Source organism: Pipistrellus kuhlii, unplaced genomic scaffold (genome assembly GCF_014108245.1).
Source record: "Pipistrellus kuhlii isolate mPipKuh1 unplaced genomic scaffold, mPipKuh1.p scaffold_m20_p_36, whole genome shotgun sequence".
Lineage (NCBI taxonomy): Eukaryota > Metazoa > Chordata > Mammalia > Chiroptera > Vespertilionidae > Pipistrellus > Pipistrellus kuhlii.
In genome coordinates this window covers 4,799,348-4,941,908 of record NW_023425536.1, presented here as the reverse complement: position 1 = coordinate 4,941,908, position 142,561 = coordinate 4,799,348, and the positions used below count along the sequence as shown (strand labels likewise).

Genomic DNA, 142,561 nt, shown 5'->3' with positions numbered 1-142,561 from the left:
ATAGAGCATCAGCTTGGGTACTGAAGGGTCCCGGGTTTGATTCCGGTCAAGGGCATGTATCTTGGTTGTGGGCACATCTCCAGTAGGGGGTGTGCAAGAGGCAGCTCATCGATGACTCTCTCTCGTCGATGTTTCTAACTCGCTATCTCTCTCCCTTCCTCTCTGTACAAAATCAATAAAATATATATATATTTTTTAAAAAATCAAGGTGTTGGCAGGGCTGCATTCCTTCTCAAAGCTCTAGCGGAGAATCTGTTTCCTTGCCTATTCTAGAAGCCACCCGCATGCTTTGGTTCATGGATCCTCTTCCATCTTTAACGCCAGAATGGTAGCATGTCCAATCTCTCTCTCCTGCCCCTGCCCCTCTCCCTGTCTCTTATAAGGACCCTTGTGATAATCCAGAATCTCCTCATCCGAAGAGGCTTAGCTTAATCACATCTACAAAGACCCTTTTGCCATGTAAGGTGACATGTTCACAGATTCCAGAGAGATTAGCACGTGGGTATCTTTGTGGGCCATTTTTCTTCCCACCACAAGCGTGTCCCAAATATTGCATGGGACCTACTTCCACTAAAAAGTTATTCATTGTTTTCCTGACATTCGCCTTTGACTCAGCATATGGTATTCTTATTTACTAAACGTGGCAACCCTGGCTTTTTTCCGGGGTGTGTGGATGGGATATATTCCCTATGCCATGATCACTATTACACCTAAGACTCTAACGATAAAAATAAAAAAAGACTCTGAGCTGGTGAGCTGTTTTTGTAAAAAAATGCTTTCCATTTTATAAAAATAAATAGCAGACTTTTAATATTTATAGTGCATTTTTAGTGAAAAGCTGCTAAGAGATTTCTATTAAATTAATCCTTACCATGAACATTTTACTCTTAATAGTAACGAACATATTGCAGCAGTTGGAAAGAAAGGATGCCAAGTATTTATTTTAAACATTTCCAATTTTCCCAAACACCAAATGGTTCAATTCTCTCAACCAGCCCATTAATAAATCTGTTATCCAAAAATGTAGGTCTAAACATGGCTTAGCTTGGCTGTACTTAATTATTGAGTGTGTAGAATATCTTTCCCTTCTAACCAAAACACTTCATGGACAAGAGCGGGGCCGGGAGGCAGCACTGCGGCAGCCTCGCCCGGATCCGGACAGCCGCCTCCTTGCCTGGCAGTGTCAGAACAGGCCCTGAGTTCCACCCCAGCTGGTTCGTGATGGCCCCTGGGAAAAGGGTCTCTGTGGACACGGAGGACCCTGGGCCTTCCTCACTTCTGCTGACCTCTCTTTCTAGCCTCTCCTGTCAGCCGAGAGCAGGGGGCCTGTCCTTCTAGTGTGTGTGTGTGGGGTGGGGGTGTGGGGGGGAGGGCTGAATTCACCTACTCCCAGCTCTGGGAATCAGTGAAAACATCTCTTCTCTCGAGCACACCTCCTCCAGCGCCCTTTCGGGACCAGTAAGACCATTACCATGAGCAGTATTCACTGACATGCAAGTACTGTCATGCCCAAGTTCAATTAAAAAAGGGAAAATGTCTTTAACAGATTACTCTGGAGCTAAGAAAAACTTAAAACTTCGGAATAAGGCCATGAAGATGGCTATCTTTTTTTCATGTCACTAACGTGCACTATTACTTTACTTTGCTTGTTAATGTTATTTATACACTGACTCTATGCAGTTAACGTTTATGTTTGCTGACTGCCCTGTAGAAATGCGAGTTGTTTCTCTCAGGTAGAAAAGATGGCCCCAGAGGTTATGCTTCCGCCGCCCGGAAGGATGTGGGCGGTTTTCTATCTCACCAGGGATGGAGCTCTCACCTGTTGTTACTGAGCTGGAGACGCCCTTCCCTCAGAGCTCTCAGGCCAGCTTTAGCCTCTCGCTACAGCCCTCATTAGCTAAGAAGCTGAGTAACATTTTTGACATGTACTCATCCCATATCTATATGAGAGTCATGTGTCAGCATTTTGAAAATTACTCCTTGACACGAATACGTCCATCTGGCTTACGTGATGGATTTGCTCTAACAACTTCTTTCTTCAGAGTCTGAAGGCTCTCAGCACGGCGTTCAAGTTTCTTCATATCCAGGTCCCAGGTGACATCTCTTCTGGGACATGTTCCCCGACCTCCTCTGCCCCGCCCACACCACCCCTCCTCAGGCAGAGAGTCAGATGTCCCCTCACCGTTTGCACCCAGCACCCCCAAACACGTACTTACTGACAAATTGAACTGTTTTCCTACTCTGTGGTTGACACGTGACCTCAAGGTTAATTCAGATCATGCATTCCATCTCCTGGCTACAGAGACTGCTTCCTGGGGCGTGGGGGTGGGATCATATGACACACAACCCCCTCCACCCCCCACCCCCGCCCTGCATGTTCAGTCAGAATAGTTCTCAGGACCTTTGGGGGATGGTTTGATAAAGTCACATATTCTTTGCTGCTGGATGAGGGCAGAAGCCTGAGCCCTGGAGTCTAGAGGTGGTTGTGCTGGGACCACAAGAGGAGCAGAAAGCAGCTCGGAAAACAGAAAAGAAACGGAGGACTTGGCGATGTGGTTCAGCCCCTGACCAAGCTTGGGGTGCCCTGTTGCCAGACTTTCACTCCAGGGAGCCAGGAGACCTCTTTGCTGACGGGAGCCTGTGTGAACCAGGCTTCCTTTTATTCCCACCCTCACGTCCTAGCGGATGCATCTTTCCGTATCACTCATTTGCGTGTCCACAGTGCTTCCTGAGGAATTCTGTGTCTGCCTAACCCCTACTCAAAGAGAAAGAGATACCTTCATGCTCACCACATTATACAGTTCCTGGCTCAATTGGATTCAAGAAATGTTGCCTGAATAAGTTACAGGAAAATGCTTTGGTCGGGGGAGGCACTCGATATTTCTACAAGTAATGAAATAAAAACCCATTTTCCCCACTTTAAAAAAAACACCTCACTTGAGGAGATATATATATATATATATATATATATATATATATATATATATATATATATATATTTCCTGATATTAGAGGAGAGAGAAACATTGATCAGTTGGGGATCGATGCACCCAGACTGGGGATTGAACCCCTCAACTAGGAATGTGACCTGCCTGAAATAGAACTTGCAATTCCTTGGTGTATGGGATGATGCTCCAACCGACTGAGCCACCTGGCCAGGGCAACTTTCCCCACATTCGCAGAGCCCAGTGTCTCCAAAATCCCCAGGCTTGATGACATTTTCTGGCATCCCTGTCATCACACCTGGGGCAGCATGAATCTCTCCATTCCTCTCCCTCACTGCACCCGCCCCTACCACTTCCTCTGGAAACTTCTAGGGAAGGAATGCCTGGGCCGTCAGCCAGGTTGGCAAGCTGTGGGTCTAACAGAGCCCTATATAAATGTGCCCACATCGTATGTCAACAAGATGCAGTTGGTCACGTGCTCCTCTGGGCTGTGGAAACTCAGCCCTCAATGTGCAGATCTGCTCTGAAAGTGACATGCCCCACCCTCTGAGCAGCCCCAACCCGGGACGGGGGGCAATGACCTGCGAAAGAGTCTGCTGGCAGAGTCAGAGGGCCTGAGAATGAACCTCTTCTTAATGACGGGGCACAAAATGCTGGCAGCGCTTTGGAATTCTCTCTCCCCACTGACATTCGCAGTAGCCCCCTCTGCCATGTGCACTGGTGCCTCCTGTCCTGAAGGACCACCCTTTGGCAATCGCTCCAATTTTGTTTGTCACACTCCCATCTCTCATGTAAAGAGTGAGAACAAAAATATCTGTGGGAAGAGGTGAGCCTGGAAAATTGCTTAATATACCTGCCCTAGTAGCCTGTTGCAGGAAGATCTTGCAAGAATAGGGCTTCCTTCGACCGTCTCTGCCGCTCCGCCTGCTTCCCTCCCTTCTCTACTGCCTGGCTTGCTTCTCTGCAGCTTCGCTCCCTTCTGCAGGGCTTGGCTTCCTTCTTCGCTGCCTTCAGTCTTTGCTCTATGCCTGGATTTGCAAATTAACTGACATCTTGGTTGGATTAATTTGTATACTTGCTCCTGATTGGCTGGTGGGCATGGCTTGTGGGCATAGTGGAGGTACAGTCAATTTGCATGTTTCTCTTTTATTAGATAAGATGCCTTGACAGTAGCAAGGAAAATTCCTCACCTTGAACCATTTCAAGGAGGGAGGAGCTAGATCAATTTGGTAATTTCAAACTGAAATTCAGTAAGTTTTTAAACACCAAAGGAGAAATGTATCTACTTCAACTCCTAAATAAAATTGATACCAATTCTACAATACACCAAAGGAGAAATTTATCTGCTTCAACCCCTAAATAAAATGGGAATCAATTCTATAAATACTGAATGGCCTCCATGTGCTCCATGACATAAAAAGAAGGCAGAAAAATGAAAATAAATAAATAAAATAAAGTCTCCATGCCAGTTCCATATTGTAGATGCTATTTACTGCTGCGTTAGTGTCCCAGAACCTATTTGTCTGGGACACATTGATGCTAATACTTTGTATATGATTTACCTTCTCTCCATGTTAAACCAGATTGAAGTGAAGCACCAACTCGCCTTTTACGCCACCTGTCAGGAACTTCTCTCCCACACACCACCTGGGGTTACTTAGGGGTGTGGTGCTACCATTTAAACAGGGGGCACTCTCAATCCCTACATTTCTTTTTCTTGATTCACTCAAAGGTAAAAATACTAAGCATGTGTGTGAGGCAGACACCCACACAAGGAAGCAGAATTTGTTATTTGTGTCTTGCAGATTTAACAGGTTTGCTAACATTTCTTTCCTTTATTGCTATCACAAACATATTATAAACTCATGGTGTTTCCAGTTGAAGCTTGGCTCTGGGGATACAGCTGACAGACATTCACAAGTTATTTTTTTATTTAAAAAAATATATATTTTATTGATTTTTTACAGAGAGGAAGGGAGAGATAGAGAGTTAGAAATGTTGATGAGAGAGAATTGACCAGCTGCCTCTTGCACACCCCCCACCGGGGATGTGCCAGCAACCAACGTACATGCCCCTGATCGGAATCGAACCTGGGACCTTTCAGTTCGCAGACCGACGCTCTACCACTGAGCCAAACCGGTTTCGGCGATACCCACAAGTTATATTTCATGTCCGGTGCACGGGGGTGGAGAGTTGGGGAGGGTATCCCCTCAGCCTGGCCTGCACCATCTCCAATCTGGGACCCCTCAAAAGATGTCCCTGCAGGATCAGGCCAACCGGCAGTTAGACATCTCTCTTGCAATCCCAGACCACTGACTCCTAGCCGCTCTCCTGCCTGCCTGCCTGATTGCCCCTAACCACTTTGCCTGCTGTCCCTCAACTGCCCTCCTTGCCATTCTGATTGCCACCAACTGCTCCCCCTGCCGGCCTGCTCTATCCCAACTGCCCCCATGCCAGCCTGCTCCCCCCCAACTGCCCCTCCCCCCCGCTGGCTTGATCACTCCCAATTGCCCCCTCCCCCCTGCCAGCCTTATAGGGTTGCCCTTTGATATCTAAGTGCAAAACCACTTTGCACTTAGATATTATAGGGTTGCCCTTTGATATCTAAGTGCAAAACCACTTTGCACTTAGATATTATAGGGTTGCCCTTTGATATCTAAGTCAAACCAACATAGAATAAGAGGAGATAGAAAGTGCTTAGCAGGAAAAAGCAGCTTCAGCAGGGAGGGACACACAACGGAAGTGTCTGTCCAGCTCAGAGAATTACAGCCGAGAGAAGCAAACTGTATCAATGGGTGTGTAGCATGTCCAACAGAGAAAGAAGATCAATCTATCTTTCTCCACTCACCAGAAAACAATTGTAGAGGGCAAATTTTCAGCCAGCTGAAGTCAACATATCTCAGATCCCTGAAGCCCTAGTTGGTACCCAATGGGGGGTGAGGGGCTAATTATACCTTTACCATGCACATCTTCCTCAAACCCAACTTTCCTCTGGTCCCCAACCTTCAAAGCTCCCCCTACTCCACTCCACCCACTCCTCCACCTGGTCTTTGCCATCCATCACACAGTAACAACCCTTGTTCCCTGGTCAGTGTGGCTCAATTAGCTGGGCTTCATCCCCGCACTGGAAGGTCGCTGGTTTGATTCCCAGTCAGGACATGTGCAGGCTGGATCCCTGGTAGGGGGCCTGCAGGAGACAGTTGATCTATATTTTATTCTCACGTTGATTTTTCTCTCTTCCTCTCCCTTCCTCTCTCTCTAAAAATTAATAAAAATTAAAGAAAGAAAATTCTTCATCTTTTTCAAATTTTTTCTTCACATGTTTATTTTTCAAAACTCTTCATCTTTTTTCACATGTTTATTTTGCTTAGTGTGTGTGTTTTTTTCATTGAGGCAAAATAAACATAACATAAAATTTATCATTTTAACCATTTAAAATGTTTTATTAATTTTTAAAGAGAGAAATATTGATGGAGGGAAACATTGATATGCCTGCACGCCCCCTACTGGAGATCAAGCCCATCAGATGTGCCCTGATCTGAGAATCAAACCAGTAACCTTTCAGTACACGGAGTCACACCAGCTAGGGTGATTTTGACCATTTTTGAATACACAATTTAATGGTATTAAACATAGTTATGTTGTTGTGCAACCATCACCACTATCCTAAATGAGATATTTTTATTTCACCATATATGTTAATTTATTGCTTAATTTTATCAAGTTTACGTATTCACAGAGTTTGAGTAAAATGGTTCAGTAATGCTTGTTACCTGTATCAGTAGTTCATGGTCCACCCTTCCCCATTTCTGCCGCTCCCTCCCTAGAGACAATCACTTCCAATTCTTTTAGCTATTCCTTCTCTAGAAACCTCTGTATGTCTAAATGTCTTCCGACTTTTGGGTTTTTCAATTCTAGAAATTACCTATTGTTCTCCACCATGGACAATGAGAATTTCATCCTTGCACTGGCTTATCCCCTACCTCACACATGTATTTTTCAATATAGTTATACAATCCTTTCGATATAGTTATACAATAATTTGATTAATAACTAGATCAATATGCATTGTTAACACTTTTATGATGATGGATTTGGGTGGAAACACAATTTAGAGCAGAGCCACGTAGAAAACATTATTTTCTTGTGTAGTGTTTTATTTTCCCTAGAGTTGATAATTTTCTTATTTCATTATACGCTAAGTTTTCTATGTGCCTCCTATAAGTTACCCAGAATTTTCTCAGTTTGAGTTAATATCCTTAATATATTAGGACATATTGGCCATTCTATTAGTTTCATCTTCTTGAAGATTTATTTTTATTCTCCTTCATTGAATTCCCTATATCCTGGGTCCCATGTCCTCCTTCTTGTTTTACTCCCTATTTTGTGGCGTATATCCTCTAGTAGCTTCTTGAGAAAGGGCCCAGGGAAGGTAACTTGAGATCTTATATTCTTTTTATACAGCTTAATTGAGGAATAACTGCCTTAAAATAAATGGCTCATGTACACTGAGTGGCCAGATTATTATGATCTCTGAACACATAATCATCTGGCCACTCAGTGTATATCCTATATAATAAAAGGCTAATATGCAAATTGTCCCCCTCAATCAGGAGTTTGACCAACAGGCAGGCAGGCCAACTGCCCATGTCCCCTGCCCCTGGCCAGGCTGGCCTGACCCCACCCATGCACGAATTCATGCACCAGGCCTCTAATATATATGTATACACCGAGTGGCCAGATTATTATGCATTCAGAGATCATAATAATCCAGCCACTCACTGTATATGCTTGTGAAGCCATTCTACAATTAAGATAATGAACATACCTGCTGAAACCGGTTTGGCTCAGTGGATAGAGTGTCGGCCTGCGGACTGTAAGGTCCCAGGTTTGATTCCTGTCAAGGGCATGTAGCTTGGTTGTGGGCACATCCCCAGTGGGGGGTGGGGGTGTGCAGAAGGCAGCTGGTCAATGTTTCTAGCTCTCTATCCCTCATCCTTCCTCTCTGTAAAAAAATCAATAGAATATATTTTTTTAAAAAGATAAGATATTTTTTTAAAAAGATAACATATCTATCACCCCCAAAGTCTTCCTGCTCCTGGGTCATCCCTCCCTCCTGGTCCTCCTTGTGCCTCTTCCCCACCTCAAAGTAACCAATGACCTCTTTTGACATTGTAGATAAGTTTGAAATTTCTAGAATTTTATAAACATGGAATTATAGAGTATGTATACTCAATATCATTAATTTTGAGTTTTATCCATGTAGTATTGTATTACTAGTTTATGCCTTTTTACTCCTGAGTAGTATTCCATAGTACGTATATACCACAATTTCTTTATTCTTTCACTTACTTACATTTGGATTGTTTCCAATTTGGGGCTGTTGCAAATAAAGTTTCTCTGTACGTTGATATACAACTCAGTTTAAATAAAATGTTTTTATTTTTTGGATAATATTAATACATTTTTATTTATGATCCTTAGAAGTCAAAAGGTGGGGCCCTTCAGGTAAGTATCTGTTTAACTTTTTAAGAAACTACCAAACTGTCTTTCCAAGTGGTTGTGTCAGTTTTTGCATCTCTGCTAGAAAGGCAGGAGAGTTTCCGTTGGTCTTTGCCATTACTTGGTTTGTTCAGTCTTTTTCATTTTAGTCATTCTAATTAGATAAGTTCTGGTACTTCCTTGTGGTTTTAATTTGCATTTTCCTAATAACTAATGAAGCTGAGCATTTTTTCATGGGCTTATTTGCCATCTGAATATAGGGTGTCCCTAAAAACTGTATACATTCACTGTGAATAATTATAAAGGCAGTGTTTATAAAATATATTTTCAAAATTGAACTATCAACTGCTAATGTAGATAAACATTTTTGGGACTCCTTGTATTTTCATTGGTCTATTGAAATTGGTGACTTTCAAAAAATGGGTTGTTATATTATTGAGTTTTGAAGTTCTTTTTAAAATATACTTTATTGATTTTTTTTTTTTTTACAGAGAGGAAAGGAGAGGGAGAGAGAGTTAAAAACATCTATGAGAAAGAAACAGCGACCAGCTGCCTCCTGTACACCTCCTACTGGGGATGTGCCTGCAACCAAGGAATTAAAACCCCGACCCTTCAGTCTATCCTCTGAGCCAAACCGGTGAGGGTGAGATAGTTTTTTAAAAAATATTATGAATACAAATCCATTATCATACATGTAATTTACAAATGCTTTATCCTATTTTGTGGTGTGTATTTTAATTTTCTTAATGGTGTCTTTTGAAGAGGAAGAGTTCTTAATTTGATGAAATCTTTTGTCCATTTCTGAAAATGTCTAATGTTTTTACTATTCTAAAAAAGGTTTGATCAACCCAACATTTCAAAGATATTTTCCTATGTTTCCTCCTACAAGATTTATGGTTTTAGGATTTACATTTAGGTCTCTGATCCATTTTGAGTTTATTTCTAAATATTGTGTGTATTGATAATATGGAATTTTATTTTTTAATATACAGATATCCAATTGTTCCAGAATCCTTTATTTTTTTATTTTTATTTATTTTGATTCATTTTGTACAGAGAGGAAGGGAGAGAGATAGAGAGTTAGAAACATCAATGAGAGAGAGTCATTGATCAGCTGCCTCTTGCACACCCCCTACTGGGGATATGCCCGCAACCAAGGTACATGCCCTTGACCGGAATCGAACCCGGGATCTTTCAGTCCCCAAGCCGACGCTCTATCCATTGAGCCAAACTGGTTTTGGCCAGAATCCTTTCTTGACAAGTCAATCCTTATTCATGAAATTACATTTGTGCTTTTGGTGAAAGTCAACTGACTAAATAACTATATATGTATATCTGGTTCTATTTATAGATTCTGTTTTCTGTCATTAATCTATTTTTCTATTTTTATGCTAATAAAACACTGCATTGATTACTATAACTTTATGATGTTAAGTAATGTAAATGCTCTATTTTGTTATTTAAAAAATATATTTTATTGATTGTTTACAGAGAGGAAGGGAGAGGGATAGAGAGTTAGAAACATCGATGAGAGAGAAACATCAATCAACTGCCTCCTGCACACACCCTACTGGGGATGTGCCCACAACCAATCGAATGACTGGAATCAAATTTCCTTGACAGAAATCAAAGCTGGGACCCTTCAGTTCGCAGACCAATGCTCTATCCACTGAGCCAAACCTGTTAGGGCTATTTTGTTATTTTTCAATGTTGTTTTAGCTATTCTAGGTCCTTGGCATTTCCATGTAAATTTTATGGAAAATTTATAAATTTAGTTTAAATGAAAGGTCTTCTGCCCTGACCAGTTTGGCTCAGTGGATAGAGCGTTCAGGTCTTCGAACTGAAGGATCCCTGGTTCGATTCCAGTCAAGGGCATGTACCTTGTTTGTGGGCACATCCCCAGAAGGAGGTGTGCAGGAGGCAGCTGATTGATGTTTTCTCTCATCGATGTTTTTAACTCTCTATCCTTCTCCCTTCCTCTCTGTAAAAAATAAAAAATATATTAAAAAAGAAAAAAAGAAATGAAAGGACTTCAATGATGTAGATGGCATTGAATCTATAGGTCACTTTGGGGATAACTGACATAACAATATTCTCTTTCAATCTATGAACATCGTATGTCTCTGCATTTATTTAGGTTTTCTTTAATTCTCTCAATCATGCTTCATAGTTTTCAGTTTACAGGTCTTACACATCTTTCATAGGGTGCTATATCTACACCTGCAATATACTCTGATGATAGTATATATTGATGAAAAAAGACCAGGAGAATACATGATGTGATGTTATTCCAGCAGAGTGGGCTTTTCTCCTTTTTTCTTTTTTAAGACCTGGAATTTAGAGGGCTCGTGCCACCTTTTCTACTGTTTGCCTTGTTTCTCCTCTTTTTGGGGGAACCATGCCAGAACCAGAACCAGCCAGAGTTCATTGCCATGCTACTGCTGAGGGGCCCCTGAGGCTCAGTCCCTGCAGTTCAGATGGAACTGTTCCCATGTGGACACCTTCCCCCCACTTACCACAGTGATTTGATTTCTGATTGTTTGCAGGATCCATGCCAGGCCGATGAGCCTCACCTGTGGGAGCCTGGCTAGAACGATCAGGAAGCAGCATTTCCCTTTTATCATCTACGAGAAGAATAGCATAAGCCTGGAGCTGCGGAAGTTACTTTTTTCACCTCTTGTTGAACCTGCCTGCCTGAGCAATCTAGAGAACGACATCAGATTAGGTAATTATGGAATGCAATTTGTGGTAATTAGCCTTCATCATGGCCTCTTAGATAGGCCCACTGATGCCGGCCACCCAGGATTCACCCTGATAGAGGACTCACTTTGAAGAGGGCTGAGCTGTAGCCAGAAGGATCCTGCAGAAATCATGGAGTCTGATTTTCAAAGCTAGATCACAAAGATTCTCAGCTTCCCTCCGCCCTCCCTTGAAACACTTGTTCTGGGGGGAGCGAACTACATGCCCTGCGGACATCAAATAGCTGTATGGGAAGCTGGGTGTCAGTAAAACTGAGGCCTCCCTCAAACATGTGATTGGGTTACTCTCCAGCCCAGCCAACCTCTTCAGCGCGGCCTCATGAGAGACCTTGGGCCAGAACCACGCCACCCAACTGCCTCGAATTCTGCTTCACAAGAACTGTATGAGGTCATAAAAGGTTATTGTTTACCACCACTAACTTTTGAAGTAATTTGTTATGCAGCAATAAATAACGAATACAGAGTCTCATAAAGCTCACTCAGACTTGATCTAGCTTAGAGGCAATCAAATTTTTCCTGCCTCTTCTTTCTTTTATTTTCTTTATGGGTCAGCTCCTTCTGGGTCATGATTCTTTGAGTCTTAACTTTCCTTAATTATTTATCACACTGGTATCCCCAGACAGAGGCATTCCCTGAAGACTCTCTTAACCCTGGTGTCACGTGATCCTTAAGTTTATTCCTCACACCAGTCAGGCCTCCAACTCTGTAGTCCCTGGACTGTTCCCATGCTCTCATTTAAGAATTGTTTTCCTCCAGGCCAATTTCTCTATTTCCAAGCAGCTCTGTTCCTTACATTACACTCTGCTTGTACTCTCTATTTTTTTCGGCTCTCGCCATCTCTTTTTTTATAATTATACTAGAGGCCCAATGCAGAAATTGGTGTAAGAGCAGGCCTTCCTTCCCCCTGCTGCTGGCACCGGCTTTTCTCTGGCTGCCATCTGGTACTCAGGACCCGCGCTTCCCTCGCAGCCTCGGCTTCATCTGGAAGGTCGTCCAGAAGGATGTCCAGTCTAATTAGCATATCATGCTTTTATTATTATAGGTAATTTTTCAAATATATGTGTGTTATATATCACTGAGTCAGCATGACCCCTGGCAACTCAATGAATGAGTGACATCCACAATGTCCTGTCCTCACCAGCCCTGCTCAGTTCCTGCAGACTCATGCCCATGGCTTCTTTTATGGAGTCAGCCCACCTCCTACGTGGTCACCTCTTCTCCTTTTGCTTTCTATCTTTCCCAGCATTGTGATCGTTTACAAAGATCCCTGCCCTCTCAGGATGTGTCATACGACAGCTTCAGTTTTGTCATTTTTTATTTTATTTTATTTTTTATTTTTGCCTCCAGCAATGTTTCAGGTTTAATTTGCTCTAGGACGTATGTTCAATTTCCAAATATACCATTCCATAAATATGCCTACTTTTCACAAAACTGGTGACTTTGTATATGCTGTTTGGCATATTAATGTATTTATTTACTCATTCACTCAATACATCTTTGTTGTGTTTCCACCCTGTGCTAGGCACTAAGCTAGGTGCTGGAGGTACTTCTGCTTGGAACACCATTACCTTCAAATGCCTATTTTCCACCTGAATTTCTATCCAGTTGAATTACTTTGAATTTGATTGTGGGCTCATTCAAGGTCATGCTCTGTGCTAGACATGCTTTAAGCCTCAGCTCAAATCACCATCCTATCTAATAAAAGAGTAATATGCAAGTTAACTATCACTCTGCTACAAGCCAATCAGGAGCGAGTATGCAAATTAACTCCAACCAAGATGCTGCAGTCATAGAGTCAGCAAGAGGGAGGCTTGGGTTTCCCCAGCAATGGAGGAAGCCAAGCTTTCCACACACCCTGGTGGGCCCAGGCCTCCATTCAAGGCTACAAAGTTTCAATTATATTATAGAAGATAAATTAATTTCAACAAAAATGGCGACAGCCATGGAACTGGAGAGAGCAGGAGGTGAGGGTTACCTCCAGTGATGGAGGAATCCACGCTTCTGCAGTCTTGGACTCTGCTAAAGGCTACAAAGTTTCAATTATGGAAGATAAATAAATCCCAACAGAAATGGCTATTGCCACAGAGCAAGCAGGTGGCTTGGCTTCACTCCAGGCTACAAAGTTTCAATTGTAGAAGATAAATAAATCCCAGATACCAGGGCCTCTACTTGGGTTGCCAAGGGCCATGGCTAGCCTGCAAACCACCACAGGCACTTCATCCAGGTCTCCCCACACCCAAAGGGAACCCCCACCTTGATCTGGGACACCCTTCAGGGCAAACCAGCTGGGCCCCACTCATGCACCAGGCCTCTATCCTATCTAATAAAAGAGTAATATGCAGATTGACCATCACTCCAACACACAAGATGGCTGCCCCTATGTGGTCAAAGATCCTGCCCCCATGTGAACACAAGATGGTCACCACAAGATGGCCAGCAGGGGAGAGCAGTTGGGAGCGACCAGGCCTGTAGGAGAGGGTGGTTAGGGGTGACCAGGCCTGCAGGAAAGGGCAGTTAGGGGCAAACAGGCTGGTAGGGGAACAGTTAGGCATCAATCAGGCTGGCAGGGGAGTGGTTAAGGGGTGATCAGGCTGGCAGGCAGAAGTGGTTAGGGGCAATCAGGAAGGCAGGCAGGCGAGCAGTTGGGAGCCAGCAGATCTGAATTGTAAGAGGGGTCCCAGATTGGAGAGGGTGCAGGCTGGGCTGAGGGACACCCCCTCCCCGCCCTGTGCATGAATTTTGTGCACTGGACCTCTAGTCTCTAATAAGACTTACTTTTCCCTCCAGCCAGAGCTAATTGCTTCGGCCACACTCCATAGTGGTACTTCAATAATGTTTTGCTTGTTCATTTGTGTATTCATTCATTATTTCATCAGATATTTTTGGAGAGCTTGCTATATGCCTGACACTGAGTTAGGAGCTGGAGAAACCATGGTGTGAGGTAAGTGCCAACAGCTTAATGCAATGGAAACTCTCAGGTGGAACAACTAATAGTGTGTTGTAATGGTGCCCCTTGGTCCCTGTGTTCTTCTCAGACTCGGAGCTACCTGGAGGCATGGATTCCATCGTCTTGTTGTTCCCAGCACCCAGCGCAGCCTCTGGCATGTGGAAGACCTTGTTAAAGGTTTGCTGTGTCTTTGAAGCCCATCACGATGCTTTGAAAAACTGGAAACCAACCTGCATTTTATCATCGTAACAACCACCAAATTAATTACCTCTCTGGCCCACACATTTTGGTTTGTGTCTTTCCTCAAAGCCAATGGAAAACAAAAGCTCATCTATAACTCAGTTGCATTTCAGATGCCCTGCCCTGGTCAGACTGGCAACATGCCAGGCCGACGTAAGCTTGCATGGAGAGGACAAGTAGTGTGTGAAGGGGAGCCCAGGAATATTGGCTGTGTAGAGAAGTGAAGGAGGGAAATCAATTGTAAAATGAGAGGGAGGCCAAATACAAAGCTGGTCCCATTCACTTGTTTTCTGGAGCCAGTCAGCCCTGAAAAAAGCTCAACGCGTTAGCTTTGGCTTTAGACTGGGGTCTGAAAATAGATGCAGCATCCTAGATGAACTAAACACTAAAAGCAAAACATAGAGGAACGACATTTCAAATCATGCCCAGCCCTGTGTAAAGAGCTATGGGTGCTGACCTGCCAATGTCTGCACCTTGTCATCTTCAGATTTGCATTGCTGAAAGATGTAGTCAAAGTTGGTGACATCATTGGCTGATTCTACACCCAACAATGAAAATATGAGCCCGCCCCCCCCCCCCTTTTTTTTTTAGATAGAAGATAGGATATACTGAGCAGAGTCTCGTGAATTAGTTTTGGAGTGTCATCAGGTTTTGTGGTTTAAAATCTGTCTCCAGGTGCCCCAATGGTCCTTGAGGTTCTTCTCCAGGCAGAGTAATTCACGCTAGAAAATGAGATAATGAGAAAACAGTAAGCACAGAAATATTGTACTGTTTGGAAGGACTGCATTCCAATGTGGATATTAAATTAATTTGCTTATCTTAATCCCATCTCTGTGCTGACCTGTGTTTCAAAATGATGATGTGTTCTGGAATTCAAACCTACCGAACAGAGGGGAGAGTTCAGGCGGAGCAAATTAGTAGGTTCTCTTAGTGTCACTGCTGCTTTGCTAGAACAGATGAAACCCCCTGTAATAAACACTACGGTAGACAGCTCTTGTGTCACAGAGTCCCAGTGGAAGCATTGGCCCATTTACTTGTCCGAATTATATTTGGGGACAAAATTATTTCATCAACAAATAATTATATTGATTATAATTCAGAAGCCACCTCCAAATTTTCTAATTCTGTATCCGCAAGTTAATTTGTTTTACTAAAATGTTTGCAACAGACACTTAAATGGTTTATTTAAGTTAATTGGTCTTCCGATTATCCATGTTCTTGGATTCCTTTGGGAGGCTTAGTCACCCCTAGAAATGCCAGTTAAAAAGATAATACATCTAGAGCTTCTTTGTTTCTCTCCATGGAAAATTCTGTCTGCCCACCTGGGGGAAATATTTCCTCCAATGCTATGCCCTTGCTCTTTCTCTGTCCATCTGGAGAACATCCACTCACTTTGCAGGAATCAGGCCAAAGGCCATCTCATCCATAAAAACATTTATAATTCCACTTAACACAAGGAGAATTCCCTCCTCTACATACATTTCTGTATTCTATTATTGTATGTGTATGTGCACAAATACTTTTTAAATTAAGTTTTTAATTTTAAGATAATTATAGACCCCCATATAGTTATAAGAAACAATTCAGAGAGATTTCTATACTGTTTATCCAGTTTTCCCCAGTGGCAACATGTTTCAAAATTATGTACAATATCACACCTTACCTCAGGTACTGACATTGATACAGTCAAGGTGCCTTTTTATAACCACCCACACTTTCTCCCATCCCCCAACCTTGACTCCAGGCAACCATGGATCTGTTTTTCATTTATATAATTTTGTCATTCTAAGAATGTTATATAAATGGAAGTATACAGTACATGGCCTTTTGGGATTGGCCTTTTCAATTAGCATAGTTCTCTGGAGGTTCGTCCAAGTTGTTGCATGTTCCATGTACCAAAGTAGTTCCTCTTTATTGCTGAGTAGTATTTCATCACATGGATGTAGCAAAGTTTGTGTAATCATTCACGTATTGGCTATTGAAAATAAAACAGCTATGAACATTTATGTCCAGATTTTGTGTAACATAAGTTTTCTCTTGGATAGATGCCCAGGAGTGCAATTGCTGGGCCACATAGTAATGGCATGTTCAGTTTTGTAAGAGACTACCACCTTGTTTTCTAGGGTGGCTGTACAATTTTACATTCCTACCAGAAAAGTATTAATGATTCCGTTTCTCCACGTCCTTACCGGTACTGTATTTGGTGTTCTCACTTCTCAAAATGGTAGCCATACTAATAGGTATATAATGACATTTCTTTGTGGCTCTAATTTTTTTCATTTACCTGGTGGCTAACGATGTTGAACATCTTTTCATACACTTTTCCGCTATTTGTAAATCCTTTTTGCTGAAATATGTTTGTGTCTTTTGCCCATTTTCTAATTGGATTTTTCTTACTGGTTATTTTTAATTCTTTATAAAGTCTACATAGCAGTCCCTTGTTAGATGTGATTGGTAGATATTTCCTCCCAGACTGTAGCTTGTTTTTTCGTGTTCTTCACATGCACTTACACAGAATAAAAATTTTGAATTTTGACGCAGTTCAAATGACTCCCCCCACTCCCCCCTGTTATGTACTGTGTTTCTAATACCAAGTCTTTGAATTTTATACCTATTTTAGGCTCTAAAGAAGTTTATATATATATTTTCCATAAGTTTTATAGATTTACATTTTATATTTAATTCTATGGTCCATTTTTGTTAAATTTTGTATCAGTTGCGAGGTTTGGGTCAGAGTGTAATTGCTCCAGCACCATTTGTTGAAGAGGCTATCCTTCCTTCATTGGATCGCTCTCGTACATTTGTCAAAAAATAAGTTGAGACTATTGTGTGGGTCTAATTTAAGGCTCTCTGTTCTGTTCCATTCATCTATGTGTTGGTCTCTGCCAATGTCACATGGTCTTACTGCAGCTATTATAGTAAGCCTTAAATAGAGTAATTCCACCCATTTCATTCTTCTTTCTCAAGATTGTTTTAGTTACTCTAGACTCTAGAGCATGTGCCCTTCTATAAAATTTTTTCAATAAACTTGGCTATCTACACTAATAAAAGGGTGCTATGCAAATTGGTCAGGACGCCCTCACAGTAACTGAACAGCAGGCTGTGTGGGGCAATGTAGGGAGCAGTTATAGGGTTAAGCCTTGGACTGACCTGCTGGCAAAGTTGCAAACAAGTCCCAGCTTGGAGGGCCCAGTCCTCTAAGCATAATTAAACATGATATTTTAACTGCTCCCTAGATCTTTCCTGGGTAGCTAGTGGGCTGTGGGAGGGGCAGCAAGTGCTGCCAAAACAAGTAAAATTTACAAGAACATTGTAAATTACCTTGTTTGCCCCTGACTATAAATAAAGCATCAGCTTTGCTGTCTGGATCTGTTCTGTGGCCTCAGCCAGGCACAGAAGATCCACCTAGACCTAGCTTATTCTCTTGTCTGTCTTTTCTTCATCCTTCACTGGCCTTCTCTCAGGCTTGCCAAACTCTTGGCTATGCTGGCATGGACCAGGGTGACAAGGCAGGCAGGAGGGTTAGTGAAGGATTACCAAATGACTGAACAACAGGCTGCATGGGCAACCAGGCTGGCAAGGGGGGCAGTGAGGGGGAGACCAGGCTAGTGGTGGCGGGGGGTAGTTGGGGGCGACCAGGTCTGCAGGCAGAGGTGGTTAGGGGTGACCAGGCTGGCAGGCAGGTGAGCAGTTAGGAACCAGAAGTCCCAAATTGTGAGAAGAATGTTCGACTGCAGGTTTAGGCCCGATCCTTGGGATCAGGACATCCTCAAGGGGTCCTGGATTGGAGAGGGTACAGGCTGGGCTGAGGAGACCCCCTCCCCATGCATGGATTTTGTGCACTGGGCTTCTACTCTGTATCATAAAAGGCCTGTGGTCATGATGCTGTAACAGCAGAACGACCAAACAACCAGTCACCAGGAGGTGCTAGAGCACCTCTCAGGCCCTCCTCCCACCCCCAGGGCACCATTAGGGCATTGCAAGGTGCCAGCAGAGTCCTTGCAGCATCATGGAGCGCCAGCAGTGTCTGTGGAGTATGCAAGGCATCACGGGGTGGCAGACATGGCCCTGATGGCAGGGTAGGCCTAAGGGACCCTACACCCACATGATTTAATTGTGCGCTGGGCCTCTTGTATCTATAAAAAAAAAAACCTTGCAGATATTTTAATATAAATTGTTATAAATCTATAGATCAATTCAAGGAGAAATGATGTCTTTATTATATTCAGTCTTCCAACTCGTGAATCCAGTGTCTCTCCATTTATTTGGGTCTTCTTTGATTTCTTTCATGAGCATTTTGTAATTTTCAACATATAAATCTTGTGCATGTTTTGTTAAGTGTATACCTAAGTATTTTATTCTAGTTGGAACAATTATAAATGATGCTGTTTTTAATATAACCTCTCATATGCTCATTGTTACTGTATAGAAATGTGATTGGTATTTGTGTGTTGCTTTTGCATGCTGCAATCTTGCTGAACTTAGTCCTAGGAGGGTGTGTGTGTGTGTGTGTGTGTGTGTAAATAGGGGTTTTCTACATGGACAATCGTATCTTCTGCAAATAGGGTCAGTTTATTTCTGTCTTTCCAGTCTATATGTCTTTTATATCATTTTCTTGCCCTAGTGTAGTGTAGGATAGAATCACTGCCACCTGGTTCCGTGGGGCAGGGGATGGAAGATCTGCTGCCCTCTGGTTCTGCCAACACCATATGGTATGTCAATTGGAGCATCCCTGATTCTTTAGGAAAGGAGTAGAGGATTAACCTTCTATTTCCTTGCTATAAGTGTGGGGATATTGCCCCAAAACTCTCTGGTTAGGTCTAGTTAGGGCCTTTGGCTAGAGGGAACAAGGATTTTTGGTCAGAGTCTTTTGGCAATTCCAGGTCGGAGGAAAATTACTGTTGTTTCATTTCTTAGTCTTAAGGTCCTCAGGCAGTCTGCCTTTTTCTTTTTCATTTTTCCAGAGACTATCTACACCTTTGTGTTGTGTGAGGTCCATGGATTTTTAGTTGTAAGGGGAGGACGTGGGAGGAATAGAGCTATTTCATCTCGGCAGAACTTTAAGGCCTGTGACTGGATCTGAGCTCTTTGAAGATCACAGCTTCTGTCTGTCTTTTCTGTAACATCAAGGATAGCTAGTATATCATCTGTCACATAGTAGATGTAAATGTTGGCTTAATAAGTAATTAATATTTGTTGAGAAAATAACTTAGTGCTCCATGCTAAGAATATGTATGAGGCCTATTCTCTACCCTCAGAGAACAAGCTATACAACCATGAAAACTAGATGTAAAACTTAAAAAATGGATTAGTTTAATGGTCTTTAATACAGAATTTAGAATCCAATGGTCCTTGATATGGATCTGGCCTCCGTTAATTTATTTAGGGTGCTAACAATATGTCAAATGCAGATTCGTTAATTTAAAAAAATGCCTCACTTTGGTTGGGGATATTGAGAATGGAAGAGACAGTACATATGTCAGGGCAGGAAACAGATGAGATATTACTGTACCACTCTCTCAGGTTTGCTGTGAACCTAAAACTGCTCTAGAAAACAGTCTTAAAAAATAGGTGCTGAGTAGAGTCACCTCTTAAGGTTTTCATGAAGTTAAGTTATTTAATACATGAAAAACACTTTACTCTGTATTTGACATAGCTGAAGTCCTCACCTCGGTAAGTGGTAGCCGGACGAGGATGGCTTTGGCATTATAAACAACGCGAGGATTGTGAGGAGTCTGCAATGCGCATCAGGCATGAATACCAAAATTACTGGGATGATTCTGGAAGGCTTGTAGAGACAGACTAGCAGCATGGTAGACTACATATCTTGGAAAAGCATTCCCCTACGAAGTCCCTAAATATATTTGATTAATTTTTCACAAGGCTTTTCAAATGTTTAGCTTAGTTAAAAAAACAAAAAAGCAAGGGGAATTTATAAATTCCAAACACTATGAAAAGGATGGATGGGTAAGTCAGCTGCTGCTCTGCGGGCCGTTGTCAGTGCCCAGCTGCCTGGAGAACTGGTCTTAAAGGGCTGCACAGGGTAACAGTGGACGAGGGAAGTCAAATTGAGGACCCACGTAACCCTGAGACACCTTCCGTGGGTGACCTAGACAAAAGCTTGCCCCTTCAAAGAAACTTTGCCTTCTTTTGGAAAAAAACAAAACAAAACCCATCCCTGAAAATTCATAACCTCAGGGAAGCTTCTTATGGAGGAGTGCAGCCCAAACCCACACTGTCCATTGGGCAAATCTCAAGCCACGAATTCAGTTCTAAGAGGACCAGGGTTGCTGGTGCCCGAGATACCTGGCAGATGCAAACTGAAGTTCTCGCCGAAGGAACATGCCTTAAATCCAGGCCTCGGCACATCCCTTTAGATAAAATTACAGAGAGTGAAAACCTCGGTTTTTAAGGAATCAGAGGACCCGTGAGAAAACCAGGCACCACGAGTGAGAATCAGCTAAATAACAAAAGAAGAACCAGACCAGCAAAGACAGCAAACATCAGAATGATCACGCAGAGAATATGCGGTGCCTATGTTGAATATATTTGAAGAAATAAAAGTGACGATTAGAAGTATGACTAAGGTACAAAAAACTTCAATATAACTAGGCAGGCTGAAAAAGGATGTGATGGAGCGAAGCCTGCAGGGCAGATAGTGGCATAAGTGTGGGGCAGTGAAGAAGGTGGGGCTTTGTGTATGGACACAGAGGAGTCGTTGAAATTGCCAAGCAGTGAGGCTGGCATATGCTAAAGTGGAGCTTAACTAGGACCAATCTGGTAGCCATGTGCCAGAGGGACATGGGAGAGGGGAGAGGACCATGCAGATTCACTCCAGGCTGAGAGCCTGGGAGAGAGGAGAATGGAAAGAATGTGTGGAGAAACCAACAGTGTTTGGAGTCTGGATGTCCAGGGAGTGGGGAGGATTCTTCCCTAAGCCTTAGAGTCTCTAAACATGTATTGTATTCCCTCCTCCTAGAACTGCCCTCAAACCCGAATTCCTGGGCTCACCCTCAGCTTCCACCAGGTCCCCATGACCTGAGCATGAGCTGAGGGGCCATGGTGCTGCAGGAGGCCTCCTACTGACCAAAAACATTCGGGGTCACACACTTCTGGTGCTGCAGGAAGAACAATTGTTCATGAAATGTCACAAAGCCTTTTCATCCACCATGTCCTGTGTGATCTCCGAAGCAATCCTTGAAGCAGGCATATTACTTACCTCTAGTTTATGAGGGACCGAGCTAAGGCTCTGTGCTATGAAAAACATTCCCAGGGCCACACAAGTTGTTCAGTAGTGAAGCCAGGACCAAACTTGCTTGGGGTAGAACCCTTTTCATTCTTCTGCATCTTGGTGTGTGTTATGTTCCATTGTCTATTTTGTTCTCACATGCCTACAGGGCATAAAAAGAAGAGAAGTCGCTGGAAACTTCTAGTTTGTTCATAGCTATAAAGAGGGAGTTGTGTGATGCAAGGCATCTTGCAGTTTCTTGGATGCTTTTGATCATAAGCGAGTAGAATATGGGGGAGGGGCTCCGCATTGGGGGGAGGTGAAAGAGGCATGGCATTGCTCAGATGCAGCTGTGAAAGGGGGGAGCAGCTGAGTGACACCAAACGTTTTGGTAGCCTGTGGTGTTCATTGGACATTTCTTTCCAACCGGATTGACAGTGCGTTTTAATGAAGAAATAGCAGAATCCAGCAGAGCAGGGCAGCACACCCTTTTCTTACCATATTCAGGCCGACCTTCCCTCGGCAGCCTCCCCCGGGGTGCTGTGCGAGGAAGTCTGTCGCTAGAACGATATGTCAGCTTCCATTCCACAGGTCTGCTGTGAAAGCCTCCTGCATGCTCCTCAGCCTAATTCAAATGTCGTCAAATTACTTTCCTTAAATTAGAAAAGCACAGTTTTGACTTGAGTAAAAGCGAAATCATAGGGAAACATGCACATTTTTTAAAGGAAGAGGCTGTATATTGTATTTAAGGCTGGCATAGTGAGGGCTTCATGGAATTAGTTTTTATTTTTTCTCTCCCTTTAAATGTAATGTTTCCTGGAAGGTTAGATTAAATCCAAAAGGACCCCAATGCCTCCTGGACCAATTGGAAGTACTAGTAGAAGGTCCCCCTGCATAACCGTTCCCCTCCCCCCCACACACACACCTGGCACACACCTGGCACACACCTGCGATAGCTGGGACGTGGCACGTGTCTTTGGGAACACCTTATTTTTTGAGGGGTCACATTTGTTGTTATATCTATAAACAAAGTTTAAAAAACAAGCATGCCTTTGGTTTTTACTTCCGTCTGGGAGGGAAGGGCCTCTCTCGGAGCCCAGCGGGAGCCTGGTTCTCTGTAGATGGCCAGGTGAGCCGGAGGACAGCGCACGGGCGGGGACGTGCCTTCCCCGCAGGGACAGGGTGGGAGCAGAGCCGAACCTACAAATTGGGGGTTAAGTGACTCCCGTTGAGGGCTGTGAGGGCAGAGAGCCAAGCAGATCATTACAAGCTTCTCCTCTAGGAAAATGGAAGCCATTTAAAAAATTCCGGGAATTGCTTGGAACGTGCAGTATTTATTCTTAAACAAAGGCCCTTTGTGGTATTTCGAATTACAGAATTCAGGAGAGGAAAGGGCGCCCACCTCACCTGCCTCCCTGCGCTCGCTCTGCTGCCGCTGCTTTGTCTGATCGATGGAAAGACCCCAGATCCGGAGTCTGACCACAGGCCCGCGTTTTTGTGAGGAGGGCAGAGGGGTGTTGTACCTTATTAAGGACTCTGCCCGTGCGCTGTTTCCAGGTGTTTGCCCACCTGGCTTTCATGATCTCCAGGTCCGGATTCAAGTTCCCTTAGGTGGGAAAAACGCTTGAATTCATGCTTTGTACAGACGTCTCCTACTGCTGCAAGCACTCGATAGAAGGAAATCATAACAGGAATCAGGTTAAAGCCTCACTTGGTGACTTTGCTCAATCTTATCCATGTGGCCACCCCGAGGCAAAGGGAAGTGCGTGTTTTCAGGGCGCTGCTCTGCCCCACATAAGTCAGGGCTGATAGTAAGGAACGGGGAGAGAGCTATTGCTATGAACCAGTTACAACGGCCCCAGGCTGTTGTAAAGCTCTTACTACTTCTTTACTATTTACTAATACAAGTTCCTCAAACTTTTTTTTTTTTTAAATAGAGAATATAGTGTACAGAAAAACAGAGAAAAAATAGCCTTTAACCTATTATGTAGAGAGAACCAGTGTTAACTGTGAGGTGAAATTCCTCTCTCTCTCTCTCTCTCTCTCTCTTTCTCTCTCTCTCTCTCTCTCTCTCTCTCTCACACACACACACACACACACACACACACACACACACGATACTTTTTTAGTGGCTGATTAACTTTGAATCCCTTTCTTTTTGTTCCTGGCATCGTGAGATTTGATTCTAAAGCAGAGTATTGGTCTGACCTTGCCCAGCCTGAAAGGATGTGTGTATTTGAACTGATACACAGACCATCTCTCCCTCTAACTCTCTCGTGTGTGCACATGTGCACACATGTACACACACAGACATGCATGTGGGCACACACTTCACTTACATAAGAAGCCTTTCTTTCCGGGATGGTGAGGTCTCACTATGTGTTTGTTTATTGATCGACTGATTGTTGTAAGGACAGTTAACGTAAGAGGTAAGTACATCTTCCCTTGTGCAGAGTTTGAGGTGTAGGATGCGGTATTTTCCGCTGTGGGCAGTGATGGGCAGAGAAGCCCAGAACTCACTCCTCTTGCACAGCTGACACTGTAGACCTGTGAGCAGCAGATGCCCGTTCCCCACGCACAGCTCTATCCTCTGCTCCCGTGAGCTTGACCATTTTAGGTCTCTGCACAGGAAGGTTCACGGTGTTTGTCCTTCTGTACCGGCCTGAGTTCCCTTAGCATCGTGTCCCAGCTACATCCCTGGTGTCCCCTGCTGCAGGATTTCCCTCCCTGTTATGGCAGGGCAGTGTTCCATGTGTGCGTAAGCCAGTTGTCTTCACCCCTTCACCCGCCTGGGGACAGTGAGGCTGTTTGCAGATAGGGCTCCAGTGAACATGGCAGTGTCAGATCTCCTGGTGCTCCTGCTTTCAGTTCTTTTGGACAAATAACCAGAAGTGGGATTGCTGGTTCATAAGGCAGTTCTTATTTTTAATTTTTTAAGGAAAGTCCATACTACTTTCCATATCTGTGCTCCATTTTGCAATCCCATCCATAGGGTTCCTATTTCTCCTCATCCTCGTCAATACCTGACTTGTTTTTTGATAAAAGCCACCCTAATAGATGTGAGGTGACATCTCATGTGGCTTCAGTTTGCATTTCCCTGATGAGCAATGGTGAGGACCTTTCTTTGCACCTGTTAGGCATTTTATATCATCTTTGGAGAAGTGTCTATTCAAGTCCTTTGCCCATTTTTATTTATTTAAATAAAATTTTATTGATTTCAGAGAGGAAGGGAGAGGGAGAGAGAGATAGAAACGTCAGTGATGAAAGAGATTCACTGACTGGCTGCCTCCTGCGTGCCCCACACAGGGGATCGAGTCCACAACCCTGGCTTGTGCCCTGATTGGGAATTAAACCTTGACCTCCAGGTTCATAGATTGATGCTCAACCATTGAGCCATATCTGCCAGGTCTTTGCCCATTTTAAAACCAAGTGGTTAGTGTTCTCTTTCTGTTGAGTTGGAGGGGTGCAGTATATTTTTTGGAAAGAAATCTCTTATCAGATATATAGTTTACAAATATGACCTCGGATTCAGTCAGTTGCCTTTCTATCCCACTGATGGTTTTCTTGCTGTGCAGAAGATTTATTTTTTAATCATCACTTGGGGATACGCTTATTAATTTTAGAGAGAGGGGAGGGGAGGAAGAGGAAAAGAGAGAGAGAGAAAGAGAGAATGAGAGAGAAACCCTTGAAGTCAGAGAGAAAATCAATTGGTTGTCTTCTGTATGTGTCCTGACTGAGGATCGAACCTGCAACCTTTTGGTGTACATGCTGTGGGCTGGGCATCGTGCCACAGGTATGCATGAATGATTTTTTTTAACCCACAGAATAACCTCATGATGTGGAGGTTATTATTATTATCTCGTTTTCATGGATGAGAATACAGAGGTGAGGTTCAGTAACCTTTCCAATTCTATGTAACCTGAGACCCTGTTCTCCTGGCGAATCTAGGTACAATGATTTTTGTGTGATTTCCTGATCTACCATGATCTTGGATGGCTTGTTAATGTTTATTTTAGAATTCATCACCTAGAACTGAAAAAATACTCCAAGTATGGACTGACCATCAAAGGGAGCAAGGGGATAACCACCTCCTTTGTTTGAGAGCTTATGCTTGTGTTAATGCATCCCAACATGCCATTGTCCTTCCGAACATTGTCCTGCTGATGTGGTTTGAAACCCTTTCGAAGTCCTTTCTTCTCAAACGTAATCTCACCTGCTCCATCTCCGACAAACGAGGCTGACGTCAGTCTTTAATGTGTAGCCTTGATTGAGGCCCAGCCACAGTGTGGAAACTCTTAAGGAATCAATAAAATATTCTTCTGCTGGGCGTTCTCAGTGAGATTCCCACATGCTAATTATTACTGTTAAATAAGTGACTCATCTGCAAACGTTTCCTTTTCAAGTCGAGTTGCATCATGCGGGCAGTTTTAAGCAGACCACCCTGCACTCGCGCTTCATCTCCACGCGTCCCGCCGCTTCTGTTAGTGGGAGGCTCAGCGCCCTCTCAGCCCAGAGGGGCCGCTTCCCAGGCCACCCCGTGAGCGTCCCCCCCCCTTCCCCCCGCCCCATTCCCTCCACAATCCTTCCCCCCACCCCCCAGCTCCCTTCTCCTCCTGCTCCACCCCCAGGGGGGCAGGGAGAATTTATCAGAAGAGAAAAGGCTGAGCCACCAGATTTCCATCAAATTAAAAATGGGCTATTCCTAAAGAAGAGAGGATTCTTGCAAACCGGGGCTAAAAAAGCAGAACAGGGAATAAGAATCCGTGTGAGAGCGTTCTCCGGGCTGCTGTGCTGGCTGGCGGGGTGTCCGCCCCCCAGGCGGGGTGTCCATCCCCCCAGGCGGGGTGTCCGCCCCCCCAGGCGGGGTGTCCGCCCCTCCAGGCGGGGTGTCCGACCCCCAGGCGGGTGTCCGGCCCCCAGGCGGGGTGTCCGCCCCCCCAGGCGGGGTGTCCCACCCCCAGGCGGGTGTCCGGCCCCCAGGCGGGGTGTCCGCCCCCCAGGCGGGGTGTCCATCCCCCCAGGCGGGGTGTCCGCCCCTCCAGGCGGGGTGTCCGACCCCCAGGCGGGTGTCCGGCCCCCAGGCGGGTGTCCGACCCCCAGGCGGGGTGTCCGTCCCCCCAGGCGGGAGGGCAGGGCTGGCGGGGGAGAGGGGGCGGGACTCGCAGGGCTTGGGGCTCACGGTGAGTTCGCAGGCAGACAGCACTGAGAACATCACTGTGTGGAGGAGGGGGGCTCCCTCCTTAGAAAAACAAAAACAACCAGCACAACAGAGCGCCCCCCTCCCCTCCCCGCGGCCCGGGCTTCCCGGAGGCCGGCCTGTGGCGGGGTCCGCCGGCCCGGCCCCGCGCCCCGCTCCGCGGGTGGAGGCGGCGGGAGGACCGGGCCTCCGGGGGGCCTGACCAGGGCACGGGAGCCCACCCCGACGCCCGGCGCCCGGAGGGGCCCGGTCCGCGGCCGGACTGGGCTCCGCACACCCACTGAGGCCAAAGAGAGGCCGCTGCGGGCGGGTGTGTGTGTGTGTGTGTGTGTGTGTGTGTGAGGGTGTGTGTGTGTGTGTGTGTGTGTGTGTGTGTGGTGTGTGTGTGAGGGTGTGTGTGTGTGTGTGTGTGTGTGAGGGTGTGTGTGTGTGTGTGTGTGTGAGTGAGGGTGTGTGTGTGAGGGTGTGTGTGAGGGCGTGTGTGTGAGGGTGTGTGTGAGGGTGTGTGTGTGTGTGTGTGTGTGTGTGTGAGGGTGTGTGTGTGTGTGTGTGTGTGTGTGTGTGAGGGTGTGTGTGTGTGTGTGTGAGGGTGTGTGTGTGTGAGGGTGTGTGTGTGTGTGAGGGTGTGTGTGTGTGTGTGAGGGTGTGTGTGTGTGTGTGTGAGTGTGTGTGTGTGTGTGTGAGGGTGTGTGTGTGTGTGTGTGTGTGAGGGTGTGTGTGTGTGAGGGTGTGTGTATGGGTGTTGTGTGTGTGTGTGGGGTGTTGTGTGTGTGTGTGGGGAGGGGGTAATGGGGGTAGGGCAGAGGATTGCCTTTCTGCTAGATGGGAACCTGCTCCACCAGCTAGCTCCCCGCTGAGCACAGAGGGGCAGGTCCCCTAGGGAAGGGAGGCGCCCTGAGCTCCCGGTGGGGTTTCCTGGTTCCTTGAACGCAGTGGCCTCTTCCCCGGGGCTGGGACGGGGGGCTGCCGCCCCAGGGCAGGCCCACAGCTCCCACAGTAGGACAGCAGCCTGTGCTGGAGGCACACTGGGCGGAGGCCGGGCTTTGGCGGCCTGAGCCCAGCCCCAGCCCCAGCCCCAGGCCCAGCCCCAGCCCCAGGCCCAGCCCCAGGCCCAGGCCCAGCCCCAGCCCCAGGCCCAGGCCCAGCCCCAGCCCCAGCCCCAGCCCCAGCCCCAGCCTCAGGACGCCAGTCCGGCTTCAGGCTTCTTTCCTTTTGCAGAGAGGACTGCTGACACCAGGCCAGACCCTTCTACTCCAGAATCCCTCCGTTCAGCGTGATGGCAGAGATCAAAGTCTGAAATTGACCTCCCTAGTGGGATGCCAGGAAGCTGAATCTGAGGGGGGTTGAATCCTGGGATTCTACTGGGAGTCTCAGGATCTGCTGCTGGAGGGGCAGGGGGCAGCAGGGTGGGCGGGGAGAGGCTGGAGGGGCAGGAGAGCAACAGGGTGGGTGAGGAGAGGCTGGAGGGGCAGGGGAGTAGCAGGGTGGGCAGGGAGAGGCTGGAGGGGCAAGGGAGCAGCAGGCTGGGGGAGGGAGAGGCTGGAGGGACTGGGGAGTAGCAGGGTGGGGAGGGGGAGGCTGGAGGGGCAGGGGAGCAGCAGGGTGGGTGAGGAGAGGCCTCAGAGAGCTGGACTTGCGCACCCCTACCAGGTCACGCATTGGATGCAGCAGTCCACAGTCCCAGGAAAGGGAGTGTGTGTTTGGGCAAAGGGGCGCTTTCCCCCCTTTTAATGCTCTCTCAGTACCATGTTCCATGGGGAGTCCTCAGGCTTCCTCGCGAAGGAATCGGCTCCATTCTCTTCCTGGAGGTTTTCCTCCTGCAGACCTCCATTCTGGTCAGAGCCTGGGGCCCAGCCGCCGCCCTGAGCCTGCTGTCATCCTTGGAATTGCCTTGCCTTTCTCTGGGGTGGCATTCCCTCGTTCCTACTGTGCATGTCTTCTCACGGGAGAATGGCAAGGGGTAGGGCAAAGAACAGATGTATAAACACACACACACACACACACACACACATTAGTATACAAACCATACATATACAACATGTCAAATTTATTGAGGCATCACTTGCATTCAGTAAAATGCACAGATCTTAAATTTTTTTCAATTACAGTTTTTAAAAATATATATATTTTATTGATTTTGTACAGAGAGGAAGGGAGAGAGAGAGAGAGTTAGAAACATCGATGAGAGTCATCGACGAGCTGCCTCTTGCACACCCCCCACTGGGGATGTGCCCGCAACCAAGGTACATGCCCCCGACCGGAATCGAACCCGGGACCCTTCCGTCCCCAAGCCAATGCTCCATCCATTGAGCCAAACCAGCTTCGGCTCAATTACAGTTTATATTCAATATTATTTTGTAAGTTTCAGGTGATGAGCACAGACCTTAATTCCATAGCTCAGTGGGGTTGGACAAATTATTTTCCCAAGTAAGATGTAGAATGTTGTGTCCCCAGAAGGCTCTCAGTACACACTCCCAAAGCCACCACTGACTGATTTAATCACAGTAGATTAGGTCTGTTTGGCCAATTCTAAACTTTATATATAAAGTGGGTTTGTTTGTTTGTTTGTTTTCAGGGGAGGAGTAGCTTCTTTCACTCAGCATAATATTTTCGAGATTCACCATATTGTTGTGTGTAGTTTGTTCCTTTTGATCACAGAGCAGCTATAGGTAAGTAATGCCATCCAGTGTTACTTAGCTTTTGAAGTGATGTGCATGTGTTATCTGTAGACAATGCGGAGGTGGTGCAGTGGCAGAGGCAGAGGGAGGTGGTACAGTGGCAGGGGGAGGTGGTGCAGTGGCAGGGGGAGGCGGTGCAGTGGCAGAGGGGGATGGTGCAGTGGCAGGGGGAGGTGGTGCAGTGGCAGAGTGGGATGGTGCAGTGGCAGGGGGAGGTGGTGCAGTGGCAGAGTGGGATGGTGCAGTGGCAGGGGGAGGCGGTGCAGTGGCAGAGGGGGATGGTGCAGTGGCAGGGGGAGGTGGTGCAGTGGCAGAGTAGGATGGTGCAGTGGCGGGGGGGCGGTGCAGTGGCAGAGGGGGATGGTGCAGTGGCAGGGGGAGGTGGTGCAGTGGCAGAGGGGGATGGTGCAGTGGCAGGGGGAGGTGGTGCAGTGGCAAAGGGGGATGGTGCAGTGGCAGGGGGAGGTGGTGCAGTGGCAGAGTTGGATGGTGCAGTGGCAGGGGGAGGCAGTGCAGTGGCAGGGGGAGGCGGTGCAGTGGCAGGGGGAGGCAGGGGAATGGCAGGGGGGCGGTGCAGTGGCAGGGGGGGTGGTGCAGTGGCAGGGGGAGGCAGGAGAGTGGCAGGGGGGGCGGGGCAGTGGCAGGGGGGGTGGTGCAGTGGCAGGGGGAGGCAGGGGAGTGGCAGGGGGGGCGGGGCAGTGGCAGGGGGGGGTGCAGTGGGAAGGCTGGTGATGAGAGCGCTCTCCATGCAGGCCCGGGAGCTGCACTGACTCCGTGGGGACTGGCCGCCTTGGCTGACCCCTCCCGGCGTCCTGGATTCTGCATTCAGGCCTCTGTGTTGAATTTCCTGTGTCTGCGTCTTCCTCTTGATAAAACGTGTAGAAGATGCAATCAAATCCAGAATGTCTGAGCTTTGCTTGGCTCTCATTTTGATTTGGTAGCATCTAGATGGGAGATAATTTTCTCTCGGCTGTCTCTGAGGCATCGCTCCATCATTTAGTTGCCAATGTTGTTGTTGAGAAGTCTAGAGGCATCTTTATGTGCATTAGATTGTGAACTTGTAAAATAAAATAAAATATTTTCTGTTTTAGTTCCTTGTGTTCTGAATTGCACAATGGTTTGCCTTGGTACGGATTCATTCTTATCCGCAGTGCAGAGCCTTTTCCGTGTAGAAACCGGTGTCATTCGGCTCAGGGAGAGATTCTTACATCACAGCGAGTCCTCACTTCACGTCCTTAATAGGCTGTTCGGCGATAAACGAAGCCACATGCTAGTGGAGGGAAGCCAGTGTGGCCGTGGCTAATTGCTGTAAGCTAGTAGGTGCCTGTGGCTTCTCCCCAACGCTGTAATGCACCTGCACTGAACGAAGCAATGCCCAGGGCCCTGCCACATTTCCCAGTCAGTCTCCCCCCCTCATTTCGCGCATGCTGGCTCTCTAGAACAGCGCTTACTGGGATAACCTCCCCAAGAACCGGAGCCGGTGGGGTGGCCTGTGCAAGTGGAAGTGGTCCTCATGATTTTCTCAGCGGGTTTCCGGAAATGTGGACTCAATGAGTCAGCAGCATATTGGTTAAAAAATAACAAAGCTCCAGTTTTCTGAATGACAATTGATACAAGTTATTGTCCACTTTTCCCGAAGGCATGGGATTGTCTGACGTAAGGATCTTTGTTGTCTCAGAGCCGTGGCGGTTCATCTGGACAAATGGTCAGGGACTTGGGAGGAAGAAGATGGGAGAAGCGATGGCCAGGAGGCTCGGGGAATCAGACTGTGAATTGCCTTCTTGGTGGTGGGTGTGAGGATGTTTATGTCCCAGGTGCATGGTCCCCCAGAGGCCTCTGTCACAGAGGCAGCTACAGCCATGCAGGTGGACCAAGGACGCCCCTGTGGACGGCAGTGAGCCTCCTTCCAGACCCTCCAAATTGTGTACTAAACAGGCTGCTTTAAAAAGTGGCCGTGGGAGCAGAAAAGGAGCTACCAGTGAACAAAACCGTGTCACTTCCCCTCACCAATGCGCAGCCTGCCGGCGGCAGTGGCCATCCCTGAGGCCCTGCAGAGGAGTCCTGTCTGGGAGGACAAGCCAGGCACCTGTGGCAGATGGGTTACATTGACGGGGCATGTAATAGACTTATTTTTATTTTAAAAAAATAGTCTGTACTTTTTTAGAGCAGTTTTAGGTTTACAGCAAAATTGAGCAGAAGGTACAGAGAGTTCTCATATACCGCCTGCCCTCACACAAGCACAGACAGCCTTTCCATCACAAACATCCCCCACTATAAACATAGTACATTGATCCCAATTGGTGAACCTATGGAAATAGCTATTTGGGGTTTGGATTTGCTTTCCCTACCCACCATGCCTCTCCCAGCAATGCCATTCATAGATGCAGTGAATAGTTGATGCATCTTTGAATTTTTGACAAGGAAGCTCACTCCATAAAGAAGGAAGGCAATAGAAAAATGGAAATGGATTTCACTTTTCACATAGCCAGAGGCATCTGACTTCATGACGAAGTACAGCATGCCCCAGAGATACTGCGAGTCAGTTCCAGGCCAGCGCAAGAAAGCAAATGTCACAAGAAAGCAATTCACACACACTTTTTGGTTTCCCAGTGCATTAAAAGTTATGTTTTCTCCATACAGTGGTCCATGTAGTGTGCAATAATGGCAATATGTCTAAAACATGTAGTGTGAGATTCTCCCTCCCCACAACTGGTGGGCAGAATTATGACATTACTGGCATCTGTCACAGAGACATCCCCAAGACATTGAACCACCAATCAGCGTGTGCCAAAGTGTCCCAGAGCCCACCCCTTCCTGTTCCGCCCTGGGTCCAACCCTCTCCTGTTCTTCCCCTTAAAAAGACCCCCAGACCAGCCACGTGTTGCTTTTTCCTCCATGTCCATCTGAGGCAGCCCAGCTGGGTCCTCTCTCCCCTCCCCACTCCTTCATTTCTGATTTCTCTACTTCTGTAATGAGTCCCGCTCATTACTGGGGAATAAACTTTACTTTAAAATGTCTTGGTGGTCAGTTTTCTGTGCCTCAAACCTTACATGTAGTACCTTAATTAAAAATTCCTTTATTGCTAATAAGCTGCTAACCATCACCCGAGCCACTTTTCGCTGGTGGAGGGTCTTACCTTCAATTTTCGAAAAGAGCAATACCTGCAAAGCACAATAAAGTGAAGTGCAATAAAACTAGACATACCTGTAGCCAAAGAGGAGTCCGCTGTGTTGTCAATAATACTGTGTGTGGTCGGCATGTTGTCATGTTGATGGGCGCAGTGTAGGATATGCCTGGAATCAGTGACCAAAGGTGTGGTTTCACCCAGTGAAGTTGAAGGGCATGGCATCTCTCATTATCACATTTAATCATCCACTTACAAGAGTTTCACTTATTGTCACTTGCCAAATTTTTGTTTATTACACCAGTGATTCTGGGCTCTACTGGTCTAGAGATCTTAGTACTCAAGACAGGAATGGTTCCATTGTGCACACAATCACTGAATATATATTTAAATTAAAAATTGACAAGTAAAGTAAGAAATAGACATAATCACAGGAACAAATTTAAAATCTCTCAGCTGGGCGGCTGCATCTGGTCAGTGGGCTCCGGCGGCCGGCGCTTTTGCCTTGCGGACGGGGGTCCCGCCAGTTGCCATCGGACCTCGGGATCCTGAACCCCCTTCCCTGTGCTCCGTGTGTCCTAGGTTGGGGGCCGTCCCGCACTTGAGGCAGGAAGATGGTGGCCTCAAAGAAGACGAAAAAGTCGCTGGAGTCCATCAACTCTAGGCTCCAGCTGGTGATGAAAAGCGGTAAGTACGTGCTGGAGTACAAGCAGACGCTGAAGATGATCCGGCAAGGCAAAGCGAAGCTGGTCATCCTGGCCACAACTGCCCGGCCCTGAGGAAATCTGAAATAGAGTACTATGCCATGTTGGCCAAGACTGGTGTCCATCACTACAGTGGCAATAATATTGAAATGGGCACAGTGTGTGGAAAGTACTACAGGGTATGCACACTGGCTATCATTGACCCAGGTGATTCTAATATCATTAGAAGCATGCCAGAGCAGACTGGTGAAAAGTAAATCATGGGAAATTTTTCTTTAATAAAATTGACCAGAGCTTGGTTTAAAAAAAATAAATAAATCTCTCAGCAGTTGAAAGAAAACTTCAAGATATAGAAGATTTGCATATAATTAACAAATTTAACCTAAATTATGTATAGGACCCGTCTTCAGCACTTACATAGTACATGGTGTTTTCAAGCAGACACACAAAAATTAATAATCTAGTGGGCTATAAAAACAAGTTCCAACAAATTTTACAGAATAATATTCTCTGACCACAATTAAATTATGTTAGAAATCAATTATTAAAAGTTAAATCAATCATTAAAAGAAAACATTTCAACTTGGTGAGAAGTTATGAGAGGCACTTCTAAATATATTGTAGTATGGGTCAAATAAGAAATAGTAATGGAAATGAGAAAATATTTAAACTGAACCAAAATAGAAGAAAACAGTAAACAAAATAGAAGTCTAAACATCAATAACTAAAGTATACATCTCAAAAATGAGAAAAATCAGCAAAATAAACATAAAGAAGATTAAGACAAAGTAATAAATATGGGAGCAGAAGTTAATGAAATATAAAGCAAACATCTATAATAATAAAAGCTAATTAGACCAGACGACCTTCCGGACGACCTTCTGGATGAAGCTGGGGCTGTGAGTGAAGCCCAGGCCCCGGGTGCCTGTCAGTGGCTGGAGGGAAGCCAGTGCCAGAGCCAGGAGAAGGAAGGCCTGCTCTTGCATGAATGTTGTGTATTAGGCCTCTAGTATAAAATAAAGACCAGTAATTTAAAAAGATTAGTAATTGAGAAATCTCTGGCATGACTCATGAGAGAGAGAGAGAGAGAGAGAATTTTTTAACCCAAATCAGAAATTTTATAAAAATAGAAACATTATTACAGATGCTGATCAGGAGAAGGTGCCAGCCCCATCACCCTGCTGCTGCAGCCACTGCCAGCCACAGCAGCAGCCAGGTATTTTCATCAACATGGACTCCAGTTCCTTCACCATGAAAAATGACAACTTTCTTTAGGCATTTTCAAGATGTGTCTTTCATAAGATACAACCTTTCTTTCCTCCCTCCCTTACCCCTCTCTTCCTCCTTTCTTTCTCAACTGAGGATATGTTGCCATTGATTTGTAGAGAGTGTGGAAGAGAGAGGGAGAGGCAGACAGAAACTTCAGTGTGAGAGGAACATTTTGATTGGTTGCCTCCTGCATGAACCCTGACATGAGCCCTGGCCAGGGAGGAGCCTGTAACCTAGTTACATGCCCTTGATCAGAATCAAACCTGGACACTGAAGTTGGCAGGCCAAGGCATTATCCACTGAGTCAAACCGGCTAGGGCAGGATATGACAATTCTTAGCCCCTCCAGCAGCGGACCTTCATTTTTTTCTCCAAGAGTGTGGTAGAAAAACCCTAGATCACCTTCTTGGATTTTTATTACCCAAGTTACCAAGAACATTGCAAGTGGCAGCATTCAGGGAACTTAGCCAATGAGTGTCAGAAAAGGTGTTTATGCTTGAACTGGTTTGGCTCAGTGGATAGAGCATGCACCTGCAGACTGAAAGGTCCCTGGTTTGATTCCTGTTGAGGGCATGTATCTTGGTTAGGGGCACATCCCCAGTGGGAAGTGTGTGGGAGGCAGCTGATCGATGTTTTTCTCTCATCGATGTTTCTGACAGTCTATCCCCTCTCCCCTCTTCTCTGTAAAAAAATCAATTAAAAATATATTTTTAAAGAAAAGATGTTTCCTCTGCAGCCCATGTGCAGAGGATCCCCCGCGTTGTGTACACTGGGCTAGAGTCATGTCCCCAGCTGCCAGGGGCACGCCCCCAAGCCCAGCGGCTGTGTCAATGGGCTGGGGGACATGGATCTCGTGGACATAATGTGCGGTGGCCACCAGGAGCACCCCCCCAAGCCTGGCGGCCCTCTTGGCACAAGCACATACACAAGTTCCAACCCCGTTTCGCAGCCTCTTGTGCTTGGTGCCCCCAGCCACTTGTCCCAGGACCCAGACTGTTTGGTGCCCCCAGCTGCTCATCTCAGGACCTGGGTCACTTGACACAAGTGCCCATAGGCCACTCCTGGCCAGGGGTGTTCTGGGACACTGGCCACTCAGGGCCTATGTGCGGGCCTACAGGCTTGGAGTGGCCTGGGTCCCAAGGATGTTCCTGGGACCCAGGCTACTTGGCACCAGCATATGCAAATAACCCACCACCTTTGTTGGATTAACTTTACATACTCACTCCTGATTGGCTGGTGGGCATCACAGAGGTACGGTCAATTTGCATCTTTCTCTTTTATTAGTGTAGATATTTTTTACTGATTTCAGAGAGGAAGGAAGAAGGAGAGAGAGATAGAAACATCAATGATGAGCCCAGCTGGCATGGCTCAGGGGTTGAGTGCTGACCTATGAACCAGGAGGTCACAGTTTGATTCCCGGTCAGGGCACATGCCAGGATTGTGGGCTCAATCCCCAACATGGGGCATGCAGGAGGCAGCTAATCAAGGATTCTCTCTCATCAATGATGTTTCTATATCTCGTTCCCTCTTTCTCCCTCTCTGAAATTAATAAAAATTTTTTAAAGGAAACATCAATGATGAGAGAGAACCATTGATTGGTTCTGCATGCCCCCTACTGAGGATTGACCCTGCAGTCCAGGCATGTGCTCTTGACTGGAATTGAACCTGGAACCCTTCTGTCTGCAGGCTGATGCTCTATCCACGGAGACAAACTAGCTAAGACAGATTTCTTTTTTTTTTTTTTTTTTTTTTTAATGTAGTATTTAGGACAGTGTAGATTTTGTGCACAGTTAGACAAATACACCAATGACTATCTCATTAATAATCAGAAAATGCAAATTAACACCACTCTGGACAACAGATTTTCAGCAATGGAAACTTCTTCTGATAATACCAAGTGCTGGTTAAGAGTAGGGAGCAATGTTTTATGTATTTTTCTGAGAGCCAGTTATTTTCATGATCAGTTTATTGTTTAGGAAAAAAAAACACTTGTTCATTATTATAGATGCCACACTGAAGAAAATGAGAAAGCATAGGTAAGCAAAAACAAATAAAAACAAACCAAAATCATGTTTATGCTACCCAGAGATCACCACTATGACACGCCTGTGTGTGTGCATGCATGTATGAGTGTTTTAGAGGGAAGAAGAAATGGGCTTGCTTTTCAGAGATGTAGAGTCAGGTGTGTTGAAATATTAAAATAGTTGAGAAGGCTGGAAATCTTTACATCTTTACATCTAACAAGAAGAATTATCTGAAGTAGAATATGAAACCAATGGAAATCTAGAAGCTAAGAGATCAGAATTTTAAGGCTGCTTTATAATGCTTATTGACTTCTATAAAAAGAATAATTCTTTGTTAGTTCTGGGCTAGTTTTTGTGTATAATTGTCCTTATTTTAAAAATAAGATTTAGAGAATACTAAAAGTATAAAGAATAGAAAAATTATTTCAACTGCCATAACTGTATAATTTGGGTATATTTCTTTTCAGTTTTGAGTGTGTTTAAAATAAATGTTGATCATGTATGTGGTTTTGAAACAAATAATACACATGCACTAAAAAAAGAGGAAAATATAAAGAAGTTAAAAAAAAATCATCTGAAATCTCGAAAGCCAGTGGAGCCCTTCCAGCTTTAATCATCTTGCTTCTCTATAAACTTTTTTATACGACCCAGGCAAGGCCACTTTGTAGCTGTGTATTTAAGAGGAGGATAGCGAAGCATTCTCCACTTCAATGAAGCCAGGAAATCAAACGGGGTCTCCCTCGCCCAGTCAGCGAAGGATGCTGGAGCCGCATAATGAGGGTCTGCAGTGGCATGTGTAATTAAGGGGATATGTTGGTAAATGTATCATGAGATACAAAGAAAAATTACAAGATCTGAGGAGCCAAACATGATGGATTACTTCAAAGCAGGCGCTTACCAAGGGTGGCCTCTCTCACGTTGTGCAAGAGAATCTCTGCAAAGAAAATCACATCGCTGAGAAGCCCAAGGATGTATTTCCACATAGACATGCATTTAAACATCCCTTGGATGAACATCTGCTTTGTGTTACCCTCTTTCAGTTTCAGAATTTCCATCTGTACTGTTATGTCACCAAACCAAACTACTCTAGGTCCAGTTAGTTTGAAGTCTATTTTCCCTCCTGTTATCAGAAGGCAATCTTGGACTAAGATCTTTAAAAATGTTATAATCTTGCCCTAGCTGGTTTGGCTCAGTGGATAGAGCATCAGCCTGCAGACTGAAGGGTTCCAGGTTCGATTCCGGCCACCTTACTGTATACCAAAATTGAAAATGTTTTCAAATTGCCATTATTCTGACATATTTTCCTCCTCTCCCTCTACCATTATAACCAATGGCCAAGCATTTCTGCCTAATTTGTATACATTGAGGTCAGGCGGGCACAAACAGCTGGATGAGAATACCTGAGGTTGTGGTTGGACCAAATCACCAACCTCACAGGCCCAGCCCTGTCAGGATGACATCTGTCACTCACCCTAGCAATCATTCTCATTGGATATTAAAACCAGACTTCAGTTCCTGGAGCACACAGTCCTAGCTAGCCTAGGGGATGAAGAATCACCGGAAGTGAGGTACACTGAGCAGCTTACATCTTTTATCCACATGACATTGAGACAATCAATGCATTTGATCATCAAGCCAAGCCAGGAGGGTCTTCCTGTGCAGGAGGTAATGACGGCTGCTTGAATCCAAATGTCTCTACATGCTTATTCATCGATTTCCCAACCATAAAATCACCAACGAGTGCAAATGAAACTACGCATGAGCCGTGCCTTTGGCATTATTAATCTACAGAGAATCCCACACCCTTTCAACTCCTGTAGATAGTGAAATAAACATCAAATTCCAGGAGAATCTCTCCACACTGTAAGCCTGTGGATGCTGGGAGTAGAGAGAGGGAGACTTAAGTGACCCTAAACAATAAGGAAGCGAAGCGAAACATACAGATGAAGCATAAACAAAACCAGCACGGAAGAGTCCGCAGTGTCAAAACGCTGAACATGGGCTTGGGACTCAGCGGTTTAAAACGTCAACTAGAGAGGAGGGGCCGAGGGGGCAGTACTGCGGGGGCAGCCCCGAAGAAGCACTGCTGTCTCCGTGGAAAGACCAACCAGGGGAGGGACTGTGCCTCGGAACAGGTTGTCATGGACAAGAAGGAAAAGGAGGGGAAAGGAAAGCTCATGCGAATCACAAGAGGAACAGGGCACTCCAGTGACACGCGGCTCACGAGGCCTGACAGCATCTCCTCCCGCCTCTGTGCCCCTGAGTCCCGGGGCAGTTTGATAACCACCATGGAGAGAGCACACACACCACAGGAACTGGCAGATGTTACGAACCAGGCTGCCTGTATTTCCTGGAGACCTGGCTGTTAAATATTTATCAGCCCAACATTACACCAATCAATCCACTCCCACCACCACAGCTGTCAACAACATCATTCATTAAAGGAAGTTGCACGTCAATAAATTGGCATAAGGAGGCACTCTTTATCCAGGCACCCTGCCCACAAAATACCTAAAAAATAAAAATAAAACTTTCATTCTATAAAATAATTGTAAAAAGAAAACAAAATGTTAAATATTACATTTGAGCTGATAAAAATTCTTCTATCCCCCGCCCCCAAAATATCATTCACAAGACAGAAGAAAACTTAACAAACCTCCTAACTGAATTCAGTATCCTAAAGCAAATCTATGGCGCTACATTTTAACACCCTAGAATTATAAATATAAAAATCTAAGAATAGCAATGGGTGCAAAACAGGAAGAAATGCAACATGAATTGGTTGAACTCAAAGATGTTGACAAAAACACACAGTTATCTCAGAAATTAAATAAATTTCAAGTTCTAGTGGAGAAGAGATTTCAATGAAAATTTAATAAGAGATGCCGAAGAAAGGCAAACACAGGAATCTCGTTAAAATGAGATAAAAAAGTTAAAAGGGTCGAAGAGAAAGTGGCTCCAATGGAAGGCAGACAAGAAAGGTCCAGCAGGAATAGCTGTGGTCCCTGAAGAAGCAAACAAAATACTGGAATAGAATGAATACTTAAATTTCTAATCCAAGAGAACTCTCCAAAAATTAAAGAAAAACGTAATCTACATATAGAACAGGCGTGTGTAACTTTGAACATTGATACAAGACAATTATCTTCAAGACATATCCCAGTAAAACTGTTAGATTTGAAGACAAAGAATCCTCAGGCTCCTGGCAAAAAGCCCCAGTTCCTTTCAGGTAAGAAAATCAGGGGTGGCACCAGGCTTCCCCTGAGCCACAAAGCAAAAGTGAAGCCACATTTTTCATGAAACTCAAGGAAAGAGAGTGCTAGTCAAGAATCATATATCCCTCTGAGCTGTCCAAACCATGGCGTACGGTACACGTGCTCGTTCTGAAGAATACCAGGAAATGAACTCCATCCCACTGAGTGTGAACAGAGGAACGCCAGCAAAATAACCAACGGTGAACACATAACATAGTTCACCGCAATGCTAAGGGTAAAATGAGGGAGGATGTAGAGAAAGCGTGTATATATTACGTTTTGACAAAGTAGAAAGAATACAAATAAAAGATGAGAGGAGACGGGCAAAGATAGGGGAACCAAAATAAGATCACTGCCTGATGTCGTAAGTAGGAGTCAGAAGCTACCAGGATGGGTCAGATAACAAGAAGTTACGTGAGAAAAAAAGCTACTGGAAAACTAGAGAATGCAGGGCGGGGCAAAAGTAGGTTTACAGTTGCTTATATAGAAAATAATACAATAATCTATAAATAATAATACAAGAATAAACTCTGTTTCCCATAGTCACAACTATAACCTACTTTTGCCCACCCATCCTACCCTGTTTCCCCGAAAATAAGACAGTGTCTTATATTAATTTTTGCTCCCAAAGATGCGCTAGGTCTTATTTTCAGGGGATGTCTTATTTTTCCATGAAGAAGAATAGGGTACACATTTATTGTTAAATGAAAATAAAGGAAATTTATTACCTGTATACGGTACGGTAGTACGGTAGTTGTCAACACAAACCAGACAAACTGTGAATCCTACAGTATCAAGAATTTACTCATTTATTCAATGACAATCATGTCATCATCTTCTGGAACATTATCATAACAATCCAATTCCTGAATTTCCTGGTGAATTTCTTGTGACTCCATTTCTTTCAGAATCAGTGGACCAAATCTCTCATGTTTAGCCTAGGGGGGGGCCTTATTTTTAGGGGGAGGCCTTATATTTCACTCAGAAGGAAATCTGTAAGTAGGTCTTATTTTCGGAGGATGTCTTATTTTCGGGGAAACACGGTATATAATAATGGAGGAATATGCAAACTGTCCGTGACTCCATAACATAAGGACCATTTAGCAGGCTGCGTGTGCAGAGGGCTCTGGTGGGCTGGCCGCGGCAGCTGCGGGGCTGAGCCTGTGGGGCCTCCTCTGGAGCTGGGGAGCTAATGAGGACTCTGGTCCTCCTCCAGCAGCCCTCTCCAGCAGGCATGGGGCTGCTGAGACCCAGGCGGGGCCTCTGGCCACAGATGCACAGGTTCGCGAAGACCAGCTCTACCAGGCCACCAGGAGGCCATGAGGCTGGGCCGCAGGGTGCCCCAACCCGGTGCCCTTTCAAGAGGTGACACAGAGAGAAGGTGCGGGAGCAAATCCAGAGAGTGGGATGTGGGGGTTCAAGACTCACTCCCTTTGGGCTCCGTCCTTCTTTGCCCTCCTGAGTGCCACGGCTTTGGCGAAGCCTGAGGCGGGCGGGCCAAGGGGTGCAGAGCGGCGCTTGGTAAACATATGTCATGTTTACCAAGGGGGCTCGGGCCGGGCAGGGTGTTGGCAGGTGGGGATCTGCCTCCCCCGCGGAGAGCGAGGGTCTGCAGTGCGTCGGCCCGGCGGGAAACAAGAGGGGATGACTGCCATGGAGGAAGGACACGGGACAGAGGGGCACGAACCCGCGGCCCTGAGGCAGGGGTTGCCGGACCCCACTGTGGCGGTTTGGTGAAGCTCTTGGCACTAACCGGGCTTTGCCCCAGCGGCCTGAGCACTTGAGAGGCAGCAACTCCTGCTCCAGCTGTGGCCCCAAAGCAAGTCCACACCTGCCCCGCCCCCAGTCCCCTCCCTGCGGCGCCCCACAGTGAATGCCCCTGCACAGCCAGTGCGAAGCCTACCCACTGCTCCCCAGAATGGGGGGGGGGGTGCATTAAAGAAAGTGGGGGGAAGAGGAAAGAATGTGGAGCGATCACGGTGAATGAGGCTCGGAAGCCTCACGGGGAGGTTGGTTCTGTTTGCCCCGCTGCTGTCGCTTAGAAGGGCGGAGAGTGCGCGGTGAGGGCTCCCTGTGCGCGGAATCCAGTTCCACCGCTAACGGGAATGGCCGCAGTTTCCTGGATGGAGCGTGTCCCAGTGCCTTCGCTGAGTTTTGAGGGCCAATTGAAATACTACCCGTGTTTCCCCGAAAATAAGACATCCTCCGAAAATAAGACCTAGGGCATGAAAAGATAAGACATCCCCTGAAAATAAGACCTAGCGCAACTTTGGGAGAAAAAAATTAATATAAGACACTGTTTTATTTTCGGGGAAACAGGGTATATAAAGAAAATGAGGCAAGAGGTGAGAAAGAAAAGGAAGGGCGAGCAACACAAAAGAAAGATTGGAAGGAATCTGTAAACCCATTGTCACTAAAATAGGGAATATAGTCCATGTGTACTAATGATGGTATGATGCCTGGTGGGTACTGGAAATATCGGGGAATACTTTGTAAAGTATATGATTGTCTAACCAGTATTCTATAATATAAAACCTGAAACTAATACAAAATGACATTGAATGTAAAGAAATGAAAATAGTGAAATTTTTGTAAATTTCAAAGTTTAAATAAAGGCTGTAAAGAAAGAAAGGGGGAGAATAAAAATAGTGTTTTCCACTTTACCACATTATTGTCTTTTCAGTACATGAAAAAGATAGTTGTCTTTAAATGGTGCTTTTATACTTTTCTAAGTCATTATCTCACTGATGTTCAGGGCAACTTAAAAACAAGAAAATTATTCCTTCCACTCTTCAAAGAAAGGAAATCTTGGTGTCTGGCCCCAATGATTCAATCATTAAGCCCTATTGAAAGGCAGGGTTAGTGAAATTTTCAGTGAAGGGTCATAGCTATACTAATAAAAGCCTTAGGGGCAATCAGGCTAGCAGGGGAGGGCAGTTGGGGGCGATCAGGCTGGCAGGCAGAAGTGGTTAGGGTGATCAGGCAAGCAGACAGGAGAGGAGTTAGGAGCTAGTGGTCCCAGATTGTAAGAGGGATGTCTGACTGCCAATTTAGACCCCATCCCTGCAGCCTAAACTGGCAGTCAAACATCCCTGAGGGGTTTGAAATTGAACAGGGTACAGGCTGGGCTGAGGGGGCACCCTTCCATGCACAAATTTTGTGCACCCAGCCACTAGTATATAAATATTAAGACAATAACTAAAATAAAAATTCCTAAATAGGAAAAAGAAACTTTAAAATTAATATAGCAGAATGGAGAAAAAAACATAGCAAATACAATATAATATACACGGTAATATATATATATATATATATATATATATATATATATATATATATATATATATATATGTATTAAAGCCTAATATGCAAATTGTCCCCTCAGAAGTTTGATCGGGAGACCAGGAGTTCGATCACTTGCTATGATCTGTGCTGACCTCCAGGGGGTGGGGCGAAATGAAGGAAGGCCCTGGCTGGCAGCCCGAAGGCCCTGATCAGCCCCGATTGCCCAACAGGCCTAGGAACCCACTCATGCACAAATTTTGTGCACCGGACCTCTAGTTATAATATAAATACTATGACAGTGTTGAGACCAAACATATGTCATATTGTGAAATATGGATAGATTAACTCCCCTATTTATGAAAAGACCTTTATATTGGCTTATACAGCAAAATCCAACTCTAAGCTGTACACATAAGTCACAGTCATTCAAAAAAAGTAAAGATAAAGAGATGGACCAGGTTAATTGAAACAGTAAGAATTTAGGCATTGTTATTGTGACATAAGACAAAGCACAACTTAAGCCAAAAAGCGTCAAACAAGATAAAATGCTTAATAAAGTTAATTCCATAATTCACAAATTACTGGAGCCTGCATTACAGGGGGGAATGCTATAAAGAGAACTACTTGGATAATTGTCAAAATTGAAAAATGAGCTGAAGTTTAGATTTTAAAAAGTATCAAAGTCAAGTTTCCTGAATAAGAGAATAGCCTTGTTCATAGGAAATACAAAATTATTAAGAAGTAAAGGTAATGTGACATATGTAAGTTACTCATAAGTATATAAAAAGTGGTGAACCTGGGTTAAGGGCAGATGAGAGATCTTTATATTATTCTTGAACTTTTCATTATTTGAAATTACTTTTTAAAAGGCCAATGGTTTGCCTTTGTTAAAACTCATTAAAAGGCCCACTTTAAATATGTGCATCTTACAGTATAGATTTTACCGAAAAAATTCCACAAACCATATACAAATATTGAGTACTAGTTAACAGATGTATACTGAAGTCTGTAAGGATGAAGTATACTGATGTTGGCAACTTTAAAAAGCTTGAAAAATAAGATGATTTGATGAACAGGTAAGAGGGGTGGGTAGATGGGGATGTACAGTATGAGATAGAAGCAAATATGGAGAGCAAACTGTTAATTACAGAATGTAGGTTGTGGGCATAAGAGAGTTAGTTGCATAATCAACTTTTTTGTATGTTTGAAAATTTTTCATGATAAAATGGGAGAAAAAAAGGTAAATCAGTAGTTTGATGCTGTGTCGACTTCATAAATAACTAGAAGGCTGACTAGACTTCCCACTTTCTAACACTTTCTCTTTTTTCTTGGCCTCTGTTAGACTCTGACTTCCGGTCTGGCCACAGAGAGTCTTGGAAACTCCAGGGCCTGTCTCACCTGGTCCTCGGTGTTTGTTCACTCACAGAGCCGGCCCCATGTGTTCCCTTTTCTCTACCTTGTAATGAATTAGGCCAAGGCTCTTCATTCTTTGAATTTAATTCCTCTAATACACACACACACACACACACACACACACACACACACCTGTCTTCTCTGGGTGAGGCAAAGCCATGGAAGTCTGGTTCTGGTTTATTTTTTAGGGTAAGAAAAAGGCCATTAAAATTCTCTCTGATGGTTGAGTCAGTCCTTGTGGGGGGAGGGGAGGGACGGAGCCAAGGGAAGAAATTTCCTGGTAAGCAAAGCCCCACTTAAAAATTTTCCCTTTCTTTCTTTTTGTTTCTCTTTTTCACCCTCTTGAAGCTGCTCTCTCTGGAGTCAAAGCATTTTACAAAAACAAACCACTCCAAAGCTTTCAAGTCCAGAGAAAGCTCGAGCAAAGTTAATTAACATGAAGGTTCTCACAAAAGTTAATTAACATGAAGGGACTCACAAAAGCCGTCTGCTGGCATCTGCTCGCCTCCCATGTGCAGCGGTTCCTTTGTCTGATGGCAAACCAGCCCGGCAGCCGCATCTCCTGGGCCCAGACTGCCCTCATTTCTCCCAGAGCACGTCGGAGTCCTCCCGGAGCACGCCCTCCTGAGCCACCAGCCCCGCACCCTCCAGGGCTCCTGGCTTCTTGGATGATTTGCCACTGCCTGTAAGAAATCCCTAAAGAACACTGGATTTTACAATGCTAGGTTGAAAAGAAAAAAGGGTGAGGGAGAGGAAAAGAAGAGGGAAAGCAAGTGAGGAAGGACTATAATAAAAATCTCTTTTTAAAAGTGATCCTGGTAACCAAAGATAATTTTTGGCAGAGTAATTAGAAAATGCACATGCATGCTAAATATCTATCACTCAAATAACAATAATATAATGAAATAACATCATATATCTATATCTATATATCTCTATATCTCTATATCTCTATCTCTATCTCTATCTCTATCTCTATCTCTATCTCTATCTCTATCTCTCTATCTATATCTATATCTATATCTATATCTATATCTATCTATTAGATATATCTATTGAGAATATCTATCTATCTATCTATCTAAAAGCCTAAGTGACCATTCAACCGTTTGAACAGTTGCTATGATTCGCACTGACCACCATGGGCAGACGCTCAATGCACAGGCATGGAAATATGGAACAGACTGATGAATCTCCGAGGGAAGGGGAGAGGAGGGAGGGTTGGAGCAGATTAACCAAAGATCTTATATGTGTACTAGAGGCCCAGTGCATGAATTCGGGCACTGGTGGGGTCTCTCAGCCTGCTCTGTGGGGGTCAGGCTGAAACCGGCAATCCAACATCCCCCAAGAGGCCCTGGATTGCAAGAGGGTGCAGGCCAGGCCCAGGGACCCCACCAGTGCCTGAATCCATGCATGGGGCTTCAAGTATGATGATAAATAACATGACATACTAAATAATAATGTGTAATGGTTATTAAACAATGTTTCATTAATATCAATAAATGATACTTAACACTGTCTGAATATTACGATGAAAATGCGCATCCTCTCTGACTTTGCCTCTGCTCTTATATAGATTTTTTTTTTTTTTTTTCCAGAAACAGGGTTAGAATGGACTGCTTCTTTTGCAATCTTCTTTTCAGTAGATCATGAGCATTTTCCAATGTCAGTTAACCCCTGGTCTCTGCACATCCACAAGGATTTTTCTCATCTTCCAGGTAATCAAACTGTACATATTTCCTATAATTGCTGCCAGGAGTTTGGTCCTCTCTCCTCCCCACAAATGCTTCTTATAATTTCAAGTGTCACTAAGACCACGGGGCTTGATTGCCCAGGGCCTGCTTCCCCGCTTCCATCAGCAGAAGCATTTTGAAGTGACTGGCGCAGGAAGAAGAGGGCTCTTCTTCCCCAAGCCTGAGGCAGTGTGGGTACCTAGAAACACAGCTGAGCGTTTTTATTTCACGGGGTGGCTGTAGACGGGTAATCTCAACAACCCGTCCCTCCCGCCACAGAAGTACCGGCAGCTCACAGTGATGTCTCCTGCCCCGAATTCCTAAAGGTTGCTTACCTCTTCCTGAAGCCTAATCCCTTTCTGAACCATCTCATATGCTGCATTATACATCATGTGTTCCCTCTCTCGCCATTGCTCTGGTGCCCAAAGAGATTGGGGCATATTCAGGTTAAGTTGAATTCCACTCAGACTTTATCATAAGCTGCATAATAAGCTCTGCAAGCAGGTACACAGGTTATTGGGATCAGAAGGCTCATCATCCTGTTCTTTCCTTCCTCGTCCCACCCCTAAGAACAGGTGGTGATGGGGACAGCTAAGGTATGTTAAATCCATGGCTACTCTGAGAACCAAGTGTGGCATCTCTTTGGTACTAAAGAAGTGAAATCTCTCAGATTAGGTCAGACATTAGAATGGCTGTTTGGTTGGTTTTATTAATACCATGTATTTTCATATGGGAAATACTCCCACTCTGCCTGTATATCTCTCTTATCAAACAATTAAACATAGAGTTACCGGACGCCCAGCAATTCTACTCCTAGATATATACACAAAGGGACGAGAAGACCAGGGCATACGTGTCTATGGCAGCACTATTCGTGATCACCAAAAGGCCAGAACAGCCCAAATGTTCACCAATTGACCAATGATAAACAAAATGTGACTTAGCCACTCAGGGAATTTTGTTTTTGTTAATCTTCACCTTGGGATGTTTTTTTCCCATTGATTTTTAGAGAGAATGGAAAGGAGGAAGAGTGGGGAAGAGAAAGAAGAGAGAGAGAGGAGAGAGAGAGAAGCATTGATTGGTTGCCTCCTGCACATGCCCTGACCAGGGCCAGGGATGGAATCTAGGTGCCCTTGACTGGGAATTGAAACCATGACCCTTAGGAGTATGGGTTGACACAGCAGCCACTGAGCATCGCCGGCCAGGGCTCAGTAAACTTTCATTTGCCCATAAAAAGAAATTAAGTACTGATACCTTCTGCAACATGGATAAACCCTGAAAACATTATGCTAAGTGAAGGAAGCCAACAACAAAAGATCAGGTTCTATACAACTTCATCCATGTGAAATGTCCAAAACAGAGCAGAAGGCAGGTCACTGGTTTCTTAGGACTGGAGGAGTGGGGAGGATAGTGAGTAACACAGCTAAAGAGTGACAGAAATGTTCTAACATTGACTGTGGTGATGGTTGCATAACAGGGACTATACTAAAAAACATTGAGTTGTACAATGTAAATGAGTGAATTATATGAAGAGATTGCAGGCTGGGCTGAGGGCACACACCTCCCCCTCCTGCCCTGTGCATGAATTTCATGCACTGGGCCTCTAGTCTGTACATATTTGCTATTATTACTATTATCTTGAAATTTTCAACACTGTCTGATTTTGCTCTTCATTTAACTGCTCCTTGTTTCTGCCCGCATGGGTTCCTTTCCTTCTCTTTGCTCCTTTCTCCCTCCCAGGAGCTACTCAAGCTCCATCCTCCCTCGTTTCCATCTAACTACACTCTCTCTTGGCAGGTGCTCCACAGCTACAGTTTCTTTCTCTATTGTTTCCAGACTGGTGTCTCTCTGGACCTCTGGGGACATCTTCTCCGGTGCTCAGAAACCACCAGTTCAACACCGAGTCTGTCCTCCCGACTCCATGGCTCCTCCTCACGGCCTCGTTCCCGCGGCAGGCACCTGCGTGCTCCCAGCACTCACTCCCCGGGCGCAGCACCAGCTGCCGTGACCGCCGTGTGGCTCCACCTGCGCCAGGCTCCGCTCTCTCCCGCCAGCTGTGGGGGTGTTGATGGCTGACAGCTGGGCCCAGTCCCTCTGCAGCAGTGACACTGATGGAAGAAGGACACCTGGCCCGAGGTCATGCCCTGTTCTGTGGCAGCCGGAATGCAATGACTAGTGGAGATAAGGGGATGACAGCTCTGGCCTCTTTGCCCGAATTCGAGCCCACTCGGCAGGGCCATCCCAGCGCCCCCAGGACCAGCTGCGGGCAGCTCCCCGTGCCCTTCCCCCAGGCTGGTGCTTCCACTCTCCCATCGGGGTTGGCCTTGGGAGTGCTCCCAGCAAACTTCCTGCTCACGGATCTTCTCAGAGCCTGCTGCTTGTCAAACCCCGCTGCAACGCTCAGTTCCCTTCGGCGTCCCCATTCTCTCCCCGCCATGGCAGCCACCGCCTGTCACTGTCCTGTGGATCTGCCTTTCCCTCGTCAAGTCCAATGCCAAGGTGAAATCATTCAGGACAGAACGCTCACCAACACTTGACTCCAAAGACCTTTCAGAATTAAATATTTCAGGCGTAGATTTAGCTTTAGGTCTAGCTTGATCCAGGGTTCAAATGTTGTCACCAGTTTGGACCTGCTCTGTCATCGGCTCCGCCTTCTGCTCTGTTGGCTCCTTTCTCAGAACAGCTCTCTCCCCCTCCCCTCCCAGAAAGGCTGCGCATTCCTCGGGGAAAGCGCATGTTGCATCTGCTCTTAGAAGTCTCACCCAGCCTCCCGTCGGACAGATTCTGATTGGTTCAGTCTCCCATTCGCAAACCGATCACTGGGCCAGAGATGTTTCTCTTTGGGGTGGTCTGCCGCATGATCAACCCTGGACCCTGGGAAGAGGGCAGGTCTCCCTGAAGCACATAGACTGGGAGTGGGGAAAAGATGATTTCTTCAGAGGAAAATTGGGTTAATGGGGACCCAAAGAGTGAATGGATGTTGGGAAACAAACAGTAAGATGCTTCTATAATTTCATTTCACAGCCACTGTGAGAACCTCCTCTGCTTTTCCTACTTTCAGGTTCTCTTTCCATCCATCCTTTCTCTCTCACTCCCACCTCCCAACCCCAGAGCTCTAAAACACAGCCAAAGTCAGGTGTCTGTTCCACAGTCTTCAATGGGCACGCCTGTTTGGGTCTTTAGACTAGGTTTCAAGGTCGCCTTCTTCTCGTGTGTCCTACTCAGTCCATGCAGCACTTCTTATACTTTGGGGAACTGAAGGATCGTGGGGAGAGCTTAAGACACAGAACCCTGGCTCAGTAGGATGGGGTGGGGCGTGAGTTTACATTTCCAGCAGTTTCCCAGGTGATATACTAGCCCCAGGACCTCTACGCAGAGGAAACACAGCTCATGGGTGGTGTGTACTCCCAATCAGGTGGCCCCCTCATTCTCCAGACACATCTCACTTTCTTCCCCTCAGGGACTTCTACTGATAATACCCACCCCACAATTTCTGTCTACTCAAATCCTGTTCTTCAAGGCCAAAGTCAAATGCCATCTCCTCCAGGTCTTCTTTCCTGACCTATCCATTCATTTGAGCCCTGTTTTGCTTAATTTATTCCTTTTTAAAAATGATGGATTGTATTCTATGTTACAATATTTCACATGTATCTTGACTTATCCAACATATTTCTTTTTAAAACAAACAAAAAAAAATGGCTGTTGGTCTCTTTGTTTCAAAATAAAACAAAACAGCCAAAACCGGTTTGGCTCAGTGGTAGAGCGTCGGTCTGCGGACTGAAAGGTCCCAGGTTCGATTCCGGTCAAGGGCATGTACGTTGGTTGCGGGCACATCCCCGGTAGGGGGTGTGCAAGAGGCAGCTGGTCGATGTTTCTCTCTCATCGACGTTTCTAGCTCTCTATCCCTCTCCCTTCCTCTCTGTGAAAAATCAATAAAATATATTAAAAAAAATAAAACAAAACAGGTTCTTGTAGAAACACTAGAGGCACAAAATTCACCCGGGGGGGGGGGGGGGGGAGTGTTGTCCCTCAGCCCAGCCTGCACCTTCTCCAATCTAAGACCCCTCGAGGGATGTCCAACTGCCTATTTAGGCCCGATCCCTCTCACAATCCAGTACTGCTGGCTCCCAACTGCTGGCCTGCCTGCCTTCCTGATTGCTCCTAACCACTCTCCTGCCAGCCTGATTGATACCTAACTGCTCCCCTGCCAGCCTGTTTGCCCCTAACTGTCCTCCCTACAGGCCTGGTCACCCCTAACTGCTCTCCCCTGCAGACTTGATGACTCCCAACTGCCCTCCACTGCTGGCCATCTTGTGGTGGCCATCTTGTGTCCACATGGGGATGGCCATCTTGTATCCACATGGGGGCAGCCATCTGTGCAGACCTGGTCAGCCCCAACTGCTTTCTCCTGAAGGCATGGGTCTCCCCCAACTGCCCTACCCTGCAGGCCCAGTTGCCCCCAACTTCCGTCCTCTGCCAGCCTGGTCACCCCTAACTGCCTTCCCCTCCAGACTTGATCACCCCCAACTGCCCTCCCCTGCTGGCCATCTTGTGGTGGCCATCTTGTGTCCACATGGGGGCAGCCATCTTTGACCACATGGGGCAGCCATCTTGTGTTGGAGTGATGGTCAATTTGCATATTACTCTTTTATTAGATAGGATTTGCATTAAAAATAGGGGAAAATAAAACACACGATGTCATCTTTAGAACAATCAGGGAGATCTGAATATGAATTAGGTATTATGTGATATGAAGGCATTATTGTTCATTCTGTTCGGTATAATAAATGCAGGGTGGTTGGGTTCTTTTTTAAAAAGCTTTTCTCAGTTAGATATATGCTGAAATATTTGCAGGTGAAATGGCATGGTGCTTGAAATTTGTGTTTGAATACTCCAGCAAACAATAGAAAATTGAAGAAGAACTGACAAAAAAATAGAATTGGGAAAATATTATTGGAGTTCATTATTATGCTCTATTTGTGTGTATTTGTGAATTTTCCATATTAACAATCAGAGCAGACTGTGCAGCTGGCGTGGCTCAGTGGTTGAGTGATGACCTAGGAACCAGGAGGCCAGGGTTTGATTCCCGGTCAGGGCACAGGCCCGGGATGAGGTTCAATCTCCAGTGTGGGGTGTGCAGGAGGCAGCTGATGAACGATTCTCTCTCGTCATTGATATTTTCCTCTCTCCCTTCCTCTCTGAAATAAAAAAAAATATTTTTATAAAAAAAGTAGAGCAAACCAAAAATGCAAACGTCTTCATGTTTATATGTATTTGTAGAGAGACAGAAATAAATAGATTTTAAGATTCTTCATGTCAGAGACTATGGTCATATTTCCCTTTCTATCCTACACAGAATCTAGAACTGTGCCTGGCTCTCGCGAGGGTGCTCTGCTTAATAACTAGCTGAGGGAGAATGAACAGTAAAGGCACACAGTAGTCATGGAAACGAATCCCATCAGCGGTGCTTAAGCCCAGAGGCTGCGGATCCATGACTAGTTCTTTCCCATACTTGCACTGTAATCTTTCGCAGGTCTTTTAACCTCCTAGATTCTTAGTTTTCTCACCTGTGAAACAGGAGTAACTATCGTTACTTCTTAGGGTTCATTGTTTTCACAATACCATAGGGAATGTCCCAGGGACCATTCTAGACTCCAGGGTACAGAGATGAATACCATAGCCCCAAATCCCTGGCTTCAAAGAGCTGAAGTTCTAGAAGGGTAAGATAAACCATAACCAACAAATGAGTTGGCAAAATATAGAGGCTGTTAGATCGTACGAGGATGAGGTAGAAAAGGGAGAGAGGCTGAGGGGCTTGTATTTTCTATTTTAAGCTGGGTGAGCAGGATCCCCCACTCCCTGCCCCCACCCCACCCCTGAGACAGTGGTATTTCAACAAAGACCTGGATTCATGGCAGAGCGAGCCAGGTGTCTGTCTCAGGGATGAGTGTCCAGGCCAGGTGGAGGGAAGGAGTGTGTTGAGAAATAAAAGGAACAGCATCATTGGTCTGTGCGGTGGCTCTAAGTTGTTACCTGGTCCGGACTGGAGGGTTTCTACTCTGAATCAGGCATGGAAAATGTTTTCTTCAAGGGCTGGGTAGTAAGTATTTGAGGCTTTGTAGGCTATATGGTCTCTGTCACAACGATTCAACCGTGCTGCTGTAGCATGCAAAACATGGGTAACACAGAAATGAACGGGCATAGCAGTGTTCTAATAAAACTTTATTTACAACAACAAGTTGTATGTACAACAACCCCTGTGGGCTATAGCTGGCTAACCTCTGCTCTGAATACATCATCACTCCAAGATTTTGGAAAAGGAAAAGATGACAGTGGAAAAAAGTAACATAAAACAAAGGAACTGTTCGTGTGTGTGTGTGTGTGTGTGTGTGTGTGTGTGTGTGTTTAAATAAAGCTCTGGACATTTTTTTTTAAATTCCTCACTCGAAGGTATTTTTATTGATTTTTAGAGAAAGAAAAGGGGAGGAGAAGCATCAGTGTGTGAAAGAAACTTTGAGGGGTTGCCTCTCGCACACACAGACCAGGGATTGAACCTGCAACCTAGGTGTGTGCCCTTGATTGGGAATCACACTTGCAGCCCTTTGGTGCGCAAGACAGCACTTCAACCGCAGGGCCAGGGCCAGCGAGGCCAGGCTTATGGAAGAGAGTCCTGCAGGGCTTGCTCTTTGCTGGTCTGTCCTGGCGTGCTTCTGGCGATACCAGCACCACCCACCTCAGCGGCAGCCAGGGTGCATGCTCGGTAGTCTTTTCCATACGCTGTGCCCAACTCAGTAGCCTTGCCAGCGTAGTGATGGGCACAGGCCTGGCCAACACGGCATAGGACTCCGTTTCAGATTTCCTGAGGGCGGGGCGTTGTTGGCCAGGATGAGCAGCTTTGCTTTGCCGGATCATTGTCACTGCCTGCTGGTGCCCAGCATGGACCTTTCACCTTTCATAGCAAGGAGAGTCTAGAGTGACCAACTCCTGGGACTTCTTGTCTTGAAGATGGCCACCGTCTTCCGGCCTCAGGTGCGAGATGGCCCCGGGTGAGAGCAGCCCCCACGACATCCTTCGCAATCCACCTCCCACTGTGGCTCAGAACCGCTGTCCCCCGCCATGGCTGTGGTGTGCGGCGGGGAGTTCCCGGCATGGCCTCAGCTCTGCGGGCGCCTTCTTCTCGCTCAGGCTTTCCTCCTCCTCTCTTTCTTCATGCACCTTGTCATTCTGGATTTCTCTGCTGCTGCATTCTTTTTCTTTCTGCCCTGCCCTTCCTCTTCCTCGTCTTTTCTGCTGCCTCCTGCCTCCTAGCACCCTTTCCTCCTCATTTCGCATCTCTGTGGAGATCACGTGTGTTGGCTTTGGTTGGTGAGGTGGCCTACGCATGGCCTGACGCATATTGAACAAAAAACAGCGAGGTTTGCATTTTAACCAACACCGTGGTTCCCCAGGGTGGGGCTCCAGCCTGAGAACCTGCATTTGGGGTGGACCTCGACTGGCCTGGGTGCCAAGAGAGTGCTCTCAGAGAGGACAAGCCTCGAGAGAACAAGAGAAGAGAGGAGTAAGTTCCGAAGGGGTCAAAGTTGACAGGTCAGGACCTCTTGCGCCCTGGGTGTGTTTGGGCAAGCGCGTGCGTGCATGTGTGTTCTGCAGTACGAGGCGCACGCAGGCCATGCCCTCGGCAGGGGAAGAACAGTTCATAAATCCAGGCGCCCTCCCTCACTCATCCTTTGAAAATGCCACCTTGATTGTGTGGGCTTCATGATTGCAGGCCATTAGAGACCATTATTGAATGAACTATGAGACTTCGATCATGAAATGCAAGCCTAGTTTCACATATTAATTGCTTCTAATTAAGGAGGAACATTTTAACCAATTAGCTTTGGGAACTTAAGTGCCATCAGAAGCATAATTCAGAGATTGGCTAATTGCTTCCCCCGCTGCAGCTCTTAGCCTCTGGCCTGCATGCACACGGCCATGTGTGTAGAGGTGGTGGCCGAGAGGCCCAGAAACTGTAGCCACAGGAGCTATGCAGACAGCCATCACCCAGACCGTGGAAGTTAACATGTGAGACAAACGGGGTGGAGGGAATGTAGTCAATAAGAGAGAACAGGAACACCAGACCGGACTGATCCAGGTTCTAATCCAACTTGACTGAGGTGCATGGCCCATCTCTGTTCCAGATTTCTTGGATACAAGATGGCAAAGGTCTCCTTCAGCTCCCAGGATCCAGGACAAACTCCAGTGTTTTGTGATAACTTTCCATAATGCCATGTGAGGTGCAGGCTGTACAGGAAAATAGAAAAACCCCATTGATAGAAGGCCCGGGCCTGATTGACACATCAGCAGTCACAATACTAAAGTATTATGGGTTGGCAACCGCTTCAGCAGCCCGAGGAGCTTCTGAAGGAGAGAGGATCTTTGTCTCTTGGCACTTCATCTCTCTTGTTTCTCTTTGCCCATCTTCCTCATCGGAATGGGCTTCTCCTGGTTTGAGTGGTGCTTTGTCTTCTCCAGGGTCGGCCTCACATTCTGAACATCTGACCGTGGCCCCCCTGGTGGGAGGCTGCTCTCTCTCTCAGCGCACAGCAGAGAGCATTCTGCTCTTCTGGTCCTGCCTCATCTTGCTTCTCTTGCTGCAAAACGGGCTCTCAACAGGAGTCTACCTACCGCTGCTGCTGATTGAACTTGGTAATTACCAAGATTTTGCTTTGGCATCTTGTCTTGGGCTTAATGCTGCAATCCTCATTATTATATAATAACGTACCAGCCAGAACTTGCTCACCAATTTCCCCTCCATCTACGTGATGATTTTCTTTATAAAAGTAAAACAGGTTCTTACCCTCCTCCTGCCATCCTCTCCAGGAGAAGTCAGGCTGTTGTCCATTGGGTACAAATGGTGCTGTTGACATGTGCTCCCCGGGCTTGCGTTAGTGTGAGCTGTGAGCTGACTAGCTTCTGCCTTGCTGGTGGCTTACAGCTCGCCCTCCTGCGCTCTCGGCCTCGGGCCTGTGGATGGGGAGCAGAGGAGGGAGGAGGACAGGCCAGAAAAAGGGCATAGGGTCAGCAGACCATGTGGTTGCCGCTTTTGGGGGGCACTGCTGGAAGGGCAAATGCTCTCTACGAGGCGGGTCCCTTTCACAGCATCTCAGCTGACAGGCCCGTCCCGTGTCTCACAAAAGGAAATCCCGACGGAGGAGGCAGCAGACCGTGCCCTCAGCATGCCGGGCCGCGGCTGGCACTTCCCGGCAGGCAGGGCCTGTGCGGGACAGGGCGGCCAGCATGCCTCCATCACGAGGACGTGAACAATGAAATAGATTCATGTGTGAGGCGTGTTCTCATTAGGTGCAGCCTTCACGAAAAGTAATTAAAAGTTGGCAAATATTCTTTCTAGATGATTAATAGGTCATCTCCACGTTTCCTTTTGGGAGGTCAGCTGCCAGTTACCAAAAATGAAACACCTGCTTTTACATCAACGTGGCTGCTGCCCGAGACTGAGCAGCACGCAGCATTCCTGGAGCTGTTAAATATGTCCACGGTGCCAAAAAAAATGGGCCTTATGTTTATCCAAGTCCTGAATAAATACGGTGGGTTTGGGGACGCAGACCTGATTAAAAATGTCTCCCTAAGCCAACGTGAGAACTAAGCTAACCTGCATGTAACTTAGGTACACATAATTTATGAAGAATACTAGTGGCCCGGTGCACGAAATTTGGGTACATTAAAAGGGAATTAATTAGAGGAAATATTTTAATATTGCTCTTTGCCCTTTTTCTATAATAGAAGTGTCAGAGATGAAAGAAAATTAGTAAAATGTATATGAAAATCTCCCTCCTGTCAGTCTGGACAAGCACGGGACCCAGAGTTAAGTCCACACCCACCAGCGTATGCCTCTAAATCGTGTGAGACCCAGACCTGGCCAGCCCCTTCCCCGGCAAGCCCTACAGGGCAGGGGGTGCAGCCTCAGGTCCCCCATCAAGCCCTGAGGGGCGGGGGTGCGGCCTCAGGCAGGTCCTCCATCCAGCGCCAGGTTGGGGGCGTGGCCTCGGGTCTCCCAGCCTGGAGGCAGGATAGGGTGGACCTCAGGTTCCTCCCCCCTCCCCGCCCAGCCTCAGGTCCCACGGCCCAGTGTGAAGGTGCGAGGACCATTTGCATATTAGCTTTTCATTATATAGGATGATTGAATGGCAAGGAAGGATCACTTGGTGGAATAAAGCACGCTTAAAAGAAAGTGCCTCTGAATTTGCATTCTAGTGAATACAATCAATATCTATGTCCCGGTTCAGGGAGTGCCGTTTCCTCCATGACTTTTGCAGGAACCGGGTGAGCACTGAGTATGAGCATCACTGCCGAAGGGCTGAGAGACAGATCGCTGGCTCTCAGGAGGCAGAAAACCTGCTTAATTTTCTTTTTCACCTCAAGTTCCCATTGGTGTGGACATTGTATTCCCTGAACATCTCACTCCTGGGTCAGCTGACTGTGAACCTCAAATGCCTCAAGGAGCTCGTGAAGGACAAAGCCTTCCCACAGCATCTCTCAGGCTCCTTCACCTCAGAGGTGGGGGCTCTGAAGAGCCTCGGAGTTGGTGACTGAGCCACATAGGTTGTTCTCATCGGACTCTAACATTCCCTCTGGTCCAGACTCATCACCACCACCGTTGTCGTCAACCTCCAGGAGTCAGTGAGAGACACACGAAGGTGAGGACGTATCATTTGTCTCAACTACTCAGCTGTCACCGTAGCCACACAATCTGCACGTGAGTGAGTACCTGTCTCTGTTAAGTCCTGACGAAAGCAGGAGGTGGGCTGTGGGCTCAGGGGCTGACCTCAGCACAGCTCCCAGCCCTCAAAAGGGGTGCTCTGGCCTGACTTTTCTCCAGGACCACAGATAAGGTACAATCCTACCACAAACACTAAGTATGACACCTCCCCTCATTTTAATAATCATGGAATCTGTCTTTATAAAGATTCCCTCTGGTTATTAGGTATCACATAAAAAGTAAGAATGCTCAAGAGCTGACAGGAGGGACCACTTTGAATGGCAATTTAGGAACTTCCGCCAAAACCGGTTTGGCTCAGTGGATAGAGCGTTGGCCTGCGGACTGGAAGGTCCCAGGTTCGATTCCGGTCAAGGGCATGTACATTGGTTGCGGGCACATCCCCAGTAGGGGATGTGCAAGAGGCAGCTGATCGATGCTTCTCTCTCATTGATGTTTCTAACTCTCTAACCCTCTCTCTTCCTCTCTGTAAAAAAATCAATAAAATATATTAAAAATAAAAAAAGGAACTTCCTTGTTCTCAGGAAACAGACGCGAACTCCTGCATATCAATAACACCTCCCCGAAGCAGAGCACAGACACGGAGGCTCGACAGACGAAACCACACGTCCCTGACGGCCTGAGTGGTCATCATAGGACAGTTTACTTAAAGAACATTCGGTACACGAAGACATACCAACAAGTTATATTATTTTTTATTCATGTTAGAATTTCTATCAGTGTTTGAACATTAACATTTAGAGAGTTTGTACATTTTTGCCTTCCAAGGTTTAAAATGAGAACCACACTAGGTCACAAATGGTAACTAATACACGTTCCACAATTGCATGAATACTCACTCAATCTCCCTCTCTTAACACTGTTAAACGTTTTCTTTCTTGCTGTACTTTACAATGAAGTGTGCCCCACTCATGTCTCAGCAAAGTTTCAGACATTATGGATTCATCACATATAAATTTCTTTAAAAATATACTTCTGTCGAAGACTTGATGACTACTATGTACACTACAAAAATAAATTTTCATATAAATAAATTATATGGCATACTTTTATCTTTGTAATTGAAATGACACAAACCCATTTCCACCAAAATTGGCAGGCAATGAGACCCAGTTTGAATATTTATTTCCTTTAAACTCCTTACACTAAAACCGACTATGAGACCTTAATGAAAATGTTATATACTCTGAACTATTTAACATTAGTAAGCACTCTATACAAATAAAAATTCTGTTCCAAAGTAAAACATAGCTGTAATAGTGTTTCCAACAGAAATAAAAATCCCTGCATTTTGTTATAAACTGGCATGACAAATACTGTAGGAAAACATTCTTATGATACAAAATTATAAATATCAGCGAAGATTTCTTTTAAAAAATTAAAACATCCAAATGAACAAACAAGACAGACAAGATAAAACGATTTTAAAAAGGGGAGAGAGAGAAACTCTAGTTTGCCTGCCAGCTCCGTGTTCTCCCTTTGCCAATGTGACTATCGGAGAAAGGTCCACGCTGAGCAGAAAGCAGGGGCTGGACGAGCTGTCAGGCACCACACAAGTTGGGGAGGGAGCGAGGGCACGCCCCGGCCAGAGGGAAGCAGACCTGGGAACCTGCATCCTCTCTCTCCTGAACGCAGGACACGCACGTTTTCCGAGCAGAGCGGGGTGTTAGGTAGACAGTGTGGCTAAGGGAGGCACCGAACAGCAGCGGGGGCCGGTGGGCCCCTGGCACACTGGCACGTACCCGGGGCCCGCCGGTGGCTTCCAATCATCATCTTACAGCCATGCACATAGGGCCTGAGGTCGCCGCACCGCTGGGTACTGCCGGGCCGCGCCTTTTGAGGAAAGTTTCCGTGTAAAAGAGGAGGGCACAGCGGGAGGAGCTGCCAGCGTGCCCTCCGAGAGTAGCTTAGTCTGGGAGCCGTGTGCTTCCCCCGGAGAGCTGGCCTCTGGCTAAGAGGAAGACCAAGCCTCCGCCAAGAGAGAACCGACCCAGAAGCAAATCTTTATGAATAATGCCTGGTCGAGAAACCTGCCTCCATACCCCTTCCTCATGGAGTGTGTGCACCGAGCACCTTCCTGCTTGTCAATGGACGTCACATCGAAAGAACACTAATTACGGTGAGAAGGAGACAATAACTTAGTTGGGAAGTGTGCACCATCACGTTAACATAAACACATTGAGAAGGATCCTTCTACATCCTACCGGACTTCTGACCCCGGGTCGCCTTACTGAATGCTCACTATTTGTTTTTAAAGACGCAGACGGGGCCCAGAAAGGCCCAACCACCTGTGCCATTTAGGGAGAAAGAGAATTTAAATGGTAGGGACTCAAATCATCCCCTCTAGGTTTATTGTGGGCCCAGAATGCACAGGTTTTTCTACATGGTAGCAGGGTCTTTATCTCCAAAACATTTTTAATCCACTCCTAGTTTTTTTTTTTTTATGTGAGTATTGGTCATGAGAGATATTATATAAGGAAGGCTGTGCCACATGCTCTGCCCGGCTGAGGCTCAGCACGAGGCACGCTCTGTAGCTGTTGGACAGTAATGAAGACGCCAGAGGTCCCCACGCCCGCCACAAAGATCCGTGTGGAGGACGTTCTCTCCTCTGAGGCACGAGCTGGGGAGCCTGGATGGCAGCAATGACCTTGGACTTGAAGTGAGTCTGACAAAAGCATAAGGCGATGTTTTGGGCCGGGCTAGCCCCGAGCACTAGGCAATAATGCTCTTCCTGCCTGACCAGGGCAGAGCCCACCGAAGGTTACCGAGAGAGAAAGACCAGGGACGACAGTCACAGTACAGTACATGGGGAACCACACACACATCCACACGCAGCCAGCAGGAGGGCCGCCCCGACTACACCTAGAAGCCCCGGGGTTAACGTGCTTTCTTCATATCTGCTCATTAAACAATAACAAAATTACCACGCATAGCGTGTTTGAAAGTTAACAGTAACATTTCATACTACCACAGGGTTGTGATATGCAAATTTAAAATAGTTTAAACAGAAACCTTTACAAAATAATCCTATTATATAAGCAATATTTGCATAGAATTATACAGGTAAATTATACAATATTTAAGCAGCAGCAAGAAATGCTGGAATTTAAGACTACGTTAAGCGTGGGTGGGGCACCGAGACCAATGTACAGACCCCCGCCCGCCCTGGGCCCGGAGCGGGAAGCGCCAGGCCGCACTTTACATCACTCCTTCGTATTTACAGATGTGTACACCTCTTAAATATTTAAAGAAATATTTCACAAAATAATACAGCCGGTCGCAGTCACGGCGAACTGCAACCCCGGTGCAGGGCGTCCTCCCGGCTCCTGGCAGTGCTCCTCGCAGGGCGGGGCTGGGACTCCGATCTTTGGCCTCTTTGCTTCCTGTGCTCCTCACCCTGTGGGAGGAAGGACAGAAAGGGAAGTCAGACAGACGCAGGAACCGGCCTCGGAGCCCGCATTTGCGGAGCACACGGACAGGCGGAGGGAGTCTCCGTACGGAGGTCAGGGTGGCGGGGCCGGCGGGCTTCCCGGGGGCTGGCTGGGCCCTTCCCTGGCTGCAGGGGCAGGTGCCGGGGTGCTCACGGCGCCCGTTCACCGAGCTGGGCGCCTGTCACATCCCCGGGAGGGCACGCGGACCAGACCACACATCGGTGAAGGGCAGCCGCTAGCATCTCTGTTAGTCCCCCGCCCTCAACAGAACAGGTTACGGTGGGGGGGCCCCAGTCTGGGACGAGACTGGCTGCCCAGTGAGGGGAGCCTGGGCCGGCAGCCCTGCCCCGGGGATCAGGTCCTCGGCGTTCGGGGCGGGACGCACCGATGCCAGGGGCTCGGAGCCCGGCCCGGGCCCCGCCGCACGCACCTCAGCTGGCGCCGCCGCCCGGGGGCCGCTCCTCGCACTCCACGTCCTGCAGCTCGATGACCTCCACCTTGGAGGCCCTCCGCTCGCACCGCACGTGGAAAGGCACATGGGGGTCCTCGAAGGGCCCGGGGTCCGCCGGGGGGAAGTCCTCGTAGCCGGGGCACAGCCCCCCTCGGGGGTGCCGCCCGGGGGCGGGCGGGGGGTGCACGGCCACAGTCACGGACGCGGAGGCGGTCACGGTGGTGATGGGCTGGCAGTAGCCGGGCACGGAGCTGCCCGCGGCGGCGAACGCGGGGGGCCGGGGGTGGTGCGGGCGGGCGCCCCGCGGGCCCCCGCGGTCCCTGCTGCTGGGGCCGGGGTGCCCGTCAGTAGACATTTCGAAAGCGTCTCTGCGCGGTCTGTAGGGGGGCGGCCGCGGGCCTTCTCGGGGAGCTTCCCTCGGGGGCGGCGGGCCCGGCCGTCCAGGCGGCAGGGATCCTGAGTCCAGGTGGGGCTGCGGCCGGGAACCGGAAGGCGGGGGGTGCCTGGCTTCCGGATGCACCACCTGCAGAGGCGAGGGCAGGTTACCGCAGGCTGGGCGCTGACCCCGGGATGGGCACCACCCCCCTCCCCTATTGGCCCTGGTTCCCGCCTGGCCTCCCACACACAGCTCTTCTTCACCCAGCGGCGCCAACCCCAGTGCGAGAGGACCCCCCCCACCCCCGGAGCCAACGAGGGCCTTCCGCTCACAAAAGAGAAACCCGTTCCTGGGACCCCGCACCTAGGCTCTCACCGGCACAGCTGGCTGCACAGAACAGCTGGCCACAAGCGCAGGGCTGTGGCCAGAGAGGGGCCGAGCCGCCTCTCTCGCAGCGCACACCCCCTCCCTGCTCAGGAGGCCCAGCTCCTGAGCCCCTCGGAGAGCCGCTGAGATCCGGCCCCGGCCCGCCCAGGCGCCAGGCCTTGGCAGGACCGTCTATCCGCACTCTGGTGAACGCCCCAGCCATGGGGGACACGTCGCTGCCTGCGTTTAAATGGACTAAAATTCAAAATCCAGCCACATTTCCAGCGCTCAGCAGCCGCACGGGGCTGCAGCCTGCTCGGCCGGCCGGGAGGAGCCCGCCTTCGGGGTCTACACAAAGCGGAGCGCAGCACAGTGGCCACATCAATCAGAAGGACCGTGACCAACTTCAAAGCCGTCCAGCTTGTACCTATTTCTGGGCTCCCGCTGACCTAAACCAGATTCACACTGCAGCTCAGCAGGCCTGGCCCCGGGGGGTGAGCGGAGGAAAACCCAGGTTATTTGGTCGGCCCTCCTCTCGTTCTCGGGAGGCGTGCTCTGGCCGGGACTGGAATACCCATTTCCTGGAGGGACAGCAGGAGGCCCTCGGTGGGGGGGACGCTGAGCCGCAGAGCTGGCCTCGGAGAAGCTGTGTGTGCTGGGCTCCAGGACGGGCCCGGCCAGCCTGGGAGCGCAGAGCAGAGGCCGGGCCCTGGGGAGGGCTCCCAGCGCTCCCAAGTGACCTAAGGCTGAGCTCCTCAGCCACCAAGAACCTGTACACGGAGCCACAAAACGCTTCTGGCAAAGTCTCAGACAGCAAGAATAGAATCAGTTTTGTAGCAGAGGGCAATGAAAGGGGACAGAAATGAGGGAAAACAAAAAATAGACCCCTTCAGCGAGTAACGGAAATCCCACGCCATGCTTAAAAGGCATCATTTTAAAACGACATGCCGCACTAAAAAAGAAAAAAAAAAAAGGGGGGGGGGGGGGGGCAGGCCGCCTCTCCCTCACGCTGCACCGAGGCTGGAGGGACAGCGGCCGCCTCGTGCCTTGTGTCCTTCCCTGCGGCTCTGCCTCTGGGACCCGGGAGAGCCAGCTCAGGGAACGGACAGTTTCACAAGAGCCAGAGAGATATTGGCGATTGCCAGCGGCTCCCCCTCACTCCCCCGGGGCCGGGGGCCAGGCGGGCTGCCTTGCGGAGCAGAGCAGGGGGCTGCCGGACTTACGGAGGAGCGGGCGAAGACGGGGTTCTCGGTGGCTTCCACGATCACCTGGCGGGCGGGGCCCCGGACGCCCGGCGGGGCCTCGTACTGCCGCAGCTCCTCGCTGATGCCCGACACCGTCGTCTGGGAGCTGTACTCCGAGTCGGAGGAGTCGGACCCCGCGTGCGCGTGGCGCGGGGGCACGGCGAAGCGGACCGCGCTGGGGGGCGGCTCGGGGGAGGGCGTGGGCAGCCGGCTCAGCCCGCCGGCTGGAGACACCTGTGTGGGGGGGAGGATTCGGTAGGAAGAGCGCGATGAGCCACGTGCCTGTCCTCAGGGCCTCTGTCCTCCCTCACCCCACCCCCTGCCACCACCGGAGGACCCCAGGTCTGCGGCCGGAGCCCACACTGCAGAGGCAGGCGGCCTCTGACTCCTGCCCGCCCCACCTCTATCCTGAGTGGGAAATGCTTTACTGATATGTGATAGAGGCCGATAGGACTAAGGGGCCAATCGCAGGGTTTAAAACAACAACAACAACAACAACAACAAAAACAAGTTAGAGAACCAATACTACAACCCCAAAACTATTAAGGAGAAAAAAGGGGATACTTCTTGAGATGTTTGCTGAAAAACGGAAACTCATCAGTAATGTGAATACGCCTAACGTATCTACATGACGAGGGACCCTGGGAAAAACAGCGCTCCCCCTCGGCTGGGCACAGTTACTGACCTCAGGATATGGTCCGAAGAAGGACAACAGGACCGGGAGCAAAACCAGCCCGTTGAGGACACCCAGGATGGTCAGGATCGCCAGGACGGCAAAGAAATACCTGAGGAGAAAAGGGAAACAGAGATGAGGGACATGAGGCTGCGATTCCAGGCTCGAGGTTCCACCGCGTGTCCTAAGCCAAAGGGAGCCAGGCCCACCCAGCGCAAGGCTGCCACCCAACTGCAGCTCGTGTCCCGCGCCAGAGGATGTGTCTTTCACTTTATGATTCTGAGGGCTGCGTCGCACAGCCCGAAGTTCACGAAGGAAGAAAAGAGTTAGTTTTTTAACTTGCTGAACTCTCATGGCATGTCACGTCACTTATGAACGTGCTACACAAACTCAGACACATGGACCGCGAACCGAATGGCGGAGCAGACTGGACGCACAAGCACAAGGCCGAGGGGCCCCGTCCACGGAAATCCAGCAGAAGCCAACAACACACGGAGCGAAGGGGGTAGGACCGGACTAGCGGGGCCCAGGAGGAGAAGCACCCCCTGCCTGCCGCCATCCCGCTGGGACACGGTCTGCCCCCTGCTCCAAGTCTCCGGCGGGTCAGGTCAGGCTCTCCCTGGGCTCTCGTCAATCGCGGCTCTCTGTCTAGAATTCCGTGGGTTCCAGTTGGACCGAACAGCTGCCCCTTTCCTGACCAGGAGCCAGCCTTCTGTAAGGAAGACGCTGCCCAGTCTGTGTTTGCAGGGGCGCTCTCGGAGGGAGGAGAGCGGGCCACAGGGATGGGGCTGCTCTGAGGCCAGCCTTTTGCTGGACAACTTAGCACCTTGGAATACTCTTGTTTGCATCAGTCAACTCAAACCCAAAGGCCGCAGGAGGAGGAGGAGGGGGGAGGGGGGAGGAGGAGGAGGAGAAGGGGGAGGAGGAGGGGGAGGAGGAGGAGGGGGAGGAGGAGGAGGGGAGGAGGAGGAGGAGGAGGAGGAGGAGGAGGAGGAGGGGGAGGAGGAGGGGGAGGAGGAGGAGGGGGAGGAGGAGGGGGAGGAGGAGGAGGGGGACGGGGAGAAGGAAGGGGAGGAGGAGGGGGAGGGGGAGGAGGAGGAGGAGGAGGGGGAGGAGGAGGGGGAGGGAGAGGAGGAGGAGGAGGGGGAGGATGGGGAGGAGGGGGAGAAGGAGGAGGAGGAGGGGGAGGGGGAGGGGGAGGAGGGGGAGGGGGAGGAGGAGGAGGAGGGGGAGGAGGGGGAGAAGGAGGGTGAGGAGGAGGGGGAGGGGGAGGAGGAGGAGGAGGAGGAGGGGGAGGAGGGGCGTGCCTCAGTCGCCCTGCTCTCCCAGCGCTGAGGCCTACAGTCTGGGGTGGGCCGTGAACACCAAGGTGAGCCACTCCACCTGGGGAGGCGCAGGCGCCACGCGAGCATGCGTTTCCGTAACAAATGGTTTCTGGGCCGTTTGGCTGGGAGTGGGCGGTGGGGTGGGGTGGGGTGGGGTGGGGGTGGGGGCTCAGGATGTTCTGGGAAGAGGGAGGGCACATATCTCTCTGTTAATGGTCCTCTTGATCATAAAACAGAACAGGCACCGAACGTCGCCATTTCTATATATGTTTCGACATCAGATGAAAGGAGAGAGAATCCCTATAAAAATACAAATACCTCGCAGCTATTGTAAACACCGGGAACTCCTGAGCTGCATTAGTGAGAGCCGAGCAGCCGGCATCCTGCCCTAATGTAAACTGCGGGGACTTTAGGCAGAGGCATACATCAGCAGCAGGCATTAAGACATTTGCATCCCATCCATCTAACCGTAGGATAAACAGACCAATTAGATTTCTGACGCTTAGTGTATACAATGTCTGCTCATCTAGTCGACCCCAGCGAGGGCTTTATCAGGTCAATCCATCCAGTTCTAGAAAATGGGAAGCCCTTTTAAGTGCTTTACACAGGGGGAACGTGGGTGTCTCTGGAGAGAATAAGCAGCCAGGGGAGACGAGAGAGCTGGGCTTCTCGGCTCCCAGCAGCTCGCTCAGACTCAGGCTAAGTTACCTCTGTGCAACCCCCTGTGCACCCCCCACGAGACAGCTCGATCCTCTGAGATCCCATCATGCCCTGCATTCCCCATGGCTTTGTGTTGTGCGTGAACTCCTTCCCGTGAGTTCCATGGGGGTGGGGGTGGGCAGCGTCCCTAGGACTTGCTGTTGTGTGAAGTGCTTGTCATATTGTGTCCTGTGAGAACTTACAGAAGAGAAATTCTTTTGAAGTAGGTTCTTTTTAAGGACATAAAGAAACCACTAATGTCTGCATAAGTAAATGCATGGAAAGGAAATGCAGAAAAAGTCAAATTAGGAGCTTACACAAAGCTCAGAACAAATCTTACTCTAGTGTAGGCACCCATCTGTCTGGTATCGGCAGACAAGAATGTCCTAACCGGCTTGGTACGTGATCAACAGTCCGTGCTGAGGACCTGGCAGTGTGGGCATCACCCGGGAGTCACCTTCCCACCCCAAGGAAACCCACTCCGCCTTTACCGAGCGCCCCGGCAGCCCCAGCACTGGGTGTGAGATGGGGGTCCGGTCCGCACTGCAGGGACCGTGAGCCGAGCTCTGCCTCTCGTCCTAGGAAGGCTCCGCCGGTGGGTTATGCCCCACACTCTGCACTGACGTTTCTCTGTAATAAACTGGCTGAAACGGAAAACCTTCTTCTTTGTTCTTGAAAACAAAAGGTCTCCCCAAGACACACGGGCACACACGCACCAGGAAAGCCTGGTAAGGGGCTTCTCTCTCCAGATTCCTGAAGCATCGCAGACCGCCCGGCCAATCCTTACATGGTTCTAACCCGGGTCCTGTCCTCCTTTCTTCCCTGAGCCAGGCAGCCCGGGCCTCGGACCAGGACCTGCTCTGGCCCCGTGTCCTCCGCCTCCCTTCTACAGGAGCACCTGCTGTCCTCCACGCCCCCACGTCACGTTCTCCATCAAACTCACCAGGCCCTCCCTGCCTTCAGTGCCAAGGAGAAGTGTCCAAACGAGGCTTGGATTTCTGAAACGTGACACCCATGTCACATCTTAAACGCACTCCGAATCTTCGTGGAACGCAAGACTGAAAACTGGGCATCTTACCTTCGCTTCCTAAGCGAGTAAGATGTAGGGGACAGACAGCTTCAGGCAGCTATGTTTTCCTGGGTCCAGGTTCGAAGGAGAAGTGAAGGTCAAACGCGGTCCATTACTGGGGACCACAGTTGTCTCGTTCTGTGGGTATTTCGAACCCGGAACACTTTTCCCGGGCGTGGGGGACTGGGTGACCTTTCCGCCTGGAGCGGGGAGCCGCCCTCGCTGCTATCCCCAAACCCTCCATCTTTTCTGCCCAAGATACTCTGCACAATGGCCCTGCTGGAGGGCTTGTCTTCGTTCCGCTCAGCGCATCTCTGAGTTAATAAACTAAACATAAGGTGGCATCCCAGACCGTGGTAGCCAAAACGTGTACACCTTACATGTACAGGGTTTTCATTTGCCAATTACAAACTATACCTCACAGGTGGGGGGAAAGCCGAGTCACAATGAAGAAATGCTGTCATCTACCACACACAGAAGGAAATCACATGAGCAAGGAATGACGATTTCCCAAACGCATCTTCTGTCCTGCTCCTGCTTACCTGACGATGAAATCGAACTCCGACCCCGCCAGCATCAGCACCCCCAGCAGCGTGGAAACCGCCCCGTCGAGCACGGGCGCAAACATGTGCTCCAGGGCGAGCACGGCCCTGCGGTTCTTGTCGCCGATGGCCGTGAGAAAGGCCTGTGAACGGAGAAGGCAGGCGGTCAGTCCTGGGCGTGACTGGGCAGCTCTTTCATCTGCCCCGACGGGACCCCTCAGCCCTCCCTGGGAACGTGCCAGTGGGGTCACAAACTAGCAACATCTGGGCTTCCACGGAAATGACCTGCCCATGACCCCGGGTCATGTTCGGTGTTGACGTACGTCTTGGATAACAACAACAACGAAGAGGGAAAGCATACTTGCCTGAAATTAAAAACCAAACCAAAACGATACAAAGATGAGCCAAATATGCTCTTCTTTTCACCACTACTGGCCCTTGGGCTTTTCCCCCCCAAATTCTCTCCCACCGCCAGCATGGAGACCTCAGCTGTGAACGTGACAGCATTCAGCCCGACATCTGGATGGTCAAGACCTCAATTCTGAGTGGACTTAACGCTGTGTCACGTGGATCTGGGTGCTAAGTATTTGCTTCCTTGTGATGATGCCGAGGTTAGAAGCTCTATCCCTGGGCTCAAACGGAGGTGCTTGCAGCACATCTCAGCACCACAGGCGGATCACAAGGAAAAGACAGGATTGTGAATTCCAGCCAATCCTCGTCTGACCACAGGTGGGCATCCCGTCTCTTCTGCCTTCCCTAAGCTCTGCCCAGTCAGGAATGCTGTTTTTCTCAATGGCAATTAGACAGAGCCCTAGTGTAGCGGACTGCTAGCTGCGGACTGCTGGCCTGACCGGGTCTGATTAAATGTGGGTCCGTTATTGTTATGGCCTGCCGGGCTCCACAGCGGAACCCAAAAAGGCGAGTGGGGAGGCAGGCTGGGCCGGGCACAAGTTCTCTCCCCTGCGAGCCGGGCTGTGCGGAGACAAGAGGACCAGGAGGTTCTGAGGGCCGGCTCGGTGACCCGGTCTACACCCCACGCAGGCGCCCGCCATCGCCCTGCGCCCCACACAGGGACAGAAAGGTCCCTTTCCTTAACGGAACCAGAAACAAAAGCACACCACGGTGTGCCGTGAGCCTTCCTCCTTCTCCCTTAAGCGGACTTGGGTCCCACACAGACCTAGCCAGGAGCCTCCAGGGCCCAGCCAGCGGCCTTTTCTCTCGGGAGGAAAGCCCGTGTGGTTGGGAACCTGCTACTGTGTGTTGTGCTTGGACCGTGAGGCCGCAAGCATCGGGCTGGCTTATCCTCTCCGTCAATGCCTGTCACGGACACGGCACGCGGACAGGACACCTTCACGGAGAAGAATGCATGTCAGCGCCAGTAGCCGCTGCCGCTTTACACACACTCACACACGGGAGAGGAGGACCACCACACGTGTCCGGGGTGCACACAGTCTCTCGATGGAGACATGGGCCCAAAGCCTGAGCAGGGCTGCTGCTCCCACAGCCCAGCTGGCTCCTGATCCCCCTTAAACCTCGGTGCCGAGAGACATCCCTCACTGTTCACTCAGCCCCACGGCGCCGCCCGTGGGCGGGGACTGGCACCGCGCAGTGTGAGGCCTGGCACGGCAGGTCCCTCGCAGGACCCTGAGCGGAGGCACAGCGGCCGGTGCCCGCTGACACCCCAGAATCCGCGTCAGGACAGAGTGACTGCTGAATGCTAAATGACTGTTTTCTCCTTCCCGAAGAAACGATGCTAGAATCGTGTGTTTCTAAGCTCTAGTTTCTATCGGGAGCCTTCCTCTCTCCCTTCTCTCAGTTCAACAGAGAAAGTGACTTGGGCAGGTTCAACATTCAGCAAATTCTGTTTCTGTATTCCCAGCTTTTCATGCTGCACACGGGGATTCAATGGGTCCATTTCAACAAGACATGCCTTCTGAACCACAAGGCGTACGTACACGCCCTGCACCGCAGGGCTGTGGCCCTGAGCGCGCCCGGTGGAGGGCCGTGGAAGGCCCGGGGCGGGAGCAGACGCCCGGACACGCACGTGCTGAGCGCTGGGCCCGAGGAAAGCCCATGCTGGAGATGCCAAAAGCAAAGCTAAACGTAACTACATCAATCCTGATGCTTGGGGTCCTGGGGGAGGGCAAGCCAAACATCGGTCGTTACTCAGTCACTAAACAGTCACGGAAGGCTGAGCCCCAGCCCTGGCCTCGGCCATCAGCACGCCGCCGGGCAGGCTGTGAGGCTCCTGAGTAATTCTCTGATGCGCACGGACGAGGGGCTCGGCTCCTGGGCTTAAGGCTGCTGCTGAAGTTCACTTCCCTCCAACAAAGCCCTCCCAGGACGCGGGGGCCCTTCCTGGGGAGCAATGCTAGCTCTCAGCCCTGGGGCTGGGAGCTGGAGGAGCTGGGTGGGCTCAGGTGGGAGCACAGCCCCCACGCCGAGCACCTGGCCTGCACTCACCAGCCCCGGCGTGTCTCCACGGCTGCCAACTGGCCACGCCCTCAATTATGCCATCCCCAGCGAGCCTGAGTGTGGTCTCACGTGATCCCTGCTTGATTAATGTGGCTTTTAACACTATGTGTGGTCCTGTGTGAGCACGCGCACACACGCGCGAGCGTGCACACACACGCTCTCTCTCTCTCTACATGTCTTGGAAACACAGTTGACAACATCAGGACCTGTGGTGCCACTAATGACACCACCAAATAAATGGCATCCTCCGCGGACCTTCTCCTTAGATTCCTTACGAGGGAAAGGAGCCCAGCAGGTGCCAGCTGCCCCTCGGGAATGGAGTGCCAGTGCTGGGCAGGTGTGTGTGCTGGGCGTGCTCCGTGACGGGGGAGGAAAGGAAAAGGTAGCTGGCCAGTCTCCGTACCAGAGCGACGTGAACGGTGAATTCCACACCGATGCCGACGGACGCGATGAGGATCACCACGGGCACGGCGCTCAGCTTGATTCCGATGAGGCCCATCATGCCGAAGAGCTCGACCGTCATCAGTGCCAGGACCGTCACCTGTCGGAGGGCACAGGGGTGAGTGGCTGGGCACAGACTGGCTCCAGGTTTGGAAAATGAGGGGAGGGTGGAAGTCCCGATGTGGCCTCCACAGATTAACGCCAAGAAGGCCCCGGCACCCAAACACAATGCGGGCGCCGCCCTGCAGCAACGCCCACAGCTGCCCTGACCTCCGGTGTGGCCTCTCCCCGGGCAGGCGCCCGGAGGCCGAGGGCGAAGTGCCATGTGCCCCCGCACGCTGTCTCCGACATCCCCGCTCTACAAAGCATTCACGTTTTCTAAACTCCACCAGAGCGACCTACGGAGATTTACACAAATAACAACTCACCACTAGCTTCAAATTTAATCTGAAACAGGGTATTTCCTCCCGTTTGGATCTGACCCACCCCTCAACTTTGAAAACGAGTTGGTCCTTCAGTTTTGGGTTGACCGGCCCTCCATCCTAAAGAATGCCGATAGGACGAGGCGAATAAAGGACCCGGGCTTTTGTCCCGAGCCCATGGCCTAAGGGAGGGTGACTTGGCACAAGCACAGCCGGAGAAGAGAGGCTTGCCGACTGCCGATGCGGGTCAGGTTACAGCCCCCTCACTCCGAAGGAGCGGAGAGCAACGGGGGTGGACAAAGCAAACAGTCAAACCCGAGGAAAAGCTTTTCTTTGCCTTGTAGTAGTTTTCGAGGAGATGGAAAGAAAATCTGGCAGGTAGAATTTGGAGTTTCTTGGGCCAAAGGGGAGAAAATACAAACAAAACAACAAACTTGACACAGGAGGGAGGCGGCGTGGGGCTGGGGCAGCGGCGATGGGGGAAGCAGCACCAGGAAAGTCTCCTTGGCTCTCTTCCAATGAGCTAACGACAGATGGACACCATCCACCGCTTAAGAACCGGGGCAGGTCCCGCAGACTAAACACTGACCTTTTACCGTCCCTGCTGCAGAGGAACGAGACCTGGTCTCTTGTTTTTGTAATTTTGGCATTTACGTCTATACCACAGTTCACGGAATCTAAACACCGCCGTGATTTTATGAGACTCTGCGTAAAACTTCCTCCAAACCCGAGAGTGCTGTACGTGGAGGAAGGATGCCAAGAAGTAGGTGCGCCATACCAGCTGACCATTTCCCCCCCAGGAGTTAAGACACATGCAACACCTACAGCCACTCTGTGCCTAGCCACCATCCCACCTTCTCCAACCGTCCCCCCATTGAGCAGAACCTTCTACCTATTAGGTCTAACGTGACCCCCAAAGGACACTTGACTTGAAAAGAAAAAAATCAGCTGTGTTTTGAGTGTCTGCGTTTCACAAACGCTTGGCGCTGCTGCGGAAGGCGTGCGTCCACAGAGCGTCGAAGGCCTAGGAAAGGGGACGCGGGAGGGCGGCCGTTAGAGGCTCCCCCCAGCCCCGAGCCCCGCCGCCTCCCGCAGAATAAATAGAGTGTGGGTGATGCAATCTCTCCCCGGCCCCAGAGGCCCAGACATAAACAAAACCGCCGGCTGCAGAAAGAGCTAGGCCGAAAGGAATGCGGCTTCCACAAAGACCCTCAGAGCGCACTCACGATGATCCCGGCGGTCCAGGGGTTCAGCAGGAAGACGGCGCACACGAGGAACGTGCAGGCCAGCACCACGCTGATGGACAGCAGGAGCCAGTGGCGCAGGCCCAGGTACTGCTCCCAGAAGAGGAAGGGGTAGCCGTTGGGGTAGCTGGAGAGCCCCAGGCCCGTGTAGTTGTTGCAGATGGCCCGGACCTTCTCGATCGCCTCCACGAAGTCCGAGGTGTCATGCAGGCCGTTGAGGTAGAAAGGAAACTGGGCGTACTCGATGGGCTCGGCGGCTGGGACTGGACGGGAAGACGGGGGAGAGAGAGAGAGAGCCGTGGGTTAGGGGCTCCTCGAGGCACTGCAAAGGCAGGCGGCTGGGATCCAGGCACGGGAGGGAAGGGACAAGTTCCCCTCGTTGGCCACACCAGACGGGTGTCCCGAATTCTCCGAGATTACAACAGACGGAGCGAGAACCTGCGAGGAAGCCCTCGGACTGACTGCTCCTCCCTCAGCATCGAGGACAGACACGAGAGAGGCCTCGGCTCTCAGAGCTGCAGAGTTTGGTTTACATTTTTTTTTTTTTTAAAGCAACAATAACTAACCGTGGATTGTTTTTGGGGGAGCCTGTGATCTGTGTGTTCTTTGACCTTTGATCTCAGTGTTCTAGAAGCAGCCGCTTTTATGTAATGGGCCTAAACAACTGGAGAATTCCATCGCAGCCGCATTTTTTTGTTCAGCTGACACAAATGGAAACACCACGTTCGAGCCGCTGCCCGCAGCCCCTTATGGGGACAAAGGAGCCGGGAGGCCGAGCTTGGCTGGGAGCGCGCCCTTCCTCATCCTCTCAGCGCCCCGAGCGGAGCCCGGCAGCCCGGCCGGGGGAGAACCCCCACACGACAAGCATCAGGGCTGCCGCTGTGTGTTCCAGTCCCTTCGGGGTCATTCGGCTGACTTGCTAAACATGATTCGCCCTATTATAATCTCAACTATAACTTTTCATTAAGACAAGCCTTGGCCGCCTGCCACGGGCTCCGAGGTTCAGATACCGGGACCCGCCGGCTCTCCTGCCGCCCTTTCTCCGGCCCCCGAGCCGCACGCTGCCACCCCGAACCCGAAGGCAGAGGAGCCGCACACGGGGCCGCGGGAGGGAGAGGAGGCCGCGCGGCCCCGCCCGCTCCGAGCCGCGCTGACGGAGCGCAGGTGCTCGGTGGCTGACAGGAGACCCGACTTGCCAAAAATCCCTTCCACACCGGAGCTGACAAAGTTAAGATAAACATATAATCCCCAGTGATAAAACCCCGCCATAGTAAACCAACACTCAGCCTGGAGGCGGCCCGGCTCTCACAGGGAACAGCTGGCACCGGGGAGCCGGCCTGGGGGGCGTCTGAGGGTTCGGGCTACAGGCGGAGATTAGAGGCTTATTTCTCCACGTGAGGGCTGTGTCCCGTCCCCCCTCCCCCGGCCCCGGGCGTGCTCGGGGGGAAAGACGCGGACTGTCCCGTGTGCACCTCTGAGCCCCGGGCGGCCGCGGAGGCCGGGCTACGGCGGGGCGGGAGCAGGAGCGGCGGCGGGCAGGCTGGCGGCCCGGCGGGCACTTACTTCGCAGCCTGGTCTCGGGCATGTAGTCGGCCTTGTCGTGGACCCACTCGGGCCGGTGGGGCCGGATGTTGGCCTGCGAGGCGGCGTAGGCCACGGGGTCGTTGCTGACCCAGGCGGTCAGGTAGATGTAGAAGGCGCTGGGGTTGATGATGCCGTCCGCGTCCACCAGGCGCCGCTTGGTCAGCTGCAAGAGGGGAACAGGGGCCTCTCAGCAGGGGGCTTGGGGGAGAAGAGGGCTCTGCACCCCTAGTGTAGCAAAGCCTAGCACACGCCCACGTTCGCGAGTGTGAGGACAAATCCCATCCGAACACCCTGGGTGTTTCCTTTCAAAACGCACCGCACGGAGGATGCAAACCCCGGAGAGTCTGTCACACACACAGGGCCCTGCAGACGGTCCGGGAACCGGCCGGACCAATCACGTCTGAACGCCACGAGGCCGTCTGCAGCCGGGGCGGGGAGCGCACAATCTGGAGCCGCGTATTTATGGGAGGGGAAGGGGGAAACCTGGCAAGGGGCCCTCTGCACGTCTGTGTGCAGTTAACCTCTGCTGTTAACACTGAAGGAAATGCCACCCAGTAAATGGAGGAGAGCTATAAAAATAAAACAACATCTGTATAAATTTTGCTAACACTAGCCTCCTATGACCTGTGCATTCAAAAAATGCCCATCACCAGAGACTGGAGGGGCTGGCGCCCGGCCCCGGGCTTTCTGGGTAATCTTATTTCGGAGCGGGGCGGTCACCAGCAGGACCCACAGCCCGCTCCCTGGAAAGCCGGTCTGGTGGGCGTCACTCAGGTGAAGAACACGGCCAGGGCAACCGACGCACGTATAGGCACGTACGCGGGTGTTTTTTTCCTGTTTACTTTAGGCTCAGGCCTGGTTCCAATGCTTTTGGTCTTTTTTAACAAAATGAAAAACACCAGTGACAGCAGTTAACAGAAAGAGAGCGAAGGAAGAGCACGGAGGGGAGCGAGAGAACTAAATTTCGGAGATCTGGATTCAATTAATCCACAGGATATGTAACAACTGTATGTCTTCAAGCCGTCTCTGGAATTACATAGCACAGCTCAGGCCTCCGTGCACGCAGCACCCTTTTCCCGCCCAGGCAGAGGAAATGGTGTGTGTGTGTGTGTGTGTGAGGGGGGGGTGGTGGCGGGCCCCATCACTGTGGCCGTGGCGTCCCTGTCCCTGGAGCCCACCCCGGCCCCCGGGGCATTCCCGCCATTCCTCAGACAGCCCCGTGCCCACACCCTCGTCAAGCCACATGCGGCCGTAAAGAACCGAGTTCACACTCCGTAATAACTCTGAACAACGTACTTTGTAAATCTGTCACCTTCAATGCCAGCACGCAAGGGGAGACAATACGCAGAGCCGCCGGGAAGACCGTTAGCCTGACGGTTCTCTGCGGAAGGTGAAGGCCGTCTGGGAACCCCAGGCGCGGGGCGCGCAGTAGGGGCTCGCCAGAACCACGCCCCGGCGCAGGCACAAGCCGGGGGTCTGAGGGGCGTGAGTGAGTACAACTCCCTCCCAGGGACCATGTTTCCGCATGTCTCCCTCAGGACAGGGCAATCTGTCTGTCCTCCTCTCCGCCTAGGGCCGGGGACCCTCCCCATCTCCGAATTGTCCATCCTCCCCTCCCCCCCAAATCTGCCTGCTCACGTGACTGCTACCCAACCACGCCACCTTTCCAACTTTGGATTCAATCAGCACCCACGAGGCAACAAGCATTAGAACGCAAAGCAGAGAAGGCAACCAGCATTTCTGACACGGAAAAGGGCCCCTGTGCCTCGCCTGTGCCCGGCGCTGACAACGGCTCTGCAGGAAGGCCGCGCCCTGGTCCCCGCCTGACAGGTGAGTCGAGTGAGGCTTCCTGGCCCTGTGGCCGCACAGCCAGCCGGGCGTGGAGGGCATCAGAGCCCACGCACGGCTCTCCCAGGCCCGGGGCCTCCCGTCCCCGGGAAGCCAGGCGGGGAGGGCAGGCCTCGAACCCGCTGCCCCGGAGCCCAGGCTCGGCGGTGAGGTACCTGAGTGATGTCGATGGGCTTGTCGCGGCTGCCGGTCTGCACCAGGAGCTTGTAGGCCAGGACCCCGTCGTCGGATCCGTTTTTGTAGTTGTTCGGCATGATCTTCCCAGTTTCCCAGTCGCTGTCGAACGCGTCCTGAAGTCCTGGAAAAGGCGAGTGTGTGTGACTCGTTAGAACTCTGCAGGCGGCCAGGGTTCGGGGCGGGGGATGAGGGCGGGGGCGAGCGAGGATGGAGAGCCGGGCAGGGTGGTGTGGGACATCGACCCCGAATGCTCTGTGCTCTGCTCGCACTCAACTTCACATTCAAACAACTCCGGGTTTTTCACGAGTGACCTTCAGGCTGCTAATAACCTTGGCTTTTAGGGTGAACGGGGAAAATGTTCCCTTCTAAGAAGTAAACGTACATGGTTTACCTTTTAAAAAAAAAAAGAACTCCTTTTCCTCCATGACTTACTCCAAAGGAAAGAGGAAGGGAGGGAGAGAAGGAGGGAGGAGGGGAGAGGACGAAGACAGCGGCTCATTAACCGTTTCATGCCACTGTCTGGCTGGGCCCTGGGCTCTTCAATGCAACCAGGAATTCCGCGGGGAGGGGGAGCGGCACATTCAACCTCCCGACTTCAAACAGCAACTCCGCTGCTCCCAGCTCCGGGTGAGCGAGCGCGGCTCTGCCAATCCGTTCCATCTGTTCGGCTCGTGGAGCGGACACGGGCTGCGGGCTCGGCCGCCAGGCTGTGTAAAGATCACAGCCAGCACCTCTTCCCTCTCCGCGCTCCTTCCTCTGCCACCTTCCCGGGGGGGCGGGGCCGGGCGGGCGGGGAGCGGCGCGCGTGTGTGCGCTCTCGGGCCGTACCTCACAGGGGAAATTTGGATCAGATTGAGAACAGGAAGCCACAGGCCAATACAAGGGGCTCTGTGAGAACAGATGACAAACCGCAAGCCCGGGGAGGGGGAGGAAGGAGCGGGCTGGGGCCGGGGCTGGGGGCTGGGCGAGCCCCCCACACACAGCTGCGCTGGCCCCTGTAATCAAAACCATCGCTGCAGACCTGCCGGCCTGGCCACAGCTGCGGAGAGATAAGCATGCTGGAGGAGAGAACAGGGCCCTGGTGACCCGGCCGGGGTCCGGGCCGTCCCAGTGTGTGCACAGTCTCCTCCAACACCCCCCTGCTCCCCCCAAATCACCTCCCAAGTAGAGCTCTGAGCGCCAGCAGCTCAGGAAACCACATCTTTCGAACAAGCTGTACATGCATGGGTCAGACGTGGCCAGTAAGGAGGATAAGAAGGACAAGGAGGCTTATTTAATTTCCCCACATGCCCTGAATGACTTCAAAGACACCCCCAAAAGTGGGTGCCATTAGTGCTCAAATGGTTAAGCTCCTGGAGTTTGTAGTGTGCTGATTGGGGGGGGGGGGGGAGCATAGGACCCTGTCTTGTCTGTGTGTCTCTTTAACTACACCTTCCTTCCTGTTGCTGCGGGCATTGTTTTTACACAAACAATTTGGGGGCGAGGCCTGTGGGCGCAGAGGGGGAAGAGGCCCTCTTAGGGCCGGAGGAGCAGCCAGACCACCGGGTGGCGGCCCCCAGCACTCACACAGACCGTTTGCACACACACACAACCTGCACCGCACAGATGTTACTTTATTACCTAAAGCCTTTTTTTCCTGGGTTTGAAGAAAATAAACAGGAAGGGGAAAACACCACACCTCCCCACCTCAAAGAGGCCTGACCTGTTTTCCTCACCATGATACAATAGAATTTTCACCCTTCATGCCGGTATGTACTTTAACCTTCCCTCCCTCCCTCTCTCTCTCTCTCTCTCTCTCTCTCTCTCTCTCTCTCTCTCTCCCTCTCTCTCTCTCTCTCTTTTAAATATATTTTATTGATTTTTTACAGAGAGGAAGGGAGAGGGATAGAGAGCTAGAAACGTCGATGAGAGAGAAACATCGACCAGCTGCCTCTTGCACACCCCCTACCGGGGATGTGCCCGCAACCAACGTACATGCCCTTGATCGGAATCGAACCTGGGACCTTTCAGTCCGCAGACCGACACTCTACCATTGAGCCAAACCGGTTTCGGCAACCCTCTCTCTCTTGACCTGCTAATAAATCCTACTTTAATTGCTGCAACAACCGCGTGAGATGTCCCTGCTTAGTGCCCCTTCACAGGTGAGGAAGCTGCTGCCTGGACAGGCAGAACCACGTGCTGGATCAGCGTGGGGCCTGGCAGCCTGGGCCCAGAGCTGGCTTGAACCACTGATGCTCTAAACTGCCCAGAACACACAATGGCACCCAGGAGGGATGTGCTGAAAACACGAATAAGATGAACAGAGTTAACATGGGCACCGGCAACATCTGGTGGCAAATGGGTACCAAAACTCTAAGATTCCCGGCACACCCCAGAGTGAAACAAAGGAAGAAAGACCCGACTTGGGGAGGATGACCCTTCTGGCCACTCAAGCTCAACTCCGCAGCCCGCTGCTGGCCACCACCGGGCATCCACTGCGCGAATGCAGAGATGTCCGAGAAACACCCACGATGATGTTTCTCTCTCATCGACGTTTCTAGCTCTCTATCCCTCTCCCTTCCTCTCTGTAAAAAATCAATAAAATATATTTAGAGAGAGAGAGGGGGGGGGGAGGGAAGGTTAAAGTACATACCGGCATGAAGGGTGAAAATTCTATCATGGTGAGGAAAACGGGTCAGGCCTCTTTGAGGTGGGGAGGTGTGGTGTTTTTCCCTTCCTGTTTATTTTCTTTCGCCTCTCCGGGAAAGCGAAGTCCTTGGAATTGGTATATTAGTTTCTGACTAATTATCAAAAGCTCAAGTAACAATGGTTGGCCAAGAGCACTCACACTTCACAATTCTGGACACAAAACAAGGGATAAAAACTCGCTTCCACTGCCCCCTGGACAACGTTTTATATTCCAACTCAGGCACGCAGCAGGAAAAACAGTGGCACTTTACTGCAAAACATGACAAGATTTAGCTAGAGTGATCCTCCTTTTATATACTTCTCATACTAATTATTTCCTGGTGAAAAGTTCTGAGCTAATGATCCCAATTGCTCAGGACTTTTCTTTGATACAGGGCTCTAGAAAGAAGATATTCAGTTACATTTTACTTGCATGATTCAACGTGAAATAGAAACAAAACCGTTTGTGTATGATACACACTGTGATTTTCTAACTTTACCTTATTTGCATGTGGGTTCAGGGATGACATGTGGGACAATTTCTATGGTGCTATTAATTCTAACCCCTCAACTATTTTTTAAAATATTTTTTATTGATTTTTTTCCTAGAGAGAGGAAGGGAGAGGGATAAAGTTAGAAACATCAATGAGAGAGAAACATTAATCAGCTGCCTCCTGCACACCTCCTACTTACGGTGTGCCTGCAACCAAGGTACATGCCCTTGACTGGTATCAAACCTGGGACCTTTCAGTCCGCAGGCTGACGCTCTATCCACTGAGCCAAACCAGTTGCCCCCCTCAACTACTGAAATATTGATAAAGACCAGTGGATTGACATGGTTTCCAGTGACAACTCCATTAACAACCAATGCGGGTTCCATCACTTCACCACACACAGTGTGTTGAAGGAAAGCTGACTCCAGGATAACTGCTTCCTGCAGGACAGGTTCAAAGGCCAACCAACCCCCAGTGAGGCCAGCAGCTCCCCTAGCAGCCCAGGGTCCAGGGCCCGGCCGTCTGTGTCCAGGGCTCTGCCGGACTCGACAGCTGGCTGCAGCGTTAGTTCTCAGGCTCCTGGGACCCTGACGAGGGAGCAGTAAGTGGATCTCACTGGTCTAGGTGGTGCAGCTCACTTAGCAATCAGAACAGGATTCAAATGCACTTTTAAAAAAGATTCTCAAGTCTAGCTGTGTTAGGTCGCTAAAGGAAGCAGAGAAATACTTCACAATACTCAGCTAGGGGTGTCGAACTCAATCAGAGAAGGGGCCAAAATCTAAAATCCAGCCTAAATCGCGGGCCGAATGTTTTACTGAACAGTCATAAACTGTCATTGTGATGGAAACGCAGCGGAGTGCAGTGATGACAGCGCGGTGCGGGCCACATTGCAAGGCCTGGCGGGACGGATTTGGCCCTCGGGCCTTGTGTTTGACACATGTGCTAAGCAAAGGCTAGCCCTCGGCGATGCCTGGAGACAACACCATCCTCCCTTCCCAAAAGCGGCCTCACACGCTGCATGGAGCACCCAGAGGATTGGCGGGAGACACTGAAATCAGCTCTGCAACAACCCTCCTTTGCTCAGACACCGGCAGCACCGCAAACATTCCTCAGACCTTTGTCGTCAGTGGCAAGCTATTTACATGTCTGTGGCCAACGGGGGTGGGTGGCCCATGTGGGTAGGGGGTGGGTGGCCCATATGAGTGAGGGGTGGGTGGCCCGTGCGGGTGGGGGGTGGGTAGCCCATATGAGTGAGGGGTGGGTGGTCCGTGCGGGTGGGGGGTGGGTGGCCATCCGGGTGGGGGGTGGGTGGCCCAGGCGGGTGGGAGTGGGTGGCCCGTGTGGGTGGGGGGTGGATGGCCCATATGAGTGAGGGGTGGGTGGCGCGGGTGGGGGGTGGGTGGCCCACGCAGGTGGGGGGTGGGTGGCCATCCGGGTGGGGAGGGTGGCCCGTGCGGGTGGGGGGTGGGTGGCCCGTGCGAGGGGGGGGGATGTGGAATGAAAAGCAGGGAATCTCTCCACGGCCTGGTCCTCTTTTGACTCATTATCCAAAAACAAGTGCTTCCCAAATGAAGACTAGAAACAAATTAAAATTCTATTGCTACCATGTAATTTTCTTTGCCTTCCTCCACAAAGAGATCAAATCTGGGGTACATGCAATGAACAACTCAAAGCCAAGGATCGTACTGAACAATTTCCAATTGAATTGGAGTTGTTTACCAGTTCATGCAATCACATAGGGAAGCTGGCTGCTTACTCTCTACATGCAAGTATATTGACTTACAACCCAAAAAGGCACTTAAATCTGTGTTTAAACAAGCCTAATTAAGGGGGAAATTAAGACAATCGCTTGGATAATTTAAGCCAGAAGTGTTGGGGCCCATAATTATTGGGGTGTTGCAGTTAACAGCGCTTTTGCTGGAATCCTGTGGATAATTATCTTGATTCTCCACTTTCCATGCGTCAACACAGAATAAATGAACAGATGTTCTTGGAATCGCTGAATACATTCATTCACATCCAGTCAGCAGTTGGGAGTAAATCTAGGTTTTTTTCCCTCCAGCTGACAACTATTTCCTAGAGATGTTTCTAAGAGCAAGGTAAGAAACTGTAAAGGCATTTTATTTATTTTTTAATTCCCACTCGATATTTTCCCACTGATTTTTAGAGAGAGTGGGGGAGAGAGGGCAAGTCAGAGAGAGCAATACAAATGTGAGAGAAACTTATGGACTGGTTGTTTCCTGCACTTGCCCTGACTAGGGCCTGGGCTGGGGAGGAACCTGCAACTGAGGTATGTGCCTTTGACCGGAAATGAACCCAAGACCCTTCTGTCTGAAGGACAGCACTCTATCCACTGAGCCAAACTGGCTAGGGTTAAAAGACATTTTCAAGCAGAATTTGATTATTTATACTGTGAGATGTGATTAAGCATTTGTAAGGTTGCTTCATTCATGGCATTTTATGCCAAATCAAAAGATAGAGGTCCAACGATGGAGTTTTAAATTAACATTCACCAAGGATGCACAGTCTGTGGGTAGAGGAAGCTATACTTCGTCAGTGAGTCAGCCTGGAAACCCCACCAACACTTCCTTTAGACTGGGTCACCCAAACACCCCCCACCCCCCCCCGAAAAGAACCCAGGAGCAGCCAGCTCCACAGTGTGTAACGCACTTTCCCATCTCCTCATGTGCACTCACAAATTCTCACAGGAGCGCCCGAGTCACCCCCCGAGCCACCGGCATTGCTTTATAGGTCAAGGCCCGCTTGGGGAGGCCTCCCCGGAAACAGACTCTAGAAGAGCTTCATTCAGGCAACACCCAGCAGTCAGTGAGACGTGTCGGTGCGGCGTGACAACGCGGCCCGTGACAGAGCGAACGGAAGGGGCCTGTGGGCGCTGGGCGCCCCGGCCCCGGGTGGCGGGAGGACGCGCCCCGGCCCTCACCTTGCAGCCAGTCCCGGAAGTAGTGCAGCCACATCTTGGGGAGCTGCTGGTTTTCCTCCAGCATGACGTACTTCACCGTGCTGAAGCTCCGGTGCAGCTCGTACAGCAGGGGCTGGATGTTGGGGTAGTCGGCTTTCTGGGTGACGATGTACATGTTGTAGAAGGAGAAGTACTTGAACTGCGCGGCGATGAAGTCGTACTCCCGGGTCTCCCGGGGCACGATGTCCGTCAGGTCCAGCCCGTCGCGCACGCGGGTGGTCCCGTACAGGCTGAGCCCCAGCAGGCCCAGGAAGAGCAGGATCACCGCCACCTGCAGCCGGGGGAGAGGCGCGGGTCAGGCCCAGCGGCGGACGGACGGACTCGCCCACCACCCGCAAGCTGTCTGGGTTATGCCTCACGTATGCCATCACACGGGCCCTCATGCAGCATTGGGCAGGGGGATAGGGAAGGGGGGTGGTGAGGGATGTTATTCTCCCCGAGGGAAAACATTAAATCAGAGCAATCCCATTTTTCAGGAAGAGTAACTGTGCAACAGGCGAGGAGCTGATCTACATTCAGACACCACTGCGCAAAGCCTGCAGAAGCGAGCTCGCTGAGATGGCCCAGGGGGTCAGGGGACCAGCTCCCCGCCGGGCCTGGAACCCATCGCCCAGGGAACCCCCCAGGAGCCTGCTCTGGGGCGTCCTGAGACAGGAAGAGCCCCCGGTGGGACGGGCTACCTTGGCCTTGGGCTTCAGGAGGAAAGGAGCGTAGTGCTTCTCGGCAAACGACGAGAGCGTCCACTTGGTGCACGGGGGCTCGAGGCAGTGGAGGCCGGAGCCGGAGAACTGGGAGAGCAGGTCCCGCGTGGAGCTGCTGCTCTCCGGGCTCTGGCCGCCCAGCGTGTCCTGCGCCAGCGTGACGGGCTGCACGGAGATCTCGGAGAGCGGCTCGGCCGTCGTGTAGTACACGTGCGTGTGGGGGTCGTACTCCGTGCGGAGCTGCACCGTGGACTGCATGGTGATCTGCGTCTCGTGGGCGAAGCCGTGGCTGCTGTAGGGCGGCGGGGGGCTGGCGCGGGTGCCGTCGTGCGTCTCCGTGTAGGCCTGAGGCTCGACCTGGATCACCCTGCTGACACAGGGGCTGAAAGGGGACGGCGTGCTCAGTGGCCACCGAGGCGGCTCTCGTTCCCGCCCACGCCCGGGGACCCCGCTCCGCACCGCGCGGACGCCGGAGAGCCAGCACCCTGCCTGGCGGCTCGGTCCGGGCACAGGCGCAGGCCGACCAGCGCGGGCCGAAGGGACGGCTGGTCCTGACTCTGGCTCACAAAGCCAAGCCGCAGGCTGCCGAGCCCCTTCGAGGCATACTTCCTTCCGTCCGAAGGAAAACACCCCGATGGTTATCCTTTTCCCAGCTGTGTGGCTTCCCCATCGGGATGTGACACCCTCCGAACAACGAGCAACACTGGCTCACGAGAGAAAAGGCTCATCGTGAGGGTCACCACCCCAGGGCTGTGCGGATGTGGACAGAGGCAGACCAGGGGGTCTGCCATCTCCCCGAGGCGGCACCCCACTACTGTTGCCACTCCCGGCCCCACCCGTCCACGTCCACAGAGGAAAGCGTGTCTGAACACGCCCCTCCGTCCCCCGCGACGAGGGCCCTGCGCCGGCCGCACCTGGTGAAACAGCAGAAGATGTCCAGCCTGCGGTCCTCGCGCCGGTACAGGTCCATGCTGAGGATGGCGGGGAAGATGAGCAGGACCATGGCGAAGTTGAACACCACCACCACGGCCGCCTGCGGGAGGGCAATGTGCGTTACCGGCAGCCTCCGCCCAGGCAGCGGACTGCTCTGAAAATACGGCTGTGCCGTTTTATCCATTTATTTTAACTAATTAATTGATGGATTGATTTTTAGAGAAGGAAGAAGAGAAACATGGATTTGCTGTGCCACTTCTACACGCGTGCCTTGGTTAGTTCTTGTGTGCGCCCTGCCCTGACTGGGGTCCAACCTGCAACCTGGGCCTATGGGAACTCTAACCAGGGGTGGAGATAAAGACGTTTGAAACAGCGCTCTTTCCTCTTGCCTACGGGGCGTTTAAACCTGACGTACATGTTCAAGTTTCTCAGCACTGTGCTGCTCTCTGCTCACGAAGAGACCCCGTGACTGGACGAGGCCCCGCCACCCTGGTCCTTCCCATCGCTAATAATTCCACGAGCCTGTACGGCACAAACACAGGAATAAACTGGCACCTTGCTAGCGACCTACCTGGACCAGAAGGCAGAACAGAGAAGATCCCTGAGACATTGTAACTTAAAACAAAAGGGAACACTTCCCTCTCACAGTGTGTCTAAGAGTTCCTGCAGCCGATGTTAGGCTTAGGAAGCGTATATGCAAGATGGATCGCGTGTATCAAAATGTCACCTTTAAAACATGAAATAAAATTTGAAACGCGTCCCCTGAGGTTTTTAATAGGCACATTCCAAACAGCCCTGCCGCAGCCTGCGGGGTGAGAGCAGGAACTGGGGGGGTCAGAGTGAAGCAGGAGAATTCCGGGTGCGGTCCCAGTGTGCAGAGCACCGGGTGCAGATTCGGAGTCGCTCCACCACCAGAACAAACACCGGGCGGAGGCTGCAGCGCTCTGGCAAATCTCCTGCTGACCTCGTCGCAATCACACTCGGGGCATCACAAAGCCAGCCAGCGAGGACCTGAACGCTCCCCGCTCAGAGAGGCCGGCGGGCAGCAGCACCGCCGACAGAAAATGCAACGCGCACGCTAAGCAACCAAGAAACCACCAGCAATTTTTTGGACAATTATACCTTCTTGCGAGGTTTTTTCAAAGACCTGCTGCTTAGTTCTAAAACCTTCTCCCACTGGGCACACCTCTGAGGGTGCGGAAGAACACTGACCCCCAGCAAAAGGACACGAACCACACCCAGGGCGTGGGATAGCTGTCGGGAAGAAGGAATTGTAAACCCGAGTCCGGAGGGACGCCTTTCCGTACGAATTCCCTGTCGGGCCTACAAAACCGAAAAGCCCCCAACGGGCTCCTCCTGAGCACGACCAGCCCTCCTCATCGTCCGCCCTGAAGATCCCTCTCCAGCTCAGGACGTGCGAAGCACCACGTTCACCGTGTGAGGAACCGTAAGGCCTGCGGGCGAGGCTTGTCTGGTAACAAGCCACCATTCTGACCGGAGGAATCGCCTAAGTCCGTGGTCGCCAAACTCACTAGTCAACAGAGCCAAAGACCAACAGGACCGCGACTGAAATTTCTTTGGAGAGCCAAATTTTTAAAACTTCAACTTCTTCTAACGCCACTCCTTCAAAATAGATTCGCCCAGGCCGTGGTTATTTTGTGGAAGAGCCACACTCGAGGGGCCAAAGAACTGCATGTGGCTCTCCGGCTGCAGTTTGCCGACCACAGACCTGAGCGATCAGAACTGTGGAGAGAAAAGGCAGGGCGCTGTGCTGGGCGCTGCAGAGCTAACGGTAAGTCAGACAGAATCCTGCTCTCGGGGACCGACACCGCCCGACCCACAAAGACCCTCCGGGCGGACGGATGAGATGAAGCAGGCGCGGGGCTCACAGCGGCCAGGACAGGGAGAGTGCGCAGGTGGGCTGGAGTGGAGGTGGAGGAACATCTCCAGGGAGACAGATGTAGGAGGCAAAAATGGCTTCTGGCAGAACCCAGAGGAAGGAGGTGCCTGCGGAGGAAACCCGAAGGGCGGAATCTGACAGGGACATGCTGTGTGGCCCTTCAGCACTGGAGGCGAAGACTCTATGCAGGAGGAGAGAGGAGAGGGCAGGAGCCCTGGGAAGTCAGGTCGTTACTCAGGACCCATGGGTCCCTGCAGCACCCAGGGGCAGACAGCAGCAGAGCGTCCACCCCTCACGAAGGCCACCTGCCGGAGGTCACACAGTAAGTCGGGTTCAAACGCAGGCGTGGTGCCTCCGCCCTCAGCCCGACCGAGGCCTGGGCGTTCTCATCCGACCTGGTCCCCTCCAGAGCGGAGGGACGCGGGGTGGGGAGAACTCCGCCCGCCAGAGGAGAGGGATGTTGGGGAGAATGGGTCTGCGCCTCCAGGATTTCCCAGGAAACTCAATCCCGGGGGTGGAATCCTTTCAGTTTTTCTTTGGATGACAGTTGTTTTTAGAATTCAGGAGTACAACGCACACAAAAACTCGGGGTGACTCGGTTTGAACAGAAGTTCCTAAGGACCAGGGCGGAGACTGTGACAGGATAAGCCACGCAGGCGCACACGTGGCCCTGGCGTGCGGCCAGAACCACACGGTCCTTTCCGCAGGGGCCAGGGAGTGTATGTGACACCGGCTCCATCCAGCGAGGAAATCTGACCAGCATCCTCCGGTGTGAGAAGAAACCCACATGGCTTATTACATGCCCAGGGGGTACATGGTCTGGTGAGACACTAACAGAAGCACCAGGACAGGGAATACAAACAGCAAGGACTCCCCATAAATAAGTGTCGCCGTGGGAGCCACGGTGAGGCTAAGTAATTCCGAGAAGATGCTGGGGAGGACTGTGCACTGTCCATGGATTCTAACGGTGCTGAAAGGCAACGCCCCTGCAAAGCACCACGGCGGCCCCGCTGAGACCCTGCGGAGCACAGAGACCAACGGGCGAGGCCTAGAGGGGCCCTCGTCTCCACCCTTGACCACTGGGAACCAACACCGTTCAGCTACCAGCAACGCCCCAGCGCAGGCTGAGGCTCCCGCGGGCTTTCCGGGGGCGCCCTGCTTCTGGTCTAGGGGGGGCATTTGGGCAGATGGGTGGAGACTGGCCAGGAGGTGTCAGACAGCTTCTTTGGGGGGGAAAATTCCATAGAGTCTGGAAAATTCCCAGGAAAACTCCCAGGTTACCATGGGCACTGTATTGGCTAGAACCTCTCTGGGTCTCTCCCTTTAGAGTAGGGGTGTCGAACTCAATCAGAGAAGGGGCCAAAATCTAAAATCCAGCCTAAATCGCAGGCCGAATGGTTTACTGAACAGTCATAAACTGTCATTGTGATGGAAACGCAGCGGAGTGCAGTGATGACAGCGCGGTGTGGGCCACATTGCAAGGCCTGGCGGGACGGATTTGGCCCGCGGGCCTTGTGCTTGACACATGTGCTTTAGAGGCTTAGTCAGTGGCATCCCGAAAACGTAAGCACAAATGGATACCGGGTCACAGCTGCACACAGTTCACTGAGGGAATGGGAAGCATGCCGAAGGGTCCATTTCCAATGTCAATACGTTTAAAAGGGAGCCAGTGTTCACGCCGAAGTTTCTGATGATCACTGTAAAGCTCATGGCGCAGTCTCTATCTTTTCTCACTTTTTAAAAAATTTTTTTATTTTTGTTTGACAGAGAATGAGCCAGTGTCCTGGGAAGCCACTCTCTAATACGTGAGGACTCTCGGATGCTGCAGATGCAGTTTTCTAAGGTGACACCCCACGTGCCAGAGAACAGAAATGCAAAACCGACAGTGTTCACCCCGCCTCGGCAGGGGCTTACCTTGGACGCGCTTAGCGCACTGGATTTCCTAAAAGGCGTTAGGGAGACTCAGGCAGCGTGTCAGACGCCACACCATAGGGAACCATTAAAGGAGAGTGTGCCTTGATGAGTCACCCGAGTACTGAGAGAGGAGAAGAGAACATGAGAGAGAGGACGAGGAGGCAAGCAGGAGCGTGAGGCAGAGCAGACACAGAGCAGCGAGGGGCAGGGAGCAGGAAGGAGAGGTGCGAGAGAGGGCCCCACTCCTAGGAGACTCCACGGCAACTCCTCGGTTCTAGAACCCGCTGCCCAGGAAGCCAGGGTGGCGGCAGAGGGAGCCGTGCAGGGCAGGCTGGGGCGGGGCAGGGGGCGGTCCACAGCCCGGCCCCCCGAGCTCAGCCTCAGCTCCTTCCCGCGTCACGGGGAGGTGTGTTCTCGTGCCTGAGCTTCCACCCCAGGCTCAGGTTTACCGTTACCCATGGATCCGCTTACATATTCTCTACATATTGATAACAAGGCAAACCTTTCTTAAAATCTTTTTGTTCTCGGGAGCTGGTGGTCACAGTGATGGGCACAACCTCTCGCTGTCTAACACTAAATATCAAACTAAGCCCAGGGTCCCAGACACGGGAGACTCCTTAGCTGCCGTGTCAGTAATTAGTGAAACGGAATTCAAATATCAAGACTAAAAAATAGCTCACCGTGTTCATAAAAAATGCAAAGTGAATCCCATCCTCAGAACCTTCTGGTGACAGCATAAATGAAGGGAGTATAGACACAGTCTGAAAGTGACACCAGGTGCCGCTTCCTTTAAAACCCTGGCCATCTTGCCGAAACCAGTTTGGCTCAGTGGTAGAGCATCGGTCTGCGAACTGAAAGGTCCCGGGTTTGATTCCGGTCAAGGGCATGTACCCGTTAGGGGGTGTGCAAGAGGCAGCTGGTCGATGTTACTCTCTCATCAACGTTTCTAGCTCTCTATCCCTCTCCCTTCCTCTCTGTAAAAAATCAATAAAATATATTAAAAAATAAATAAATAAAATAAAAACCTGGCCACCTCATGAACCACACATCTCACTGTAAAGGAAAAAGGAAAAAGGACACGGAGGGAAAGCCCTCGCTCCTCCCACCTGTTTTGGAAGAGTTAAGGCAAAGAGAGGGGATAAATGGTGAAGGGGGGAAAATGTAAATGTACTAGCTCCCAAGGCCTGAAGAACATCCCTGAGCGATCCAGCACGAAGCCACTTGGGGTTAGAAGACCCGGTAAGTCAGAGGCCAACAGCCTCTCTCTCCCTCTGCCCTGGAAGCGGCAGGGTCCGGGGAGTTTCCCACAATGCACCCAGGCAGTGCGAGAGCGGTGCCTGGAGTGACATGCTCAGCCCCGCCCCCGGGGGCCTCTCCGCACTCAGCTCACGAGCACTTGGCTCACGGAGCACTCAGCTCACAGAGGAGCACCCAGCTCACAGAGCACCCAGCTCACAGAGCACTCGGCTCACCGAGCACTCAGCTCACGGAGCACTCAGCTCACAGAGCACTCAGCTCACGGAGCACTCAGCTCACAGAGCACCCAGCTCACGGAGCACTCAGCTCACGGAGCACCCAGCTCACAGAGCACTCAGCTCACAGAGCACCCAGCTCACAGAGCACTCAGCTCACCGAGCACTCAGCTCACGGAGCACCCAGCTCACAGAGGAGCACTCAGCTCACAGAGCACCCAGCTCACAGAGCACCCAGCTCACAGAGCACTCAGCTCACCGAGCACCCAGCTCACGGAGCACTCAGCTCACAGAGCACCCAGCTCACGGAGCACTCAGCTCACGGAGCACCCAGCTCACAGAGGAGCACTCAGCTCACAGAGCACCCAGCTCACCGAGCACTCAGCTCACAGAGCACTCAGCTCACAGAGCACCCAGCTCACCAAGCACTCAGCTCACCAAGCACTCAGCTCACGAAGCACCCAGCTCACAGAGCACTCAGCTCACCGAGCACTCAGCTCACGGAGCACTCAGCTCACCGAGCACTCAGCTCACGGAGCACCCAGCTCACAGAGGAGCACCCAGCTCACAGAGCACTCAGCTCACCGAGCACTCAGCTCACCGAGCACCCAGCTCACAGAGCACCCAGCTCACAGAGCACTCAGCTCACAGAGCACCCAGCTCACAGAGCACTCAGCTCACCGAGCACTCAGCTCACCGAGCACTCAGCTCACAGAGCACCCAGCTCACAGAGCACTCAGCTCACAGAGCACCCAGCTCACAGAGAACCCAGCTCACAGAGCACTCAGCTCACAGAGCACCCAGCTCACAGAGGAGCACTCAGCTCACAGAGCACCCAGCTCACAGAGCACCCAGCTCACAGAGCACTCAGCTCACCGAGCACTCAGCTCACAGAGCACTCAGCTCACAGAGCACCCAGCTCACAGAGCACCCAGCTCACAGAGCACTCAGCTCACCGAGCACTCAGCTCACAGAGCACCCAGCTCACAGAGCACTCAGCTCACCGAGCACTCAGCTCACCGAGCACTCAGCTCACCAAACACCCAGCTCACGGAGCACCCAGCTCACAGGAGTGGCTCCTGGTTTGGAAAAGCTCCCGCGGGCCTTCAGGCGTGAGGGCTGCTTTGGAGGGAGGGCGCAGCACGCGGCGGCCGAGCCGCTCTGCGCGCAGGGAGAGGAATCTGAGTTTTCCCGGGCAGCCTGAGAGGGGACCCGGGGCCAAGAGGAAAGAGAAGGGACAGGAGCGTCTGCAAGCGCTGACTGAGGAGAGGAGGTGGCAAGGGCCATCCACGGGCCCTCCTGAAGGCAGAGAATGGCGACACCTTCTCACACAGCGGCATCCAAAACGTCCTGAGCTATCACCCAGCGGGCTACCTGCCTCCTCTTCACGGCCAGGGAGGTCCGCGGGGAGCGGGAGGGGAGGCAGCGTGCTTGGGAGAAAGCGTGGGAACCCAGAGGGGCGTCCCAGCAGGGCGGCCATGACGCAGCCGGGCCAGGGCGCACGCGGGGACTCCTGCCTCTTTGCAGCAGGGGCTCCTTGGCGTCCCACAGGGATCGGCCCTGGTACCATGTCCGTTTAGCTACCGATGAAAAGGGAGACTCCTGGAGGCACCAGGCCTTGAGGACGCCCCGGCTGCGGGCCTCTGGCTCTAGGGCTTCCGGAGCAGGAACGGACGCCAGGGCTCTCCTCAGACCCTAAGGCTTGCAGTGTTTCCCAAACTTTTGACATATGTGTACCCCTTCTATAATTGTCGTAATGCCGAGTACCCCTCGTCAAAAAAAAAAAAAAAAAAAAAATGGAGGTATTAGGCGCAGCTAAGGACGGTGCAACGCGTACCCCTGGGGGTACACATACCACACTTTGGGAAACACTGGCTTAGCGGGATGTCAGGGCGAAGCATCTGCCCAGAGGAAGCGTCCCAGGAGCTGACAGGCCACCTCCCTGCCCGGCCACGGGCCCAAAGCCGCGTGGCGCCGCGCCCGGCTCCGCACGGGACACTCACCTGCAGGGAGAAGGCCCGCAGGGCGGGGATGGGGATCAGCGCCGCCATGAAGAAGGCCGTGACGTTGCTGATGGACGTGAGGGCCACGCTGGCTCCCGTGCGCTTGAGGCACTCCCCGGTCCTGTCCTGAGGACGAGAAAGCACGCCGCTGAGCTGTGCGCTGCACAGAGCAGGCTTCCCGAGAGCAGCGGCTGCACCAACGGTTCAAATACAAAACCAGAGCCACGGAGAAAGCTGCCCCAGGCAGTCCCCCAGGGAGACCCCGCCCTCCCGCACACGGGCACCGGAGCATTGTCAGCACCATCCACACAGTCCTGTGCAGTCCGTGCTACGACCACCCAAACACAGAGCTACGCGATGACGACTTCATTCACAGTGATACGGTGGGGGGGACAAAGCGACCGGCCTCCCCCAGCACCCCCTCAGAGACACAAACGCGCCCTGCGGAATACGCTTCCTGAGGGACTGGTAGCGGACCTTCCAGGGTGGAGCAGAGACACTCCTCTGACCGGGGCCCGCATTCCACCTGGGGCCGGCTGAGCCAAACCAGGACAGTGCTCGGGAACGGGGCTCTGGCAGCCCCGCAGCCCTGCTCCGCTGTTTTCCTCTTACCTCGAAAGGGATCCTTTTGTTCTGTCCCGTTTCACTGAACGCGTGGGCCAGCAGGAACACATCGTCCACACCGACGCCAAGCGCGAGAAATGGCAAGACCTGCGGAGGATCGAGGACAGGCGTCAGGGGGAGGCGCGGCCAGGCCGGGTCACCCCTGCCCGGCGCCCCGAGCGCGGCCGAGGGGCAGCGTCCGTCACTCTAGGGCAGACGTTCCTGTTATCTGACAGTTAAACCCCCGAAGCCTCGCCGTTTCAGCTCACGGGTCTTACACGCGGCTAAGGGCCACGCACAACGGTTTTCTTTTTTAAAGTGAATCAACGAGAAGGGCTGCAGCTCATCTACAGCAGGGGGTCCTCTGGGTGCGATCCCGGCACCAGCGCCGTTGGGAACTGGTTGGAATGCAGATTCCCCACCCCAGGCTTCGACATGCGAGGGTGGACCCCGCCATGGAGTGTTCGCGAGCCCTGTTCACTGACGTCTGAGAACCACTGCTCTATTGGCCGTCTGAATTCCACAGGTGAGGGAAACACCTCCGCTAGTCACCGAGCCCATTCCGCTCTCCCACCCAGAGGCGTGGGCATGCTCCCCTCAGAGGCGTGGCACCCCAGCGGGAAAGACCCTCTGGGCGGCAGGGACACACAGGAGGCCGGGGCCTGGGGAGGGGTGTTGGTCAACAAAGCGACGGGTGGCTCCTTTAGTACCTGAGTTGTTGCAGCGTTAAAGGAAATCCCGATCAATGAGCACAGGCCCAATCCTGCAGCCACTGACAGTGCAACCAACAGGACGCCAGCCAGCCCCACGGCACCCTGGGACTTGGAGCAGTCCCAGCGCAGCATGGTTAAACAGGCATAGGCAAGCTGCAAGCAGAACCGTGGAGGGGGAGGGTGGGGAAGGGGGAGGGCGGGTGGGGGGAGACACAAAAGCCAAACATTAGAATGTGTAAGGATTCTAATGTTTTCCCCCACCCATCACCCCAAATCAAAGGTTAAAAAAAAAAAAAATTAATGAAACCCAACAACAACAAAAATGTACATTACAGACATCACATGAAATGGTACAAATCCAAGGTGGGCAAACTCCACACGACCACCCCTCAAACTGTTATGAAGCCCGAGCTCTCTCTTTCCGAGATGCACACGTGTTAAGAGCAGTTAAAAAGCAGGAGCCGTCACAGGAGAGGTAAAAACCGAACCCCCGAGGAAACCCGGGCCCCGGGGCGCTGAGCGGACGGTTACCATCAGCAGGTAGCCGCTGGCCACGCGGATGACGCTGACGTCCGAGAAGGACTTGAGGATGTCGTCCAGGGTCGTGGTGGTGAAGGACAGCACCTTCTGCGAGGAGTTCTGGGCGACGCTCTGATGCACCACCTGTGGCACAGCAGAAGGGGGCGACCCCGATGAGACCAGCGCTTCCAGGAGCCTCAGCGAGCGGCCCGGGGCCCGGGCGGGGGACGCGTCTCTGTGCCCCAAGCCCCGCTTGTTTTCGGCTGCCTTAGGAAGAGCTCTGCACAGTTCAGGTCTGACCTGGGACTGGAGGACCCTGGGCCTGGGGCAGCAGCGGTGCGCACGCACCCGGGGAGCGTGTGGGCTGTGGTGAGGCGGTGCCCACAGCTCTGTGCCCTCCGAGGGGATGGCCGCTCCCCCCGCCGCTCGCTCGCTGGCAGTTCCCACTAATCCAGAACAACTCGCTCTCGGGGCACTCCTCCCGCTCTTCCCCCGGCCACCTTTCAGAGGCCGCAGGCAGCTCAGGGGAGGTCACTGGTCGGGAGACAAAGGCCAGCGCCTGTCACGTGACCCAACCCAGGGCGCGGCAGCTGTGCCTTGCTAATGCTTTCCAGACACCTTTTCCTGCGCAGCAAGTGTTTGTTTTGTTTTTTCAAACACTGATGCCCAACTCCAGAGTTTCCAACTGGTCCCTCAAACCGTTTCAGGGCACCCCCAATGAGCATGTGCGTTGCACAGACGTTAGGATTTTTAATATGAAGAGAAGGGGGGGAAATGTTTTCATCCCTCCAGCTCCCAGGCTCGGACTGTTTTGAAAATAAATCCTAATAAAAAAAATAAGTTTTAAAACATCATTCAAATGAAGTATTCAGGAACTAAGGGGCCTGTGCCCAGGTTCACAGGCGGGCGGGCGCCCGGGCGCTGGCGGCTCACCTCCACGTAGGTCCTCTGCCACGCCTCCAGGATGGCCGCCGCCTTGTCCTCGTTCCAGTTGATGTGGGAGACGTACTCGTACCCCTTGAAGTGCTCGTACATCTGCTTGGGAGTCATTAGCTGGAACATGGTCTGCAGGGCGTGGGCGCTGGACGAGGGGGTGGTGGTGGCGGCGAGAAGGCACAGGTCAGCACCCCCGAAGCAGCTCTCCGCGTGCCCCACTCTCCCCGGCCATCCCACCCTTCTGCAGGAGCACCAGTTTCCATGACAACCGGACCTGGATGTTACTTTATTTAACAGATTGGTGAACCCTATTAAAGGTGTCACCTTCCAAACCTTCTACAGATAGACCCCAAAATTAAATCAATAGGCAATTTCCTTTCTCAGGGTCTACTCTAGGAAGCAGGGAGGGCAGAGGAGTAGATAGCTTGGCCAGATTCGCTGGGCTCCCCCCTGACCGCCCGCCTGTGCAGAAAGCCCAGATGGCTTTCCCCAGGGAGCGGGCTCGGACGAATGCCTGAGGCCGACGGCAGGGAGGGCAGTGCCCACGGGACAATTTTTCGTTAGCGGTCATCGGCTGGTCTTTCTCTTCAGCTTCACAGGTTACGAGGGCGTTCAGCCCGTATGACTTAACTCCACAGGCTGTGACCACGGCTGCTTTATACGGGCCCCAATTTTCCATACAATGGGCAGATCTTAAACCCTGTACTCACTAACTACCATCTCGATGAAAATGCAACAATGTTCTAGAAAAATGCCCCCCCCCCCCCCCCCACGGTGGTGCCTTTGTGAGCTGGTCTGTCTGCTCTTACGCCAGACAGCTGGCCAGGAGAGCAGTGGAGCATTAATGCCAATGCACTTGCAGATGTTAGAGGGAGGGGCTTCTCGGGACGGGACGGGACACGATGGTTGGGTTTCCCTGTGCCGGTTACCTGACGAGCTTCCCGGTGCTGTTCTTGACGGTGCCACCCACTATCAGCTCCTCCTGCCAGTGCATGTACTTCCTGGATAACCCATGGCATCCGCCGCTCAGAACAAGGGCCATATCGAGAGGCTGGAGGAGAAAGACAGCCACATAATCGCGGGAATTAGCAGGCAGGTCACACGCCTTGCTAAAACCAAGTGCATTCAGGGCCTGGTTGTTTCAGCAAGAACATTAAAAACAAGGCTAATGAGAGGCGTATGGCAAATCTTACAGCAGAATTTCGCTCTCTAAAACTCAGTGCCACGGACAAAAGAGGTCTCTGAGAATGAAATCGTAAAAATGAAAAGAAAAAAGCGAAGGACAGGGAAAACCTGCACAGCGCCCTCCCTGCCTGTCCTGAGCACAATCCCGGTGTACTCACTTTGGTGGCATTTTTGTTGGGGGCGGTGGCGGGGCAGTCTGGGTCCGCGGGGTTGAGGCAGGGCCGGTCCATGTAGCCATGGCCAACTTCCGCCTTGTTCAGCATCTCCTCCCAGCTGTCCACCTGGTAGTTTATTTTCTTTAGCTCTTCTAGGAATTCCAAAGGGTCAAAGTTTGTCCACTGCAAAGGAGGCTTACCTCTGTGAGAGAAACGAGGAGGCAAGACAATGAAGGGGCTTCTGGATCCTCAGAAGAATGACAAGACCCAGAGAATGCGCACACCAGCTCCCATCACAACACATGCGGGTTTTGGTAGTGCTGTCCCATCCTGGGACACCGTTCCCACCCCCCCCCCAACATGAAAAAATGGATATTATATACTCCTCCTCATTTATTTCCGATCTAACCTAAGTCAGAAAAGTAACTCGAACGGAGGTGGCAAGCAGAGGGCTGATGAAGGAAGGAAGGCACTAAGAATCTGAACTTGCCCGCCTACTGACTGTATTTTAATACCTAAAAACAAAATTAGCCAGTGATGCTTCTAAGCAGAAGACTGAGATTTTTTTATTTTTTTTAAAAAAGAGGGAGTCACAATATCAAATTAGCACTTGCAAGCCTAATAACTACTTTGTCAATGTCGTCCATCAAAATATTTGATGTCCATTACCTGTAATAATCCCATACTTATGAGCTCCCTCTGACAGTCTGGCAGTCGACTCCCGAAGCCCCCCTACCGCCTCCACCATCACTGCCATCAAGGCCACTTCCCCCCACACTCACTTTTGAATTTGTGCTGTTGACAGACCAGAAAGGCTTTTGGCTGCCTGTTATGTGGCTCAAACCACACTGTAGCTGCTTAACCAGGCTGAAGCCATTATTCAGAATCTCCCAACCAGAAAACACAAAACCCCTTATTTCCCATCTAAAACTGTACACGGAGGGTCAGGGGATGGCCACTGCAAATTGCTTCTGCAGAGATGTGCAAGCTAGGACAGAAACAATAACCCAAGCACCAACTCTTGCATAATTAACTGAAAATGTCAACACTGGTTAGCAATCATTCTTTAAATGAGGAGGAGTATATAATATTCAACTGCTAAACTATGAAGCATCCACTAGCAGGGCCTTCGAAGATAGATTGCCCCTTTAAGTGTCATTAATGTGATCCCAAGAAAGGTTAACATTTTCCTCCTCAGGAACATCTTGAGCTTTCCCTCAAAATGTGTAGTTCTGACATGTGCCCACTAATAAATTCTCTCCTTAAAAGATAAGCTAAGCTTGAGTGCAGTCCGCAAAACTGCCAACATTTTAAAGAGTTAAAAATCACACATACTCTGAAGCCATTTGCATTTTATTTGCATATAAATAGGCTGGTAAAAGTGAATGAAATTTAATGATGCCTATGGAACTTTTTTTTTAAAAAAGAGGAAAAATATTCTGCTGCAGACTTCTTTCCCCCAAACTATTCTCTCAAAAAATGCACGTGGAATTTCAATGTTTTTATTTCTTGCTCACAACTGAAACAGAATAAACAATGATAAAGTAATATCAAAACCATTCTAGAACTTAGAAATCAGACGCCAGAAAACAAGATTATACACTTACAGTAGGTATGCTGTCCCAGACTGCAACTTGGCCCCTTCCCAGAAGCAGTCCAAAGGCGTGATGATTAAACAAGGGTAAAGATATTCTATTATCTGTCAAAGTTAAAAAGAATAGGCCAAGCGTTAGGCTGACGCACACCGCTGGGGTGTTTTTGAGAATGTCCTTTGTAAACAAGAGAGAAAAATATACCTGATCCATGTAACCTGTTTCTGTGATAAGTTCTCCGGATTTGTAACACAAATGTTCCAATTTCCACTGCCTGGTGAAGAGCAGAGACAAAAATTCCTCATTGCAATAAAGTAAGGAACCGAGTGCAAAACCGGAACTACAGGCTACATAGAACGAATCGAGATTTTGATCACATTTAAGTATCTGTCAAAACGAGCAGAGCTTTTGCCAAGTAGAGACCCAACAAGCTCGCTTTAATGAATAGTTAATACTCAATTGTAATTAACGTGTGGGTGTTTATGTAAATGAATACTACCAAAGTACTTGAGAAGTCTTGTTCCCTTAAGTGTTTTCCCAATAATCTTGTTTACACCATTCATCTGCTTTCCACATACATTAAACAACTCCAGGGCAAATAATTCAGATGGACTTATCATAAATTCAAAACAACTGGAGACTACATTGGTAAGGCTTATAACGTATTAATATATTCAGGTGGGAAGGTATTACTGCCTTTTTTTTTTTAAACTAGCAATGATGTCCTTATTAATAGACAGTGTTCACAATGACCTTTCCTACTCTTAACCACGAATGGATGCTGCAAACAGTTGGATATTATGCTGCATCCATTTCCCACTTCACAGTCTTCTCTTCTTGTCCTGTAGACATGACCTGCACTTGCGGTTCATTTAGCACCTACGTATTATCATAGAGTGCTGTTATCCCTAAAAGAGTGCTACAGAAGCCCCTGCCTTTAGGAAGGTAAGTCTAACTTAAAAAAAAAAGAAAAAGGAAATTTGGACAAAGTAGGGGAGAGAGATCCAAGAGAAGAAGAAATCGATACAAAAAGCTCCCTTCACCCTGCTCTATTGCGCTGATCACCCCGAGGAGAGCTCTGGACTCTGCCTTCTTCCCTGTGGCACCTGCCCCCACACCCCTCGGGACCCACGGACAGGCTGCTTCTTGCAAAGCGTGTGGACCGGTGCTCCTAAGAATGACCCCTTTGTCCTGAGCACTGGCTGGCCAGACCTCCTGGGTGACACCGGGAGCACCTGAGGCGGAGAATGGCCGCTGGCGTTGTGGCCGCTCATCTCGATGGAACTCTTTCTTTTCCCGAACTAGACTCCCAGCTCCTCCCACAGGACCCACGTTATCAACCCTTCATCCGCCCAACCACCCACCGCCGTGTAAATGTCCACATTCTAACTCCCTCTGGCATCAACACAGACTTCCAGCGTGAGCAGGTTCTCACTTCCCGTCACTCACCCAATGAACTCATTGGGACGTGCTTGAGAAGGACACGGCTGTGGTGAGAACCACCACTGGGCTTGGAGCGTAAGAAGGTATGAAACCAGCCGTGTACTCCTTAATACCCGTATGAACTTGGACGGGTGCTCTAATCGATCTAATTTCCAATTTTCTCACCTAAAACAATGAGATGGGTTGAACTGGGTGTTCTTTCAAGTTCATGCATGAAAGTCCTGTGGTTCCATCTCAGTGACAGTGCCACTTCACTGTGCAGATGCCCTCACTGTCTCCGAGGGAAGGGACCAGCCCCTCAAGGTAAGCTCGTTACGTAAGAACGCACCTGGCAAGCCGGTGGCCCTTGGACACCCATTTCCACGGGCACGTTTTACAGAGTGTCACCCGGTAGCTGCTCTCCCCACCAAGCTCCTGACAGACTGGGGGCTGTGCTGGTGAGCGCTGGGATGTGCTCTCCACCCAAGTTTGCCTGGCCAAGGCGCTGAGACACGTCCCCTTACATTTTCTAAAAAACCCTTTCACACATACGTGTGCCTGATCTTGTGCTGAGCCTGCCTCCAGCTGGATGGGCCTTCCATTATAGCCAATCCAGCAAAGTGCATGCAGAGCTGAGGTTACAGCGAGACAAGGACGGACTTTCATCTTATTCCCTCCTTCTCCCCGGCCACTGAATATGTCTACATTGCCGGCCACTGAATATGTCTACATTGCTGGCCACTGAATATGTCTACATTGCCGCTTTCTCAGTGTTGAAAGCCTCTGGGGGCAGGACCAGGACGAAGTTATATCATCAATGCCAACTCAGTGGTTCCCTGGAAATGGGGTTTAAGGGTAGTCACCTCAACCGCTCAGGGAGAAGACCCAATTAAATTCATCAACTCAGGCAGTCAGTCAGTCAGTCAGTCAACAAACTCCAAGTGCTTGTCCTGACCTACGTGCTGAACAAGAACGGACAAGATGTGAAATCCCCACTCTGATATCTCACAGCTTGGACAGGTAAGAAAAAGTGCCAGAACCCCTCCTCTGCTCTTGCTGTACCCACAGCACTGTTAAGTTAGCTAGGAAATTAAAGGGAATATTTTGTGAAGCCGTGCACAGGTCTATCCTACGCCACCTACCTATCAGCAGAAATGTGCCACTGTGGCTCCACCCTCTATTCCAAGTCAACATCTACAGGGAATTCAGAGTAACGAGCAGTAACTTCCTTGCTTTTCTTTTCTATCCTATTCTTTCCTTATTCCTTGCAAGCCGACCAAAGGCAACTCAAAATCTGGCTGCTCTAGAAACAGCCCAAGCAATAAAACATCTTCAGAATAGGCGTGCTGCATCGCATCTGATTGTACACATTTGGGGATAGTGACAAAATACTTTCTGAAAATACATTATAAAGTCATGTCTTTGGCTACCAAACTCTGGAAATGGATCAAGATTTTTAAAAGAAAATAATTTCATTTAAAAAAAAATCACTTCATTAAAAAACTATTTGAATTAACACCCCACTTGTATCTCTAGGGCAACCTCACTTACTAAAATAAAGGGGCCTCGCCTTACCTGTTATACATGTACACGTGGACCCGGCTGGCCTGGAGCGCCGAGTCCAGGTGCTGGCGGAGTGCTTCTGTGGTCAGGACGTTAGCACCTTCTTCTTTCGGGGTCTGGATCATGAGTTGGGGATTAAACATAGCCTCTTCTCCAATCTTCTGGCGAGTATAATTTAATTCACGACTCACACGTCCACCAACTGATAAACACGTACGGGTTTCAGTTAGAACAGCAAAATCCCCACCTTTTTCACGTTCTATGTGCTACCTCTTCGAGAAGCAGAGAATAAATACAAACTCTGGTTATGAGAGTGTGGGGCCGGTGTCTGAGGAACAACAGTCACCCGGCTGCTGTCAGGAATGGTTAACTTGCCAATCTCTCTATATAAAAGCCTACGTGACGGCTCAACTGGTAGCTATGATGCACACTGACCGCCAGGGGGCAGGCGCCCAACTCACAGGCATGGAAACATGGAACAGACTGATGAGCCTCAGAGGGAAGGGTGGAGAGGAGAGGGCAGGAAGGGATTAGCCAAAGATCTTATTTGCTTTGTGCACCTTCTAGCTACGGCACTGCAGTGCAGAGGGGGGAGGGGCCGGAAAACGCAGACAGCTTTTCCTTGCAGACCAGATACCGCTGTTAGTTTCTTTCACTTGTATAAACAAGGTGCCCCACAGCACATTTCAAGATAAATGGCTTTAAATTTACACTCTTCTCCTAAATAATCTGGCAAAGGTAACAAGGAAATGTTTCTCCTTGTGGAAAAAGAAACAAAGAAAGGTGACAAACTGTATTTCAGCACGAAACTTGCCAGGAGAAGATGAATAATGGGATTCACGTCAGATGCCCGTGGGAAACCCCACCGGAGAGGAACCAAATGTGTCAGCCGGAGCTGTCGGGCAGGCCCTGGAGCCCCCTTCCCTCACACTCACCTGGTCAGCGTCCAGGAAACACAGGTGCCAGGCTGAGCCGCTCGGGCGGGCAGCCTGTGTTCTGGGAGCTCCCAGGTGATGCTGAACAGGCCCAGGAAGCCAGGACCCCGGCCCCAGCACCAAGCCTGCACGCCAGCGGGCCATGCGAGATGCCAGCACAGCTGGGCCCAGGTGGTGCTGCTGCCGCAAACTCCTTTTGTCTCCTCCCCAGGCCCTATGCTGAGGTTTTAGAACAAGCCACGCTGAGGATGCTGCCCCTGGCTGGGGGGTATGGTGGGGGGAGGAGGGGCGGGTTGGGGTGAAGCTCTGGACTGAGCTGTGATCCCAGGCAGTCAAGGGGAAGGGGCTGGGAGGAGCAGCAAACAGAATCCTAGAGCCCCCTGACCCCACCCACTCCAGGCCCCCAGAGAGCCAGCCAGCTCCGGAAGGTACCAGTGAGCGCGCCGAGGGGCCTGCGGCTGCTCTGGGGCCGGAGCCTCGGCAGTCCCGGCCGCTTTCCCACCAGGAGGAGTCCCTTTTCTAGAAGGTTAGTACCCAAGGACATCAACATTTGGTTTGGGCAAGTCAGTCAGTCCTGGGAACTGGGGGTTGTTTCATTCTCTTGGCACGTTTTATAAACAAAGGGGGCAGGCTAAAAAGCAAATAATGCCCTCATTAGGAAAACTAGTGCCTATGGCCCAGGCCACCTGGAGCGTGTGCGGTGAGGCTGGACAGAGCAGACGGTGGGTATCGGAGAGGAAGAGGGGAGGGGAGAGGAGGAGTAAAAGACAGGGAAATGATCAATTGGCTACAAAAAGAGTCGAGACTCCTCAAGGCAGAACTTTGTGAAATGCCCCAGGGAATTAGGGAGGAGCTCGCCATCAATGTGACATTCCAGCAGGACTACAGGAGGACACAGAGGCAGCCTGCTTACGGGATAAAGGTACGGAATGCCACCATCCGACACAGGAGGCACGGAAGGCCGCCCTCGGTCAGGGAGGGGGCCGCCCTCGGTCAGGGAGGGGGCCGCCCTCGGTCAGGGAGGGGGCCGCTCACCGTCAGGGATGGGGCCGCCCTCGGTCATGGTGAGGGCTGCCCTCGGTCATGGTGAGGGCTGCCCTCGGTCAGAGTGGGGGCCGCCCTCGGTCAGAGTGGGGGCCGCCCTCGGTCAGGGAGGGGGCCGCCCTCGGTCAGGGAGGGGGCCGCCCTCGGTCATGGTGAGGGGGCCGCCCTCGGTCATGGTGAGGGGTGCCCTCGGTCAGAGTGGGGGCCGCCCTCGGTCAGGGAGGGGGCCGCCCTCGGTCAGGGAGGGGGCCGCCCTCGGTCATGGTGAGGGGTGCCCTCGGTCATGGTGAGGGGGCCGCCCCCGGTCAGGGCGGGGGCCGCCCTCGGCCAGAGTGGGGGCCGCCCGCGGCCAGGGAGGGGGCCGCCCTCGGTCAGGGAGGGGGCCGCCCTCGGTCAGGGAGGGGGCCGCCCTCGGTCATGGTGAGGGGTGCCCTCGGTCAGGGAGGGGGCCGCCCTCGGTCAGGGAGGGGGCCGCCCTCGGTCATGGTGAGGGGTGCCCTCGGTCATGGTGAGGGGGCCGCCCTCGGTCAGGGAGGGGGCCGCCCTCGGTCAGAGTGGGGGCCGCCCTCGGTCAGGGAGGGGGCCGCCCTCGGTCAGGGAGGTGGCCGCCCTCGGTCAGGGAGGGGGCCGCCCTCGGTCAGGGATGGGGCCGCCCTCGGTCAGGGAGGGGGCCGCCCTCGGTCAGGGTGGGGGCCGCCCTCGGTCAGGGAGGGGGCCGCCCTCGGTCAGGGAGGGGGCCGCCCTCGGTCAGGGAGGGGGCCGCCCTCGGTCATGGTGGGGGCTGCCCTCGGTCATGGTGAGGGGGCCGCCCTCGGTCAGGGAGGGGGCCGCCCTCGGTCATGGTGAGGGGGCCGCCCTCGGTCAGGGTGGGGGCCGCCCTCGGACATGGGGAGGGCCGCCCTCGGTCAGGGAGGGGGCCGCCCTCGGTCAGGGAGGGGGCCGCCCTCGGTCAGGGAGGGGCTGCCCTCGGTCAGGGAGGGGGCCGCCCTCGGTCAGGGAGGGGGCCGCCCTCGGTCAGAGTGGGGGCCGCCCTCGGTCAGGGAGGGGGCCGCCCTCGGTCAGGGAGGTGGCCGCCCTCGGTCAGGGAGGGGGCCGCCCTCGGTCAGGGAGGGGGCCGCCCTCGGTCAGGGAGGGGGCCGCCCTCGGTCAGGGAGGGGGCCGCCCTCGGTCAGGGAGGGGGCCGCCCTCGGTCATGGTGAGGGGTGCCCTCGGTCAGGGAGGGGGCCGCCCTCGGTCAGGGAGGGGGCCGCCCTCGGTCAGGGAGGGGGCCGCCCTCGGTCATGGTGAGGGGTGCCCTCGGTCAGGGAGGGGGCCGCCCTCGGTCAGAGTGGGGGCTGCCTGCGGCCAGGCTCTGATTGGCTCCTCGGGCAGAGATTGCAATGCCCGTCTTTAACCAATTAGCGCATGGGCTGAATTACACTCCATCCCACCTTCCCTAGAGACAGAAAAGCAGTCCGAGGCTAAGAAGTCAATTATTAGCCCAGAGGCCCCTCTGAAAGGCGACAGCACACCAGGGGCTCCCGTCAGCCTGTCAGGAGGAGCTGGGCCGCTCCCCTGGCCTGGCTCTGGCCCGCCCGCACCCTGCACACGGCCTCCGCCTCGCACACCACTTCCAGGTCTGCTTACTTCCCTTTCCTGAAGCTTAAAACGCCAGGTGAATGCAGACAGTGAGGTAACAACCACCAACACCAGAGCAAAGCCCAGGCCCGTGCCCACTTCGAGAGCCGCGGCCGGGGGTCCCAGTGAGGCAGGGACCCGAGGGAGGGCGCCCACCAGGGTGACGGGACACAGGGCCCAGCCGCTGGGGACCCCACTCCTCCAGGCCGGCTCAGACCAGAGCAGCTGCTTCTCCTAGGCTCCATGCCATCACCGCTTTAGACGTTTGAAGACAGATGCGCTAATAAAGGCGTGTTCTCAGGTGCCTGGGATTGAAAACCTTTTTGCTCTTCCATCTCGATGCTCAAGTGATAAATACAAATATTTGGCTCACGTGACAACCAGTTTCAACCAAGACAAGACTGCCATCACGGGCAGAATGAGCAACGAGAGCTGAACGACCCTGAATTCTCAAGTTTCCTCAACCACCTGTGCCGCTCTCTACTTCTGAGCATTGTTAAATTCCATTCACTTTGGCACATTATGTGGCCACATTTTACTTATTTCACCTTCTGTTTGACTAAATACTAATTTGTTTTGCAAAATTATTCAGTAATTTTTAAAAAGTCTAGTTGACACCCGCTTTACCTGACAAATGGCAGTAACCATTCATTCATCTGCCAACCATAGTGTGTGTGTGTGTGTGTGTGTGTGTGTGCGCGCGCGCGCGCGCTATAAGCTAAGCCGTAGGGGCCATGGTGGGGGGGGCTATAAGCTAAGCCGTAGGGGCCATGGTGGGGGGGGCTATAAGCTAAGCCGTAGGGGCCATGGTGGGGGGGGCTATAAGCTAAGCCGTAGGGGCCAAGGTGGGGGGGGCTATAAGCTAAGCCGTAGGGGCCATGGTGGGGGGGGCTATAAGCTAAGCCGTAGGGGCCATGGTGGGGGGGGCTATAAGCTAAGCCGTAGGGGCCATGGTGGGGGGGGCTATAAGCTAAGCCGTAGGGGCCATGGTGGGGGGGTGCTATAAGCCGTAGGGGCCATGGTGGGGGGTGCTATAAGCTAAGCCGTAGGGGCCATGGTGGGGGGGTGCTATAAGCTAAGCCGTAGGGGCCATGGTGGGGGGGGCTATAAGCTAAGCCGTAGGGGCCATGGTGGGGGGGGCTATAAGCTAAGCCGTAGGGGCCATGGTGGGGGGGCTATAAGCTAAGCCGTAGGGGCCATGGTGGGGGGGGCTATAAGCTAAGCCGTAGGGGCCATGGTGGGGGGGGCTATAAGCTAAGCCGTAGGGGCCATGGTGGAGGGGGCTATAAGCTAAGCCGTAGGGGCCATGGTGGGGGGGGCTATAAGCTAAGCCGTAGGGGCCATGGTGGGGGGTGCTATAAGCCGTAGGGGCCATGGTGGGGGGTGCTATAAGCTAAGCCGTAGGGGCCATGGTGGGGGGGTGCTATAAGCTAAGCCGTAGGGGCCATGGTGGGGGGGGGCTATAAGCTAAGCCGTAGGGGCCATGGGGGGGGGGGGCTATAAGCTAAGCCGTAGGGGCCATGGTGGGGGGGGGCTATAAGCTAAGCCGTAGGGGCCATGGTGGGGGGGCTATAAGCTAAGCCGTAGGGGCCATGCTAGCTTAAGCCGTAGGGCCATGGTGGGGGGGCTATAAGCTAAGCCGTAGGGGCCATGGTGGGGGGGTGCTATAAGCCGTAGGGGCCATGGTGGGGGGTGCTATAAGCTAAGGCAGCCATAGGGGCCATGGTGGGGGGTGCTATAAGCTAAGCCGTAGGGGCCATGGTGGGGGGGGCTATAAGCTAAGCCGTAGGGGGCCATGGTGGGGGGGGCTATAAGCTAAGCCGTAGGGGCCATGGTGGGGGGGTGCTATAAGCCGTAGGGGCCATGGTGGGGGGTGCTATAAGCTAAGCCGTAGGGGCCATGGTGGGGGGGTGCTATAAGCTAAGCCGTAGGGGCCATGGTGGGAGAATCAGTGTGTTCTCTGCTCCAAGAAGCTGGCTGGCCGGATCTCCTGGCACAACACGGCCGAGGAGGAGAGGTGAGGTGGGGACGCCTTCTGGGTCGCCAGGTGGTAGGGAGGGCAGGCCACACCCCCTGGAGGGGCCGGGACACCTAACAGGAAGTGACTTTGAAGAGCGAGGGGACCAGCCCTCTGGGCAGAAGAGATGGCAATGGCAAGGCTGCGCGGGCTTGGCTTCCGCAGGGAGAGGAGGTGAGTGCGGCTGGCCCCTGACAGCACCATGACAATGCCATTCCCTGGGACGCCACGGCTCCTCCCGTGTGCCCCTGGCACAGACGGAACAGCATTCACACACTCTTACAAGGCTCCGGACCAGCGGCCAGACACAGAAAGCTGGGGGCAGAGCATGCTATGGACTCCTCCGACTGGACACCCCGACACAGGCTCCTCTCCCCATCACACTGGCTCCCCGTCCTCCCTCATCACACTGGCTCCCCGTCCTCCTCTCCCCATCACACTGGCTCCCCGTTCTCCACTCCCCATCACACTGGCTCCCGGTCCTCCTCTCCCCATCACACTGGCTCCCCGTCCTCCTCTCCCCATCACACTGGCTCCCTGTCCTCCTCTCCCCATCACACTGGCTCCCCGTCCTCCTCTCCCCATCACACTGGCTCCCCATCCTCCCTCATCACACTGGCTCCCCGTCCTCCTCTCCCCATCACACTGGCTCCCCGTCCTCCTCTCCCCATCACACTGGCTCCCCGTCCTCCTCTCCCCATCACACTGGCTCCCCATCCTCCTCTCCCTCATCACACTGGCTCTCCGTCCTCTCCCCATCACACTGGCTCCCCGTCCTCGTCTCCCCATCACACTGGCTCCCCGTCCTCCCTCATCACACTGGCTCCCCGTCCTCTCCCCATCACACTGGCTCCCCGTCCTCCTCTCCCCATCACACTGGCTCCCCATCCTCCTCTCCCCATCACACTGGCTCCCCATCCTCCCTCATCACACTGGCTCCCCGTCCTCCTCTCCCTCATCACACTGGCTCCCCGTCCTCCTCTCCCCATCACACTGGCTCCCCGTTCTCCACTCCCCATCACACTGGCTCCCCGTCCTCCTCTCCCCATCACACTGGCTCCCCGTCCTCCTCTCCCCATCACACTGGCTCCCCGCCCTCCTCTCCTCATCACACTGGCTCCCCGTCCTCCTCTCCCTCATCACACTGGCTCCCCATCCTCCTCTCCCCATCACACTGGCTCCCCGTCCTCCCTCCTCACACTGGCTCCCCATCCTCCTCTCCCCATCACACTGGCTCCCCATCCTCCTCTCCCTCATCACACTGGCTCCCCGTCCTCCTCTCCCTCATCACACTGGCTCCCCGTCCTCCCTCATCACACTGGCTCCCCGTCCTCCCTCATCACACTGGCTCCCCGTCCTCCTCTCCCTCATCACACTGGCTCCCCGTCCTCCCCTCATCACACTGGCTCCCCGTCCTCCCCTCATCACACTGGCTCCCTGTCCTCCTCTCCCCATCACACTGGCTCCCCGTCCTCCCCTCATCACACTGGCTCCCCGTCCTCCTCCCCTCATCACACTGGCTCCCCGTCCTCCCTCATCACACTGGCTCCCCGTCCTCCTCCCCTCATCACACTGGCTCCCCGTCCTCCTCTCCCCATCACACTGGCTCCCCGTTCTCCACTCCCCATCACACTGGCTCCCCGTCCTCCTCTCCCCATCACACTGGCTCCCCGCCTTCCCCTCATCACACTGGCTCCCCGCCTTCCCCTCATCACACTGGCTCCCCGCCCTCCTCTCCCCATCACACTGGCTCCCCGTCCTCCTCTCCCCATCACACTGGCTCCCCGCTCTCCCCTCATCACACTGGCTCCCCGCTCTCCCCTCATCACACTGGCTCCCCGCCTTCCCCTCATCACACTGGCTGCTCGATCCTCTTCCCAAGTACAGCGGAGTGGCAGCTGGAGGGCCCTCGCTTTGCTGGCCGTTTTGTCATGCGCCTGTGAGGCTCGGCTCTCAGAAAGCCGCACAGACCCCGCTCCCAGTGGCCGAGAGTACAGGTGTGATCTGAGGAAAATGGTTTTCTTCTCTTTCCATTCTCCAGGTCAACGCCCTCGCTCTGATTTGTAAAGTAATTGAATGCTCATGAAATATTACAAAGTTTGTTTTACTGCTGAGCAGGAGGAACCCTGAGAGCTGGTGTCTGCGATGTAGATGGAGGAACACTGACAGCCAGGGGAACAGCCGCCATTGCTGCTGCAGTGGTTTGTGGGAATGGTCAGCCACTTCCCTTTGGGGGACGTATCTCTGTTTCTCAGCTTTTCCGAACATGGTTAATTAAAGACTTCCCTGTGACAGGAAAAAAAATGAATATGATGCTACTCGGTAGGAGTTTGAACTAAAAACAAGCTCAATACAAAAATAACAGGCATCTTTGATATCCTGAGCGCTCGCCGTCTTTTCCTGCTCCATTAAAACGACAACCCACCCCTCTGAACAAGGCTCAGAGAAACACATCGCCTCAGGATCCCGGGACACAAAATAACCTTACACTTGTGTGGTGTTTCCCACTTCCAAGCACTTTCACACTCGTTATTTACTTATTGATAACCATGCTGCCCAGTGTCACTCCCCCATGAAACGGGGACACCCTGGCCTGGGCAGGTGATGAGAAGGGGGACCAGAAGTCGGGGGTTCTGAGTCCCAGCCCTGCCACCAGGGGCACCGAGATTCGGGACGAGCCCACAGTACCGTTAATCCACAGGAATTAAAATGGAATAAAACTGCTACCCGTAACCTCACTGGATGGACAGTCATGTGAAATGTCCCAGGTCCTTCACCAGGCGCTGAGCAGGCATCCACTCATTCATCCAGCCCTCGCGGGGTGTGTATCAGCACCCACTGACAGAGGAGAGCACGGAGCTGTGGAGTTGGGGGTGACTACAGAGTTGGCTGCCCAGACAACAGGAGGCAGAACCAACCCTTTAACCCGAGTCCAACTGCCTTTCGAGCCTCGTGGCCTCCGAGCACCCGCTGAGGACACCAGACAGAGCCAGCTCCCGCTGGAGCTCTCCGGAGGCGGGCCGTGTTACCCAGGGCGCATGCTCGGTATCTTCCTTTAAAAGGCAACAACACTGATGGAGATCTCCCGGCACCCCCGAGGAGATCCAGTGTGGTCAGCAGAGCCCCATGGGCGGCCGTGGTCAGGCGCTGGTCCCAGAGGGGCAGAGCGAGGAGGGCCAGGGAACAGGCGGCCCTGTGCCTCTGGGTCTGCAAATCCCACTGCCCGGCTCTCCAGAAACCCGGGGCCCCAACCCGCTCTTCCAAGGAGCTGGGCACAAGAGCATCGCTTCGGCAAAGTTCTCCACCACGCTCGGTGGGTCCTTCCCTCCAGGAAGCAAACCGAGCACCGCTTTCCAAGGCGAAGGAGGGCCAGCACAGGTGAGAGACCACGCCACGCCATGAGCCACGGCTGGGCCCCCGCTCTCCCGACACGTGGTGAGTGAGCCAGACACCCCCTCCGTGGAGTCCGCCTGCTGGCTCATCCCTGGCCTGAGCCTTCTGCACAGGCTTCACACACGCCCGTGGCATTCATGCAAAAAAGCTTTTCGCAAGAGCTGATTGTGACCCACAGAAAGATAATCTGGGCGACCAACCAAAGTGTTTTCCCGCTGCCCGCTCCCCTCGCTCACCAGGCCCGCCGGGGCACACTCAGGCTGTCGGGTGAATAAATGAATGAGCAGCCCCGGCACAGAGCGAGCCCTGGGAACAGGCAGTCATCTGCATAAGATATTAATGCTCCTCAAAGCCTCCAAAAGTCAATCAGTCAAAACAAATGACCCTTTCAGCCTGAAAAGTACCCACTCAGAGTCCAATTAGGAAAACGGGTCTGTGTATATGCAAGCGTAGCATTTGCATTTGATTAATCCCATGAATTATCGAACAAACGCCAGAGATTCCCCTCCCCCCTTCAGTTACTTCTGGCCCCTCTTTCAATGTTATTGTGAGCGTGGAGAAAAAGCACCCATTTCTAAACTGCAAAATTATGAACGCCAGCTCATTTTCTAACTTGAAGAAAAAAAAAAAAAGAAGAAGATTCAGTAATTTGGGCAATTGGCTGAAAACTCCTAGGCTGTGAGTTTTAGTCACTTTTCCACCCATCTCTTTTATTCATGACTAGCCAACTGCTGCTTAAGCTCCGGGCTGTTTTTCTCCTTGTGGGATTGTGCCCTTGGGTGTTGCCATGGGAAAAGGCTAGAATCAGATAGCCCAGAGAGAATGTGCCTCCACGAAGGGAGGCCAGTGGGATGAAAACCACAAAAACAAGACAAAAAGCAGGACACCGGCCCTACCCCTCCCCGGGGACGAGGGGTGGGGGCGGGGAGGGGAGTGCAGAAGTCGCTGGAGGCTCCTTTGGAGCATGCGTCTGCTGCAAGACCCACAACAGCTGTCTGCGGTGCCATCTGTTGCAGCTCAGCCTGCTTCCTCTGAATGGCCTTCCCTGGAGCCAAGCACTCGCCCTGTCGGGCACGATCAGGTCACCCCAGCACGCTGCCCACACTGGACCTGCTGCCTGCCACAGCCCCCCTCGCCTCCCAGTATTCCTGACAGGGCCTGTCAGGAGGCCCGCCCTTCCTTAGAGGCTGGCTGTGCGCACGAGGGCTGCGGGCCACCCCGCCTGAGACAGGCCGAGGGAAGTCCCAGCCGCAGGCACAAGGTGCCCCTGGCCGCGGGCAGCACCCAGCGGAGGAGAGCTCTGCTCTAGCCCCCATGCCTACCTGCCCGCTGTAGACTGTCCCAGGTCCTACCCCGATGTCACCTCGCTGCTCAAGAGCTGAAAAACCTGCAGCTGCAAACCCAAGCCTGTCTTCCTGAGGAGCTGAGCAAGCCCCGAGGGTCCCGCACGGAGGGCACGCTGAGCCAGGAAGCAGCACCAGGGCCCAAACCCAGCATGCAATTAGCAAGTCCTCAGTTTTCAGCGAAGGCCTGCTCAAGTCTCCACCAAAACCCCCCACAGAACACAAGCCAAGAGCAACAACAAAACCCGGGGCTTGTGTGGCATTCAGGCTGGCGCATACCATTAACCCCGGCTCCCTTCTCCGCATCTGTGCGACTGACATCACCTCTCCTCGCGGCTCTCAACAGTCTTCTTGCCATTGTCCGGCCGGGGCTCTGGGCACGGCCTCCTCCTTGTGTGCGAAGGGGGAGGGGACAATGCGAGTCCCCACCTTCCAGCGCAGGCTCCCGCCCTGGGAAGCACCAGGCCGCCTGCCTGATCTCCCACGAGGGGTCCCTCCCTCTGCGTCTGCGTGGGAGACGCCGTCACGGGGGGGCCACGTTCACGATTTTGCCGCCATTGGGATTAGCTGGATTAGGGGCTGATGCCTACGGACCCCTCGGGGCAGGGCGGAAGTTTCATCACCAGGCCGGTGGTGGTGTGAACTATATGCTGTCACCACCACACCGCACCGCCACCAACCAAAAGGGAGGCGGGGGCTGAGGGGAACACGGCAGGAAAAAAAAGGCTTCAGGTGCAAAAAATGCTTTAACTCATCACAGCAATAAATATCCCCCCCCCCCCCCCGCCCCTTTGTGAATTTGCAAGGACAGGAGCCCTTCAAGACGGACCTCCTTCCAAACAGGAAGCCTGTGGCTCCTTTCGTACCTAATGGGTCCGGGGGTGGTGGGTGGACTGGTGAGCAGAGCTGCCACCAGCACGAAGGAACCGGAGCCCTCTGCCCACACCGGCCCAGCAGCTTGGGAAGAGTCGCCCTGTTGGAACCTTAACAGGTTCCAAGTGAACCAGCTCCCCCTCTGATGGCTGTTCCCGTTCTCCTAAGGGACAAGCTCTGCCCCAGCCAGTGGGGGACCCCTCCCCTTTCCCCAGAAGGAAAACAATGTGGGCAGGAGGAGGGACGGGGGTGGGGGCAGGGGGCAGGAGGATGGAGAGGAAAACAGACGTGCAACTCTTCCAGGGGTCCTCCCAGAATCCACCGGGCCTGGCCCCTCACCCGGAGCCCCCCATCCCGGCCGCCGCTCACGTGGACCCCGCAGGAAGCCCAACAGTCTGTAGGGAAAGGAATGGGGTTTCTGCGAGTGTGCGTGCCAGGGTGCGTTCTCTAGGACGGCCTCTCTTGCACAGAACCGAGCTGTTCCATCAAAGCCGTAGCTGTTAGACTTCTGTCTTTCTCCTCTGTTTGGCGTATTCACCGACGAGAGAAAAGGAGGTAAGCTCTGGGGGCCCTGACCTGCAGCTGGAACACAATACTTTCGCACAGCCCTGCCGACCCCTGACATAAATTTTACACCGCAGCTGGCATTTACACACTCAGCATTACCATATGTATAGCTGCTCGGTGCTAATTATGCTAATCACCTGTCTAACTCGCTGCTGCGAAAAATGGTTGTATTTAGCAGTCCAGTGCCTACCAATGCAGCTTACTGTGTGGCTGAAATGTACATTCAGCCGGCCCTGAATGGTAAGATTTTTCCACGTTGCTGGCTACATTCAGGCCTCAGAAAAATTTATTCAAGTCAACTGGTTTCGGTCCGCAACAAAAAAGTTACGAGAAAAAAGTGAGTGTGTTCTTGCCCTAACATTCTGGATCTGCTTGCAAGCAAAATGATAAATCAATTGGTGTGGGAAACAAAAAGGGAGAGAGGTTTCTTTTGGGAGCCATGTGAAACTGTAGCCTGTTTTTTTTTTTTTTAAGGGGGGGGGGGGGGGAAGGGGTCATCCTATTCCCCAAATCTCTAGAAAGAACAGTTAGTAGATATTTCATCCTGATCCAAAGTCTCACAAATTGTAAGCTTTGTTTGCTAGTAAGCGAGGTATTAGGCGTGTGCAATGATTTTTCTGGATCATGTGTGGATTGAGACGATGATATATTTATCATTTTTAAAACCTACCACTACCATGCTTAAGCTTCACGGGGAAGTAGTCAGGTAAGAGGAAAGCATTTCTCAGGCAGCTGAGGGAATTCTTTGTTATTATTTTTTTTTCTCTTAAAAAGACTCTACCTAAAAATACACATTTCGATATCTATATCTGTTTTGTGAAGTTTTCTGATTTCCCCGGTAAAAGAGCAAAGGAAGTCAGGGACCGGGGTGGGAAGATGGGAGAATTAAAAAAAAAACAAAAAAAAAAACAAGTGGTGGTGGGGAGCGTGTCAGGAAGCTTACACTTTCCTTAATCTCAAAATTCCTATTTTTATCATCACTGATTCTCAAAGCAATTTCCTGGAATCTCTGGATAGAACTGATTTCTTAGATCGAGGTAACATTATTTCAGATTGTTGTAACAATTCTCCAAATTCAAACTGAAACCCATTTCCTGCTAACTCACAAAATAACCTTCATATTAATTTTTAAAACCGTGAATTTGGTCCATCTCAGAACTGCCCAGGGTTAGGTGACCAGGGTGTTACAGATAACGTCTGGCATCCAACCTCCTTGGACCACTGGCAGCCCTGCCTGTGATGTCCTGGGGGGCAGCCCTACGTGCCCAGCCACTTCCTCACCTCCAAGCGGTCATCATTATTACTCTTCACTTACACTTAGAACCTGGAGGACCATTTATGTTGCACCAAATCTTGAGCTACTCTCCCGTGTCTCCCCCCTCTCCCCCCACCCCCCGTCCAGTGCTACAAAGCACCAGAGCAGCTCTGTGATGTGTCCTGGGCTTACACATGGACCATTCACCAACCACAGGCTCTCCCAGACCCAGGCTCCACTGGCTCTGTTCCACGTCCCACCTAGCTCACAGCGGACGGCAGGGTGCTGCTCCAGGATGCTGCTAGGAAGCCCACAGCTTCCTTACTATCAGCGCCCCCACACGTGGTTCAACATCCGACATACTTATCTGACCCCAAGCAGCACCGTTATCCACGCCACACCTTGCTCTCTCTGGCATCCCTAATCCCTATTCAAGCTGCTTTTCTCTGCCGCCCAGAGCATTCGTTCACGTGTGGTTCCGAACCTGGACTGTGCAGCCAGGACACCACGGCAGGGCCACGGCGGCTCACTGCAGAGCAGAGGGCTTACCCCTCCCTCGCTCCCCGCCCCCCACCTCCCTGTCTCCTTCGACAGGAGATAGACCACCCTGCTCATGGCACAGAGCGGTGTTTACATTGCAGCGCTTGGCTGTGTAATACATCTGGCATTTTTGGGCAGGATTCCTGAGCGAGGGGCCAGAAACCCTTCAGCAATGACTGGGGTGGGGGTGGGGGACCATGCACATTGAGCTAACAAAGCTCACTTCCAGCTCCTCCTGCTTACGTCTGTCACACGTGTCACCGGCGACGGAAAGCTATCCTGCTGGATGAACTGGGAAAATCTGTTTCTGTCAATGACCCTGACGAACAGTGAGAAGTCTCTGGCATGGAGACCCGCTCACACTGGCTTCCCCATTGTGACCGGGGGATGTTTGGGGACCCACGTACAGGGTGGACTCTGCGGGCAGCTCACACCTGGGCTCCTGGGCTGGGAATCAGGTCCTGACTCCACGTTATAAATCTCTCCGACAACAACCTTGTCATTCATTAGCAGGTACCTGACTGCCCACCAACGATACAGTTTCCCTAACACGTGACAGCTGTTTTTCCAACCAAACTGGAAACCCAAATATTACAAAACAGGCATGGTCCTGAGGCCAGGATGCAGCTCCTAAAACTCTCCGCGGTGGTCAGGCAGTGTCTCAGGGGCAGCAATCTGCTGTTCTGGAAGGCTAGTTCTTCCTGTGAGACAGAAGATACTAGTACACGCAGAAAAACAGACGTGGCGGTGTCAAGGAAAAAAGAACAACGCCAAATCCAATTTAAGAGGAAAAATCCAGTTACTGCCCTAAAGCCGTGGTCGGCAAACTGCGGCTCTCGAGCCACCTGCGGCTCTTTGGCCCCTTGAGTGTGGCTCTTCCACAAAATAGACACGGCCTGGGCGAGTCTATTTTGAAGAAGTGGCTTTAGAAGAAGTTAAAGTTTAAAAAATTTGGCTCTCAAAAGAAATTTCAATCGGGGTCCTGTTGGTCTTTGGCTCTGTGGACTCATGAGTTTGCCGACCACTGCCCTAAAGCCCCCAGATTCAGAGTGTGAAAGCAAAGAAGCAGCAATCCAGTTATTCACATTTTGACCCCCGTGACTCCTGTGTGCAGTCCCTCCTCCAAAGCCCTCCTCCCCGGACTCCATCGGACGCACCGTCGGATGCTGTGCAGTTGGCCAAAATGTGGGTGCGGAAGCCTGCCCTCCTCACCTCTGAGCCAGCTCCGTGCTCCCTGTGGCTGTGGTGGGGGCTCCACCAGGAAAGCTTGGCTCGGAATATGCGTGTGGACATTTCACTAACCATCTCAGAACCGCTGGGGGGCCGGGCTTCCATGTTCCATACGGCACAGGAAGCGCGGGGCCCGGGGCTGCCGCCACCCTCCGCTGGTCAGTGGAGCCTACGTTTCCCTCGAAGTTCATAAAAATGCCAGCTGACAAGACCCCATCAGAGAGGACGGTCTTGGAAACCACCCTCACCAAGGTCAGAGCCCCAGCGATGCACATGGCAGCCAGCTCTGCATCGAAGAGGCTGGAGCATGCAGAATGCCCGGGCCTGCCACCACTGCACACTTGAGCCTAGTCCCTCCTGAGCTCTCCAGGGAGGAAATGAGTTGGGCAGCTTAGGGGAAGGTGGGCAGAAGAAGGGTGGGGAGGGAGAGAGAGAGAAGGGGGGACAGAGGTGAAGATGAGCAAAGGGACAGATGGGGAGGGGTAAGGGAGGAGGGAGCAAGCGGAAGGGGGTTCTGGGGGTCAGGGACAGGCCAAGGAGATAGTGTCACAGTAACGGAGTCATACGGGTATGACCATTATTTGGGGATGTTACACATAGCTGGACCTCTCTCAACCCCACCCCCCCCCAAAAAAAAATATATTGTCAAAATAGTGGTACATTAAAATACTATATTTTTGCAAAATGGCCTCAATTAAAATCTGCTCCCCAGCTGGGGGAAGGTCAATTGGGGGGGGGGGGGGATGGGGAGGAGATATATGTACTACTATATGTAACACTTTAAACAATAAAATAAAAATTTTAAAAATCTGCTCCCCTTTAAAGTAATTTGAAGATATTTCCATACTAGCTTTAAAAGCCCAAACAGACACACACACCAGGTTTAAAATCACACACACACTCACCATCACACCTACCCGCCCCAGAACAGACTACGCTCCCCAGTGGCTCCATCTGGGCAGCCCGCTGCCCCCCAACAAAATGGGGCAGCCACACCAGCAGCCCTTCTCCTGCACTGTGAGCCCCCCAACACGAGAAGGGCTGACAAGTTACAGCTTGGCCTGGGTGGACAGAGCTCTGGGGTCACAGGGAGGTCAGCTTTGAAGGAGAAAGCCCAATGAAATATAAACATGGCATTGTGGAAACCAGACAAATCTCCCATAGCCTGTCCAGCCAGCGTTAATCTAGCCATCAGCTGTGGCGCATAATCCAAACAAACGGATCCGGCAGTTCGTACATCTGGAAGCTGTCATCCTCGGGGGCCTCCAAGTGGCGCTACATGCATCTGAAACACCCCTTCGCCCGCCCGCCCGGCTTCTAACCTTGTTGGAGGTGAGGAGTGGCAGGCAGGAGAGGCAGGGAGAGGAGAGAGGGAGGACACCCAGGGCCAGCTGCCCTGGGAGAAGGCACCTGAGGCTCTCTGCTACTTATTTATTATTTTTTTTATTTTATTGATTTTTTACAGAGAGAAAGGGAGAGAGATAGAGAGCTAGAAATGTCGATGACAGAGAAACATTGACCAGCTGCCTCTTGCACACCCCCTACCGGGGATGTGCCCGCAACCAACGTACATGCCCTTGACCGGAATCGAACCCGGGACCTTTCAGTCCGCAGACTGATGCTCTACCGCTGAGCCAAACCGGTTTCAGCATATCTGCTACTTTTACATCCATTATTGTTTTAAACACCTTTCTCCCGCTAGGAAAGAAACACCACAACTGCTTCTACATGTGTGCGCGCGCCCACGATTGGAATTTAATCAGTAAACACGTTCTTAGTTTGTAAACGTGCACGGGGAAGCGAGCAGGGAGGCGGCGCGATGCCTTCTGTCTTTCTGTCCACTGTGAGGTGCACCTACACGGCCAGCCCCGTGGCCAGAAACTGGGTGATCGCCAGGGACGGGGCGGCCCACGTGGAACCCCTCCTGCCGCTTCCCGGCGGGCTCAGTCCCTCAGGCCGGGCTGCGGACAGCGCCTGGGCGGCGAGGTTTGTGACAGGAACAGCTGGAGAGCTAGACCACCAACGCGCTCATCATGTGCCCCGTGGACTTCCGGGGAACCGCTGCTGTTTCAATGGGAACAGAATCCAGAGGCGTCTTTCCTCGCTTTTTACAAAGTCACCTCCGTACCAAAACCCTTCAGCCTGCTGGAGCTGAAACGCCACGAGGTCTCGCGGGCAACATTAAGTCACCTGAGGAAAAGGTGCTTGAATACACATTTCCTTCTTCTGCCCTACCCCCAACTTGCCATGGCGTTTATTTGACGTTTAATGCAATCGAAGAAAACACAGGAATTTTAAATTAGCATGAAAAACCTTAGCTACCTGGGTCAGTAAGGGTGCGGATGGCAGAGTAGCTTACAAAATAAAATTCCTGCATATGGCAGGTCCATGCATTTGCAGTTGCAGTTCCATCATAAGAAAAGCCTTCCGTCTGCAAAGCATGGCTCTTCCCATTGGAATCTGTTATCTAAACCAGCGGTTCTAAATCAGGGGGATATTGTGCATCGCCCCCCCCACCCCCCACCCACACACTCCAATGATTAGAAGTAATTTTGGTTATCACACTAGGAGGGTGCGGCTGCATGCGGATGCTGCTAAGCAGCCCGAAAGGTCAGCAGAGAGAAGCCTCGTTCTAAGCGGAAAGGACAGCGAGGCTCAGTTATCTCCTACAACTGCCCAGAACACGGAAGGCAGAATGCTAGCACAGACATATGAACTCAAGAGCACTCATAAACCTCAAGCAGCCTTTTAAAAAATTCTCTCTCTTAAAAAATAAATAAATAAATAAACCAAAGCTATTCCTCCCTTGATGCTGGCCTCCGGAGATGTTAATAAACAAACACAAATGGATTCATTTCAAGTTTGTTCCCTTTTGCGGTAAAGAAAGCGAGGGGCTGGGCAAGCGTTGAGGAAAAAACCAAGATGTTCAAACACGTAAATGGACGTTCTGTCACCGGATTCTGTCACCGGGATATCGCGACAGCAAACCTGAGTCTGAGAGAAGGTTGGCGTGGAGGGGCCAAATCTTAAGGGAGAGAGAGAGGAGGATAAAAGTGCTAAGTGAAGATGAAAGACAACGGAGAAATGGGCAAGACTGAAAATAAAGCATTTTCCTTCCGTGCCCACAAGGGTGAGATCCAGGTGAGATCCCTGGTACCAGGGAGGGCAGCGGAGGGCCAAAATGCTAGTGCAAATCCTAAGACAGGCAGAGATGTGTGTGTGTGTGTGGGGGGGGGGGGAGCAGCCTCCCCACCAAAGCCCTACACACATCGGAGACCTTCCCGCCAGGAGGCTGGGCCTTCGTCCTTCCGGCTCCCACCTCCCACCTGAAGCTCCCGCCAAGGCCAGCACTGGCGGTTCTCTCGGAGGCCACACCTCTGGCCCCTGAGCCTCTGCCCACGCTGTTCCTTCAGCCTGGAATGTCCCATGACCCCCATCTCTCCGACCCCTAGGCTTGTCTCAGGCCCTCTCTCAGGCTGTCCTGCCATCTTGCCGCTGGTCTGTATGCCCGCTGGGGTGGTACCTTGAGGGTAGGGGCTGTGTTCTGTAGAGCTTCATGCAGTGCCCAGAGCAGAGCAAGCACTGAGAATACATGCTCAGTGCATGTTTTTACTTCTGAATAGCAATTAGCCTCTCCCTGGCCCTGCTGGCGTGTGTTTGCATAACAGCAGATGCCCACTATATCATTCCACATATTCTGCTTTGTTGGTGGTGTTAATCTTCCCCCGAGGATATTTTTCCTCATTGATTGTTAGAGAGTGGAAGGAAAGGGGAGAGACAGAGGGAGATAAACGTTGGTGTGAGAGAGACACATCAATGTGTTGCTGGAGATTGAGCCTTCAACTAAGGTGCATGCCCTTGACCAGAATCGAACCCACAACCCTTCAGTCTACGGGGCGATGCTCTAACCACTGAGCAAACCAGCCAGGGCTCCACATATTCTAAACTTCTGAACTCCATTCACAAGTCTAGATTTGACATTTTTTACTTGACCTAAGGTTAAAGCTAACATCTAATGTATACTGACATTTTCTTAAAAGGCAATCGTTATATGAATATTTGAATAACAGAATCAAATTCTCAATACCAATGCCATGAAAGAAACTGAGGCACCTTCCTCATCTAGCTTACACTGGTGTGCACATAGCACCCAATGTATGACACTGTTTTTTTAAAAGCAACATCTACCCAGCATGCTAAACAAGGCATGAGAGTGAAATCAAAGGAGACCTTTAATTTTCTGGCTATGTTAAAAAGATAATATTATCTTGGCAGCTTTATGAATGCACGTAGTAAGTCTCTGTGCACACACAAACACAGAGGCAAGCAGAGATCTGCCATCTCTCTCTCTCCCTCTCCCTCTCTCCCTCTCTCTCTCTCTCTCTCTCTCTCTCTCTCTCTCTCTCTCTCTCTCTCTGTTATCCATATACAGGGGACTCTCTGTTATCCATATACAGGGGAGGGCAAAGTAGGTTTGAATTCAACCACCTAGGAGAAAGTGGGGCTGGCCCAAGCAGGTCACTGAAACTAAGTGATTTGCTTACTGATTTCCAAAGACTACAGGAATGTGTAAACAATGAAGCAATTTGAGCACTTACAAGACTGTATCTAAGGGTGCTGTGCCATTGACATTATTTTGAATTAATGAAGCTATTATAATACTCATAACCTGCACATCTTTTTCTATATGAACAATTGTAAACTCACTTTTGCCCACGTTTTACATGTATGCATTTGTATGTAGACATACATATGCTTCCAGATGCTGGTCAGTGGGTATGCATCTGTGTATATACATGGTTTGTTTTTTAATCACAGAAAAAATAGCGTTTTCCAAACTGTCCCTCAGCATTCCTCTCCCCCTAAAATCTCTCATGCTTTCTTTCCTTCTGTTGCTTTTTAGCCATAGAAACACACAGCGCCCATCACCTGGTTTATTTCGTATAGTAGCCAGCACCCTGTGTGTACCCAGGACGTTTACAGTTCCTATTAAGAATAGGAACTAAGAATAGGAACACCATCTAACAGAATTCTTTGCTGACAGTACAAAGAATGTAAGAGATTCAAGTGCAAAATTAACTTCAATTCTGAGTCTGCTACTCATTTTAATTCACTGCCGCGTAAACGAGCAAAGGCTCCCACCACTTACGACCTCACACTCAAGACCTCTACTTTGAATTTATTTTTTATTTTTTAAAAATATATACTTTATTGATTTTTTACAGAGAGGAAGGGAGAGGGATAGAGATCTAGAAACATCGATGAGAGAGGAACATCGACCAGCTGCCTCCTGCACACCCCCTACTGGGGATGTGCCCACAACCAAGGTACATGCCCTTGACCGGAATCGAACCCAGGACCTCTCAGTCCGCAGGCCGACGCTCTATCCACTGAGCCAAACCAGTTTCGGCTCTACTTTGAATTTAAATTAGGGTTACAAAATGGTATGTGGCCTCCCCGGTTGGCTTTACTTGCATTTATCCAATGGTTGCTTCCTCTCCAGGGAAAAATCTAGGACACAGCGAATGAGGGAATGAATGGCAGATCGAGAAGGCTACAGGAGACCAAGGTGACTTAAGTCAGTGATTTCCACCAGGTGTGCCCCAAGAATTTTTAAAACGTGTAATACCTGACTGTTTAGTCAGGGGCACTGACCTCTCTTCCCTTAGATTGTCAAATAAAAATAAATGACAACAGCTGACCGGTGTGAATGCCCTGTCTTGAACCATAAACATATACATCATATAATAGAGTTGCATCCTATTGGTCACGTCACATAATAAGGTCGTGTCTGACTGGTTAATTCTTGATACTAGAAATCTATATACAAGTATAGGCACCCGATTTTTTCAAAAGTCACTTTGGAGCCTAAAAAAGGGTAGGTAATTATTATATACACACACATATATAGTCAGATCTGAAAAAAAAATTTTTTTTTTTTTGGTGTGCTGCATAATTTTCATTAGTTTATGAGATGAAAAGGGTTGAAAATCGCTGACTCAAGTCATTAGTAGGCAAAGTGGTCATGGTGACATGGAGGTTCCATAGTTTCTCAGATAAAAAGGACAATAATCCAGCTATTATATATAAAAGAATTACATAAACTATCATATCACAACAATAAATATAACAAATAACTACTTCATTGAGTTGTAAGGCATGTGATAAAAATAAACGGTGATGGTAGCAGCTCAACAAGTGACAGTACTGAGTAGATAACATTTGGGTGAAGAACCGGTGAGCCGCACTGAAACCGCCAAAGCAGAAATGGGAAGGCAAACAGCTCTGAGGCCAAAGGGAGGCCAAGGAGTTCCCCTCAGGTGTGCCAGTCCCTAAGGCGCTCCGGAGGCAGAGCCAACGCCTGCTGCTCCTTCCAGGAACTGAATGAGAAGTGGAATGCAGAAACATAGCTGCTTCTAGAAACAAACAATGTTACAAAAATAAAACCACATCACTCCTCTTTAAACCTATTAAAGGCCTATGGAAAAGTCATCCTCAAAACAACAAAAAGTGACCTTTTGTCACCAAAAAACAGCACATTTTTTGGCACCCATGGTGGGTGGGATGTGAACATGTGGACAGACCTGGGGACCCCCTCTGTCCATCTCCATCCCTCGCTTTGTCCTGGAACCTATGGCAGCTCCCCTCAGCCCAGCCAGTCACAGTTCCAAACTACAGCCCTGGGGCCCAGGACCCACCTGAGCTAGCGCACCCAGTGGGGGGTGCCAGGTGGGGGAGCTGCTTCTGCCATCTGTCCGCTCAGGTTGGGCCTTTGCCTGACCCCTTTTCTGAGTTCCCTCCTTCATCCTCTCTCCCTCCAAGCGGCCTTAATTTGCCTCACCACCTCCATCAAAGCTTTTCCTTTTTTTTTCACTGAACTTTCACACCCACTTCAACTGGGAGCTCACATTTAGTGCAAGTCCATTTAGCCCTCGTGGTTGTAAGTGATGAGTTTGTGCTCAGGGAGGGTCTTGGAGCTTCAGGGTCCCTGGCAGTGCCCAGCACGGTGCTAGGGGCGTCACAGACACTCGGAACATCCTAGGTGGTCAATAAAACACTCCTTCCGTCCCCCAATGACAGCGGAGTGCTGCACCCACCGAGGTAAATTATCCCGTGGATCCGATCCAAATCACACTTCTGTATTAATTACCAAGCTACTTAAGGCAAGAATGTTTCCTGGTCTTAATTATTTGAACTATTATTTTAATTGTCACTTCTCAGCTAGAGGCTCCACCATATGTTTGCTCAACACCAAAGGCTGGATCTTCACAAACAAGGCAACGTGAACAAAATTATCCTCCAAGGTTAGTTCCTCAGCAGCATTCTCAAAGGGGGGAGCATGCCTGTAACTCAGGCTTCCAAATGTTGTCCTTGGTAGCTTTCGCTAGGAATGCTCCACATAGTATTCTGGTTTGAAATATCTACCTAATTACCTCAACCCCTCCCTCCCATCCCATGGTGAGAGAGCCAAGGCCGGGTTGAGGGGGTTCAAGTGTTTCCAAAGAGCAAGACTGTCCCTTTCCAAAAAAGAACGAAAAGACAACCAACAGACCCCCCCCCCCCCCACTCAACCCCCCAACAAAAAAACCTGTATCACCAGAAGAATGTAAAATGTTTCCGGGATGGAGAGAGGGTCTATTTTAAATTTACGACTGCTTAAAAAGGCTCCAAGACACTCCTCCCCCCCCCCCCCGCCCCCCGCGCGCCCCAATGGAGGAATGCAGTGAAAAGACTGGCAGAACCCCTCGGAGAGCTCGGGGCCCTCCCTCCAGACCGGGTTCTTACTCACATCTCTCCTTTCAGCCCGCAAACCGCCCGCCCCCGCCCCCCGAGAACCGTTCCCCCTTAAAAGCCCCCGCCCGCCAGGAAACATCCATCTGCTCTGCAAACACGCGGCCCAGCCTGCGCTTTACAGTCTCTTTCCCAACTCCTTCCCCCACCGCCCCGCTTTTTTTATACCTTGAGACAAATGTTTTTTTCCCCCGGAGTTGAAAGCCGTCCAAAAACAGGACCACACACGCCGCCGCCTCCGCGCCGCGCCCGCCCCCGCCCCCCCGCCCTCCCCTGCGCGGCGGCCGCCGGGGGCGCGCACTCCCTCCGGCCCGAGGGGTGGCCTCGCCCCGCGCGCCCCCGCCCGCCCCTCCGGCCGCGGTGGGTGGGGTGGGGAGGCGGGAGCCAGGGCCCGCGGCCAGGAGCGGAGGGGCCTGCCCGGGGCCGCCTCTCGGGGCGCGGCGGCGGCGGGCCCCCCGTCCCCGGCGCGCAGTGGTCAGGCCCGCGGAGCCCCGCGCCCGCCGCCCGCCCCACCGCACCGGCCCCGCGCGGGCCCCGAGCCGATCACAGCGCGGCCTTTGTCGGGCGGCCTGGCTCGGGGCCAGGCGCCCAAACAATCCGTCCCTCGGTGCGGCCCGGGCTTCCCCTCGCCGCCGGGCCGCGGGTGCGCGCCGGCGAATATCTTCATCAGGCGGGAGGGGGGAGGGCAGGGTCCGGGGGGCGGGCGCGCGCGCGGCGGCTCTTACCTTCCACCCAGAGCTCCTCCACGTTGGTCTCCAGATTGGCCGCCTTTAATCCCACAGCGAAGGCCCCGAATATGAGCAGGCCCACGACCAGGAACTTGCCGCAGTTTCTCTGGATGTAGCATCCCAGTTTAAACAAGAGTCTCTGGAACTTCGCTCGCAGCCACAGCGGCGCTCTCCGGCCGGTAGCCTTCCCCTGGGGACGGAGCAGAGGGAGGAGGGTGAGCCGGGAGCCGCGGACCCCGCGGGGGTGCCCTCGAGGCTGGAGCCCCCGCCCGCGCGGGGGACGCGGCGTAAATCAGAGCCGGGCTGCAGCGTGGGAGCCGGACCTCGGCGGCAGCAGGGGCGCCACCACGCGTGGCCTGCGCGGCACCCCCCGTGCGCCGTTGGCCGGGTTGCGGGTTTAAGAACCGGGGGAAGGGGAAGCTGAGGCAGAGGAAAGAAATCCCTCAACACAGGCGATAGCCACGCCGGACCTGGTCAGGGAGAGGCGGCGTGATCCCTGCAAAGGAGCCCAACACAACACAACCCACAAAGCTCGGCTCCCATCCGCGCAGAGCCTGCCCCCCCCCCCCTTCCTTTGGGGTGCGCCTGGAGGGACGTGGGTTGGAGGCTTGGGGAGCAATGTGGTGCGGAACCCCCGGGCTGACCCTCGCCGGCGCGGCAGGAGGGGGACACACGTGGTGAGCGCGGCCGGGCGCTCTCCGGACGCATTTCCATGGCGCTGGGAGACGCCTGTGAGCTGATAGGAAGCGGGGCAGCCATCTGCAACTTACACTGTTTGTGATCGGAAGAGGGCAGCCACAAGGATCTTTCCCTCCTCTCCCTCTCCTTCTCGGGAAACAGAGAGAGCAGCGGAGTGCACAAGGGAAGGGCCCAGGCCCGGGGTCCCGCCTGGGCGCGGGCTGCTCGCGGCGGCGGCCGGGCTCCGGCGGGCCCCGGCCCGGGTGCTCGCCTTCCCCGGATTCCGCACATTTCAACGCGCCTTGTAAACACAATGAGCCCGGCCGCTCCGCGCACCCGGGCCGCGGATTTAAGGTGGCAGTTTGTTTACCACTTTCCCTTTCCCCCAAGGCTCTGAGAACTGGGGGGGAAACTGGGCATAAAAGAGGGGAGATGCCCTCTTCCAAAGATCGTTTTTAAAGGAGCTGAGATTTCACGCTCAACAAAAGCAAAGCCGGCTGCCAGAAAAGGAAACCACCTTTATTTCGGCTCCCTCCCCCCCTTCTCTCCGCCTCTGTACTCCGCCTCCCCCTCCGAGAGGTTAAGAAATGTGGCAGCATTGCAGGGGTCTGGGCTGTAAATAGGGGCAGGAGCGCGGGAAGGGGGAGCTCCGAGGCCGGGGCGCCGGGCAGAGCCACGGCCGCCCTCAAGGTGGTCCACGGCGGGCCGCTTCCCAGGCTCCGGAAAGCACGCGGGAGGGCGGTGCACACACACACACACACACACACACACACACACACACACTCACGCGGGCGCGCGCGCGCAGGCACACACACCCTCCACCCCCTGCGGACCTCAGACAGCCTTTCCTCCCCGGACCGGAGGGAGGGTTTGAATTTTTCAATCCCCGCTCGTCTGCCGCTTTTCCGGGAGGAGTGTGTGTGGCCGGGCGGACCCGCAGAGGAGGAGGAGGGCTGAGAGTGGGAGGAGAGGAGAGTCGGAAATGCACCTTGGAAATCTGCTCCAGAGCGAAGGCGGCGTCGCAGTAGCTGGGCCGGTGCAGATAGTCCCGGTCCGGCGCGGCGTGGCGGCGCGGACCCCCGGTTCGCCTGCGCCTCCCGCCTCCGGCCGGCCGGCCCGGGGCCCCGCCGCCGCCGCCGAGATCCTGGGGCTCCGCGGCGCTACCAGCCGAGGCCATGTTGCCGCCGCCGCCGCGGGACCCGCGGCTTCCCGGGCCGCCCGGCGCGCTGCCGCCGCCGCCGCGGGCTCCCGGCGCGCCCCGGAGCTGGGCCGGCGAGGACGCCTCTGGCCGCCGGCTGCTCGCCCTGGGGCTCCGGCTGACAGACCTGATCCCGCTGCTGCCGCTGGCGCTGCTCACACGGCGGGCGCTGCTGCCGCTGCGGCCGCGGCCGCTGCCGGGGAGTCAGACCCTGCGCCTTCCATTGCCACATTGCGCGGGAGTCCCGAGGTCTCTGCGGCCGCCGCTGCCCACATCCAGGTCCCGGGGAGGCGAGAGCCGGCGCGCCGAGCCGGCCGGTCTTCCGGGCGCTCGCGTGGCGCTCCTCGCGGTCCCCGACTCCCCCTGCCCGCCCCCCGCCCCGCGCCGCGACCCCTTCACTGCAGAGCGCGCCCGCGAGTCCCCGCCGCTCCCGCCGGCCTCGCCGGCTCCCTCGGCGCCTCCCGAGTCGCCCGAGCGGCCGCGGAGGGCGAGCGCAGAGCCGCCGCCGCCGGGTCGGTGGGCGCCCGGAGGGTCTCAGCGCTGCCGGGCAGGGGCCGCCGCCGCCGCCGCTGCTCCCACGGCTGCCGCTGCTGCTGCTGCTGGCGGCTCCTGATGCTGCTGCTCGGGCTGCTCGGGCTCTGGCTGCTGGGTTCGCGGTGGCTGCTCGATCCCGGACTCTGCTTTCTTGTGCTCCTCGCCGACCCCCTGGACCATTCTGCCCCCGCGCAGCGCGCCTCTCTCGCTCCCGGGACCTGGGGACTCCGCTCTGTGTGTGTGCAGCGGGCAGCGGCCGCAGCAGCTCCTTGATTCAATAGATGAGATGGAAGAAGAAAAAAAAGAACTCTCTCCATTTGGAGAAAGAGGAGGAGGGGAGGGGGTGGAGGGGGAGCGAGCGAGCGAAAGAGAAAAAGGCTGGAGCTCCCGCCCCTGGGGCTGTCAGATGGCTTGGGTTTCTGCGACGCGATTGGCTCACGGAGGGCAGAAATTACTCAGCAAACATGACTATTATTAGCTGCTTAGCAACAGCTCACCAAAGTAGAGAGACCACCCAGGTAGGCAACCCCAGTGTGTGCATCCCGGCTTCGGGGGGAGCCGCCGAGAGCGCCAACGTTCTCGCATGCAATACTTCCATTAAGGAATTGCCCCCCCCCCCACTTTCTTTTTTATTCCTTTTCTTTTCAACAGTATCTTCTTTTTGTGGAGGCCTTTTGAGCGCGCGCACACACTCTCTCACACACAAACACCCACGGACATTTGCCTCGCGATAGACGCGGGGGGAAATGTAATATTTTTTTAAGCGCTTAAACAATTTCTGAAATTCCTCAAAGAAAACCCTTTCAGAGGCACCTTGGCCTCAAGCTGCAGCAAATACTGGGAGGTCCGGCTTGAATTCCCAGGCCTGCACCAATAATGACAGGGTGGTGGATAGTACACCAGTGTGTGCCAGATTCCCCCCCCCCCCTCTTTTCTTTTATAACTAAAGAGAAGATTTAGACTCTCGCAGGGAACAACGCCTAACATTAAGATAAACAAAATGGAAAGTTAAAGAGGAAAGTAAAGACTTTGGAAAAAGAAACCCTCTCTTAAAATCCATTTCCTCGCCCCCTCCCCTTCTAAAATCACCCCCCCCCCGAAAAAAAAAAAAAAAAAAAAAACCACGGCAGCACAGTCCGGGTTTGAAAGAGGCCAAAGCATTCTCATGGAGAAAGGTGTTTTTATTTGAATATTTAATGTGACATTTTTTACAAAAAAGAAAAAGAAACAATCCTTTTAACAATCCAGAGAAACGGAATTGTTTCCTTGAGGAAGTTTTCCTATTTTGGATTTAGACACTCTACACCCCCCCCCCCCGCTTTTTCAAATTAATTTCATGTCCTTATTTAAAGTCTGTTTTCAACTTTTTTCCCCAAAAACTGGTACGCATCCTGTTATATTTAATAATAGCGTGACGATGTAGGGGACAATAAAGGCTTTGATGTTGGATTCATTTGAAACAAATTGTGGGCTGATTGCGAGGGCTCGTGGGATACTGCGGCCAGCGTCTCCGGGGCTCCGGGGGCTCTGCTTCCCGTTGGGGAAGAAAACACGCCACTCTGAGTCAAAGCGAACTGTTCACACAGCGCCCCTTTTAATTTAAACATCATTTTTGGACAGGGGGATTTGTTTTTCTTACGTTTGCAAGTTCCTCCCTGCGATAGGGTCCAGACCCCCAAACCCTCGATTCTGCCTCATTTTAATATTTGTTTCTTCCTTTTTAGAAACGGCGTTGAACCGCAGAGGGACCCGCGGCAAAAAGAAGGCGACCGCAGCCGTGAAATGGGGCCGTGTGGCTTTAAGATGCACACGGTGTGTGTTCATTGAAAAAAAAAAAAAAACGAAGAAAGGAAAGAAAGAAACCCAGATGGAGAAAGGGGGAGGAGCGGGGGGGGAGGGCGGAGCTCGCGCGGCCACGTGACCGGGACCGGCGGCGCGCGCCCGGCCGCCGGGAGGTCTCCAGCGCGCGCGCGCGCCCCCGAGTGCACGCGCCCGGGCTCCCGGCCTCCCCGCGCGCCCGGCGGGAGCAGGGAGGGAAGCCGGGGCGCTGGCTCTCCCCGCGGCGGGCTCCACTTCCCAAGCCGCCTCCCCGGAGCCCAGGCGAGGCGCGCCCCCGCCGGCGCGGACAGACGTGCCGGACGCGCCGTAGTACATTCCTGGGGGCGGTCCGGCCCCCTGACGTCGCCCAATGCCCGCCCGGCTTCCCCGCGGCCAGCCAATGGCTAAGCGCGCGGGGCCCCTTTCCATTCAGCCGCCCCGCGGCCGCGGCCGCAGAGGGACTGCAGCGCTGCCAACCGGCCACCGGGTGGGCCCACGCGGCTCCCGTGGGGGGCCTGTCGGCTAGCCCTCTCCGCCCTCTTCAGAGGTCCCCCTCCCTCCTTTCCCTCTCCCTTCTTTTTTCCTCTCCTCCTCCTCCCCTGTGCTCTCTCCTCCCTGCCCAGCCTCACTGCATTCCCTCCTGCTTTTTTTGCTTCCTGCTCTCCCTGGGAGATCCTGCCCCCTGGGTCTCGAACCGGCATAACGTTTGCGGTTCGCCGGGCCGGGTAGAGTGACCTATAGAATAAAGACAAAGAGGAAAAAGTTCGGGGGGGATTCACGGGATCAGGAGGAGGACCGGAGGACCCGGACAGCGCGGAAATTCAAAAGTCAGAACTCCAAGGGAGCACGTGCTTTTGTGTGCTGTCCTGGGAAGGGCTGCTGAAATGCAGAAGGGAAGAGGAGCACTGTCCAATGAAAATGATACTTCGTACTTAATAAATAATATCGCGGGAGAATTGAGTTCGACCATAGCCAGTTCAATCTTTGTGCAAAAGTCTTTATTATGCTTGATAAATAGCAAACAGCAGGAAAGGTGATTTACTCGTTTTTTTTTTCGTTTTTTTTTTACTGACTTGTTTTGCAGACGTGTCGTGCTTGTAGCTGAAAATCATTTTTTTTAAACTAGGTTTCCCCTAGTTTTCCATGCCAGTTTTTATATTTAAAGGTATGCTGCATGTAGCCAGACAGGTTGCTGTGTTTATCTTTTTCAAATTTCTTAACGTTTTAGGACCAAAATATTAGTTTTCCTACCAATCTTTTATTTTACAGCAATTTCAGTATGGCTGCTTGGATTGTGGATTCTAAAATGAAATTATAGGCTATGTGCCCATCATGGTTCCCCATTCCTCTCCGCAGGCAGCTGCACACCCTCCATCCTGGCTGCGGCTACCCGGGCACCATTTCAATGGCAAATTCCACTTGGGCTCATTTCCCTCGGTTTGACTTAATTCCTAAACGTTTTGAACATTGATCTCCGGGGTTTTCAGCGCCCTGCGCCCGCTCACCCGCTGTTTGATAGGTTAACTTTTCAGCATCTCAGACAATGGTCCCAGCCTGTAAATTCTACTACCCATTGGTTCCAGGGCGCAATCCCCAGCCTGGGCTCTCACAAGCGCTATCTTAATCTCCCCACCCCCACCGCCTCTTCCCCTGTGGTCTGCTCTTTCTCATACACAGAGATGAATTACTTTGAGGATCTAATTGGCCTTGTTTCTGTAACGTTTTAAGAAAGGGAAGAGGAGCTAGTGTAAAAGCCTGCTCGACTTGGGTGGTCAGGGCTGTGGCTGCCCCCAATTTGCCTCATTGCTGATGCATGCGAGTGCGACATTCCCAGCGATAATGTTGTTCCTAACCAATCTGCCCTTATTTACATTTGTAAGCATTGTCGCCTTTAATATGCATGCCCTGTGCAGGGGACCGCTGCGCCACACCGGGTGTGTTAACTTCAACTACCCACAAGGATTCCAGGGACCTGCAATGAGGTAGCTGGAGGAGCCAGGCCTACAAAAGAGTCTGCTGGGACAGTCTCTGAAATGGCTTTCCCCCTCCTGAGTTACCAAACAACTGACAGCTTTGGGCCTTCTCAACCAGACGGACCTGCTGGCTCTCTCTGGAGCAGCAGTTTGGTGTTCTTTCTCCCCTTTCCTAATAAAGTTCATCTCAGTGCATGAATGGCTATTTTGGTCTCTCCATCTCCATTCAAGTCTTCATTGGAGTCTGTCGTTTTCAAAACAGATTCCTTAAACTCTTAACATATTCACTCGTATCTTCTTTCTCTGCTCCCATACTCCATACATCCATGGCCACGCCACACACACACATCTAAAAAAATAACATCTGATTATCCAAAAGGTGACACTGAGCTAACGCATCTGCCCTGTGTATGTGGGCATCCCAGTGGTAAGCAATGGCGGGGGCTGGACTTGGTGGAGTAATGGGGAGCCAGAGTGAGATTAAACTTCCCACTGGTTGCTCACATCCAACCAAATGGGTCTTTAAAATCTAATGTACCTTAACTCATTTTTGCAGAGCACAAATGAAGAGATAAATGTGTCCTAGTAATTTGATCCTTGAGCGATGTTATAATTTTGTCTACCAATTTTAACACTCTTTTGCACAAATGCAAATGATTGCTCACATTACACCAAGTCACCAAGTCCCCCAGTGTTCTTGCAGAGAGGGTGAGATGGAGAGGAATTTGGGGTTGGATGTAATGTTCTATTTATGGGTGGAGCCTGCAGGGTGGGTCAGAGCCTGAGCAGTTCAGCAGGTGCCGTGATTAAGAGTTGAGTCTTGACTCAATTCAAGTCAGTATGCCACCAACCACCACATTTTCTTGGCTCCCTGAGAATGCCTTATTATTTTCTCATTGGCAGCTTTTGTATTTGCTAAAAAGGTGATGGTAGGAAATGAGTCTAAAAGGTTTGGGGGGGGGGGTAGATTCAGCAGTCACAAAATATAAAACCCCTAAGTATGTCTTCCCTCCCCTGCGCCCTCCCATCTTCTGTTTCCTCTCCTGCACACACACACACACACACACACACGCCCCTCAGAACTGGCGGAAAGGGAATAGCTCTAGCCAACTTGTCAAAATAATGCTGCTAATTACCCCTGATCTCCTTTAATGGGAAGCTGCTCCCAGTCCCACAAAGGAGTAAATGAGGGGTCTGAAGCACAGACCCAGGGGCACTGGCATTTTCTGAGCTGAGGGTTGGGGGTGGTGGCAGAGGGGAGATGTCCTGAGAAGGCCCCAGAAATCTCCACATTTATTACTCCAGGTTCCAACACTCGCTTGAGCAGTGGAATTAGACTGTATGCAGTGCCAAAGCTCCTGGTATTCTCTTGCTGGCAATGTCAGTCACCAAGTGCAAAGAAAATGTTCAGAGCCTACAGTGAACTTGAAAGCAAGCATAGCCTGGAGCCTTATATTGATGTCCTCCCTTGTCTAAATACCTCCTGAGCCACATTACTTTAATGGATAGAGATGTATTCTGGAAACAGCCCCACTTTGAACAATTCTCCCTCCATCTCTCTCTTGCCTCATCCCTATCTCCCCATCTAATATATCTGTATCAGAGTCTGCCTTTGGCAGGAGGCACGCTGTTCATCTCAGTGATCTCTGCCATTGGGTCTTGCATGAAAAAGAAGCTGAGCAACATGATCCCTTTGACCCACTGCTGGAGCAACAAATTTATTAGAGATATAGGCATGAGAAATGAAAGGGAAGTAAAACAATTCCAGCTTATTGTGTGTCTTTCTTTCATACTGCTAATCCGGTTTACACATCACGCCTACATGTCTCAATAGGGCTTTATACACTGTGGCAGAGGCGGGAGAAAATAAAAGGTGTGTGTGTGTGTGTGTGTGTGTGTGTGTGTGTGAGAGAGAGAGGGGGGGGGATAAACCAGGGAGACATATTTTAATCCACATTGATTTGGCTTGTCAGTTTTTCTATCTGTAGGAAGCTGAAAAGTTGAAGATGATTGGTAAAAAAAAAAAAAAAAAAAAAAAAAAAAGGCTTTTCTTTCACAGAATAGCTTCAAATGGTGCTAACTACTATTCAAATAGCTTGTTAGATTGTAAACAGAAATTATATATACTTCTTAGTGAGTCTGAAATGAAGGTTAATACCTCAGTTGAGAATGGGCCTATTGGTGTCCCCCTGGATGCAACATTTTAACATAAAAAGATCTTGGGCTCAGAGGTGTTCTGCAGCCTGGCGGAAGGACGCTGGTGACAGCTGGAACACACACAGACTCACAATGGAAAGCCCCGTGTTTTACAGCATGGGTACACAATGCACCTGAGGCAACAATTTATCCTGAGGTGCCACCCAGAAATGATGTGACAGTAACAAAGGATGACACCAAAAGCATTGTCTTTCTTTGTGGAGGCAATTAATTGCATGTTGAACTGGGGAAGCCAAAAGGAGAAGAAATTGAACACACACAGAATGCTGAAAAGATACTATTGTAGCCGTTCAAGACCTCAGTTACCCAATTATGAAATATTTAGAGCCACCCATGTGGGTCTTTATATATTTCCCCTCCCCGGGGAGGTAGGGAGGATAAATGGGAAAATAGTGCTTCTCTCTCCCACGTCCAGGAAGACAGAGGTCTCTGGGTGTCTTCCACGGGCAGCATTCCCTATGGTTCTTCTTAGATGACAGGAGTTGAGATCTGAGAACTCTGGACTTACTGATCACCCACACACTGTCATTTTTACACATAAACTTAAATACCTGGAGACACAGCACATGTCACCCCACAGGTGCAGTTCCTGGAGGTCCCGGGACCTTGCCTTGGCACCAGGTCTGGAGGAGTTTGAATGGGTCTGGCCCGCTCAGCGGCCACCCCCGGCCTCCCAGCGGCCCTCCTCTGTGAGGGCTGGCAGGCACCAGAACCCCGGGTTCTGTAGGTGATAAAGTCAACACACACCATCTCCTCCGCGCGGCCCCTTCGTGAACTCATAAAAGCCCCCCTGGCCCTTCTCCCACCAGCAGCGGCGGGGAGGCGCCGTCTGAGCGCCAGGGCTTGGAGAGTGCCTCTCCCTCCAGCCCCGGGCCCCCCCGCAGGTCCCCGGCGGCTCCCCGGAGCCCGGGGCGCGGGCGGCGGGGCGCGCACTCTGCCCGCACCTCCCCGCGGCGCTGTCACTCCGCGCCCGCCCCGCCGCCCGCTCCGTCTGCACTCGCCGCGCCGTAGCCACCGCCGGGCTGCAAATGGGATCCCGACGACCCCCTCCGTGAGAATCCCTCTGCAGCCGGTCCCCGGGCGCCGCCGCCAGCCCCCTCCCCGCCCGCGGGGCCGCCGGGGGCGCAGGGGCCCGGAGTTCGAGGAGCGAGGCGGAGGCGCGGGGCGGCCACGGCTCCCGGCGGCGCAGCCCACCCAGCCCGCCGCCCGCCCGCCCGCCCGCCCGGCCCCGTCCCGCCGCGCGGGGCGCCGGGTCCGCAGCGCCCGTCCCGGGGCGGCGGAGGCTGCACTCACCATAGCCGGCCGTCAGCCCTGCCGGAGCGCGGTGCCGATGGCGCGGACGCGGGGCTTGGGCTTCACATCAATTCCTCTTGGCCCGGCGCCCCCCTTCTCGGGTCCTCCGCGCCTCCGTCTGCTCCCCGTCTTCCCCGGCTCCCCTCGCCCGGCCGCGGCGGGTCCCTTTGTCTCCCCCGCCGCGCTCTCCCGCGCCCCGGCCCGGGCGCTCTCCGCCGCCTCCGGGGCTACAAAGGGAGCGGGGAGAGGGAGCGCCCCGGCGCGCGGGGCCGCCGCAGGCTCTCGGCGGAGTGCGGCGCGGACTCACAATTACAAGCCTGTTTCTATTAAGCAGTTCCATGGCCCTCGGCGTGGGTGGTCCGCCGCGCCATAGGCAGGACCTGTCAGGGTCACGTGACGGATCCGAAAACTTTACCCCTTCACAATAAACTCAAGGAAAGCAAAGTAAACTCGGGGAACGTGCTATCAGCACAGCCCTCCTGGGTAAACAGCGCTGCCCTCCCGCCTTCCTGGGAGGCGCCCGGCGCGGCGAGCCCCGCGAGCCCCGGCCCCCTCCCCGCCCCCCGCGGCCGCGTCTGCGGGGGGCCCCGCGCCGGGGCCTGGGCCGCCACCGCGCTTCTCCACCCCGTCCACCTCCGCCCTCCGCACGTCCTTTCTAACGTTCAGCCCCTGTCGCGGCCCCCGGAGAGGGGGAGGGGGGTGCCGGGGGAGCAGGGGCGCTCATCGCAGCATCCCCTGCGCTCTGGGCAACGGCAGAGCCACCCCGCCGGCCGTGTCACGTCTCAAGCCCTTTCCTGCCCGGGTTCCCACGGAAGCCCTGAGAAGCTGGGAGCATTCCGGTCCACAGACCCGCAGGCTGACAGGGAGGCAGGGAGCCAGGGAAGCCGGCGATAACAAGAGCCTCCCCCAGGGAATGGTCAGGGCCCCGAGATGTGTGTGGATGCGTGTCCTCTCTGTCCGAGGTGCCTAGGCAGCCGCTACCGCTGCGGACACCAAGGTGGAGTCCCTTAGAAACCAAGATTGGTAGCTGGCCGAGGAGTCATTAATTGAGATTTGCACCCCCCCAACCCCCCTCCAATTACTGTGGTTTTTGGGTTATGCCACCCAAATGCTCCCACCCACGTTGCCTTCCCAAATGAAGCAAGCCTGGGTGATCGGGTTAGCCGGAAGTGCTGTGGGTCCGCGCAGACCCGGCTCAGCCTCTTGCCCTAAATGGAAAGGACCCTGTTTAACATTGTATCTGCTCAAACCTGCAGGCCAAACCGTTTCACACGGACAGGGGCTGTTTTAAACGGACCACGTTATGAATAAAAATGAATTACTGCCATGAGGGAGAGGTAAGGTGATGTATTGAAACTACCAGCTGTTAACTAGCTCGTCTTCCTTCCTTTGAGGCCAGCCTTTTCTCATCTATTCAGGGATGACCGTGTGATTGTGTGTGATTTTGTGTGTGTGTGTTGTTATTAAAAAACAACAACAGCAACAACTGTAGGTGTCACAACCTACCCCCCTCCCCCACCCCCAAGGTGGTATACCAGCCTTTCATTGGGCCAGTTGAGTTTCCATAGTGTTTGTGTTTGAGACAAAGTAATTAAACAATGGAAATGCTGGCAGCCCTCTGAATTAGGCTGGTCCAAAAAAGTAATTTCATACCAATTTACTTTAAAAAAGAAGTCACAGATATAACCTGAGCATGGATCCTAATAGTCATAGTAGTTGGAAAAACAAACCCAGCAATATTTCCCTCAAAAATATTACATTTAGTGTCATTTCAAAGGATTCAATTCATACCCTGCTATGAGCTTGGGTGGGGTGAGGAAGAAGGTATCAATACATTTCCAAATAGAACAGTCTAGAATGTAAAAGAGAAGAGGAGGTAAGAAAACAGAGAACTTAGCCAAAGACATTTAAATGGCCCACAACATAAAGATGCTCGTGTCTGGCAGGGAAAATTATCTTCTGCTTTCCCAGGTTCTTCTGGCCGGATTAATAAGCAAGTTAACAAGAGGCAGAATCGCAGGAGAAAAACAAATTAAAAGTTAATACTTGTTTACCATGTGTGCATGGAAGAGACCCAGGAACTTGGGAGTAACCTGTCAAAATGGCGGAAGCCATCACTTTTAAATACCTCCTTTAACTACAGACAAAAGATGTTGGGGCTGGAGAGTCCCTTAAGAGGGATGACCAGGAAAAGCCCAGCAGACAACACTGAGTTATGCGCGTCGCTCCTGCCGATTAATTCATGCCTTCTCCATTGGCAGTGAGAGCGGGCCGGGGAGAGTGAGGGGAAACCTCCCAGATGGGGGTTCCCCCAGAAGAGGACAGGTCCTTCACAAAGGGAACTCCTTGGCTTTTCGAGCTCCTCCCAGGTGTGCTGCTTCTTGGAGGTAACCAGCCTAACACGGTCCTCACCCTAAGGAGACACCTTCTGTGGGAGCAGGTGCTCTCTCCCTGGTTCTGTGGGAAAATTCCAGGAGAGCTTGTGGAGTTTGTCCTAATCCACATGAGACTGTCATGCCAGCACACCTGGCCCCATGCTCCTGAGTGTGGCCAAGGCTGCACACCAGGGTCACCCAGGTGTGGTGGGACCAGAGGCTCAGTGCAGTTTGGAAGGGGAAGGCTTTTTTATTTATTTATTATTATTATTTTTTTAAAAACTCAGAATTACACACAGAGAATCAAGTACAGGGCCTTGGAAGTGATGCCAAATTTCTGTTCGGGTTTGAGTCCGTTCTCTCCCAAAATCAAAGAAGGAGTCCACGGACAAAGTTGGTAAGAACAGCCGTGTTCAGTAAGGGGTAGGCAGACTCCCTGCAGCAGGGAGGGCTGCCCACAAAGCTTCTTTCTCTCGGGTTCCAAAGTCTCTGACCCCGAGGCTGTCCTGGGAAAGGTGCAGCTGGGTTCCAGGAGAGCCAAAGCAGACCATGTCCAGAGCTTCCCTTCCATGTTGCAGTCGGGAGTAGTTCGGCATCCACGCTAATGGCAGTCCATCAGTCTACATGTGGAGCCCACGTGGCCATGGCACATCCCCTGCCACAGGAGAGCAGGGGCCCAGGGCACCAGCGAGGAAGGAAGTGTGCTTCTTTGTCTAGGGGTAGAAAACTGTGTATGCTTTGCTGGCTTCTGATTGTTTGTTTGTTTGTTTTCCAAAGAATTCTGCCTTAACAACATGCTTACATTTTAAAGCTTATTTATCCAGCAGGTGAGCTCATGCACTCTTCTTTTCCTGCCCCGTTGGGTTGCCTTAGGAACTTCCGCCTAGCTGGGTCTAGTCTTCTCTGCTCAGCCGGGTTCAGTTCTAGGTCTTTTTGTCTGTCTTTGTGTTTTTTCTTAGAACATGGTATGGTCAGCAGGCTGCATTCTGCCCTCGTCTATAATGCTTCACTCCGCACCTCCCACCCCTACCCCCACCGGCTAAGGTCCTGTCTCTGACTGCCTGACACTATTCTATCTTCTCCAAAGGGGGTCTGTTTTGCCCAGACTTCGTGATCCCCAAGGACCACCAGGGAGCCGAGTCCGATGCAATAAACAAAAGAGCCTTCTCCATGCTAGCATGGGCTCTGCCCCACTCACGCCGGCAGCATGGCGGACGAGAGGCCGAATTTCGCCGATCCCAGCGGTTTTACACCGGTGGTGATGTCACTGCTTTGGCTGACCATGATTGGTTGGGTGAGGGCTAGGGTCCAGTTACACAAAATGGAGGATAACTCCGCCCTGCCCCACAGTGGAGTCCGGAGTTCATCCTCACCCTGCCCTGCCCTCTCAGGGTCATGCAGTATGGGCTCCTGTGTGAGTCTCCTGTCAAATCACCATCATTTATAGTGCAGAGCAAGAAGATCACAGCTGCCGAAGCCAGTTTGGCTCAGTGGTAGAGCTTCGGTCTGCGGACTGAAAGGTCCCAGGTTCGATTCCAGTCAAGGGCATGTACATTGATTGCGGGCACATCCCCGGTAAAGGGTGTGCAAGAGGCAGCTGGTTGATGTTTCTCTCTCATCGACATTTCTAGCTCTCTATCCCTCTCTCTTCCTCTCTGTAAAAAATCAATAAAATATATTTGAAGATCACAGCTATTTAGATGTGTGGCCTTGCATCCATTGGCTAAGACAAATTTCATCCATTGGCTAAATCAAATTTCAGTCCAATGCTTTACAATTGGGAGCAAAGACAAGCTTGGTTTGAAGGTAAAATAGTCTGAGTTGGGCTGCAGCAGTGTAGCAAGTCAGTGAGAGAGAACCTTTGGTGGTGTAACCTAAAATGTATGGCATGAGAACTCACTGGAAATATTCCCTCCCCAGAGCACCCTGTCCTTCTTTACCTTCCTCTGAAATCAGTCTCTGAAAGTGATAGTGCTGCGCCCCTCTTCCTGCCACTCTTAGATGCTGGAAATGTTCAACCGTCAGGCGTCAGGCGGGAGGTAGATGTTCTCAGCACACAGAGCCCCCTGTGTTGTCACCTCCTGGCATTTCTCAGAGGCTCCCCACCAGGGTGGGCTCTTTCTCATCAAACAGCTCCCTCCACCCTTCTAAAGTTGCTTATGCCTCGTCCCTTCCTGCAAACCAGCCCCAGTGCTTCCCAGCCTGATAACCCCTTGGCATGGAGGTGTCAGTGACTGACAAGGCTGGCACAAGAGCTCCGCTCTAGCCTCTCCAGTCTGATAAGCCAATTGGCATCAAGGTGCCAATGGCTGAGGACGCTACTAGATGATACATTTGCAAGTTAACTTGGACTTTTAGAGTCTCCTCAGAGGAATAATTCAAAAATTGGAGGTTTTGGGCCCTGTGGAGGACCAGATGGAGACATTTGGGATATTGGTGGAAGGGACAATAGAGAGACCTTTTGAAACAGGTCTAAAAATAGACCATAAGAGCATCTTCAAACCTATTGATGGGCAAGGTCATCCCTGGCTCTTTTTGTCTTTCTAAATATCTGCTGTTACTTCAAATACAATTGTTAACCCCTGTTACACACACATTCTTCATTCCAGGGTTCTTTCTCTCTTCCCTGGCTCCCACTCAAAGTGTGTGTGTAAGCACTTTCATCTGTCCCCTCCCCCACAGCAATCTCCAGCAACTGGAATGCTTCAGATGAATAACTGGAGGTTAAAAGACACGTTTGTCCACATTTGAGAAGTTTTCCACCTCTGGATGAATGCCACTCTTGCACGCAGTTCTTTGATACTGGATCAGACAGATCAAACTTTCATAAGGAGCGATGTCATTCAATGTAGGGATTCCAATTCTAAAATGACTACCTAGCTTCTCCCTTGCCTCCTTCATCAGGAAGATAGGGCTTGGAGAACCAAGGGATAAGAAATATTTAAAGGTGATTACAATGGTGAAATGCACTGAAACAGTAAGAGGAGAATTCTTTAATCAAGGAGAAGTAAAACAGGATTGAAGAAAAGAAGAGCATGAATAAAAAGCTTGAAAACCAAAAGAGTGAAGTACAACCTGGAAGATCATAAACCAGAGGCTCCAGAGGACCCAGGAGGCCCACGGAGGCAGTGCAATCTCAGGACAAAAAGAAATAGGGAGAGAGGGAGAGACCTGTGGAACTCTTTGCCTCAAAACTTGAACCTTTTGTCCTCTTGCAACTGATGTCCATGTGGGACTCCCTCTAAGAAGGCACAACTCCCATGTAGGAGACCTACAGGGCAGCCTTGACACTGAAGCTTGAGATAAGGATTAAAATGCTCCAGAAGAATTAAGCTGTGGGGACAGTGTGGCCGGCTGGCTGGGGGTGACAGTGATGTGATGGGTCACAGCCAGGGGAAAGAGCTTATAGCCATGAAGCAGGTCAGAAAAATGACCACGAAGTTCTCACGATACCGAAGAAGCTATGAGTGTAGTAAACATGAACCACAGACTGTCTGAGGGAAGTGTTGCTTCACACAATGGGCATGGTTGCTATCCAGAATGCATCCTTCGTCTTGGTGCAGGTCCTTGGGAAGGTGCAGAACTGGCCTTCATTTACTTGAGCTGTGTGGTTACAAATTTGGAGGATTAGCCAAATTTCATTTCCACTCTGAGTGAGAGAGGCCGAGAGGCACAGGCTCTGAGAGAGGGAGATTTTCGGGAGGAGGGTTGAGCTATGAGGGGCTGAAACCACCTGAGCCCTGTCCCCGTGCTGTGTTCAGGGGCCACTCAGAAGCTTTTTGGTGTTTGTGCAGATGGTGCCACTCCCTAGGAAGAGCAGGGCCAGAAAGGATGTGCTGTTCCTTACCGTGTTTCCCCGAAAATAAAACATCCTCCAAAAATAAGACCTACTTACAGGTTTCCTTCTGAGTGAAATATAAGGCATCCCCCCGAAAATAAGGCCCCCCTAGGCTCTGTCTCAGGATGAAAATTAATTTACCGTATAATGGTTGCTAGGGCCGCCCCAACTGGGGTCTAACAACCAGTGACATTATGCCGAGTCCTGACGTCACTGCTGTGTGGAGGTGGAGCAGCAGTCAGCGTGAGGTGGGGGGGGGGGGGGGGGGGGAGAGAGGAGGGGACTTTCACAGATGCGTGTAGAAGAACAGGAGGATTAGAGCGGATGGGACACGGCCAAGGTGGTGAGTGCTGGTCTGTCTCTGGTGACACTACCTGATGCTCGCGGCCTCCCTCACCACCTGAAGGTTCTCTGTCAGTGGCAGACCCTGCTCCAGCCCAGATCCAGGCCCGAGCAAGCTCAGTGACAGTCCCCAGGGGATAAATGTCTGATAAAGGGGTAGGGGGAATGTCTGGTGAAGGTGTTCAGTGGCACAGGGGTGGAGGGAGGGGGATCACTTAAAATGACACAGGAGGATCAGAGGGGGCAATCAAAATGACACAGGAGGATCAAAAGGGGTTACTAAAATGGTAACCCCCCCCCCCTCTGATTCTCCTGTGCCATTTTGATTCCCCCCTCTGGTCCCCCCTGTGTCATTTTAAGTGGTCCCCCTCCCTCCACCTTGATACCCCAATTCCTTTTTTTTTACCTCTAGAAATGAGCGCAAAAAGAAAAAGCTACTCTGTGGAGTATAAGAAAGGAATCATGGAAGACTCTTGGGGCCAAAATCTTACTGCTTTCTGCAAAGAGAAGATGTTGAGTATCCGATTGGTCCGAAAATGGTGAGCAGAGTATGGTAACCTCATTGAACAAGTAGACAAGGGAAATGCTAAAAAGCACAAGTGTGGATCAGGTCAGCAAACATTATTTTCTGAGCTGGAAGACCTGATCTGTGAGTATGTCATTGACAGGACAGCAAAGGCTTTGGTTGTGAATAGGGCTCAGATTCAAGAATTTGCCCTTGTAATGGCACCACAGTTTGACATAGCCCCCGAAGACTTCAAAGCATCACAACACTGGCTGGATAATTTCCTTCAGTGAAGTGAACTGTCTTTAAGAAGATCTACAACATTGTTTAGGTTGGAAGATACTAAGTTATTAAGCAAGCAGTTGCATTCAAGTCCTTTATTGATGATGCTGACTTCTCTAAATACAATCTTTCCAACATGATTGCTATGAATGAAACTGCAGTGTTTATGGGCCAATCATCTCAAACAACAATTGAACAGTGGGGTGCCTCCTTAGTGTACATTCCCTCCACTGCTTACGAAAGTGCACGTGTTTCCTGTATTTTGGCAATTCCTCTGGATGATACTAAAATCCCACCTTTTATCATTTCTGAGGGCAAGAAGGAAAAGATTGAATGTGTTTTGGGCATTTTTATTCTTGAAACTGAAGAAGCCTGGGCCACACAAGCAGTTATAAGGAAGTGGGTTGATTTAATGCTGCCGCTTGTTATGCGAGGGAGCCAAAGAGGTCTGCTAGTCTGGGATGCAGCCAGCACTCACCGCGCTAAAGACATGAAGACATTTCTTCACGAAAGAAAAATAGATCAGGTAATGATTCCCGCAGGAATGACGGCCTATCTCCAGACTCTTGATATTGCAATAAACAAGCCATTCAAAGACAATTTGCACATGGAAATTAATGACTACATTGAAAATAGAATGGAGAGAAATCAGCATGGAAACTTTGTGAAACCTAAACTGCAAGAAGTTGTGACTTGGGTGAAAAATTTATGGGAGAAAATCACTGAGAGTTGCATTGCAAATGCACTGCGAGCAGGCTACCTTGACAAGAAGTACTCATTTAAAGACAGTGCTATTGCTAAACATGAAAGATTTGGTCCACTGATACTGAAAGAAATGGAGTCACAAGAAATTCACCAAGAAATTCAGGAATTGGATTGTTATGATGATGTTCCAGAAGTTGATGACATGATTGTCATTGAATAAATGAGTAAATTCTTGATACTGTAGGATTCACAGTTTGTCTGGTTTGTGTTGACAACTACCGTACTACCGTACCGTATACAGATAATAAATTTCCTTTGTTTTCTTTTAACAATAAATGTGTATGGTATTCTTCTTCATGGAAAAATAAGACATCCCCTGAAAATAAGACCTAGCGCATCTTTGGGAGCAAAAATTAATATAAGACACTGTCTTATTTTTGGGGAAACAGGGTAGCAGCTGCCTCCCCGGGGGCATGGTCCTGGGCACAGTGCACCTTCTCCAGTGGTGGATGGAGGCATGTTTTGGAGGAAGTGGGGGAAGTGGGAGCTGAGTGTGCCTGCCCTGCCACCCGACTCGAGGCTTGCTATCTTTCCCTCACTCGGCATTGGTTAGCCAGGGCTGCTGCGGTAAAGGACCAAGGTGGGGGAGCTTAGACAGCACACATTTATGTTCACCGGGTCCTGTGGGCTAGGAGTCCCAGATGGAGGTTTTCCCCCAGGGCCGCTCTCCTGGGCTTGTGGAAGGCTGTCTCCTCCTGTTGTCCACCGTGGTCTTCCAGACTCTGTGTGTGTCTGTGCCCCAGTTCCTCTTCTTGTGAGGACACCTGTCAGGCTAGATGGGGGCCCACCACATGACCTCATTTTAACCAAATGTCCTCTTTCAGGACCTTATCTCCAAATATGGCCACATCCTGGGGCCCTGAGGGTTAGGGCTTCAAGATATGAATTCAGGAGAATACAGTTCATCCCATAACAACACCCAAATGTTGAGAGGAGCCGGCTTGGGTTTGAAGGGCGCACTCCTCTCTGTGCCTGTGAGCTGGGTCCTTTGTGGCTTCTCAGGCCAAGGACCTGCCCGCCCGGGGCCACAGGACTGACTCTGGGTGGCACATTCCCCAGCAGCCAGCTGGGCTCTAAGAAAATGGCACCTGGTAGAACCCCCTCTCCCCCACAAAGAACGAGCCATGTTAGGCTAATTATAAATCTGTCTTCTTTATTTATGGCAGCGAGTTCCTTCAGGCGTTGGTTTCCAAGGCTGGCTGCTCTTCAGGATCACCTGGGGAGTTTAAAAACAAAAACCTGAGGAAACAAAAATAGATTCTTTGCTCCCACCCTAGAGCCACAGCACCAGCCCTCAGCCCCGGGAGCTGGCACCCCTAAAGCAAGGAGAGTAAAGTGCTGGTGGCAGGCTCTCCATGACCGGATTCACAGCCACATGTCTTCCAATGTTTCAGCCTGTTTGACATCTTTCTGAAATAAAATGAGAAAAAAGGATATCCAGTGATTCTGGCGTGCAACTAGATTTGAAGACCCAAGGACAGGGAGTGAATTTACAGATGTGTTCTCCGCTGTCATGTACTTGTCCCATTGCATTGTTGCTCTTCATTCCTCCAGTAAAAGACCTGTGATCTTTCCTACCGGCATAGTCCTCTGGTAAGTGCTGGGCATCGGGGAATGAAAAAGCCATCTTCATTAACAACACCAGGAGTGCCATTTCATACCCACCAGATTGGCAAGATTTAAGTCTGACCATGGCGAGTGTGAGTGAGACTATGAGACAATGGGAACTCTGGGGCCCTGCTGGTTGGAGGGTAGGCTGGGTCCCTTGCTTTTGGAAAATAAGTTGGCATCAATTAGAAAGGTGGGACCCACTCCTAGACATCCCTCTACGGCAGTGTTTCCCAAACTTTTTTTTTTTTTTTTTAACATATTTTATTGATTTTTCACAGAGAGGAAGGGAGAGAGATAGAGAGCTAGAAATGTCGATGAGAGAGAAACATCGACCAGCTGCCTCCTGCACACCCCCCGCCAGGGATGTGCCCGAAACCAATGTACATGCCCCTGACCGCAATTGAACCTGGGACCTTTCAGTCTACAGACTGACGCTCTACCACTGAGCCAAACTGGTTTCGGCTGTTTCCCAAACTTTTGACATATGTGTACCCCTTCTATAATTTTCGTAACGCGGAGTACCCCTCATACTCATGAGAACGTAGAATTAGGCGCAGCTAAGCACGGTGCAGTGCATATCCCCACCAAACTCCGGTGCAACGCGT

General features: G+C 51.6%; 2 protein-coding genes and 1 pseudogene across 10 annotated transcripts; 2 read left to right on the top strand and 1 right to left on the bottom strand.

The window, feature by feature from the left end:
* Positions 1-33,073: 33,073 nt before the first annotated feature.
* On the top strand, positions 33,074-33,631 carry LOC118732207 (annotated as a pseudogene).
* A 24,117-nt stretch (positions 33,632-57,748) lies between these two features.
* Positions 57,749-132,730, bottom strand: PTCH1 (patched 1). Of its 9 annotated transcripts, none has more exons than XM_036461315.2 (24): positions 132,239-132,730; positions 122,525-122,717; positions 99,207-99,396; positions 96,414-96,483; positions 96,225-96,316; positions 94,621-94,819; positions 94,207-94,328; positions 93,275-93,422; positions 92,354-92,485; positions 91,820-91,975; positions 91,119-91,217; positions 90,507-90,632; positions 83,199-83,317; positions 82,264-82,666; positions 81,545-81,854; positions 75,421-75,563; positions 73,397-73,580; positions 71,816-72,096; positions 70,130-70,267; positions 67,252-67,394; positions 63,629-63,728; positions 62,923-63,177; positions 60,937-61,480; positions 57,749-60,472 (listed from the first exon to the last, which is right to left on the bottom strand). In XM_036461315.2, the coding sequence occupies exons 1-23, from the start codon at positions 132,239-132,241 to the stop codon at positions 60,938-60,940; spliced, it is 4,149 nt and encodes a 1,382-aa protein (XP_036317208.1). In that variant the 5' UTR covers positions 132,242-132,730; the 3' UTR covers positions 57,749-60,472; position 60,937. The 9 variants fall into 9 exon arrangements, with proteins under 9 accessions (XP_036317208.1, XP_036317206.1, XP_036317210.1 ...); XM_036461313.2 differs by lacking the exon at positions 132,239-132,730 and adding an exon at positions 124,194-124,382; XM_036461317.2 differs by lacking the exon at positions 132,239-132,730 and adding an exon at positions 123,298-123,579.
* LOC123651095 (vegetative cell wall protein gp1-like) lies at positions 124,381-127,695 on the top strand. The gene is made up of 2 exons (XM_045570734.1): positions 124,381-125,455; positions 126,662-127,695. Exon 1 carries the CDS (start codon positions 124,381-124,383, stop codon positions 125,014-125,016), a length of 636 nt encoding a protein of 211 aa, XP_045426690.1. The 3' UTR covers positions 125,017-125,455; positions 126,662-127,695.
* Positions 132,731-142,561: the final 9,831 nt, after the last annotated feature.

Excerpts from the sequence above, each read along its gene's own strand:
- PTCH1 (XM_036461313.2), bottom strand. The coding sequence starts at position 124,382 with ATGGCCTCGGCTGGTAGCGCCGCGGAGCCCCAGGATCTCGGCGGCGGC. Across the intron at positions 91,218-91,819 it reads TTAACGCTGCAACAACTCAG|GTCTTGCCATTTCTCGCGCT; the intron begins GTACTAAAGGAG and ends GATCCTCCGCAG. Across the intron at positions 82,667-83,198 it reads ATCTTCTGCTGTTTCACCAG|CCCCTGTGTCAGCAGGGTGA; the intron begins GTGCGGCCGGCG and ends GTCCCCTTTCAG.
- LOC123651095 (XM_045570734.1), top strand. The coding sequence starts at position 124,381 with ATGTTGCCGCCGCCGCCGCGGGACCCGCGGCTTCCCGGGCCGCCCGGC.